We start from the raw sequence: 144179 nt of genomic DNA, 5'->3' as shown, positions 1-144179 counted from the left end.
GTAAGGGGCCCGAGCGTCTCAAGGGGCCCAGCTGGCCAGGGCCCGCTCTACCTACAATCAACTGTGGCACGCTATAAAGAAGCCTCCTTTCACTGCTCGCACCCCCCGTGTCCCTGCCTTTCTAACTAGCCCCTCGGCAGGTGATAGCGGCCAGCACTAGCTTGGCTCCCCTTACTTCCCTGCTGAGGCAGAGCCGGCTGGCTGCTGCTGGGCTAGTTTACACAGTGATTGACCAGGAGAAGGTCAGGGGGTGTGGTCAGCTCGTCAGCGTGCTGGCCCTTGCCCCATCTGGTGCATGCATTGAGAGCAGCATGGAGGGTAAGTTACAAAAGCTGTGCGTGTGCTGCTGTGCCCCATGTGCTAACAACCTGGCGTGATTGAGTTGAATTGTGGAAAATGGATGAGAATGACTCTGGGTGGAAATGAGTTAGATTATTTAGAGCCTCTTCATTATGTAACTCATCCCCACCCAGAGTCATCCTCATCCATTTTCCACAATTCAATCATCTTCATTTCCAACCAGCACCATCCATCCATCCATCCCTCTCCACCATGCACCCCCATCCCCACCCAGCACCATCTATCCCTCTCCACCATGCACCTCCATCCCCAACCAGCACCATCCATCCATCCATCCCTCTCCACCATGCATCCCCATCCACGTCCAGCATCATCCATCCATCCTTCTCCACCATGCATCCCCTATCCACGTCCAGCACCATCCATCCATCCTTCTCCACCATACACCCCCATCCCCACCCAGCACCATCCATCCCTCTCCACCATGCATCCCCATCTACGTCCAGCACCATCGATCCATCCCTCTCCACCATGCATTCCCATCCACGTCCAGCACTATTCATCCATCCCTCTCCACCATGCATTCCCATCCCCATCCAGCACCATCCATCCCTCTCCACCATGCACCCCCATCCCCACCCAGCACCATCCATCCCTCTCCACCATGTATCCCCATCAACGTCCAGCACCATCGATCCATCCCTCTCCACCATGCATTCCCATCCACGTCCAGCACTATCCATCCATCCCTCTCCACCATGCATTCCCATCCCCACCCAGCACCATCCATCCCCATCCACGTCCAGCACCATCCATCCATCCCTCTCCACCATGCACCACCAGCCCCACCCAGCACCATCCATCCATCCCTCTCCACCACACATTCCCCATCCCCAGCACCATCTATTCATCCCTCTCCACAATGTATCCCCATCCCCACCCAGCACCATCCATCCCTCTCCACCATGCACCCCCATCCACTTCCAGCACCATCCATCCATCCCTCTCCACCATGCACCACCATCCCCATCCAGCACCATCCATCCCTCTCCACCATGCACCCCCATCCCCACCCACCACCATCCATCCTTCTCTACCATGCACCCCCATCCCCACGCAGCACCATCCATCCATCCCTCTCCCTGATGCATTCCCATCCACGCCCAGCACCATCCATCTCTCTCCACCATGCATCCCCATGCCTACCCAGCACCAGCCATCCATCCCTCTCCACCATGCAGCCCCATCCACGTCCAGCACCATCTGTCCATCCCTCTCCACCATGCACTCCCATCCCCACCCAGCACCATCCATCCCTCTCCACCATGCCCCCTTATCCCCACCCACCACCATCCTTCCATCCTTCTGTACCATGCACCCCCATCCCCACCCAGCACCATCCACCCATCCCTCTCCACGATGCATCCTCTTCCACACCCAGCACCATCCATCTCTCTCCACCATGCATTCCCACCAGCACCACCCATCCATCCCTCTCCACCATGCATCCACATCCATGCCCAGCATCATCCATCCATCCCTCTCCACCATGCATCGCCATCTACGTCCAGTATTAAAATAGTGTTAAAATGAAAGTGAGTGCACCAAAGGACTCAGGGGATGGCCAGTGGGTGGATTCGGTGGGACGGCCAGTGGGCGGGCCCTGAGGAATGTTGGTGGTCAGGCGCCTCGGGGGCCCAGGCCTAAAGCTGTGTAAGGGGCCCCAAAATTTCTGATGGCTGCCCTGCCCAGAGGTGATAAATGCCGACAAGATTGGTAGATGCTGCAGGCCTCCAGGAGGAGTACACAGGGCCTTCTTTTGCTGGGTTTTTATTTCCTTAGAGACAGGGTGTCTTTAAAGTTGATCTCCAGGATACCATAGCCTATCATTGAATCCTCTCTCTACCCATCTTCATTTTAGCCATTACCTTGTCTTTAACATTAAATGCCAGATTTTGGTGAAAAAAGCAAGACTTAAACTACCTAATGACATCATAAATTGGGCTCTGAATTCAAGCTATGTCTGGGCAAAATAGAAGGGTATTGTGTGACTCTGCAGATCTCTTCAAATGCCTGGAGGTCAGCTCTCAGCAGTCAGCACATTTCTAGATAGGCAGTTTACTGACCATCTTTACGTGCCTGAATTTGCTATTTAAAGACCGACTTTATGCTTTTACAGCTACTTAAAGTGAATGAGAAAAATGGCATCTACTGGGAACTTCACTGTCTTCTCCACCTCAGTTTTTCGTATCGTAAATATCCCGGCTGGGATCACGAGAGGTAAATTACATTTTTCGAGGTGAGGACGACTTTGCCAAACTGTCTAGAAGGAAGGTTAATGGATTTTCTACCAGCTGATATCCCAATTTACTGGCCTCTTTGAATGGCATGTGTCTTCGAAATAAATAAATAAAACATGGAAAGATTGTTGTGTAAGGAGGCGTTGAGAGTGTTTTGTTATCAAATGAAATATTCAGTACATTGTGACGCGCCAACCATCTACAGACGGAATCAACTGCCTGTTTTCTATTTAGTTTGTGAGTATGGCGAGTCAATTTACAGGTACGAATGACAGGCGTAAAAAATGTATGAAGGGTAAGTGGATTTCGGAAAAAGAGCGTCGATTATTATGAAAAATAAGGTTAAAAAAACACAGATGATTTCTGAATCATATTGATTTTAATGCTGATCTCGTGAAAATAGGAATGGGTGGAGTGATTTCCTCTATTGGGAAAGTTACCAATATCTCCTTCACTGACACTTATCCATTAAATTCGACTTTTATTTTGTTTAAACTAAATTTGTTTAAAAAAATAATAATAATAATAAAAAAAAAAAAATATATATATATATATATATATATATATATATATATAGATAGATATAAAGTGGTGTGAAAAAGTGTTTGCCCCCTTCCTCATTTCCTGTTCCTTTGTATGTTTGTCACACTTAAGTGTTTCGGAACATCAAACCAATTTAAACAATAGTCAAGGACAACACAAGTAAACACAAAATGCAATTTGTAAATGAAGGTGTTTATTATTAAAGGTGAAAAAAATCCCAACCATCATGGCCCTGTGTGAAAAAGTGATTGCCCCCTAAACCTAATAACTGGTTGGGCCACCCTTAGCAGCAACAACTGCAACCAAGCGTTTGCGATAACGTGCAATGAGGCTTTTACAGCGTCCTGGAGGAATTTTGGCCCACTCATCTTTGCAGAATTGTCCTAATTCAGTTACATTAGAGGGTTTTCGAGCATGAACGGCCTTTTTAAGGTCATACCACAACATCTCAATAGGATTCAGGTCAGGACTTTGGCTAGGCCACTCCAAAGTCTTCATTTTGTTTTTCTTCAGCCATTCGGTGGTGGACTTGCTGGTGTGTTTAGGATCATTGTCCTGCTGCAGAACCCAAGTTCGTTTCAGCTTGAGTACACGAACAGATGGTCGGACATTCTCCTTCAGGATCTCTTGGTAGACAGCAGAATTCATAGTTCCTTTTATCACGGCAAGTCTTCCAGGTCCTGAAGCAGCAAAACAGCCCCAGACCATCACACTACCACCACCATATTTTACTGTTGGTATAATGTTCTTTTTATGTAATGCAGTGTTCCTTCTACGCCAGATATACTTGGACACACACCTTCCAAAGAGTTCCACTTTTGTCTCATCGGTCCACAGAATGTTGTCCCAAAAGTCTTGGGGATCATCAAGATGTGTTGTGGAGAAATTGAGACGAGCTTTGATGTTCTTTTTGCTCAGCAGTGGTTTTCTCCTTGGAACTCTGCCATGCAGGCCATTTTTGCCCAGTCTTTTCCTGACGGTGGAGGCATGGACGCTGACCTTAACTGAGGCAAGTGAGGCCTGCAGTTCCTTGGATGTTGTTGTGGGGTCTTTTGTGACCTCTTGGATGAGTCGTCGCTGCGCTCTTGGGGTAATTTTGGGCGGCCGGCCATTCCTGGGAAGGTTCACCACTGTTCCATGTCTTCGCCATTTGTGGATAATGGCTCTCACTGTGGTTCGCTGGATTCCCAAAGCTTTGGAAATGGCTTTATAACCCTTTCCAGACTGATAGATCTCAATTACTTTCTTTCTCAATTGTTCCTGAATTTCTTTGGGTCTCGGCATGATGTGTAGCTTTTAAGGATCTTCTGGTGGACCTTACTGTGTCAAGCAGCTCCTATTTAAGTGATGCCTTGATTGTGAACAGGTGTGGCAATAATCAGGCCTGGGTGTGGCTAGAGAAATTGAACTCAGGTGTGGACAACCACAGTTATAGTATGTTTTAACAAGGGGGGCAATCACTTTTTCACACAGGGCCATGATGGTTTGGATTTTTTTTCACCTTTAATAATAAACACCTTCATTTACAAATTGCATTTTGTGTTTACTTGTGTTGTCCTTGACTATTGTTTAAATTGGTTTGATGTTCTGAAACACTTAAGTGTGACAAACATGCAAAGGAACAGGAAATGAGGAAGGGGGCAAACACTTTTTCACACCACTGTATATATATATATATATACACATATACACATATACATGTGCACTAGACATGTGCAATTTGTTTCGTTTTTTTTAACAAATTATGACAAATTTGCTGATTCGGAAACATCCGCATTCACGGAAACCCAACATTTTTCCAATTATTCCATGATTCGAATATTCATAAATTCGAAAATTCAAAAATTCATAAATTCAAAAATTAATAAATACGAAAATTCATAAATTCGGAAATCCAAAATCCCGAAAATTCGAAAATTTGAAATAATAACTAACTATTAAATGATATGTTATGGAATTTCCTTTCAAAATTTGGCTGTTAGTGAACGTAACAAATACGAATTCATCCGGAGTTCTGAATTACCTGAAATAACGAATGCCTTATCTAAACAAATGTAATGTAATGAATGAATAATTATAATAATAATAGCAAAAACTTTTTATTAATGTATTCATTTGTTCTGCTCCATTTGTTTAGATGTAGCATTTGTTATTTCGGATAATTCATAACTTCGGATAAATTTATATTTGTTACGTTCACTAACAGCCAAATTTAAAAGGAAATTCCAATACCTATAATTTAATAGTTAGTTATTATTAGTTAGTTATTCTTTAGAATTTTTGGATTTTCGTTCTGTCAAATTTTTGGACTTTCTTTCTTATTTTTGGATTTTTGAATTTACAAATTTACGAATTTACGAATTTTCGAAATTTACGATTTTGCGAATTTAGTAAAATTTTGTAAAATTTATGAATTGCGAATGACCCGAATAAAGAAAAAAAGAAAAATGATCCTTGACTTTGAGCGGGTATATCTGAATGATGGGTTGGGTGCAGCTACAGGCTGATATCATCTTTTTACCTGGCGATTCTTCACACCATAAGAATGATCAGGCGCTTGATTGTTCTTACGGCGGCGAGAGGGGCGCCTCCCCCCCCCCCCGCAGCACTTCGGTGCTTCTACCGACTCACCAATGTCATTGGTGAGGTGGGGACAGGATCTGCCGGCCCTGGATGTTTACCATATAGATTTCCGGTTGACCAGATGGTCACCAGAGTCTCTATGATCGTTCGGAGGCCAGCGCTTCTGCAAACAAACGGTACCGCCTCGGCTGAGAAGCCAAGATCGTTTTTAGTTTTTTTTTTATCTCAGCCTAGAGGTGAGATGTGGGGTCTTATTGACCCCACATCTCACTGTAAAGAGGACCTGTCATGCCATATTCCTATTACAAGGCACGTTTACATTCCTTGTAATAGGAATAAAAGTGATCAAAATATTTGTATTTATTTTTAAAGTGTCAAACTAAAAAAAGAAAAGTAAAATTGACAATAAATATTATTTTTTTTTTTAAAGTGCCCCTGTCCCTCTGAGCTCGCACCCAGAAGCGAACACATAGGTAAGTCTTGCCCACATATGAAAACAGTGTTCAAACCATACGTGTGAGGTATCGCCTCAAATGTTAGTGTGAGAGCAACAATTCTAGCCCTAGACCTCCTCTGTAACTAAAAACATGGAGATTTTTTAAGTACCGAAGTTTGGCATCATTTCACGAGCGTGTGCAATTTTGAAGCGTGACGTGTTAGGTATGTATTAACTCAGCGTAACTTCATCTTTCACATTATGCAAAAACATTGGGCTAACTTTATTGTTTTTTGTTTTTTGGTTTTGTTTTTTAAGCATGAAACCGTTTTTTATCCCCAAAAAAATGCGTTTGAAACATTGCTAAACAAATACCATGGGAAATAAAAAGTTGCAACAACCGCCATTGTATTCACTAAGGTCTCTGCTAAAAAAAAAACCATATATAATGTTTGAGAGTTCTATGTAATTTTCTATGTAATTTTCTAGCAAAAAAAAAAAATTATGATTTTTTCATGTATGAGAGAAATGTTAGAATTGGCCAATGGTGGCAAAGGTGGCAAATGGTTAATAATATAAGAGTAAAGTAATAGTTTTATTTTCACAGCATGGTTTCAATCTTCTTGAGGATTAAGTAGTCTGAGTTTTGTTTTTTCAGTGGGTATTCTGCCTCCTCCAATAGGGAGTTTACCTCCTTCTTCCTCTTCCACTCCTCATCTCTTCCATTCTATTGGCCAATTAGATTATAAGAAAATTCCAGTGCAACCCCCGATCGGTCATTTCCTCCTCCCAGGAATCTCTGCTCTGTTCCTACCAGTCCCTCGAGAGCTAGCACAACCCCCAACCACTTGCTTGGAGAAGAAGAGATTGTCAAAAGGTTAAGAGGAGAATAACAGCAGGAGGCAGCCTGCTCCCGAGACCCACTACAGCTTACTACTGAGCCCTAAAAAAAAGGGCTCCTTAGTCCCGATCCTGAGAACCACACCAGTCTTCTTCTGAACCCCAAAAAAGTCTACTCCAGAGTTCCAAAATAGTCTGCTTCTGAACAATGCTGCCTCTGAACCTACAGACAGAGCGTGGACATCTTACTGGTCCAATCCATCTGCAAAAGGCAGCCCCCAACAGGACAATTTTTTAATAACTCTCAACAGCAGCCCTGATGAAGGGGGGGGTCATTGGTTCCTCTCGAAACACCTTGGCCTCATTCTATTGTTGCAGGGCTGGACTGGGACAGAAATTTGGCCCTGGACTTCATCCAGACCGGCCCACTTACATTTTGAGTGTCCGATCACCAGCTCCCTTACATCAGAGTGTCCCATCACCAGCCCCCTTACGTCAGAGTGTCCCATCACCAACCCCCTTACATCAGAGTGTCCCATCACCAGCCCCCTTACGTCAGAGTGTCCCATCACCAGCCCCCTTACATCAGAGTGTCCCATCACCAGCCCCCTTACATCAGAGTGTCCCATCACCAGCCCCCTTACATTAGAGTGTCCCATCACCAGCCCCCTTACATCAGAGTGTCCCATCACCAGCCCCCTTACGTCAGAGTGTCCCATCACCAACCCCCTTACATCAGAGTGTCCCATCACCAGCCCCCTTACGTCAGAGTGTCCCATCACCAGCCCCCTTACATCAGAGTGTCCCATCACCAGCCCCCTTACGTCAGAGTGTCCCATCACCAACCCCCTTACATCAGAGTGTCCCATCACCAGCCCCCTTACGTCAGAGTGTCCCATCACCAACCCCCTTACATCAGAGTGTCCCATCACCAGCCCCCTTATGTCAGAGTGTCCCATCACCAGCCCCCTTACGTCAGAGTGTCCCATCACCAACCCCCTTACATCAGAGTGTCCCATCACCAGCCCCCTTACATCAGAGTGTCCCATCACCAGCCCCCTTACATCAGAGTGTCCCATCACCAGCCCCCTTACATCAGAGTGGCCAATCACCAGCCCCCTTACATCAGAGTGGCCCACTGAGCCATCGGCCCACCGGGAAACTCCCAGTAGTCCCAATGGCCAGTACATGCCTGTATTGTTGTGACTTCAAATCAAACATCTTTGAAACCTACTTCCACTGGATACCGGGCGCTCTTTACATTCACTGCTTCTGAACACCACACCAGCCTTCTCCTGTGCCCCCCAAAAGCCTATTTCTGAGCCCCACAACAGCCTGCTCCTGAGCACCACACCCCAGCCTTCTTCTGAGCCCCCAGAATAGTCTACTACTGAGCCCCATATCAGCCTTCTCCTGAGCACCACACTTCAGCCTTCTCCTGAGCACCACACTTCAGCCTTCTCCTGAGCACCACACTCCAGCCTTCTCCTAAGCCACCAGAAAAGTCTACTCCTGAGCCCCATATCAGCCTGTTCCTGAGCACCACACCGACCTTCTCCTGAGCACCCAGAAAAGTCTGCTCCTGAGCCCCACAACAACCTTCTCCCAAACTCCACAATAGCCCTACAACAGCTCTTTGCTTTAGTCCCAAAAAGTATGTTCCTGAGCCCCACAACAGGCAAGTCCTGAACTCCACACCAGCCTTCTCCTGAGCACCACAACAGCCTACGCCTGAACTCCACGTCACCCTAATGATGAGCCTTGCCACAGCCTACCCTATTCAATATTTAAGAAAATTGTGGATCAAATTTTATCCCCCCACTACTGCTAAAATTCACCCTCCAGTCACCTATTAGATCCCGATGTAAGTTCCATGTGCGACTTCACAAGGCCCCTTAATGGATTATGTACCCATTTATACAAGATGTGGGTGATGTGGATGTTTCTCCACATGCATGGGGTGCATCCTGTGCCTACATACTTTTGCTTTCCCACTCCAAAAAGTTGGGAGGTATGGCTAAAGGGGTTCTTCGTTATTTATAATGTCTAAGCATTTCCCCTAATACTTCCTTTATATAGTCGGTGCTCTCTAGGGCTCCAGAGTACCTCAAAGGATAAGTGCAATTTAAAACAATGCAGCCTTATTCTTTTTGTTCCCGTCCCCTAACCTAGCCTATCTTGTTCCTGGTTAGAGTCTATAGTTATATCTCTGCTCAAAACACTCCAGGAATGGAGGGCAGACAATGAGAGTGCAAAGAGTGGCAGGGGTGCCGAATGACCAGTCTAAAGATGTTCATTTCTGGTAGAAGGCTCTGGATGTGGCTTGACTTGGATGCACTCTCGAAGACACTCTCTAGATCAGTCCGATCTATGTGTCAAAGGCACCCCCCAACAGGACCATATTTTAACAACTTTTATTAGCAGCCCTGATGAAGGGGGTGTCCTTAGTCCCCAAGAACGCGTTGACCTAATTTTATTGCTGACACTTCAAATAAAACATCTTTAATACCTGCATTTACTGGATACTTCCTCCTGGTTCAGGAAGTTTGGAGAAATTTCTAGAAGTTAGTGGGCGGAGGCCAGGAGGGTTGATCTGTATATTTAGGGTAACTTGGCCAATCCTCAGGCAGTGGGGCTGGAAGGCTGGCTCAGTCATCCCTTAAATAGGGATGAGCCATGCCAGCAGGGGTGTTGGATGGAAGATGGAGTGCTGAGGAGACTGTCGTGGCTTAGTTGGGGTCTCTAAAGAAAAAAAATAGTCAAATTCCATTTAAAATTACTCAGCACCCGGCTATTGAAAAAAATAAAGAAAAAACGGTGTCGGGATCTTTATGGATTTGGAGGGGAACCCCACACCAAAATTTAAAAAAAACGTATAGGGCCCCCTCCCCCAAAATCCATACCAGACCCTTATCCCTGCATGCAGCCCAGCAGGTCAGGAAAGGGGGGGGGGGGGGGGGGCGATTGACCGCTCCCCCTCCTGAGCCATACAAAGCCACGTGCCCTCAACATGGGGATGTGGGTGATTTGGGGTGGGGAGAGGGGGGCTCTGCAGATCGCCGCCATTTCTAAAATAATAAATAAAATAATAATAAATAAAATAATGATAAAAATGTTATAAATCTATCCCCTATTTTGAAGACACTATAACTTTTGAGCAAACTAATCAATATACGCTTACTGCGATTTTTTTTTTTTAACCAAAAATATATAGAAGAATACATATTGGCCTAAACTGAGAAAAAAAAATTGCTTTTTAAAAAAAAAAAACGGGGATATTTATTATAGAAAAAAGTACAAAATATTGTGTTTTTTTTTTTTTTTTCAAAATTATCGCTCTTTTTTTTGTTTATAGCGCAAAAAAATTAAAACCCGCAGAGGTGATCAAATACCACAAAAAGAAAGCTCTATTTGTGGGGGAAAAAAAAGACCACGCAACAATTGTCAGCTAAAGCAGCGCAGTGCCAAATCGCAAAAAAAAAAAAAAAAAAATGGCCCGGTCGGGGCTGAAGCGGTTAAAAAATAAATGTAACAATGTATTAACATTTGCTTTTATATCTGTTCACCTTTAATAAGCTCCTCTTTCAAAATATACATTATATCGCAACTCAATTCTTTAATATATATATATATATATATATATATATATATATTATTTTTTTAACAGAAGCTGTCACCCTCCAATATCTTGAAACGTTCACATTATGCCGAAATATTTCATCCTTTTTCCAGCTACAACAGGAAGGGATTACTTACTTCAGGTATATTTGACATTAAATAGCATTTTTGTAAAAATAAAGCCAGATTTTAAACACTTTCCCTACCGTGACCCGCACAATGTCAAACAGCAAATATGACAAAGTGAAATAGCACTATTTTGAAGATTGAAGTTGAACATGTCTTTGGTTTATGTGATTGAATGAGTTTTTTTTTTCCTGAGGATTAAACACATACGAGCTGTCACCATCTCTCAGGCGTTTTATGAGTAATGGTTCCGTTGGAGGAACAATGAATTACAATTGAAGAACACATTAAATGGAATCCACTTTAATGGGTCGCTTCTCTTGGAATTTATTTCAACTTTGCGTTAAGTACAAAGTGTAAAAAACATTATAGGTTGCATATTAAGATTGCAAAAAAAAGAAGAAACCATAGAACATTTTGCTTCAATAGAATTTAACTTTTTTTCTTTCTTTGCTTTTTTTTTTTTTTTTCTGTCTACCTGCTATAACTTTACATAGATTTGGGCATCAAAGGAGAAAAGCACCAAAAAGCAGATCATATACAATTCAGATTCAATATTATTTCGACACTTATACACTACATTTTAGTAGTTCTCTAATTTAACTGATTTCCCGACCAGCGCATGCCGATTTACGTTGGCAGAATGGCACTGGTACAGGTACGTCCCCTTTAGGCTGGGTTCACACCGCTGCGGCTGGGAGACCCGGATGTGATTCGTACCGCACTGCAGTGCAAATCACATCCGATCTCTGTGCGATGCGAGTTCAGCCATACAGATAGTATACAGATAGTATGGCTGAATTTGCATCGCACCCGCCGCAAACTCGCAGGGGACCCTTTTTTTGGTCCGCAGCAGAATCGGATCGCATGGGTGTTCACACCATGTGATCCGATTCCTGTCCGAGTTTGCAGATCGCACTGCGATATGCAAACTGATCTGGGGGTGTCATTAACATTTCACTGACACTCCCAGCAGTTCGCATAGGGCAGTGTGAACTGCTGGCGGGAGGCATGCGATGCGGGAAAACGCTGCGGATTTGCGGCGTTCCCGCATCGCTCTAGTGCGAACCCAGCCTTAAAGCGGGAGTCTGCCGGGACTCCGCATTTTTTTTTTTTTAAAGCCAGCAGCTACAAATACTGCAGCTGCTGACTTTTAAAATAGTGACACTTACCTGTCCAGCGCGCCCGCGATGTCGGCACCCGAAGCCGATCTCTGGATCGTCTCTCGGGTGCTGCCGCTGCCATCTTGGGTATGGGAATCAGGAAGTGGAGCCTTTCGGCTTCATTCCCCGGTTCCCTACTGCGCATGCGCGAGCCGCGCTACGCAATAAGGACGCTCCCCGCTGCCTCTGGGATCTGTGTGTTTCCCAGCAGGCAGCGGGGCGCTTGCGGAAAGGGGCGGGCACTTGCGGAAAGGGGCGTAATCTACGCCCCTTTCCGCAGAGAGCTATCCCGGAAGTGGGTGCAGAATACCTGTACTGTACAGGTAACTACACCCCCCTCCCCCCTGAAAGGTGCCAATTGTGGCGCTGGAGGGGGGGAGGGTTTCGATGAGCGGAAGGTCCACTTTAGGGTGGACCTCCGCTTTAAGAAGCGGTGCTGCGGGGGCGCCACGCCCTGTCACGCTCCCCGTGACCGTGGGTCCCGTGGACTCGATGTCTGCCGGGTGCCCATCATCGTGTCACGGAGAGAGGTAGAACAGGGAGATGCTTTTGTAAACAAAACATTTCCCCATTCTGCCTTGTGACAGGACAAAGATCATTGCTCTCTGTCATCAGGAGCAGTGATCGCTGTCATGTCCCAGGTAGCCCATCCCCCACACAGTTAGAATCACTCCCTAGGACACACTTAACCCCTCCATCACCCCCTAGTGGTTTACCTCTTCCCTGCAAGTGTAATTTACACAGTAATCAATGCATTTTTATAGCACTGATCGCTGTATAAATGACAATGGTCCCAAAATAGTGTCAAAAGTGTCCGATGTGTCTGCCATAATGTCGCAGTCCCGATAAAAATCCCAATAAAAATCACAGATCGCCGCTATTACTAATACAAAAAATAATAATAATAAAAATGCCATAAAACTATCCTCTGTTTTGTGGATGCTTTAACTTTTGCGCAAACCAATCAATATACGCTTATTGCGATTTTTTTTTCTTTTTTACAAAAATATGTAGAAGGATATGTATCGGACTAAACTGAGGAAAAAAACTTATATATATATATATATTTTTTTTTTTTTGGGGGGGGATATTTATTATAGCAAAAAATTTAAATATAATGCTTTTTTTTTTTCAAAATTGTCGCTCTTTATTTGTTTATAGAGCAAAAAATTAAAACTGCAGAGGCGATCAAATACCACCAAAAGAAAGCTCTATTTGTGGGAAAAAGAGGACAACAATTTGGTTTGGGTGCAACGTCTGACGACCGCGCAAATTGTCAGTTAACGCGACACAGTGCTGAATTGCAAAAAGTGCTCTGGTCAGGAAGGGGGTAAATCCTTCTGGGGCTGAAGTGGTTAATAGATGTCTCCTATCTTACGCAATAATAACCTGAAATTAGCGATGACAATACATGGAGAATAGCAGCCCCCCCCCCCCCCCCCCCACCAATCAGAGGCCAATTCACCAGTTTCGAGCCAGTGACAAATTCTGATTGGTTGCTCTGTATTTATTTACATATAATTTTTTCCCCTGTATATAATAATCCTACAAGCCGTGCACATACACTATATTGTTAAAAGTATTGGGACGCCTGCCTTTGCTTACACACCTGAACTTTAATGGCATCCCAGTCTTAGTCAGTAGGGTTCAATATTGAGTTGGCTCCGCCCTTTGCAGCTACAACAGCTTCACCTCTTCTGGGAAGGCCGTCCACAAGGTTTAGGAGGGTGTCTATGGGAATGTTTGACCATTCTTCCAGAAGTGCATTTTGTGGGGTCGGGCACTGATGTTGGACACTCGGATTTGGGGAGACCACACCTCTCTAGATGTCCTGTATTAGGGAATGATTACAGCTGCTATGATAAATGTAAAAGGTTTTAGGAAAACACCTGTCTGTAGGTTCTATACTGTATGTTTGTTATTGTCTTATTTTTTATTGTTTTTTGTACGTGGTTCAATTGTTCAATTAAAAATTATTAATAATATTAAACAGAGCTCAAGTGATTAGCCAAACAGGACAAATAAAGATGGTAAAAATATATTTTTTCAATAATAATAATAAATCGATCTGCCAAAAAGATACAGATAAAGATTTAAAAAAATATATATATAGCTGTAATACTTGCTTGCCAGTTGTCTGTTGCAGATCTGGATTAACCTGATTCTTGATTGCTGCTTGCCTATACCTATGCTTTGACCTGACTATGCTTTTTCTTGCTGCCTGCAAAGACCTCTGCTCATACCTGACTATGCTCTTGCTTGTTACCTGCCTAGACGTCTAATTGGACCTGACTATGCTCTTGCTTGCTGCCTTTCCAGACCTCATCTTGGACCTTTCTACACTCTTGGTTTCTGCCTGTCTAGACATCTGCTCAGATCTGGTGGCGCTCTTGCTTGCTACCTGCCTAGACCTCTGCTTGGACCTTATTACACTCTTACTTGCTGTGTGCTTAGACCTCTGTTTTGACCTGACAATGCTCTTACTTGCTCCCTGCCAAAACCTTTGCTCAGACCTGACTACACTCTTGCTTGATGCCTGCCCAAACCTATGCTTTGACCTGACTATTGTTTTTCTTGCTGCCTGTAAAAACCTCTGCTCAGACCTCATTATGCTCTTGCTTGTTACCTGCCTAGACGTCTAATTGGACCTGACTATGCTCTTGCTTGCTGCCTTTCCAGACCTCATCTTGGACCTTTCTACACTCTTGGTTTCTGCCTGTCTAGACATCTGCTCAGATCTGGTGGCGCTCTTGCTTGCTACCTGCCTAGACCTCTGCTTGGACCTTATTACACTCTTACTTGCTGTGTGCTTAGACCTCTGTTTTGACCTGACAATGCTCTTGCTTGCTCCCTGCCAAAACCTTTGCTCATACCTGACTACACTCTTGCTTGATGCCTGCCCAAACCAATGCTTTGACCTGACTATTGTTTTTCTTGCTGCCTGTAAAAACCTCTGCTCAGACCTCATTATGCTCTTGCTTGTTACCTGCCTAGATGTCTACTTGGACTTGACTATGCTCTTGCTTGCTGCCTTTCCAGATCTCATCGTGGACCTTTCTACACACTCGGTTGCTGCCTGCCTAGGCCTCTGCTCGGACCTGATGACGCTCTTGCTTGCTGGGTGCTTAGACCTCTGCTTGGATCTGACTATGCTCTTACTTGCTGCCTGCCAAAACCTTTGCTCTGACCTGACTACACTCTTGCTTGATGCCTGCCCAAACCTACGCTTTGACCTGACTATTGTTTTTCTTGCTGCCTGTAAAAACCTCTGCTCAGACCTCATTATGCTCTTGCTTGTTACCTGCCTAGATGTCTACTTGGACTTGACTATGCTCTTGCTTGCTGCCTTTCCAGATCTCATCTTGGACCTTTCTACACACTCGGTTGCTGCCTGCCTAGACCTCTGCTCGGACCTGATGACACTCTTGCTTGCTGCCTGCCTAGACTTCTGCTTGGAGGTTACTACTCTCTCATCTGTAGCCCTTTGAACAGTCTCTCCACCTCAGCCTCTCCATTCTAGCCAACCCTTTGTGGGGGGCAATCACAACAGTGTTAGTTTGCAGAAAAGTAACCAGGACCACAAGAGGTCCTGGCACATCTCCACCAACAGGAGTTATGGTAAACATCAACTGCCTCTAAGCCCTTGTACACACGGTCGGAGAATCTGTCGGAATGAGTCTTATCGGACCGCGTCGTCAGATAATCCGACTGTGTGTGGTATGCATCGGACTGATTCCGTCCGAATCTCCGTCCGACCCAATTTTCCAACATGTTGGAAATATTTCCCGACCAACTGGGCCGGACGGACCTAATCCGATCATGTGTAGAGCATTTTCATCGGACCAAGTGTCATGCATGCTCAGATCAAATTCCTACATCAAAGCTATTGGCTACTAGCCTGAATGTAGTCCCATCGTAACGAAATTACGTCATCACGTTCTGAAAGATCGGATTTTTCGCCAACTTGGCCCGACCGTGTGTATGCAACAGTTTCGGACAAGATCCGACGGACAAAATCTGACGGGCAAAATCCGACGGATTTGGTTGGCAAAATCTCCGACCGTGTGTACGTGGGCTTAGATTAGGTGCCTCAGGTAAGTCCATGTCACCTACCAAGGAGCACCATAAACCCGTCAAGAGAAGAAAATATCAGTTATGGAAAAGTTGTGTATCCAAGAAATAAAAAGTTGGATGCTGAGTCAGCACACTAAAGAACGTATTTGAGTGGCCTAACCCTTTTTTATTTCTGTTTCACTTAACCCAATCAAGCTCTGAAATGCTCATGGTATAATAGGAAGGTGTATAGTAGAATTTTAACAAGATACAATGTATTCTTCTTCTGCTCTCTGTGGATTCATCTCAAACATGGATATATAACAGGCCACCAGCACACACTGTGCCATCACCAGGGCTCAATTCAAGTTCCAAGTTCTGACTTGATATCTCCTTGAGCATTGTTCGGAGAAAGCTGCCAAAAAAAATGCCACGGAGATTGTTACGAGTGTTAATGTGTCAGTGAATCCATGCAGAAGACGCGGCGGGAGCTCCAAAGATTCATAAAATATTTTATTTTTATGTGCACATTGCTGGTCTGAATTGCTGTGTTGGGAACATGAATGGCACTTAGAGGAGAAAAAAAACTCCTTCCCCGTTCTGATAATATTCCTCACCGGGATTTGGATTTATATTTAAAGCAAAACATTTTTTGGAGGGAATGGTATGAAGGTGGTTTGGGAACAACTCTGGAGTGCCCCCCCCCCCCATTAAGGCTGAATTCCAGGCAAAAAACATTTCATTCAAATATATTTCTGCAAAGCCACAAAAGATATAAATCCACTTTGTGCGCATTTACAAACACAGATATTACCTTTTAAAAATAATGGCGAGATCATCACTGTGCTTGTGCATAGGCTGTGCAGGGAGCAGAGCTGTGGGAGGGGCCCGGTAGGCTCCACCTACTACAGGCTGCCTGTAGAAAAACTACAGGAGGGGGGAGGAGACAAGACCAGTCACCTCGCACAAAGAGCGAGAGCAGAGCTGTGGGAGGAGTGCAATAGGCTCCACCCACTAAGGCTGCCTGCAGAAAACATCAGGAGGGGGCGGAGACAAGAACAGTCACTTTGCACAAAGAGAGAGCAGAGCTGTGGGTGGGGTGCAATACGCTCCACCCACTAAGGCTGCCTGCAGAAAACATCAGGAGGGGGCGGAGACAAGAACAGTCACTTTGCACAAAGAGAGAGCAGAGCTGTGGGTGGGGTGCAATACACTCCACCCACTAAGGCTGCCTGCAGAAAAATGACAGGAGGGAGCGGAGATAAGACCCATCACCCTGCACAGGGAGAGAGAGGAGAGATGTGGGAGGGACCCAGCAGGCTCCACCCATCCGGTACAGGCTGTCCACAGAAAACTACAGGAGGGGGAAGAAACAAGACCAGTCACCCTGAACAAAGAGAGAGCGCAGAGCTGTGGGAGGGGCCCAGTAGGCTCCACCTACTACAGGCTGCCTACAGAAAAACTACAGGAGGGGGTGAAGACAAGACCAGTCACCCTGCACAAAGAGAGAGAGCAGAGCTGTGGGAGGGGTGCAATAGGCTCCACCCACTAAGCCTACCTGCATAAAAATGACAGGAGGGGCAGAGATGTGGGAGGGGCCCGGTAGGCTCCACCTACTTCAGGCTACCTGAAGAAAAACTACAGGAGGGGGCGGAGACAAGACCAGTCACCCTGCACAAAGAGAGAGAGCAGAGCTGTGGGAGGGGTGCAATAGGCTCCACCCACTAAGCCTACCTGCATAAAAATGACAGGAGGGGCAGAGATGTGGGAGGGGCCCGGTAGGCTCCACCTACTACAGTCTACCTGAATAAAAACTACAGGAGGGGGCGGAGACAAGACCAGTCACTTTGCACAAAGAGAGAGAAAGCAGAGCTGTGGGAGGGGTGCAATAGGCTCCACCCACTAAGGCTGCCTGCAGAAAATGACAGGAGGTGGCGGAGACAAGACCAGTCACTTTGCACAAAGAGAGAGCAGAGCTGTGGGTGGGGTGCAATAGGCTCCACCCACTAAGGCTGCCTGCAGAAAAATTACAGGAGGGGGCGGAGACAAGACCCATCACCCTGCACAGGGAGAGAGAGGAGAGATGCGGGAAGGACCCAGCAGGCTCCACCCATCCGGTACAGGCTGTCCACAGAAAACTACTGGAGGGGGCAGAAACAAGACCAGTCTCCCTGCACAAAGAGAGAGCGCAGAGCTGTGGGAGGGACCCGGTAGGCTCCACCCACTAAGCATGCCTGCAGAAAAATGACAGGAGGGAGCAGGGACAAGACCAGTCACCCTGCACAAGGAGAGAGCAGAGATGTGGGAGGGACCCAGCAGGCTCCACCCATCAGGTACAGGCTGTCCACAGAAAACTGTAGGGGGCGGAGACAAGATCAATCACTTTGCACAAAGAGAGTGAGAGCAGAGCTGTGGGAGGGGTGCAATAGGCTCCACCCACTAAGGCTGCCTGCAGAAAAACTACAGGAGGGGCGGAGACAAGACCAGTCACTTTGCACAAGGAGAGAGAGTAGAGATGTGGGATGACTTAGAATAAAAAAAGCTGAGCTGGAAAAGTTTAGACCGATCAATCAAATCAAAACATGCAAAATATAAAAAAGTTCATATTAAATCACTTCAGCTTCTTGATGTCACCACCACAGTGTAATCCAACACAGACAAGAGAGTGCCCAACCACCGTAATGTAGACCTGCCTACCAGATGGCGAGCATAAAGGGCAGGTGGCTATAACCCAGCTGGATCTGGACCCAGCTGGACTGGATCATGCAGATCGCTCCCTCTCTCCCACTATGGAGTCCGTCTTTGCTCAGGTGAATACCCTAAAAGAAAGAAGACTGGCCATGGTGTAATATTGCCGAAATATATATTTATTAAAATGAGGTATTACACTCACATCGATGATGAAATTGGTATGCGTTAAAAAAAGATGCCGGCCCGGCACAAACGGAGCCCGTCCTCCTGGTACGATCGCATTGTGACGTCATTACATGCCTTCCTCGAGACGCATTTCGTCATACGTAACGTTGTCAGTGGGGGGGGGGGGGGGGGTGGACCCAGCAGTCTCCATCTATCTGATGTAGGCTGTCCAAAGAAAACTACAGAAGGGGGCGGAGACAAAACCAGTCACCCTGCACAAAGAGAGAGAGAACAGAGCTGTGGGAGGGGTGCAATAGGCTCCACCCACTAAGACTGCCTGCAGAAAAAATAACAGGAGGGGCAGAGACAAGACCAACCCCCCTACACAAAGAGAGAGAGAGCAGCATTGAGCGGTCTTTATTACAGGAAACTCCTGATTATTTTATTGTAATTGTTTTAAAGATTTTTTGATTTCTAATGTATCACTAATAAGTGTCACTGATTTTTTAGTTTCGGATGTAATGGGGAAGGGTTGGACTCTCCGTCAACCTCTGTACAATTTTTTTTTAGCAGGGGGTCTCAAAACTTTCAAAACAAAAGGGGCAGTTTACTGTCCTTCAGACCTCCCGGGGGGGGATTGGGGCCGGAATGTGGCCGGTGTGAGCAGAAAATGTTTTGGCATCAACGGAAGTATACATTGCTTCATCAATGGTATTAGTGGGAGGAATACAAAGAGAGGGGGGATGTATATCTACATATACAATGAGGTGCACAAGGGGAGATGCACCTCCATCCCTAATCCAGACACACAAATGGAAAGTATTGGGACTTTGAATAAGGCAGGCAATAACACAAACATACAAAAAAAGAATCACACATTATGGCTCTTCCTGGGCCTCCCCGTCCCACCGGGAGACCCGAGCCACGAGCCTGCACTTCCTCTGGCTAAGGTGAGACTGGAAGGATGCCAGAAGCAGCCTCAATCGCATCTCCTATGTGTAAACATAGAGGCGACGTCACAACGTCACTTCCGGTTTACTCGGCTGCTAATAGCAGCGTTTGAATAAATAAATAAATAAATAAATAAATAAATAAAAAGATAGCATTCAGAATCGCTGTTTTTGCCGATCTGAATACTTTGAAGTGCGAAGGAGGGAGTTGGTGTCTTTTAGACGCCCCAATCCCTCCATAAAGGGTACCAGTCCCCACCTATTACTGTCACAAGGGATGTTTAAAAGTGAAAAAAAAAAGTGATATATATATATATTTTTTTTTTAAAGAGACAATGTTAAAAAATAAAAATAAATGAGAACATTAAAAATCATTTTTTTTAAGCGCCCCCGTCCTCGCAAACTTGCACAGCAAATAAAACGGAACGCGTAAGTCGTGACCGCATATGTAAGCGATCGTCAGAGTGAGACAGGGTAACCCTTGGTACTGCACAATTGGAAGCACTTTATATTTTCATGTTGGTTTGGAGTTGCTGGTGAACTGCATGGAGGCATTTTTTAAGGAGAAAGAACGCGGAGTTTATGGAGTGCCTAGTGTGTTTGACCCCCTGGAGGGTCTCTATAGGAGCCATTGGAGATCAATGTGGAGCCATCTGCTGATGTGATTCATTTTTGAACGTGTTTTGTCGCCACCTGGGTCTATAAAGGAGGTGAGCGTCCATTGCACCTGGTGAGGGGAGCACTTATCACAGAGTGTCATTTGAGTTAATGAAGCACGTTTCTTCACAGTGAAGCTTGAACTGCACTTTCTTTGCATAAGAAGACTTTTCAATTAATATCATATCAATTTATTCATCATATGTTCTGTTTTTCCCCACAATTTATTGCATTTTGATTTTGAGTTATTGCAATCAGCACTTTATGATTTATTCACACCGTGTATCACATTTATTTCATCATTTATCACTCAGTTTGTAGCAGCGCTATCACACTTTATATACCATGCCATATATACCTTAACATTGGCATCTATGGAAATGCTTGGTCAGCTTGGCATGGCGTGGCTCCAGTAACATTTAACATTGGAGTCTATGGAAATGCTTGGTCAGCTTGGCATGGCGTGGCTCCAGTAACATTTAACATTGGAGTCTATGGAAATTCTTGGTCAGCTTGCCTTGGCACGGCTCCAGTAACATTTAACTTTGGTGTCTATGAAAATTCTTGGTCAGCTTGCCATGACGCAGCTCCAGTAACATTTAACATTGACGTCTATGGAAATTCCTGGTCAGCTTGCCATGGGGTGGCTCCAGTAACATTTAACATTGGAGTCTATGAAAATTCTTGGTCAGCTTGGCATGGCACGGCTCCTATAACATTTAACATTGGCGTCTATAAAAATTCTTGATCAGCTTGGCATGGCGCGGCTCCAGTAACATTTAACATTGGCGTCTAAGGAAATGCTTGGTCAGCTTGGCATGGCGCGGCTCCAGTAACATTTAACATTGGAGTCTATGGAAATTCTTGGTCAGCTTGCCATGGGACAGCTCCAGTAACATTTAACATTGGCATCTATGGAAATTCTTGGTCAGCTTGCCATGGCGTGGCTCCAGTAACATTTAACATTGGAGTCTATGAAAATTCTTGGTCAGCTTGCCATGGGGCGGCTCCAGTAACATTTAACATTGGAGTCTATGGAAATTCTTGGTCAGCTTGCCATGGCGTGTCTCCAGTAACATTTAACATTGGAGTCTATGAAAATTCTTGGTCAGCTTGCCATGGGGCAGCTCCAGTAACATTTAACATTGAAGTCTATGGAAATTCTTGGTCAGCTTGGCATGGCACGGCTCCTATAACATTTAACATTGGCGTCTATCAAAATTCTTGGTCAGCTTGGCATGGCAAACGTTTGTTTTTGTTTCATTGTTTTTTGTTTTTTTTTGTTGTTTTTTTCAGGTCATTTGTTATGATCGCAATTCATAAATTTGAAAATTAGTAAATTCAAAAATTCACGAATTCACAAATTCGGAAATTCAAAAATCCGAAAATAAGTAAGAAAATATGAAAATTCAAAAGAATAACTAACTAATAATAACTAACTATTAAATTATAGGTATTGGAATTTCCCTTCAAATTTGGCTGTTACTGAACGTAATGAATATGAATTTATCCGAAGTTACAAATGATCCAAAATAACGAATGCTGCATCTAAATAAATTGATGTGCCAAATTCTGACCCCACCATCTGAATGTCGCAGGTGAAATCCAGACTCATCAGACCAGGCAACGTTTTTCCAATCTTCTATGTCCAATTTTGGTGATCCTGTGCCAATTGTAGCCTCAGTTTCCTGTTCTTTGCCAACAGGAGTGGCACCCGGTGTGGTCATGTGGTGCTCTAGGCAGGGGCGGACTGACAACTCATGGGGCCCCCGGGCAATAGGAGGTTATGGGGCCCCCAGGTAATAGGAGATTATGGGGCCCCCGGGCAATAGAAGATTATGGGGCCACACAGTATACACACACACACAGTATACACACAGAATACACATAAACACACTGAAAAGGTACTGGAGAGGCAGCTCTAATCTTGGGATTACTGTCCCTGGTTTTATTGAGGCTGGCAACCCTGATGGGGCCCCCTAGTGGCATGGGGCCCTCGGGCAGTGCCCGAGTGCCCCAATGGTCAGTCCGCCCCTGGCTCTAGGCCATCTTCTTTCGAGTTTGGAGGTGTTGTGCTTTCTGAGATGGTATTCTGCATACCTTGGGTGTAACGAGTTTTCATTTGAGTTACTATTGCCTTTCTATCATCTGGAACCAGTCTGCCCATTCTCCTCTGACAACAACAAGGCATTTTCCTCCATGCAACTCTCTATTTTCCCACCATTCTCTGTAAACCCCGAGAGATGGTTGTGTGTGAAAATCCCAGAAATACTCAGACCAGCCCGCCTGTCACCAACAACCATTCCACGTTCAAAGTCACTTTAAGTGTAAGTAAACCCCCCCTATCGTTTTCAGCCAAGGAAGCCGCCATCTTTGCCTCTGTTTAAAGAGGAAGTAAACCCTGATGGGTTTACTTCCTCTTTTTTTCCCTGCAAAGGTAAAGCATAATGGACTACTATGCATCGCATCGCATAGTAGCTCATTATGTGTCACTTACCTGACACAGGAGCCAGCGAAGTCGCCGCTGTCCCCTGTAGTCCGCCGCATCCATCTTGCTGGTGGCGTCTCGCAGCTCCGACGAATGACAGTGGCGAAGCCGCGATGACGTCACTCCCGGGCATGCGCACGGGAGTCGCGTCTCGCAGCTCCGCCGCTGCCATTCGGCGAAGCCGCAATGACGTCACTCCCGCGCATGCGCACGGGAGTCGACAAATTGGGCAAATCCATTCTTGGACTTGCCGCATTTAGTGCGCCTGCGCGCCGCTGTCTACGGCGCATGCGCCGTAGACAGCGGTGCCCATTTTCGGGCAAATATCTCCTAAACCATATAGGTTTAGGAGATATTGCTTGGACCTACAGGTAAGCCTTAATCTAGGCTTACCTGTAGGTCAAAGTGGTTTGAATGGGTTTACTTCCTCTTTAATCTACAAGTGCCATGATGCTGCACATGTTATGACACCAGCCATTGGATGGTTTGACAGTTTGGTTGAGAGCACAACCAATGGGAGTGTTACATTTCAGACACCAGTCTGCCCATTCTCCTCTAAGCTCTGACATCAACAGAGCATTTTCCTCCACACAACTTCCGCTCACTGGATATTTTCTCTTTTTCGCACCATTCTCTGTAAAACCGAGAGATGGTTGTGCGTGAAAATCTCAGAAGATCAGCTGTTTTTGAAATACTCAGAACAGCCCGTCTGGCACCAACAACCATGCCACGTTCAAAGTCACTTAAATTCCCCTTTCTTCCTCATTCTGATGCTCAGTTTGAAATTCAGCAAGTTGGCTTCACTACGTCTAGATGCCTAAATGCATTGAGTTGCTGCCATGTGATTGGCTGATCAGCAAGTTGTGTTACCAAACAGTGGTGTGCCTAATAAAGTGGCCGGTGAGTATATATACACATATACACATCAAATGCAAAACACCTTTTCATTGTGTACATTGCATGCAAAAGAAAAACATCTTCAAACACACAATTTGTGAGTCTGCTGTCCTCTGCAGGAAGAGATGTTTTTTTTCTTTCCATCTAGGGCAGGCATGTACTGGCCATTGAGACTACCGGGAGTCTGCCGGTGGGCCGATGGCTCAGTGGGCCGGTTTCAGAGACCAGGGAGAAGAAAGAGATACACAGCGCCAAATGTAGCATTAAAACAATTTTTTATTCCACTTAGACCCCTTTCACACTGGGGCGTTTTTCAGGCGTTTTTCAAGCGCTTTAGCGTTAAAAAAAGCGCCTGTAAAGCGCTTGAAAGAAGCCTCATCTGCAGTCCCAATGTGAAAGCCCAAGTGCTTTAAGAGCCCTTGCACAATGTCAGCGCCCGAAAAACGCTCATAAAGCGCCGCTTAAACTAGCAGCGCTTTACCAGCGTTTTTCGAGCGTTATTCGGACGCTTTTAACCCCTGCTAGTGGCCAAATAAAGGGTTAAAAGCGCCCACAAAACACTGCTGCCAATAGCGTTTTCAGGCGCTTTTCAATGGGAAGGGGCGCTTAAGGAGTGTTGTATTCACCGCTCCAAAAGCGCTGCAAAGAAGCTGCTTGCAGGACTTTTTTTGACGCCCTGCCAGCGCAGCGCCTCAGTGTGAAAGCACTCGGGCTTTTACATTGGGATTGCAGTTGCAGCTTCTTTCAGGCGCTTTTTTTAACGCCAAAGCGCCTGAAAAATGCCCCAGTGTGAAAGGGATCTTGGTGTGAAAGCACTCGGGCTTTTACATTGGGATTGCAGTTGCGGCTTCTTTCAGGCGCTTTTTTTAACGCTAAAGCGCCTGAAAAATGCCTGAAAAACGCCCCAGTGTGAAAGGGGTCTTAAAGAACGTTACTGACAAAGTTAGTAGGGTGAAAGGCAATGAGACACTGTACAAGAGTCCAGGCTTGTCATTGATCTGAATTAGGAGCCGCCACCGGGAACCGATCGGGCCAGTAGATAGAGCATCGTTGTGTGTACTACTACTTCCTGACGTGGCAAGTGACATGCGGCATCTGGTGGCAGGTAATGTGGCAGGTGACATGCGACATCTGGTGACATGCGGCATCTGGTGGCAGATAACGTGTCAAGTGCCCTGGTGTGTACCATCTGGTGACAAGCGACGTGGCAAGTGACATGCAGCATCTGGTGACATGGGCGATGGTGGTAAGTGACAAGCGGCACCTGGTGGCAGATAACGTGGCAAGTGCCTTGGTGTGTACCATCTGGTGACAGGCGACGTGGCAAGTGACATGCGGCATCTGGTGACATGGGCGATGGTGGTAAGTGACATGCGGCATCTGGTGACACGGGCGATGGTGGTAAGTGACATGCGGCCCCTGGTGGCAGATAACGTGGCAAGTGCCTTGGTGTGTACCATCTGGTGACAGGCAACGTGGCAAGTGACATGCGGCATCTGGTGACACGGGCGATGGTGGTAAGTGACATGCGGCACCTGGTGGCAGATAACGTGGCAAGTGCCTTGGTGTGTACCATCTGGTGACAGGCAACGTGGCAAGTGACATGCGGCATCTGGTGACACGGGCGATGGTGGTAAGTGAGATGCGGCATCTGGTGGCAGATAACGTGGCAAGTGCCTTGGTGTGTACCATCTGGTGACAGGCGACGTGGCAAGTGACATGCGGCATCTGGTGACACGGGCGATGGTGGTAAGTGACATGCGGCATCTGGTGGCAGATAACGTGGCAAGTGCCTTGGTGTGTACCATCTGGTGACAGGCGACGTGGCAAGTGACATGCGGCATCTGGTGACACGGACGATGGTGGTAAGTGACATGCGGCACCTGGTGGCAGGCGATGGTGGCAAGTGACATGCGGCACCTGGTGGCAGGCGATGGTGGCAAGTGACATGCGGCACCTGGTGGCAGGCAACGTGGCAAGTGGGCCTGTCTCAATGAAGTCCAGGGCCAAATTTTTGCCCCAGTCCAGCCCTGATCTAGGGGCACACCGAAAGCCCTGCTCAGTCTCGCTCTTAAAAATAAGTATAAAACATATGTATTATACCACCTGATAGTTGCGCTGCCAGACAGATAATGGAATCATTATTTGGAACACTTGGAGCTTCTCCTACAATGTCGCCAAGCGTTCCAGCGATTGTGAAATATTATCTCCCGTGAAAAGACATGGAAGGAAATGCGGAGACAACTTGGCTGATGGCTCACACGGTGCTTTATCTTCTGTAAATGAGTCACATGTAATAATTACCCAGGTTTCAGGCTTCACTAGGTCCATGTCAGCTAATTAATTAATTATACATCTGCTCTGGGCTGCTTGGATTCAGCGGAACAGGATGTGTGCTTATTAGCTGAATGAACTAATACAGAGAAGCCTTTGTTACATAGGAGTCTACTGTATTCTAATAAACCGATCGCTTTCCATGAATGTACAGGCTTACAATTCCAAAAAGAACATGACATTTTTTTTTTTGTTTTTGTTTTTTCAATTGTCGCTGTTCCTCAAGGAGATGTCTGCTGTGCAACAACGTTACCCAAAGCTGTCCCTGCCAAGAAGCAAGGTTACTAACAGTATCTCATGTGAGGCCCTCTGGTGTAGGTAGGAGGTATTACATGGTCAAGTTGAGGGCTACACACAGACCCGGGGAAGGGGACCGTAGCGGATGGTGCTTTTTTATTTATTGGGGGGGAGTGGGTTTTTTTTTTCGCCCCCCCCCATAAATAAAAAAACACCAGCCGCCACAGTCCCCTACCCTGGTCTGTGTGTAGCCCTGAACTTGACCATGCAATGCTCCAATGCTCTAATGTACCTCCTACCTCCACCAGGGGGCCTCACATGAGATAATGTTAGTAACCTTGCTTCTTGCCTTGGCAGCGACAGCTGTTTGCCGGTCAGTCCCGTACTTACCCCATCGTGTCAGGTGGCAGGCAGCATGGTGCAGCGGCTCAGCTCCGAGTCCTCTCCTCCATGGAGGCTTCCAGTTTCTCCCCTCCTCCTCCTTGGCGACCAAAAGGATCACCTGTCCTTTCAGTCAATCGGGTAAGCGGTGTCGAAACTCTGCTTTCTGATTGGTCGGGAGGAGGATCAGTGTTACAACAACAAATGTTCATAGTCTTGTTCTGATGTGCGGCTTCTGGGATCTACAGCTCTCATCGGGTATTCTGAAGGCCCATACACACGATCAGACTTTTTGACAACAAACATGCAAATTAGCTGTTTTGGAGCAACATCCGACCGTGTGTACGCTCCATCGGACAAACTTTTTTGGTTTTCATCTGACTTTTGTTGGCTGTGCGACTGGACAAACTTTCTGGCAACAAAAGTCTGATGGAACAAAGTCTGATCGTGTGTACAGAAAACCATACGACTTTTGTACAAAGTACAAACACGCATGCTCAGAACCAATGCAAAAGATCAGACAACAATACAGAAGTTGACCAAAGGTGGCGGTAAAGAGCAGATAAACCACGTGATTTGGTGAAAGTTGGCTGAAAAAGTCCTGCTGTGTGTATGCAATACAAGTTCAGGGCCGACGCCCTTTGTACAAAAATCCAAGGGAAAGTTTGTACAAAGTCCTATCGTGTGTATGAGGCTTAAAAGTGCTATAACACCAACTCAGTTCAGCACATAATCTAACCACTTGCCGCCCGCCCTATAGGCAATTGACGGCGGCAAAGTGGTTTCATAATCCTGACCGGACGTCATATGACGTGATCAGGATTATGAGCCGCTGCGCGCCCCCGGGGGCGCGCATCGCGGCGATCGCTGTTGCGGGGTGTCAGTCTGACACCCGGCAACTACAATCTCGGTAAAGAGTCTCCGACGGAGACTCTTTACCACGTGATCAGCCGTGTCCAATCACGGCTGATCACAGTGTAAATAGGAAAAGCCGGTGATCGGCTTTTCCTCACTCGCGTCTGTCAGACATGAGTAGAGGAGAGCCGATCGGCTGCTCCTCTGACAGGGGGGGTCTGTGCTGATCGATTATCAGCACAGCCCCCCCGAGGATGCCCACACTGGACCACCAGGGACACCACCAGACCACCAGGGATGCCAAGGACAAGGTATGCCACCCTAGACCACCAGGGATTGCAGTCAGTGCCACAATTGATGCCAATCAGTGCCCATAATGGATGCCAATCAGTGCCCACAATGGGCATCACTGATTGGCATGCATTATTGATTGGCACTGATTGGCATCCATTAGTACAATATATTATAATACAATGCCGCCTATCAGTTCCCATCTGTGCCGCCTATCAGTGCCTACCCATGCCCACCTGTGCTGCCTACCTATGCCCACCTGTGCCGCCTAACCCATGCCCACCTGTGCCACCTACCCATGCCCACCTGTGCTGCCTACCTATGCCCACCTGTGCCGCCTAACCCATGCCCACCTGTGCCACCTATCCATGCCCATCCGTGCCAATTTGTGCCACCTATCAGTGCCCATCCGTGTCGCCCATCAGTGCCACCCATCAGTGCCGCCTATCAGTGCCACATATCGGTGTCCATCAATGCCACCTCATCAGTGCCACTTCATTGGTGCCACCTCATCGGTGCCCATCAGTGCCGCCTTATCATTGCCCATCAGTGTAACCCCATCAGTGCCCATCAGTGAAGGAGAAAACGTACTTATTTACAAAGTTTTGAAACTGAAACAAAAAAAAAAAACATTTTTTTTTTCAAAATTTTCGGTATTTTTTTTTTTGTTTAGCAAAAAATAAAAACCGTAGAGGTGATCAAATACCACCAAAAGAAAGCTCTATTTGTGGGGAAAAAATGATAAAAATTTCATTTGGGTACAGTGTAGTATGACCGCACAATTGTCATTCAAAGTGCGACAGCGCTGAAAGCTCAAAATTGGTCTGGGCAGGAAGGTGTTTAAGTGCCCCCCGGTATTGAAGTGGCTAATCTTCTTTTTCCATTGCAAACCCTGATGTAGGGGGATTGATGAGCTCCAGAAATGCATTGGATACTATTGTGACCTCCTAGGCATCGGGGGTGCACTTATCTGTTGAACACTTTTGGCACCAGTACTATGGTGGACTTTGTTGGTCATACTGGCCTCTTACAGAGCTTCCTCCACTCCAATACTCTGTACTACTCTTTAAAATAGGGTCCAGCGTTGTACATATAATTCAACCCTCATGTACAGTGCCTTGAAAAAGTATTCACACCCCTTGAAATATTCCACATTTTGTTATGTTACAATCAAAAAATGTATTTTATTGGGATTTTATGTGATAGACCAACACAAAGTGGCACATAAATGTGAAGTGGAAGAAAAATTATAAATTGTTTTCAACATTTTTTACAAATAAATATGTGAAAAGTGTGGGGGGCATTTGTATGGCGCCCCCCTGAGTCAATACTTTGTAGAACCCCCTTTCACTGCAATTACAGCCGCAAGTCTTTTTGGGGATGTCTCTACCAGCTTTGCACATCTAGAGAGGGAAATGTTTTCCCCATTCTTCTTTGCAAAATAGCTAAAGCTGTTCTGTGAGGACTTCACAGAACAGCTATATGTATACTGAGATTAAAGCGGAGGTCCACCCTAAAATGGACCTTCCGCTCATCGGATTCCTCCCCCCCTCCGGCGCCACAATTGGCACCTTTCAGGGGGGAGGAGGGTGCAGTTACCTGGATAATCCAGGTAACTGCACCCACTTCCGGGCTAGCTCTCTGCGGAAAGGGGCGTACATTACGCCCCTTTCCGCAAGTGCCCGCCCCCTTCCGCAAGTGCCCCGCTGCCTGCTGGGAAACACACAGATCCCAGAGGCAGCGGGGACCGTCCTCATTGCGCAGCGCGGCTTGAAAGGTTCCATTTCCTGATTCCCATACCCAAGATGGCGGCGGCAGCACTCGAGTGCCGATCTAGAGATCGGCTTCGGGTGCCGACATCTCGGGCGCGCTGGACAGGTAAGTGTCACTATTTTAAAAGTCAGCAGCTGCAGTATTTGTAGCTGCTGACTTAAAAAAAAAAAAAAAAGTCCCGGCGGACTCCCGCTTTAAATTACACACAGGTGGACTCTATTTACTAAAGAGGTCACTTCTGATGGCAATTGGTTCCACTAGATTTTAGTTAGGGGTATCAGAGTAAAGGGGGGCTGAATACAAAATGTACCCCCCCACACTTTTCACATATTTATTTCTAAAGAAATGTTGAGAGCCATTTATCATTTTCCTTCCACTTCACAATTATGTGCCACTTTGTGATGGCGAGCTTTGGCACTCCAGATGTTTTGGAACTACATTTCCCATGATGCCCGTGCACTCTGCAGTGTAGTTGAGCATCATGGGAAATGTAGTTCCAAAACATCTGGGGGGGCCAAGGATCTCCATCACTGGTCTATCACATAAAATCCCAATAAAATACATTTAAGTTTTTGGTTGTAACGTGGGGAAATGTGGAAAATTTCAAGGGGTATGAATACTTTTTTCAAGGCACTGTATAAGGAAGAAATTCGACGTTTGGAGGAATAATTTGTAGCTTAGACCACGGTGACACATTTCTCCGTATCTTGAGGTGCATAAGGATGGAATCGTGGGTCGGCTACAAAAATAAAATAAAAAAATGGCCATTTTAACCCCTTCCCGCCGAGCGTACGCAGATGTGCGTACTCGGCTTCCGGGGGTTATACCGGGATGATGCCCGCACCTGCAGGCATCATCCCGGTACCGTTTTTTTTAGCGGGTGATTGGCTTTCCAGCCATAACAACCGAAGCACCGATTCAAGATCCGGCGCCTCCGGCTGCTGTGGAGGAACTGGAATGAAGCCGTAATCGGCTTTGTTCCAGTATCCTAATCGTAAACACGGAAGTGACATCATGACGTCACTTCCCGTTTACTCGGCTGCAAATGGCGCCGGTTTAAAAAAAAAAAATACGGTATTCAAAATCGCGATCTGAATACATTGAAGTGTAAAGGAGGGGTGGGGGGTCTTTTAGACCCCCCATCCCTCCATAAAGAGGACCTGTCACCACCTATTACTGTCACAAGGGATGTTTACATTCCTTGTGACAGCAATAAAAGTGATCAAATTTTTTTTATTTTTTTTTTAAAACAATTTATTCATTTTCAAATAAATAGAATAAAATTAAAATGAAAAAAAAAAATTTTCAAGCGCCCGCCGTCCCCGCGAGCTCGCAAAGCAAAGAAAACGCATACGGAAGTCGCGCCCGCGTATGTAAACGGTGTTCAAATCACACATGTGAGGTATCGCCGCGATCGTCAGAGTGAGACCAATAATTCTAGCACTAGACCCCCCTCTGCAACGCTAACCTGGTAACCGTAAAAAAAAAAAAAATTGAAGCGTCGCCTATTGAGATTTTTAGGTACCGTACTTTGTCGTCAATCCAGGAGTGCATGCGATTATAAAGTGTGATATGTTTGGTATCTATTTACTCGGCGTAACATTATCTTTCACATTATGCAAAAAAATTGGGCTAATTTTACTGTTTCGGTTTTTTTTTTCATTCATGAAAGTGTCCCTTTTCCCAAAAAGTTGCGTTTAAAACACCGCTGCGCAAATACCGCGTGACATAAAATATTGCAACAATCGCCGTTTTATTCTCTGCTAAAAAAATATATATAATGGGGGTTCCAAGTAATTTTCTAGCAAAAAATATGGATTTTAACTTGTAAACACCAAATTCCAAAAATAGGCTTAGTCATGAAAGAGTTAATTTTCTGAAAATGGCTGTTTTGTTGTTTTGGGCTGGATTTTCCCTTTAAATCTGCTTAAATCTTTATCTGCTCTCAGTCGTGGACCTGTACACAGTGCCGGGTCTCTGGGGTATTCTGGAATTCTTCAGGCTTCCGAGTCTTCTCTAAAGATCACTTGCCTCTATTAGATGCTTCCTATTGAGGACGGTCACAAATCGCACCATTGCCTGTTTACAGAAGAGAACTCCAGGGATGTGCAGCTCATTGTGGGGACCAGAGAGGAGAGGCCGGCTATTTCCCTTCCTCTCGCATACACAATCAGCCAAAGGGAATACAAATATTAATCCCCAAGGCTTCATACCGAGGCTGTTATCTGTTTATCTTCGCTGTGAATGGCATCATGGCATATTTCATTATGTCGTTGTAAAATCTCTCCATAGATTTCTAGAATCCTTTAACTCTGAATACATGATTCTAAATAGAAAAATGCCACTGACACAATTCGATGGTTTAAAAAAGAAAATGTGTATTCACAGCAGACAAAAGACGTTATTTTCTCTATGCGGCATTTAAAGAGATACTGAATGCTAAATATAATGGCCATAAAACATCACTAAGATTGATAGTTCTGTCACAGAGAATGCAGCCTATATTTTGCTAGAAGCATGCTACATCAATAAGAGTGCGGCCTATCCATTCCGAACTATGATGTCATTAGGGATGAGGGATCATTCCCTAATACTATCACTGAGAATGCAGCCTATCCATTCACTAGAGACCAGTGACATCCGTGACAATGCAACCTATCCATTCACTAGAGAGCAGTGACATCACTGAGAATGCAGCCTATCCATTCACTAGAGAGCAGTGACATCACTGAGAATGCCGCCTATCTATTCACTAGAGAGAGGGGAAATCACTGAGAATGCAACCTATCCATTCCCTAGAGAGTGGTGACATCACTGAGAATGCAGTCTATCCATTCACTAGAGAGAGGGGACATCTATGAGAGTGCAACCTATCCATTCACTAGAGAGAGGGGACATCACTGAGAATGCAGCCTATCCATTCACTGGGGGCTGGTGACATCACTGAGGATGCAGCCTATCCATTCACTAGAGATCAGTGACCTTACTAAGAATGCAGTCTATCCATTCACTAGAGAGAGGTGACATCACTGAGAATGCAGCCTATGCATTCGCTAGAGAACAATGACATCACTGATAATGCAGCCTATCCCTTCAGTAGGGAGCGGTGACATCACTGAGAAAGCAGCCTATCCATTCACTAGAGACCGGTGACGTCACTGAGAATGCAGCTTATCCATTCACTAGAGAGCGGTGACATCACTGAGAATGCAGCCTATCTAGTCACTAGGGACCGGTGACATCACGGAGAATACAGCCTATCCATTCACTAGAGATCAGCAACATCACTGAGAATGCAGCCTATCCATTCACTGGGGGCTGGTGACATCACTGAGGATGCAGCCTATCCATTCACTAGAGATCAGTGACCTCACTAAGAATGCAGTCTATCTATTCACTAAAGATTGGTGACATCACTGAGAATGCAGCCTATCCATTCACTAGAGAGCGATGACATCACTGAGAATGCAACCTATCCATTCACGGAGGTCGGTGACATCACTGAGAATGCAGCCTATCCATTCACTAGAGAGCAGTGACATCACTGAGAATGCAGTCTATCCATTCACTAGAGAGCGATGACATCACTGAGAATGCAACCTATCCATTCATGGAGGTCGGTGACATCACTGAGAATGCAGCCTATCCATTCACTAGAGAGCGATGACATCACTGAGAATGCAGCCTATCCATTCACTAGAGAGCGATGACATCACTGAGAATGCAACCTATCCATTCACGGAGGTCGGTGACATCACTGAGAATGCAGCCTATCCATTCACTAGAGAGCGATGACATCACTGAGAATGCAACCTATCCATTCACGGAGGTCGGTGACATCACTGAGAATGCAGCCTATCCATTCACTAGAGAGCGAGGACATCACTGAGAATGCAGCCTATCCATTCACTAGAGACTGGTGACATCACTGAGAATGCAGCCTATCCATTCACTAGAGACTGGTGACATCACTGAGAATGCAGCCTATCCATTCACTAGAGACTGGTGACATCACTGAGAATGCAGCCTATCCATTCACTAGAGAGCGATGACATCACTGAGAATGTAGCCTATCCATTCACTAGAGACTGGTGACATCACTGAGAATGTAGCCTATCCATTTTCACATTATACTGCATGCACTCAACAGGAACTAATAAAATGTATGACAGAATTGAATAGAGTCTCTATGTCATGTTCTGAGCCCCCCCCCCTTCATACCGGCACACATCATCCTGATCCTGTTTTTTAGCTGCCAGCCGCTGCTACAGATTCTAAATCTGAAATTACGCAAAAAAGCCAAACAAAGGAAAACTACAAAAAAAAAAAATTGTTTTTTTCTGGATAATAGCTCAAGACTGGGAGCCTTTCTGTAAATACAACACAGGAGACGGAACATTCATTTAAAGTGCCGTCTGCTTATCAACAGACCGGCATAAAGCAAGAAAATCACAGAAACACAGCAGGAAAAAAAAAAAAGAGTCCTATCTATTTGGCTTCAAAATAACATATTTGCTATTATTATGCAAACAAATGCCTTTTTCACAGGAGAAAAATGACTTATGCAAAATGACGCCTAAAAACGGCAGACGTGACTCCCTGGTTTGGCCCTGCTGAGGATTTCTCTTCTCCTTGGTGCCATTTTCAAGCTAAAATGTATTTAATATAAATGCTTCGAGGTGCCCTGACTCCATTGTACTGACAAACACCCCGCGCCTTGTTATCTAGAGGGCTGATGTGCTAACTGTATTCATTTTCCCATAAGCAACAGAAGAGTCATTTACCAACTAGAACACATTAAACATTTTCTTCATAAAGGGAAACTATAGTCCATTATACGCTCAGTTTAAAATGCAACCTCAATTTAACCCAACTGAGCTATCAGTCTAAATTAGCAAAATACATCTTAGGTTTTTCAAAGCAAAGTAATAGGGCTTGCTCACATAGGCAGTCAAGGGGCAGTAAAAGCTGGCGAATGAGCCACAGTTTAAACCCTGCCGGGCAGTCCCTTGGTAGTGGCTTTGCTTCATACCCCACATGAGCTTTACTGACCCTATTTCTTTCATAGGCAAGAACCATCATGTACCCTTTCGGAATAACTTCAGACCAGGCTTAGAGCAGTTGACGCAGCATTTTTCTATTCAGTCCAACATGGCAGTACAATGCAACATTCCCTAACTAACCCCTATTACATGGTGGTCAGTGTAAACCTCTATTACATTGGTGGTCAGTGTAAACCTCTATTACATTGATGGTCAGTGTAAACCTCTATTACATTGGTGGTCAGTGTAAACCTCTATTACATTGGTGGTCAGTGTAAACCCCTATTACATTGGTGGTGTCATGGTCGATCTGTTGTTCCGGTCGTACATAAGAAACCTGCCCGCAGGATTCCCTTGCGGAAAACTCGTCGGTAACCTTGGGCGCGAGTTAGCGCGAACGAACGCACGCGAGTGCACGTAGATACGAACAGGCGCACGCGGGTGCGCGCCGGCACGAACGAGTGCACGCGGGGTGCGCGACTATGCGAACGGGCGCACGCGGGTGCGCGGGGTCACGAACGGGCGCACGGTTACCCGCGGGGGCACGCAGACTCGCCGTGCGACCGTTCTTGGCGCCCAAAGGGCTATTTAAGGAACCAGCTTCTGTTCCTTCTTGCTGTCCTGTCTATAGCGTGTCCGGTGATTCCTGCTATCTGTTTCTGTTGTTCCTGATTACCGTTACCCGGCCTGTTCCCGACTTCGTTTGATTGCTGCCTGCCACCGACCTCCTGCCTGTCTGACTACGTCTCCGTCTTCTCCCGTGTACTTCTGCTGCCCGCCTGATACCAACCCGGCTTGTTCCCGACCTCGTCTTCTGCCACCTGTTGTTCCAGCCTGATTGCTAGTGCCTGCTGAAACCCGCTGACTGCCACCCGCTGTTCCAGCCTGACCACCAGTGCCTGCTGTTCACACGGACCTCTGTCAGCTGTTCCAGTCATCCACCTGTGCCTACGGTGTGACCGCATCCCCAGCTGCTATCGGGTATCTACCCTCCTGGGCCTCCATGGATCTCTTGCTGCTACAGGTCCGACCTACCGTATCCCGGCTTGGCACTTGTGCCCTCCGAACTCTTGAACCCCTGTCTCCACTTCCAGGGGCTCTCGAGCCGGAGGCTTACGAGGAGCCGCTCCCTGCATTCTGGGCTCTCCTACCAGGTACGTGACAGGTGGTCAGTGTAAACCTCTATCACATTGGTGGTCAGTGTAAACCTCTATTACATTGGTGGTCAGTGTAAACCTCTATTACATTAGTTGTCAGTGTAAACCTCTATTACATTGATGGTCAGTGTAAACCTCTATCACATTGGTGGTCAGTGTAAACCTATATTACATTGGTGGTCAGTGTAAACCTCTATTACATTAGTTGTCAGTGTAAACCTCTATTACATTGGTGGTCAGTGTAAACCCCTATTACATTGGTGGTCAGTGTAAACCTCTATTACATTGGTGGCCAGTGTCGAAAACTCCTCTTTATATTGATAGTCCATAAAAATAAATCACACCCTCCCCCCAGCACTGCCACTGATCCCAGGAGTTCTAGGATCCCTAGGAGTTTTCTGTCTATCGATGGGTCCACTCACCTCCCCAGCCCATGGTGTGCAGGCAGTGAGGAGATGATGTGCTGTAACCTCTAGCTACCAATCAGTGAGTAGTATTACTGTACAGTGATCTCCAGCAAACAATCAACAAGCAGAAACCATGTGCCGTAACCTCTAGCAACTAAACAGTGAGCCGTAATGTGTGCTGTAACCTCTTGCAATCCGTTAGTAAGCAGCAATGATATGCTGTAACCTCTGGCAACCAATAGCAATCACTGCCTGATCTGATAATACAGTAAACTGATTTTGAGTCTAGCTGCTATTTATTGTATGTCTCAGAGCAGGTGGAGAGCGAAATTGCATGGGGGGGGGGGGGGGGGGGGGGCAAGACATTTTTTGCCCAGGGTCCAATCAATATTAAAGATGGCCCTGAGCCCAGGCATACCTCAGTAAGGTGTTAGTCCATTGATGGTGTTTCCCAAGGCTTGGCAGTTGGACTAACTCCCAATGCCTCCCAATGGACTGCTTGGTGCAGCAGTTCACCCCTTTGATGCTCCACAGCAATCGCCGCATCTTCCCAAGCGGGCAGAAGCTTTTGGAATCCAGCCTTTCCCCCTATTTAAATCATAGGACAGATAGGCTGGTCCAAAAAGTCAGAGAACAGATGTGCAGGACTTTAACCCCTTCCTCAGCCTGGTAAAGCCAGCTGTCTGACTAACATGCTGTAGTACAAAAGAGAGATGTAAACTTATAACACCATAGGACAGCTGGACTATTTCCCACCAACTTTCTCCTGGTTCTCTTAGATGTGCTCCCTCCTGACCCAACTGGACATGGATCTGCAAATAGGCCCCCCCCCACAACTGAGCCTAGCTGGGACCTCAATATCCTCCTCAAGGCTTTCTCTAGGATCCTGCATAAGGGCAAAGCCCCCCCCCCCTCACAGGGGTCTCCTACTTCACTTCAGGACTGGATCCAGGAACGTTGTGTTTGCTACTTAGGCCTCAGACTATGTATGGGCTCTCTCACCACCTTCTGGGCTCATCTCCCCAGGGTTTAGCTGCAGTTCTCATAAATATTCAGGCTGCTTGCTCTGTCCTTCCTCCAACTATACTTCTAGAACCCTCTAGAAGACAGGGGGAAGTAACAGAGAGGCAGCCTGTGAAAACTCTGAGCAGCCCTGATTAATTAACCCCTGCCCTGCTGATTACAGAGGAACCAAACTAAATTGACCTGGCAGTCTGCTCTACACTAGGAGAGTGGTACATTTGCAAAAATGAAATGTCCTGGAAAGTGAAAGGGACTGTGCCACAACTGCCCTGCAGCAGCATGCAATACACACGGTTTCAGCACAGTGGATCAGTTTTTTGAGGGTGCAACACCCTCTGAAAAGTGAACTGCAGTGACCAGCAATAATAGCCCGAACATGTGAATGAGCTCTTATAGTTTGTTTTCTGCAGAAAGTAGCCACAGCCTGAAAAGAAAAACCTGTTCCCTGCCAGCACGCTGTAGAGAAGGACTCTTGCTCTATGGGTGGAAGCAGTGTTCTCTAATCCCCTAAAAATCCAGACCAGACCCTTCACCTAAGGAAGCTGCCTTGTTGGCAAGGAAAAGGGGAGGGGGGAGGAACGAATACGCAGAATCCTCTGGCAAAGCACCTTGTTCCCATGTTGATGAGGACAAAGGCCTCTTCCTCACAACCCTTTCTGGTGGTTAAGTGGGTCTGCAGGCAGGGGGCTTATCGAAATCTGGAAGCACCCTTTATCACTAATTGGGGCTCCAGATACAGCCCCCTCTACATGAATAAGTACAGGGACATTTTACTCCTAATCATTCTAAAAAAAAAAGATGTAACCTAGAAAAAATAAAAATAAGACACAGCTGAAGACCCCCTGGCAAAGCACCTTGTTCCCATGTTGATGAGTACAAGGGCCTCTCCCCCACAACCCTGGCTGGTGGTTGTGGGGATCTGCTGACAGGGGTTTACTATTGTGGGTTTAGTAACAATTCAATGACCTTTGTTCACAAAAGAGTTAACTTCAAAATATTTTTATTTTTTTATATTTTTCAAAAAGTCAGTTCCTCTGGACACATATGTGTAGTCTGGGTTGGCTGTTTCAAGCTTTTGTGTCCACGGTGGTCTGTGCACATTAGCTGCCCATGTGGAAAAGAAAGGAAATCCTGTGATCAGTGGCGGCCCATCCATGGAGGGCGCACAGGCGCCGCCTTCCCTATCCATGCATCTGGCCCCTGATCTACATATCAGTGGCGCTGGACCATGGATTCCAGTGCGGCAGGGTATTTTATATGACGCACCTGATTAGAGCCAAAAGCTCTAATAGGCTTCAAAAAGGATGGCCTCGGAGCGCAGAGCATTGCTCTCTGAGCAGGGCCATTTTTAAGGCAGGGAAAAAGGGGCAGCTGCCCTGGGCCCTGTCATTGTTGTGGGTCCCAAAGCAGCTGCTTCATACTTGCCAACTATCCTGGCTTAAATTCCCTCACCCTTGAGGTTTTAGTCCTGTGCTGTGTCCCAATATCTCAGTGTGAAGTGTTGCCACTAATGCTGCCCAGCTCTGCCCTATTTTTGTGTACAGATGACTCACCTGCAGATCCTGTGTATACATGTAAATTACCGGCATTCATATATCTATCATGCCCCCCTGAGGTCATATCCACAGTAATCTCTAGCCACCAATCAACAAGCAGAAATCATGTGCTGTAACCTCTAGCAACTAACCAGTGAGCTGTAATATGTTCTGTAACCTCTAGCAACCAGTCAGTGAGCGGTAATGATACACTGTAACCTCTGGCAACCAATCGCAATAGCTGCCTGATCTGATTCAGTAAACTGATTTTGAGTCTAACTGCTATTTATTGTATGTCTCAGAGCAGGTGGAGAGTGAAACTGCATGGGGGGGGGGACCCCCAAGAAAAGTTTTGCCCAGGGTCCAATCAATATTAAAGACTGCCCTGGCTCCGAGGCCACCCAGTTGTCTGACCATAGCGAATGAATTTTCGCCATTATCACACTAAAGTTCCTCCCTGCTGATCAGGAGGCAGATCTGTGAGACCTGTTTCCCGATTGGCCAAAGCATCAGGCAATCTCATTGGATGCCTAGTGCTTTGGCAGAAGAGGAGACACACAGCGGAGGAAGCTGGAGGAGCAGACACCAGAGCAGTTGCAGCTAACTGTAAGCACTACAGGAGATGATGCCACAGCCCCGCCACACGAGCGGGTAAGCACCAGACCGCCAGTGTGCGGGGGTGCTGTTTTAGTGCCATGCCACGCCGACGGGGGAGTGTTGATTGTATGCCACCCCCCCAAAAAGAAGAAGCCACCAGCTGCTACTGCCTATGATTGTCAAGTTAGTTTAATTAAAGTAGCTCCACTAACCTCAACCGCGCTAGGCAGTGGGGGTGTGTCCGTAAGGGTGCACCGGCGCCGCCCCCTCTCTCCTGTCACCCCTCTAGCACCAATAGATAGATTCATGCATGAATCTATCTATGGCCACTGCTGCCACCCCCTATTCAGTCGCCTGGCCTCTTTTCGGGCACCTGAATTTCCGGGGCGGGGGGTGTTTTTGAAGCTCCTGATTAGAGCCATAGGCTCTAACAGGCGGTTAAAAAGGTTACCTGTGAGTACCATGCTGGGCACTCGCAGGTCACTCATCTGTGTTAGAAAAGCAAATGAATATTCGCTTTTCTAACACTAAACCGCCTCTCCGCCAATCAGGTGCTTGGATCTGTTACCCGTCACCTGATTGGCTAAAACGGCAGGTGCTGTGATTGGATGCCAGGAGTCCAATCATAGCAGAGGATGGGAAGGGAGGATGGGAGAAGACATTGAGGAGCTGTCTCACCGAGACAGGGTAAGTGCAGGCAGAGGGCAGGGGGCACACTGGCAGCATTTCATATGGCACAGTGGGAGCATTTGATATGGTACAGTGGCTGCATTTGATGTTACATTGGTGGCAATTGATGGGCACAATGGCTGCGTTTGATGGGCACAGTGGCTGTGTTTGATGGGCACAGTGGCTGCATTTGATGGGCACAGTGGCTGTGTTTGACAGCACAGTGGCTGCATTTGATGGGCACAGCGGCTGCGTTTGATAGCACAGTGGCTGCGTTTGATGGCACAGTGGCTGCGTTTGATGGGCACGGTGGCTGCATTTGATAGCACAGTGGCTGCGTTTGATGGGCACAGTGGCTGTGTTTGACAGCACAGTGGCTGCATTTGATGGGCACAGCGGCTGCGTTTGATAGCACAGTGGCTGCGTTTGATGGCACAGTGGCTGCGTTTGATGGGCACGGTGGCTGCATTTGATAGCACAGTGGCTGCGTTTGATGGGCACAGTGGCTGCGTTTGATAGCACAGTGGTTGCATTTGATGGGCACAGCAGCTGCGTTTAATAGCACAGTGGCTGTGTTTGGTGTTACAGTGGTGGCAATTGATAGGCACAGTTGCTGCGTTTGATGGGCACAGTGGCTGCGTTTGATGGGCACAGTGGCTGCGTTGGACAGGCACAGTGACTGCGTTTGATAGCACAGTGCCTGCATTTGATGGTACAGTGGTGGAAATTGATGGGCATAATGGCTGCGTTTGATGGGCACAGTGACTGCGTTTGATAGCACAGTGGCTGCGTTTCATGGTACAGTGGCGGCAATTGATGGGCACAGTGGCTGCGTTTGATGGGCACAGTGGCTGTATTTGATAGCACAGTGGCTGCGTTTGATGGTACAGTGGGGGAAATTGATGGGCACAGTGGCTGCATTTGATAGCACAGTGGCTGCGTTTGATGGTACAGTGGCGGAAATTGATGGGCACAGTGGCTGCATTTGATAGCACGGTGGCTGCGTTTGATGGGGAGAGTGGCTGCTTTTGATGGGCACAGTGGCTGTGTTTGATGGGCACAGTGGCTGCGATTGATGGGCAGTGGGCACAGTGGCTGTGATTGATGTTTTTTTTTCCTGCATTTGTCAGTTTGTTTGTGCCCCCCCCCCCCCAAAAAAAATTTGGAGCACCAGCCGCCACTGGCACTAGGAGCGCATAGAGCCGCAGCACAAAGACGTCCTAGCTAGAAGACTTGACAGTACCCTTTCTACTGGTGACATTAATCTAACAAGTTTTCACTTTCAAAGAAAGGCCATAAATATGCAAGGTGCCCGCTACAACTCGCACTCTTATCTAGTCAGCGTTTTATTTGGAGCGTCAGCAGTTCTGGACTGCAGGCTGACACCTCTGACATTGTTCTATCTCTTCCAAGCTTCCAGGGACCGGGCTCAGGGGCCAAACATCTGCTCTGTCCGAAGCGTTGGTTGCTGCAGCGCAGGCCGAAGAGATGTCTGAGCCGCTGACCCAGAGCTAACGGGCCGAGAGCAAAATGTGATCCCCATAACAAAAAATGGAATCCTATTACTGCATGCTAAGGCTTTGAACATTAAATTCTGCACTTTGTAGGAAGAGAAACTGATTTTTTTTATTTTTTATTTTGGCCTTGCTATACTTTCACCGGCCACTTCATTAGATACACCTTGCTAGTAGCGGGTTGGACCCCCTTTTGCCTTAGATCCTTATGGCATAGATACAACAAGGTGTTGGAAACATTCCTCAGAGATTTTGCTCCACAGTGTCATGATATGATGTGTGTGTGTGTAAAAAAAAAAAAACATTTTAATACTGGCCCTTTAAAAAAAAAAATACAAAAAAAAGATCCTTAAGTGCACTGTGTTCGGACGCCGGATACAATACACTTATGGGAAGTCCCACGTCTATGCAATCACGAGATTGCAGACGAGGCGCTCCATTTGCGGGCATTTATCCTGCCTTGCGGCGCTTTCCGAAGCGCCGAGTAGCTTCTGCCCGGAACTCGTAGTATCTATTACTACAGCCAGGCGGTTTGATTGACATCTCAGTTTTATGTCGCTTCTTGTTTATTCTCTCCCATTGTGCTGGGAGAGAGGAAACAGGAAGTATGAGAGGAGCGCCACACAGCAAGGTAAGTACTGCTGTGCTGCTCCCATGGAGAACGGAGGGGGGGGATGGTTCAATGTGGCACAGGCAAGGCTGCATTTGGTGGACACAGGCTGTATTTGGTGGACGCAGGCTGCATTTGATGGAACAGGCTGCATTTGGTGAGACACAGGCTGCATTTGGTGGGACACAGGCTGCATTTGGTGGGACACAGGCTGTATTTGGTGGGACCCAGGCTGTATTTGGTGGACACAGGCTGTATTTGGTGGGACCCAGGCTGTATTTGGTGGACACAGGCTGCATTTTATGAGACACAGGCTGCATTTGATGGGACACATGCTGCATTTGGTGGGACACAGGCTGCATTTGGTGGACACAGGCTGCACTTGGTGGGACACAGGCTGCATTTGGTGGGACACAGGCTGTATTTGGTGGGACCCAGGCTGTATTTGGTGGACACAGGCTGTATTTGGTGGGACCCAGGCTGTATTTGGTGGACACAGGCTGCATTTTATGAGACACAGGCTGCATTTGATGGGACACAGGCTGCATTTGATGGACACAGGTTGCATTTGATGGGACACAGGCTGTATTTGGTGGACACAGGCTGCATTTGATGGGACACAGACTGCATTTGATGGGACACAGGCTGCATTTGATGGGACACAGGCTGCATTTGGTGTACTCAGGCTGCATTTGGTGAGACACAGGCTGCATTTTATGGGACACAGGCTGCATGTAAGGACGGACTCCACTGGGGACACCTGATGGCATCTTGTGGCAGGCGACGTGGCTAGTGACACGCTCATGGCTCCCACTGATTCTGCATTATGGTGAGTTTAATGATTTCATTTTATATTACAATGTAATAATAATACACAGGGTCTGCAGGTGAGTCATCAACAATAGGGCAGAGCTGGGCAGCATTAGTAGCAGCACTTCACACTGAGATATCGGGACACAGCACAGGAATAAAACTTCAAGGGACAACAGAATTTAAACCTGGATAGTTGGCAAGTATGAGGCAGCTGCCTTGGGCCCCACAACAATGACAGGGCCCAGGGCAGCTGCCCCTTTTGCCCTGCTTAAAGACGGCCCTGCATGCCCTGATAAAATGGAGAGAATTGTCCCCCCGAAATGCGCTGTTTTTTTTTTTTTTTTCTACTGGATGGGTCTTTACTATCCAGAATGAAGGGTATATGACCTTTTTTTACTGATCTGTAGGCACTTTGCCTATTTAAATCACAGTTATAATCGCAGCGACCCATTGAAATTCTGTGTCCGGCACCAAACCTAGACTCATGTCTGGTCTACAAAAAACTCAAGGCAGAGTTGGTTCACCCAAGCCCAAGCAGAGCTGTATGCGGCCTCGCCTGGGATGAGCGTTCCATCCATCCATCGGTGGTGTATGAATCATGCCCCTATATATGGCGGAGAAGGATTCCACTCATCCTTATTATAAACGTTCAGATCCACATGTAAAAAAAAGCACAAAGAAACAAACAGCCGGCAGCAATGCTTGTATGCTCAGCGTCAGCAGGAAACAAAGGAGCCGGCATATGTTGTGTATCGGCAGGACGGCCCGCACGCCCAGGGCTGGAGCGGAGTGCGCTGACATTCCGTATTGGCAGCCGTGGGAGATTGAAGCATTTCCCCCATGACATGAATGGCAGAGAACAAAGCATGAAAGCTTGCTACAGTGTATACTCTCCATACTGAGACCAAACGCACCTGCTACGTCCTCCCCTCCCCCCCCCCCCCCCCCCACGAACCTGCGTCTCCATGCAAACCACTTCCAGGAGACGCATCATACAGACATTATACCGTAGGAAATGCGAGAATAAAATATATATCATTTAGCTGCTAGAAGCCAAAACTTTTACTCGTGTTTTGCCTGGCTGCCGGAATTGTGAAGCCTTCTTTGTATTACTTTATTTGTCATCGGAAACATAGGCTTGTCCAAAAAAAAAAATGTAAAGCTAGGAGACCGTTATTTAACCATTTGCCCTCCAGAAGATTTACCCCCTCCTTCCTGACCAGGCCATTTTTTTTTTTTTGCGATACGGCACTGCTTAACTTATACTGCGTCGGCCCCCGGAATATTTGGCTGCTGAATGACCAGGCCGTTTTTGGCGATTTGGCACTGCGTCGCTTTAACCAGTTGAGATCCGCGCTATAGCCAAATGACGGCTACAGCGCAGATCTCCTTTGCCGGGACTACGTCTATTGACGTCGTCCCGTGCATGAGCGGCCTGCGCGCCCCCTGAGGGGCGCACGCGGCGCGCTCTGTGATCAGCGAGTCTATGAGACTCGCCTGATCACAGATCCGAGCAAGGGGTCGATCCCGACCCCTTACCACGTGATCAGCTGTCAGCCAATGACAGCTGATCATGTGATACAACGGAGACGGTAATCGGCTATTATTCCTGTCAGCGCGAGGAGAAAAAAAAAGAGCCGATCAGTCCCAATCACGGCCAGCCCTGCCAGTGCCCACCTGCCCCCTGCCAGTGCCACCTTATCCATAAATAAGTGCACCCCGTCAGTGCCACCCAGCAGTGCCCACAGTGCCACCCATCAGTGCCCACAGTGCCACCCATCAGTGCCCGCAATCTGCCTCAACAACGGTGCTGCACCCCAGTGCCACATATCCGTGCCCATCAGTGTCATCTACCAGTGCCCATCAGTGCCGCCCATCAGTGCCCAGCAGTGCCACCTATCAGAGCCACCTATCAGAGCCACCTATCAGTGCCACCTATCAGTGCCCATCAGTCCCATCTATCAGTGGTACCTATCAGTGCCCCTTAGTGCCACCCATCCGTGCCACCCATTTGTGCCACCCATCAGTGCCGCCTTATCTGTGCCCATCAGTGCTGCCTTATCTGTGCCTATCGGTGCCACCTTAACTAAGCCTATCAGTGCTCACCAGTGCAGCCTATCAGTGCCCACCAGTGCAGCCTATCAGTGCCCACCAGTGCAGCCTATCAGTGCCCACCAGTGCAGCCTATCAGTGCCGCCTCATCAGCGCACTTCAATGAAGGAGAAAAATGACCTGTTTGCAAAATTTTATAACAAACTATTAACCACTTTCAGACCGGACCATTTTGCTGGTAAATGACCAGAGGTCTTTTTACACTTTGGCACTGCGCTGCTTTAACTGGTAATTGCGCGGTCATGCAATGTTGTACCCAAACAAAATTTGCGTCCTTTTCTTCCCACAAATAGAGCTTTCTTTTGATGGTATTTGATTGCCTCTGCGATTTTTATTTTTTGCGATATAAACGTAAAAAGACCGCAAATTTTGAAAAAAAATGATATTTTCTACTTTTTGTTATTAGAAAAATCCAATAAACTCAATTTTAGTCATACATTTAGGCCAAAATGTATTCAGCCACATGTCTTTGGTAAAAAAAAAGTCAATAATTGTATATTTATTGGTTTGCGCAAAAGTTGTCACATCTACAAACTAAGGTACGTTTTCTGGAATTTACGCAGCTTTTAGTTTACGACTGCCTATCTCATTTCTTGAGGTGCTAAAATGGCAGGGCAGTACAAACCCCCCCCAAATGACCCCATTTTGGAAAGTAGACACCCTAAGGAAATTGATAAGAGGCATGTTGAGCCCATTGAATATTTTATTTTTTTGCCTCAAGCGATTGAATAATGACAAAAAAAAAATTTTATTTTTTTTTTTACACAAAGTTGTCACTAAATGATATATTGCTCACACATGCTATGGGCGTATGTGAAATGACACCCCAAAATAAATTCTGCTGCTTCTCCTGAGTACGGGGATACCACATATGTGGGACTTTTTGGGAGCCTAGCCGCGTACGGGACCCCGAAAACCAAGCACCGCCTTCAGGCTTTCTAAGGGCGTAAATTTTTGAGTTCACTTCTCACTACCTATTACAGTTTTGAAGGCCATAAAATGCCAAGATGGCACAAAACCCCCACAAATGACCCCATTTTAGAAAGTAGACACCCCAAGCTATTTGCTGAGAGGCATGTTGAGTTCATGGAATATTTTATATTTTGCCACAAGTTGCGGGAAAATTACAAACTTTTTTTTTTTTTTTTTTTTTTCACAAAGTTGTCACTAAATGATATATTGCTCACACATGCCATGGGCATATGTGAAATGACACCCCAAAATAAATTCTGCTGCTTCTCCTGAGTACGGGGATACCACATATGTGGGACTTTTTGGGAGCCTAGCCGCGTACGGGGCCCCGAAAACCAAGCACCGCCTTCAGGCTTTCTAAGGGCGTAAATTTTTGAGTTCACTTCTCACTACCTATTACAGTTTTGAAGGCCATAAAATGCCAAGATGGCACAAAACACCCACAAATGACCCCATTTTAGAAAGTAGACACCCCAAGCTATTTGCTGAGAGGCATGTTGAGTCCATGGAATATTTTATATTTTGCCACAAGTTGCGGGAAAATTACAAACTTTTTTTTTTTTTTTTTTTTTTTCACAAAGTTGTCACTAAATGATATATTGCTCACGCATGCCATGGGCATATGTGAAATGACACCCCAAAATAAATTCTGCTGCTTCTCCTGAGTACGGAGATACCACATATGTGGGACTTTTTGGGAGCCTAGCCGCGTACGGGGCCCCGAAAACCAAGCACCGCCTTCAGGCTTTCTAAGGGCGTTACAGTTTTGAAGGCCATAAAATGCCAAGATGGCACAAACCCCCCCCAAATGACCCCATTTTGGAAAGTAGACACCCCTAAATTTAGGGGTACACTAGTGAGACTAGGTAATAAATGGCGGGTGCCCTGAAACTATAAAAAAATAACTAACCAACCAGCGTCACCTGTAACAGTTATATGGTGATCACTGGTGAAAGGGTTAACTAGGGGGCAATCAGGGGGCTTTATGCGGTAGTATATGGGGGTCCCTGGCGCTATAAAAAGCTGCGGCGAACCTAAATACCTACCTGCCTAACTAGCGTCACCTGTGACACTAATACAGCGATCAGAAAAACGATCGCTTATTAGGCTGGGTTCACACTGGAGCGATGCGGGAACGCCACGAATGCGTGGCGGGTTCCCGCACCACATGCCTCCCGGCGGCAGTTCACACTGCCCTATGCGAACTGCTGGGAGTGTCAGTGAAATGTTACTGACACCCCCAGATCAGTTCGCATATCGCAGTGCGATCTGCAAACTCGGATCGCATGGTGTGAACACCCATGCGATCCGATTCTGCTGCGGGCCAAAAAAAGGGTCCCGTGCGAATTTGCGGCGGGTGCGGCGGGTGCGGCGAATGGCTGAACTCGAATCGCACAGAGATCGGATGTGATTTGCACTGCAGTGCGGTGCGAATCACATCCGTTCTCAAACCGCTGCAATGTGAACCCAGCCTTAGTGACACTGGCGACGGGGGGTGATCACGGGGTTAAACCTTTATTGGGGGGGTTAGGGGGGTACCTTAGAACTAAAGGGGGCTAACCCTAACTGCCCTAACAGTTATTAGTCACAAATGACACCCGCCGGGTGATCAGGGGGTTAAACCTTTATTAGGTAATAAATGGCGGGTGCCCTGAAACTATAAAAAATAACTAACCAACCAGCGTCACCTGTAACAGTTATATGGTGATCACTGGTGAAAGGGTTAACTAGGGGGCAATCAGGGGGCTTTATGCGGTAGTATATGGGGGTCCCTGGCGCTATAAAAAGCTGCGGCGAACCTAAATACCTACCTGCCTAACTAGCGTCACCTGTGACACTAATACGGCGATCAGAAAAATGATCGCTTATTAGGCTGGGTTCACACTGGAGCGATGCGGAAACGCCGCGAATCCGCGGCGGGTTCCCGCATCGCATGCCTCCCGGCGGCAGTTCACACTGCCCTATGCGAACTGCTGGGAGTGTCAGTGAAATGTTACTGACACCCCCAGATCAGTTCGCATATCGCAGTGCGATCTGCAAACTCGGATCGCATGGTGTGAACACCCATGCGATCCGATTCTGCTGCGGACCAAAAAAAGGGTCCCGTGCGAATTTGCGGCGGGTGCGGCGGGTGTGGCGGGTGCGGCGGGTGCGGCGAATGGCTGAACTCGAATCGCACAGAGATCGGATGTGATTTGCACTGCAGTGCGGTGCGAATCACATTCGTTCTCATAAACCGCTGCAATGTGAACCCAGCCTTAGTGACACTGGCGACGGGGGGTGATCACGGGGTTAAACCTTTATTGGGGGGGGTTAGGGGGGCACATTAGAACTAAAGGGGGCTAACTCTAACTGCCCTAACAGTTATTACAGTCACAAATGACACCAATGCAAAAAAAAAAAAAAAAAAAAAAAAAAATGACATTGGTGTCACTGTGACTGGGGGGCAGGGGTAATTGGGGGGGTGATCGGGGGGTAAAGGGGGGGTGTGAGTGTGCCTGGCATGTTCTACTGTGTGTGTAGAGTGTTGGTGCAACTCACCGATCCGCTCTCCTCCGTGTCGGAACGAAAAATACCGACACGGAGGAGAGAATACATCACTTCCTCTCCTGTGTTTACATTACAGGAGAGGAAGTGATGTCACCGGGGATTTCCATTCGTCGAGAGCGATCGCGAGGGGGTGGCCATGAATGAATGGCCGCCCCCTCATCCCGGATCGCTCTCGAAGGAATGCCGACCGCCGCAGGCACCGGGGGGGGGCCCGATCGGGCCCCCCACCCGCGGGCAGGCAGGGACTTATATATACGCCCATATGCCTGCCCGTGCCATTCTGCCGACGTATATCGTCGTGCGGCGGTCGGCAAGTGGTTAAACATGATTTTTTTTTATTTTATTTTTTTTTGCATCTTTTTTTGTTTGTTTAGCAAAAAATAAAACTCCGAGCTGTGATTAAATACCACCAAAAGAAAGCTCTATTTGTGGGGGAAAAATGATAAAAATTCCATTTGGGTACAGTGTTGTATGACCGCGCAATTGTCATTCAAAGAGCATCAGCGCTGAAAGCTGAAAATTGGTCTGGGCAGGAGGGGGGTGTAAGTGCCCAGTAAGCAAGTGGTTAACCGACAAGTAGACAAGGGGAAAGGTTTTTTTCTGGTGGGATTTTAGGGGTGCCAAGCAACGAATTTAGATACAATACTTAGTTATTTCGTTACAATAAATCATTCTCTGCAGCTATTACCTTTTGTACCACCCCCTCTCTTTAGAATGTAAGCTCTACGAGCCGGGCCCACCTGTACCTTTTTTGTATTGAACTGTACTGTAATTGTGTTGTCCCCCCCCCTATACATTGTAAATCGCTGCGTAAACTGTTGGCGCTATATAAATCGTTTATAATAATAATTCTTCAGAGGATAAAAGTAAAACAAAATTTTTATTACATGGAAGACAAGTTAAAAATATTGGCTAAACATATAGTACACAGATACAATTTATCTGAACAGTAGATGGAAACAATGGTCACTCAACAATAACACGGAGTGACTTATCCCAACATGTTTCGCCTTTTGCAGCTTCCTCGGGGGGATGTTTTTTTGAACAGTTAGATGTGATACTGCACAAAACAAAGTACAGTTAGAGACAGCACTGTTCAGATGTGTGAATTGTATCTGTGTACTGTATGTTTAGCCAATATTTCTTGCTGGTCGGCAAGTGATTAACTCCTTCGCTCCTAAGGGTAAAACAAATCTGTCAGGAAGATCCTTCTCACCGACATCCGAGCGGCGTAAGTCGCAGAAGATCTTCTATGCGGTAAGAGCGTTACCGCGGGAGCGCGCGCGGCCGTTTGGCACAATTGGCGCCAATGGCGCTATTTAAAGTGGATCCTTGCTTTACCGCTTTGCTGCCCGATCAACAGCGTTCCTGTGTACTCTGGTATCCTGTATCTGAACCTGAATCTGAATCTGTATCCTGATCCGTATTGAACCCGGCTTGTTCCTGACTTCGCTGTTTGCTGCCTGCCCCCGACTTTTGGCTTTGTACCCGACTACTCTTCTGGATTTCGTTTCTGTACCTGATCTGCTCGCTTGTGCCTGACCTGGACTGTTATACTATCCGCAGGGCTCAAGTCCTGCGGGAACGCATGGGAACGGAGTTCCTGTACTTTTTCCACAACAGGAACTCAGTTCCCGTTAGCAGCTGCGTCCTGCAAGACTTTGAAGTATGTGAGCTGTATGGCAGGTGCTACACCAGCAGCTGCCGACACAGCTCGCAATAGTAAGTGCCGCACACCTGACCATTCAGGCATTGCCAGTAGGGGGCCCCATGACAGCTTCAGCTTCGATCTACCTGTCAATCACAGCTAGCTTACGGGTAGATCAGGTCTAGGTCTAGCTGATGGGTAGATCAGCTATTCTGCTTACAGGACATGCAGGGAGAGAGGTGAGCTGAGGGAGGAACATCAGTTTGGGGTGGTAAGCTGAGCACAATACCCGGCAAAGTTTAATGCCAGGAGGGAAGTTTATGTGGAAATATGTGAAGGGTTGGAATAGCAGCGAGTGTGTGTTGGAGCCCTGCAGAGTTTGCAGCCCCCCAAGCTAACATACATCTCCTAAGCAGGAACACATCACTATCTCCCCAACATTCTGTCCAGATAATGTGCACTTCATTTATGACCTTTCTATTTAACCCTGTGTTATCCAAACTCTGTTCAATGAAAATCTTGGGTGGGAGTTCCCACACTTTTTTCCCCAGGACTTGACCCCTGACTATCCGTTATCTGCTAGTTGCCTGTTTTACCACTGCTGGACTACAGGACACCTCCCAGCCACCACCGTACCCGGCTGTTGTTCCCTCTGTGCCCTGTTGTCTCCTACCTCTTGCTGCGGCCTACAGGACTCTTCCCACTTTATGTTATATCCAGTTTGCACCTGCATCCGCTGTTGGACTACAGAACTCCTCCCGTTGTTCGCTGTACCCTGCGATCACTTGCACTCCGTTGCCGGACTACAGGAATCTTTCTGCTGTCTGCGGAACCTTACCATTGCCTGCATTCCGCTGCTGGACTACAGGTCACCTCCACCATCAACGGTCTGCTGTTTCCTACATCAACCATCCAGTCAGGCACTTGTGCCCCTCGGTGCTCCCGAGCCCCTGTCATCACTACCAGGGCCTCCCGAGTCAGAGGTCTACGAGACGCCACTCCCTGCATTCCGGGCTCTGCCTTAAGGTACGTGACAAAATCGTAATGTCTAAACACAATTTTCCAATTTTGACCTGTGTTAGTAAAACCGTACATATCATCACAACTACTTTGTGCACCCAGGTGGATTATACCGCGTTTTATTTTATTTTTTTTCAGGACAAATTGGGCTTTCATTTGGTGTTATATGGAAGAGCCCTGGGGCCATCAAAAAAAATAATAATTCCGAATTCTGAGTTTGAAAGTCAGAATTCTGACTTTGAATCTCAGAATTCTGACTTTAAAACTCAGAATTCTGACTTTGAAACTCAGAATTCTGACTTTGAAACTCAGAATTCTGACTTTCAATCTCAGAATTCTGACTTTCAATCTCAGAATTCTGACTTTCAAACTCAGAATTCTGACTTTTAAACTCAGAATTCTGACTTTTAACCACTTGGGATCCGCGCTATTGCCAAATGACGGCATTAGCGCGGATCTACTTTTCCGGGACTACGTCTATTGACGTCGTCCCGGGTACGAGCGGCCTGCGCGCGCCCTGAGGGGCGCGCGCGGCGCGCTCTGTGATCGGCGAGTCCGTGAGACTCGCCTGATCACCGATCCGTGCAAGGGGTCGATCCCGACCCCTTATCACGTGATCAGCTGTCAGCCAATGACAGCTGATCATGTGATAGAACGGAGCCGGTAATCGGCTATTATTCCTGTCAGCGCGAGGAGAGAAAAAAAAAGCCGATCACCGGCGGCCGTGATCGGGACATAAGTCCCGATCACGGCCAGCAATACAGCTGACCACCTGCCCCCTGCCAGTGCCCACCTGCCCACCGCAGTGCCATCCTGAATAAAAGTAAGTGCCCCCCAGCAGTGCCACCCAGCAGTGCCCATAGTGCCCACAGTGCCACCCACAGTGCCACCCACAGTGCCATCCAGCAGTGCCACCAACAGTGCCACCAACAGTGCCACCAACAGTGCCACCCACAGTGCCCACAATGTGCCCACAATGTGCCTCAAAGGTGCTGCACCCCAGTGCCGCCCATCAGTGCCCAGCAGTGCCGCCCATCAGTGCCCAGCAGTGCCACCTATCAGAGCCACCTATCAGTGCCACCTATCAGTGCCCATCAGTCCCATCTATCAGTGGTACCTATCAGTGCCCATCCGTGCCACCCATCCGTGGCACTTATCCGTGCCACCCATCCATGCCATCTTATCTGTGCCCATCTTTGCCCATCAGTGCCGCCTTATCTGTGCCCATCGGTGCCGCCTTATCTGTGCCTATTAGTGCCGCCTTAACTATGCCTATCAGTGCCCACCAGTGCAGCCTATCAGTGCCCACCAATGCAGCCTATCAGTGCCCACCAATGCAGCCTATCAGTGCCCACCAATGCAGCCCATCAGTGCCCACCAATGCAGCCATCAGTGCCGCCTAATCAGCGCACTTCAATGAAGGAGAAAAATGTCCCGTTTGCAAAATTTTATAACAAACTATTAAAACATGATTTTTTTTTTTTTTGCATCTTTTTTTGTTTGTTTAGCAAAAAATAAAACTCCCAGCTGTAACTAAATACCACCAAAAGAAAGCTCTATTTGTGGGAAAAAAATGATAAAAATTTCATTTGGGTACAGTGTTGTATGACCGCGCAATTGTCATTCAAAGTGCATCAGCGCTGAAAGCTGAAAATTGGTCTGGGACTGAGGGGGGTTTAAGTGCCCAGTAAGCAAGTGGTTAAACTCAGAATTCTGACTTTCAAACTCAGAATTCTGACTTTTAAACTCAGAATTCTGACTTTCAAACTCAGAATTCTGTAAAAAAATAAAAATAAATTAAATTTACAATTCTGACTTTCAAACTCAGAATTCTGAGATTCAAAGTCAGAATTCAGAATTATTATTTTTTTTTTTGATGGCCCCAGGGCTCTTCCATAAATGGTAATGGATATCTCCTGATTTTTTATTTTTTTTCACAATATAAATTTCATTGAAAAGGTTTGAAAGTATACAAGGTATACATAAAAGAAGTATACTAGATAACATATAAAGAGATAAAATAAAGAGTTCTATTTTTAACATTGGTAAATGATCATGAACAGAAATTGACTTAGGGTTGCAATATGTTAACCACTTGCCAAACGCTGAATGTAGATTTAGAATGGCACGCCTGGGCAAATGGGCGCACAGGTCAAATGGGCGTCTCTTTGAATTTGTTGCTGTGTGGACACGTGCGCGCCTAGAGGAGTTCTAGGGGCTAGAATTATTGCTCTCGCTCTACAGATCGTGGCGATACCTCACATGTGTGGTTTGAACGTTGTTTTCATATGCGGGGCGCTACTCACGTATGCTTTCGCTCCTGCATGCGAGCTTGGTGGGGTGGGGCGTGTTTAAAAAAATATATATTTTTCTTATTTATTTTACCTTTTATTTTTTATTTTTACACAGTTTAAAAATAAATAAATAAATGTGTCACTTTTATTACTATTACAAGGAATGTAAACATGCCTTGTAACAGAAATAAAGCATGATAAGATCTCTTAAATATGTGATCTGGGGTCAAAAAGACCTGGGATCAAAAAAAAAATAATTGTCATAAAAAATAAAAAAAAATAGCCCTTTAATCTCTATGGGCGGAAGTGACATTTTGCTGACGGCTCCGGTAAGCGGTGGAGGGCACCAGAGCGTGGCGGGGGGCCCTCTCCTGACGCCGATAAAATCGAATCCGCAAGAGACCACTCTTATCGGAATACAGACTTACCTGTCTCGCAGCAGGTCACGGTGGTGTCCTCCACGTCCATGCTCCTCAATGTTCCCGGTCCTCTCTATCAGGCGTCCAATCACAGCACCTGTTGTTTAAGCCAATCAGGTGACAGGTAACCAGACTCGAGCACCTGATTGGCTGAGAGGCAGGTCAGTGTTCCTAACACAACACTGAGTAAACAGTGAATGGACAGCATTGCGCCCGCTGTTTACCATTTTGGAAGCCTATTAGAGCCTATGGCTCTAATCAGGATGCCTATCAGAGCCCACGGCTCTAATCAGGCACTTCCAAAAAAAATACCCAGCCACTGTAATTCAGGTGCCTGGCGCCCGATAAGGGGCCGGACACCTGAACAGGGGGGCGGCAGTGGCGACCATAGATAGATTCATGCAAAGCATGAATCTATCTATAATGAGAGAGGGGTGACACGAGAGAGGGGGCGGCGCTCCTGCGCCCTTTATGAATGCACCACCTATGATTTATATATATATTTATTAGATGTATGTATGTGATCCTGAGCAGAGCTGCCACCCTGTAACAGTAAAACTGCTACAGGGCAGTCAGCAAACAGTTAAAGGTCCCCAATTTTAAGGTAAAAACATGCATTTTGTTGCATTTCATCACAAGTTTATCAGAGCCATCTTTTATGCAGGGCAAAAGGGGCAGCTGCCCAGGCCCAGTCATGTTTGTGGGGCCTAAAGCAGCTGCCCCTTGATCCCCCCGCTGATAGGTGAATTTGGCTATCACTCAGGAGATGAGGGTTGAATTGAATGTTGGGGCGCTGGTGACTGGTTAGGTGTTATCTCTGCAGCTGGTGAGGTGATTGGCCAGCTTGGTAAGTGCCGGTTCACACAGGGGCGACTCAGATCCGACTTCAAGTCGCCCCTAGTCACCTCAGGTCGCACAACATGTAGAAATCAATGTAAGTGAATGAGAGCCGTCTTAAAGTGGAAGTAAACTCCCCTATCGTTTTCATCCATGGAAGCTGCCATCTTTGCCTCTGTTTAATCTTCAGCTGCCACAGTGCTGCACATGTGATCCGTTATGACACCAGCCATTGGGTGGTTTGACAGTTTGCTTGAGAGCACAGCCAATGTGCAGTTAGCATTCCCGGCATGCTGTTTTTTTAAACTGTTTAAATTGATGGGTTTACTTCCACTTTAATGCACAATACTGAAGTCGCTCCGACTTCAGAAAAGGTTCCTGTACTACTTCAATCCGACTTGTTGGCGACTGGTACCCATTGATTTCAATGGAGGTCGCCTCCAAGTCGGATCTCCGTCTATACAGAGGCGACTCTCAGAGAATTATCAGCTCTCAAAAGGAGTTCTCCCCTGAGAGCTCATTCTCTGATTGGCCACGGCAAGTCGCCTGGCCTGGGGCGACTTAAAGTAGTGTTGTAAGTCGCGTCCAAGTCACGTCAAGTCACGTCCAAGTTGCCTCCAAAAGTCGTGTTGCCCCTGTGTGAACCGAGCTTTAGGTAAACATACTGTAGTTTGGGGGGGGTGCCTGCCAATCCCGGGCACTCCCTCACCATGTCTGACAAGCCACAGACCATTGTCCCGCTAAAGCACTTCCTCGCCGGAGGGTTCGGCAGGGTGTGCATGGTGTTCGCCTAACATTCTCTGGACACTATCAAGGTGAGAAAAAGGATGTCATTCCACAGCTGTACCGGCCCGCTGCCAGTACCGTGTGATCGCTGTGACCAATCACAGCAGATCACATGACAGTTGTACACAATAGATTCCTTTCATGCCATCCATTTTATGGATCTTGCTTTGTGCACTGGTCCAAATCATTTGGTGGGGGGGTGATTATGTTGTGAGGGTTGTTTTCCAGGGGGTTGGGCTTGGTCCCCTAGTTTCAGTGAAGGGAACTCTTGAGGTGTCAGCATACCAAGACATTTTGGACCATTTCATGTTACCAACTTTGTGGGAACAGTTTGGGGATGGACCCTTCCTCTTCCAACATGACTGCGTACCAGTGCACAAAGCAAGGCCCATAAAGACATGGATGAGCAAGTTTGGGGTGGAGGATCTTAATGGGCCTGCACAGAGTCCTGACCTCAACCCATTAGAACACTTTTGGGATGAATTAGAGCAGAGACTGCAGATCAGGCCTTCTTGTCCAACATCAGTGCCTGACCTCACAAATGCTCTTCTGGAAGAATGGTCAAACATTCCCACAGACACACTCCTAAACCTTGTGGACAGCCTTCCCAGAAGAGTTGAAGCTGTTATAGCTGCAAAGGGTGGGCAAACTCAATACTGAACCCTACGGACTAAGACTGGGATGCTATGAAAGTTCATGTGCGTGTAAAAGCAGGTGTCCCAATACTTTTGACAATATAGTGTACTTTCCTTTCTATTTACTAATGCTAGCAGCATAAGGCCTCATGCACACCGTAGCTGAAAAATGGATGCCAATCGTTCAGAAGAGAGACGGAACAGCGGTCTGCCTATGTAAGCAAGGCAGACCGCTGTTCTGTCAGGGAACAAAAGAGAGATCTTGTGCTTCAGCTAAGCTGAAATATGGCTCTCTCTTTCCCTCCAGTGCATCCCCTCCCCCCACATTTAGAAAACACTCCCTAGGACAGTGATGGCGAACCTTGGCACCCCAGATGTTTTGGAACTACATTTCCCATGATGCTCAACTACACTGAAGAGTGCATGAGAATCATGGGAAATGTAGTTCCAAAACATCTGGGGTGCCGAGGTTCGCCATCACTGCCCTAGGAGCACACTTAACCCCTTGATTGCCCCTGATGTGAACCCCTTCCCTGCCAGTGCCCTTTATACAGTGACAGTGAATTTGAGCATTGATCACTGTATTGGTGTCACTGGTCCCCAAAAAGTGGCAGTTAGGTGTCCAATTTGTCCCCTGCAAATGCAATGCTGCAGTTCTGCTAAAAATCGCTGATCACCGCCATTACTAGGAAAAACTATAAAAAATGTAAAAGTCCCTGAATCTATGCCATAATTTGTAGACGCTATAACTTTTGCACAACCCAATCAATATACGCTTATTGGGATTTTTTTTAACAGAAAACTATATAGCAGAATACATATTGGCCTAAATTGATGAAGAAATTTTATTTTTTATTTTTCTTTATTGGGAATGTTTTATAGCAGAAAGCTCTATTTGTGGGGGGGGAGGACATATATTTTATTTGGATAAAGCGTTGCACGACAGCGCAATTGGGATGCCTATCAATGCCATCAATCAGTGCCGCATATCAGTGCCCAGCAGTGCTGCTTATCAGTGCCCAGCAGTGCCCCCTGTCAGTGCCACCCATAAGTACCCATTAGTGCAGCCATTGAGTGCCCATCAGTGTAGCCTATCAATGTCCATCAGTGCCCACCATTGCCACCCATGAGTGCCCATCAGTGCCACCTCTCAATGCCTATCAGTGCTGCATATCAGTGCCACCAATCAGTGCCGCCTACCAGTGCCCATCAGTGCCACCTATCGGAGCCCATCATAAGTGCCTGTCAATACCCATCAGTGTAGCCTATCAGTGTCCATCAGTGCCCACCAGTTCCACCCATGACTGCCCATCAGTGCTGCCTATCAATGCCCATCGGTGCTGCATATCAGTTACACCCATCAGTGCCACCTATCAGTGCGCATCAGGGCCACCTCATTGGTGCCACCTTATCAGTGCCCATCAGTGCCACCTTATCAGTGCCCATCAGTGCCGCCTTATCAATGTCCATCAGTGAAGGAGAAAACGTATTTACAAAATTTTATAACAGAAACAAAAGAAAAAAAAAATCTTCAAAATATTAGGTCTCAAATACCACCAAAAGAAAGCTCTATTTGTGGGAACAAAATGATAAAAAAATTCTGTTTGAGTACAGTGTAGCATGACCGCGCAATTGTCATTTGTCATTTAAACAGCGGCAGCGCAGAAAGCTGAAAATTGGCCTGGGCAGGAAGGGGGTGTAAGTGCCCGGTATTGAAGTAGTTAAAGTAACGTAGTGCCGCGTCGCAAAAAATGGCCTGGTCATTAAGGGGGGGTGAGTAAATCATTCAGGAGCTGAAGTGGTTAAAGCGGAGGTCCACCCTAAAGTGGACCTCCGCTCATCGGAACCCTCCCCCCCCTCCGGCGCCACAATTGGCACCTTTCAGGGGGGAGGGGGGTGCAGATACCTGTACAGTACAGGTATTCTGCACCCACTTCCGGGATAGCTCTCTGCGGAAAGGGGCATAGATTACGCCCCTTTCCGCAAGTGCCCGCCCCTTTCCGCAAGTGCCCCGCTGCCTGCTGGGAAACACACAGATCCCAGCGGCAGCGGGGACCGTCCTTATTGCGCAGCGCGATTCGCGCATGTGCAGTAGGGAACCGGGAAATGAAGCCGAAAGGCTCCATTTCCTGATTCCCATACCCAAGATGGCGGCGGCGGCAGCACTCGAGAGACGATCTAGAGATCGGCTTCGGGTGCCGACATCGCGGGCGCGCTGGACAGGTAAGTGTCACTATTTTAAAAGTCAGCAGCTGCAGTATTTGTAGCTGCTGGCTTTAAAAAAAAAAAAAAACGTGGAGTTCCGGCGGACTCCCGCTTTAAGAAACGGTAATCCAATGTTATCGTTTAGAAGCCTCTCCACCTGCAAGTGGGAAAGACGAAATATTTCTTTATAAAACGTCACATTTATCCGATTGATCACAAACGTAAACAATGAAACATTGTATTATTTTAGAGTTCTGCAGATCAAACACATTATAGATTCCCGGAGAGATTAGGAGTCTCTCCGCAGAAGAGGGGAGGTTAGCAGGCGTGATTTACTAAAGCTGTCAAATATGGAGGTTATCACTCCGGAGCCACGACTGCATGTTTTTTTTTTTTTTTTTGTTTTTTTTTTTTATAAGAGACAGCAATACACAAAAAAAAAAAAAAAAAAAAAAAAAAAATAAAACAAATCAGTTTTTGCAGCGTGTGTTATCTGTTTTTATCAGAATTTTAATGCAGGCCTCTGTGATCTCCATCCGCACGCTGTATCTCTGAGCAGCTTTGTGTGAAGAGCAGATTGGGTCTACAAGGATTTGAATTATTGCACAAATGATATTCCGATCTCTCCTCTTCTTCTGTACGGTGACAGGGGACGAAGGAGAGAGATGCCGTGCCAAACAATATCTAATTGAATAATGCTTTTTACTCTGGAGATATTATTTCTGAATAGTGTCAACTGTCAAACATGAATGATTTAGTACTGGAGCAGCCCGCGCCCGCAGAATGCATGGCACCACCATCTGTGTTTCCTCAAAACAACCACATTGTCTATTTATCAGGGACTTTGAAAGCTGTGGGGGGGGGGAAGCTTTTGGGTAAATGTGTGCATGTAGGCAGGTGCAGTCTACTTTGTCGGCTGTAGGCGGCGCTCTCCTGCAGTCAGAGAGGACAGGGTTCCTCTACGGCAGTGATGGTGAACCTTGGCACCCCAGATGTTTTGGAACTACATTTCCCATGATGCTCATGCACTCTGCAGTGTAGTGGAGCATCATGGGAAATGTAGTTTCAAAACATCTGGGGTGCCAAGGTTTGCCATCACTGCTCCATGGTTTCCAGTGTCACTGGGAAGCTATTCAATTGAATGCTGATGCCCCATGGGACCCTGGTGGCCATCTTGGGTCAGGCAGAACCTTTTTAAACCCTTGACGCTGACAGTACACGGCCTCACTGGGCAAGGCTTTTTTCCATGGGGACGCACATCTGCATATCTGGCTTTGTGCTGGGAGCGTGCCGCAAAGGAGGCTTCCAGCACAGAGGCTGGGGCATAAGCGTGGACACATAGGGTGGCATGTGTGCCTGGGCACATCCTAAACACCCTGTGCTATGCAGATGGGTCCAGCAGAACCTTTTTTTAAGTTTAAATTGCCTGTGCTGTGCTAAAAAAAATATAACAGTGCATAATAATATCAATTATAAAAAAATACATGATCAAATGTATTTATAGTGCAATAGTAAAACATAGATAATACCCAAAACCAAAGAAACATCCCCTTTAAATGTGCAAAAAGGAAATAATAGATAAATATCTTCCTTCTTCCAAAAAAAAGTGTCAGCAGTATCCACTGTCACCAGAATATTGTCAAGATGCAGGCTTACTGGACCACAGTGACCCCCTTGTTCAGAGCCGTCATTACAGGCTCAACCAGTATAGGTAAGCATCAATGGAATCTCTCCATACACATCTCAAGGGTATCCAACTGGACTGCTCCCCAAATAAGCTCCCCAGATTTCCCAATGGACTGCTCACCAAATAAGCTCCTCAGATTTCCCAATGGACCTCTCACCTAATAAGCTCCTCAGATTTCCCAATGGACTGCTCACCAAATAAGCTCCATAGATTTTTTCCAATGGACTGCTCACCAAATAAGATCCATAGATTTCCCAATGGACTGCTCACCAAATAAGCTCCCCGGATTTCCCAATGGACTGCTTACCAAATAAGCTCCATAGATTTCCCAATGGACTGCTCACCAAATAAGCTCCATAGATTTCCCAATGGACTGCTCACCAAATAAGCTCCATAGATTTCCCAATGGACTGCTTACCAAATAAGCTCCATAGATTTCCCAATGGACTGCTCACCAAATAAGCTCCATAGATTTCCCAATGGACTGCTCACCAAATAAGCTCCATAGATTTCCCAATGGACTGCTCACCAAATAAGCTCCATAGATTTCCCAATGGACTGCTCACCAAATAAGCTCCATAGATTTCCCAATGGACTGCTCACCAAATAAGCTCCATAGATTTCCCAATGGACTGCTCACCAAATAAGCTCCCCGGATTTCCCAATGGACTGCTCACCAAATAAGCTCCTTAGATTTCCCAATGGACTGCTCACCAAATAAGCTCCCCGGATTTCCCAATGGACTGCTCACCAAATAAGCTCCATAGATTTCCCAATGGACTGCTCACCAAATAAGCTCCTTAGATTTCCCAATGGACTGCTCACCAAATAAGCTCCCCGGATTTCCCAATGGACTGCTTACCAAATAAGCCCCATAGATTTCCCAATGGACTGCTCACCAAATAAGCTCCTTAGATTTCCCAATGGACTGCTCACCAAATAAGCTCCCCGGATTTCCCAATGGACTGCTCACCAAATAAGCTCCATAGATTTCCCAATGGACTGCTCACCAAATAAGCTCCTTAGATTTCCCAATGGACTGCTCACCAAATAAGCTCCCCGGATTTCCCAATGGACTGCTTACCAAATAAGCCCCATAGATTTCCCAATGGACTGCTCACCAAATAAGCTCCATAGATTTCCCAATGGACTGCTCACCAAATAAGCTCCATAGATTTCTCAATGGACTGCTCACCAAATAAGCTCCCCAGATTTCCCAATGGACTGCTCACCAAATAAGCTCCTTAGATTTCCTAATGGACTGCTCACCAAATAAGCTCCTTAGATTTCCTAATTGACTGCTCACCAAATAAGCTCCTTATGCCCCGTACACACGAGCGGACTTTTCAACATCCAAAGTCCGAAGGACCGAGTCCGTCAGACTATCCGATCGTGTGTGGGCTGCAACGGACTTTTGATTCGCCAAAGTCTGACAGACTTTAGAAATGAAGCATGCTTCAAATTTTCCCGAAGGAACTCCGCCGGACCCGGTCCCCTTCGAAAACTCCGCTCGTGTGTATGCTACTCCCACGGACTAAAACCGACGCTAGGGCAGCTATTGGCTACTGGCTATGAACTTCCTTATTCGAGTCAGGTCGTACGTCATCACGTTCGAATCCGTCGGAGTTTAGTGTGATCGTGTGTGGCCAAGTCCGTTCGGCCGAAAAGTCTGTCAGAACTCCGTCGGAACTCCGGCGGAACTCCTTTGGAAGTCTGTCGGACATAAGTCCTCTCGTGTGTACGGGGCATTAGATTTCCCAATGGACTGCTCACCAAATAAGCTCCTTAGATTTCCCAATGGACTGCTCACCAAATAAGCTCCCCGGATTTCCCAATGGACTGCTTACCAAATAAGCTCCTTAGATTTCCTAATGGACTGCTTAACAAATAAGATCCTTAGATTTCCCAATGGACTGCCTACCAAATAAGCTCCATAGATTTCCCAATGGACTGCTCACCAAATAAGCTCCTTGGATTTGCCAATGGACTGCTCACCAAATAAACTCATCAGATTTCCCAATTGTCTCATACCTAGTAGATGAGCCTGAACTGCAGAGGAAGACCTCTCTTGCGCCTCCGACTCGAGGCCCCTGGTAGAATAAACAGGAGGCACAGGAGTGAGGAGTGGTACGAACGCCTGGCAGGATCAACAGCAAGTGGTAGGTCCGGAATTCAGGAGTCTGTGCAGGAGGACAGCAGACTGGAACTGGAGCAGTAGACTGGACCTGGAACAGGCTTAATCAGCAGACAGGTGCAGCAGGCTGGAACTGAAACAGCTGACTGTAGGAAGATTCCCACTGTACTGAAACTCAGGAAGGTCAGGCATGCTGGGTCGGTTATTGGGCGGGCAGCAGAAGGACCAGGGGAGCAGACAGAAGAGAAGTCAGACAGGCCGGAGTCAGGTGCAAGCAGATAGCAGGGATGGTCAGAGGCAAGCCGGGTAAAGCACAGGAACAGATTTCAGATATCTAAGAACACACAGAACGCTGTAGAGCAGACAGCAAAGTTCCTATGTACGAGTCTGGTTTAAATAGCCCGTCTGGCGTTAGTGGGTGCGTGCTCCCGTGCACATGTGCGCATGCGTATTGACACCTGTGATCGTGCACCATCAAGTCTATATTGCCTGTTACTGGCAGGATCTTCCTGACACCAATGGACTGCTCACCAAATAAGCTCCTCAGATTTCCCAATGGACCTCTCACCTAATAAGCTCCTCAGATTTCCCAGTGGACTGCTCACCAAATAAGCTCCTTAGATTTCATGCAAAAATATAAAAAAACTCCTCAAAGTGTAGAAAATCACCTGATATATTTATTTTATTAAAATTACACTTTCAGATATAAGTAGACAATGCGCATTGGAGATAAAGATAAAGTCATCCAGCCGGCAAACAGTGCAGACTTCCGATCAACTTCCGGTACACAATGACGTCAGTGGGAAGGCTCCGCCCAATGTGCTTCGTCATCAAGAGGGCATCTTCCGGGGAAGTCTACTTTGGTCCACTGTAGGTGGCACTCTCCTGCAGTATTGAGAATAAAAAAAAAAACTGCTTAGTGCTAATAATATATGCTAAAATAATAAATTCTAGAGCTGCACTCAGTGATACCAAAATAAAAGTGTTTGAATCTATTATGCAATATTGTTGCACTGTGCCCATAAAACTTAAACATAAAAATGAAACCAAACATTCATGTTTTTAATATATACACCAAAATGTGAATATATAAACAGCATTAGTGAAGTTACATGTAAAGCAGTTCATCCAAGTGAATGATCCACGTAAAATGCCCCCCTAGTGAGGGTCCACCACCCAGTTGCGGGACAAGGTCATCCAGAGCCCAGCGCAAAGATCCGCCATTCCTAGAAGCTGTACTATGAATGGAGGATGGGTGGTTAATTGATAGCTCCACCCCCTCACAGATTCATAGACGTTGTAGTTGAACGGTGGATCTGGCAGGAAAGTCTTAGTCAACCTCTCCTGATGAGAGCTCCAGCACTTTAGTTGTATTAACCACAAGAGGGAGGAGGATTTCTCCTAAAAGAAGAATAAGAGACTAAGATACTAACTGTAGGGTATGTCCCTTGTGTTGATTTTATTTTTATTTTACTTTTTATTTTATTTTAGATTGATTTCAGCTAAATTTAGGCATTCAATTGTTCCTAAACCCAGGAGCCTGCAATCACTATATCTGGTCTCTCACTGTACAAAGAACATGGAAATGCAATTATTTTAGTAAATATAAACTGCTAAATACCTTTTCTCATCAGCAGTATATAGCAGTCTTGTGACTTCTATCAGTGTCTGGTTAAAGCTTGTAGGAGGAGTTTTCATTCTTCTCTGACTGCCCTATGAAGCTCCATGACCCCTGACCCTCTGTCTGGACAGTGCCCCCTCCCAAGTAAAAAAAAAAAAAAAACTATTTTCTAGCAATACACCCCAAACTGAGCATGTGCAGAGTGATTCCAAAGGCTCTGTACTATCTGAAGATGGAATGGGGACAGTGGAAGAAGGGAGGATCTGAGAAGGCAGGACCAAGCAGCCGTTTTAGACACTGCGGAGGATTAAAGAGGAAGTAAACCCTGATGAGTTTACTTCCTCTTTTTTTCCCTGCAAAGGTAAAGCATAATGGACTACTATGCATCGCATCGCATCACATCGCATAGTAGTCCATTATGTGTCACTTACCTGACACAGGAGCCAGCAAAGTCGCGCTGTCCCCTGTAGTCCGCCGCATCCATCTTGCTGGTGGCGTCTCGCAGCTCCGCCGCTGTCATTCGGCGAAGCCGCGATGACGTCACTCCCGCGCATGCGCACGGGAGTCGACAAATGCGGCAGCTCCATTTTTGGAACTGCCGCGTTCAGTGCGCCTGTGCGCCGCTGTCTACGGCGCATGCGCCGTAGACAGCGGTGCCCGTTTTCGGGCAAATATCTCCTAAACCATATAGGTTTAGGAGATTTTGCTTGGACCTACAGGTAAGCCTTAATCTAGGCTTACCTGTAGGTCAAAGTGGTTTGTAAGGGTTTACAACCACTTTAACCCCTTAGGTTTCACAGTGAGTATAACAAGCATGCCTTACTACATATACAGACTGATTTTACTGTTGTGGATTTAAGAAACACTTTTACATTTACAGGTTTTGTCCCTCCCCCAGACTATGACTGGACTGTGAAACAAGAAGCAGCAGATCGATCAGCTCACCTCTATGTCACTCTGCTGTCTCCTCCTATCAGCTTGCTCTTGTGTAGTCAATTTCTCTTGATAAGTGAATATTTTTGTAATATAAGAAGAATTAGCACAATGGACACATCATGCATATAGTTCATGTTCCTTGTACTGATGTTTATGCTTTGATTTTAGCTAGACTTTGCCGCAAAAGAAAAATCAAGTCTCCTCCAGTGTGCTGTGTGGCAGAGCTGTGCTACTCCGAGGACTGAAAGGACAGGATCCTTTGCAGGTAAAACAGAGAGCTCACCTATAGAGTCCGAGAGAGTTTTTAGGAGGGCATTTTGTAGCTTAGTATTCACATTTGGAGAGTCTAGACATAGGACTGTACAGAAAACTGGGGGAGGGTTGCTACCATTGGCAGCGAATCGGAGACACGATTACGTAAAAGACGAATATGACCTTCAACAACCTAACAAAAAAAAAAAATCTGCATCCAAAACTTTGCCTGAGTACAATAATAATGTTTTAATTGTGCTTCGAGTAAACAAACATTTTTTTTTTTGCTACTGGATGTCATTCTAAAGAAAAGATTTTATATTACTGGGGGGCACGTCTCCTCCACAATACAATTACATTTACTCCATTTAAAGTAGCTTTATGCTGCAGTGCCCTCTGCTGGTGCAAATGAAAACTGTGGAAATTGCACACAGTCTACACATAAAGCGTTACAGGCAAGATGCAACATTCAGAAACAAATAGGTAACATGAAATAATGGCGATTAAGTAGATCAGTGGTCATCCACCCTGTCCTTAGGCCCCACTAACAGGGCAGGTTTTATGTATTACCTTGGGGGAGATGCAGACTAGAATACTGCGATCACTGAGCAGCAAATGATATCACCTGTGATGTATTTCAGTCATCTTGCAAATCTGGCCTGTTAGTGGGTCCCGAGGACAGGAGTTGATGACCACTGAAGTAGATAGATGGATGGTGAAAGAGATATATTAGTTTTGATGGATGGATTGTGTGGGTGAGTGGGTGGATAATAGATTCATTCATAGAGAGATACAGTATCTCACAAAAGTAAGTACACCCCTCACATTTTTGTAAATATTTTATTCTATCTTTTCATGTGACAACACTGAAGAAATGACACTTTGCCACAATGTAAAGTAGTGACTGTACAGCTTGTATAACAGTGTAAATTTGCTGTCCCCTGAAAATAACTCAACACACAGCCATTAATGTCTAAACCGCCGGCAACAAAAGTGAGTACACCCCTAAGTGAAAATGTCCAAATTGGGCCCAAAGTGTCAATATTTTGCGTGGCCACCATTATTTTCCAGCACTGCCTTAACCCTCTTGGGCATGGAGATCCCCAGAGCTTCACAGGTTGCCACTGGAGTCCTCTTCCCCTCCTCCATGACGACATCACAGTGCTGGTGGATGTTAAAGATCTTGTGCTCCTCCACCTTCCGTTTGGGGATGCCTCACAGATGCTGATTAGGGTTTAGGTCTGGAGACATGCTTGGCCAGTACATCACCTTTACCATCAGCTTCTATAGCAAGGCAGTGGTCGTCTTGGAGGTGCGTTTGGAGTCATTATCATGTTGGAATACTTCCCTGCAGCCCAGTCTCTGAAGGGAGGGGATCATGCTCTGCTTCAGTATGTCACAGTACATGTTGGCATTCATGGTTCCCTCAATGAACTGTAGCTCCCCCAGTGCCGGCAGCACTCATGCAGCCCCAGACCATGACACCCCCACCACCATGCTTGACTGTAGACAAGACACACTTGTCTTTGTACTCCTCACGTGTTTGCCACCACACACGCTTGTCACCATCTGAACCAAATCAGTTTATCTCGGTCTCATCAGACCACAGGAGATGGTTCCAGTAATCCATGCCCTTAGTCTGCTTGTCTTCAGCAAACTGTTTGAAGACTTTCTTGTGCATCATCTTTAGAAGAGGCTTCCTTCTGGGACGACAGTCATGCAGACCAATTTGATGCAGTGTGTGGCGTATGATCTACGCCACCCCCCACCCCTTCAACCTCTGCAGCAATGCTGGCAGCACTCATACGCCTATTTCCCAAAGACATCCTCTGGATATGACGCTGAGCATGTGCACTCAACTTCTTTGGTCGACCATGGTGAGGCCTGTTTTCAGTAGAACCTGTTCTGCTAAACCACTGTATGGTCTTGGCCACCGTGATGCAGCTCAGTTTCAGGGTCTTGGAAATCTTCTTATAGCCTAAGCCATCAGGGAGAGTTCTTTGCCATGAGGTGCCATGTTGAACTTCCAGTGACCAGTATGAAAGCGTGAGAGTGAAAACACCAAATTTATTACACCTGCTCCCCATTCACACCAGAGACCTTGTATGTAACACTAACGAGTCACATGAAACCGTGGAGGGAAAATGGCCAATTGGGCACAATTTGGACATTTTCACTTAGGGGTGTACTCACTTTTGTTGCCAGCGGTTTAGACATTAATGGCTGTGTCTTGAGTTATTTTGACGGGACAGCAAATTTACACTGTTATACAACCTGTATACTCACTAATTTACGTTGTAGCAAAGTGTAATTTCTTCAGTGTTGTCACATGAAAGAAAAGAATAAAATATTTACAAAATACTTTATGACTCAATGGATGAATGGATAGATGATAAATAGTTTTTGGCAGGTTTGCCTTTATCACAAGATTGAGAAAAGAAAGCACCCCCACAGGGTGGTACCATGGATGCTAATATAATAAAAGGGTGTGACATGCTAAATTATAGACAAAATTGTACAAAGAGAATACAAATTTACTTTATAGGCACTACGCTTTAGATGGATTTGTGTGTTGTGGTACTTATAAAGTCCATTTTGAGTTCAATTGGTTCAATTTTGTGGATAAAAAGATTGCCTTAAAAAAAAAAAAAAACACAAATACTTTGAAAGGCAAAATATTCAACTTAAAATTTTACATACACTCCTGGCTGCTAGAGCTGAGATACTAAGCAAAAAGACAACCCCCTCTGATCAAAAGTCAGAATTTGAATGATCAAAGTCAGAATTCTGAGATCAAAAATCTAAGTTGCAAAGTTAGAAATCAGAGAAAAAAAATACATAATTATGTGATCAAAAGTCATTATTCTAAGTATCTAAATCTTAATTCTAAAATCAACAGTCAGGATTGTAAGTATCACAGTCAGAATCCTAACATTAAAAAATCAAAGTTTTAATGTTAGAATTCTGAGATACAAAGTCAGAATTCTAAGATCAAAAATCAAAGTCAAAATCCTAAGATTAAAAAACTAAGTTTTAAAGTCAAAATTCTGAGACACAAAGTCAGAATTATGTGATCAAAGGTCAGAATTCTAAGTAGTGAAGTCTAATTTCTGAGATTAAAATTTAGAATTCTAGGTTTTAGAGTTAGAATTCTGAGATTAAAAATCATCAAAAAATAAAAACAAATCAGATTTTTATCATAGTATTCTGATGTTGAAACTTTTGAAATCTGACTAATCTCAGAATTCTGATTTGTATCATAGATTTCTAACTTTTAAACTCAGAATTCTGACTTACAAATTCAGACCTTGCCTTCTAGTCTCAACATTCTGGCTTATAAATGCAAAATTCTGAATTTAATCTCTGACTTTTAATATCTGAATCCTGACTTAAAAAAATCAGAACTCTGTTATCATTTCTCCCCGCTGGTCTTCTACATGTTTTCATAACTCTGAGCACTCAGTAAGTAGGTCCATCATTTGCCAATAGCAGCTACCATGAGTTTTGCAGGGGGTACATTGATGGCAATTTGCTGGCTATTGTGTTATGTGCTATTACTGACCTATTGTTATCCAATATGTACTCTGTTCAGGCTTTAGTCCACCATATTTTGGAGATGTATATTTTTTAATTTTCAAAACCTGTAAAAACTCAACAAAAATACAATTAACATAAAACTTTAAATGTGGAACTCAGAGTTCTGACTTTTTTTCTCAAATTTCTGACTTTCAAATGCTGAGTTTTTAAAAGTCAGAATTTCTATCATAAAATTTATTTATTTTTTACATCAGTTCTGAGGACATTGGCAGCCCCTTATTTTCAAGTGGAAGTGACTAAAATGGGCTACAGAAGATCAGCAGCACTGAGACAGGAAAAGATGAAAACAGTGATAAAAAATGCCAATACTTAATAGTACGTAGCGCTTTAGTAAAATAAATCATCCCGTTGGAATTTAGATCTTCTTAAAAAGACAAACTGGCCAATAAGGTATATTATGCTTCACCCGCGGTCCTTTCTCCTTATAGTGGTAATTTGCAGGTAAAAGCACAAAAAAGTATTTTAAATGATTACTTGCAACATTTTATCTCTACTAAAATTATTTGTTACTCACTTGTAATGTGTCTTTTAACTTGCAAGAAAAATTGACTATTTGGAGTAAGGTGATTATCCTTAGCACAGCCCCCTCCCTGCTTACATTTCATAGCCCTCCCCTTTTCTGGGAGTGTCTAATTACCATCTGTGCTTGCCCAGCTCCTCTTCTCCTCCCCTCATTTCCCCACATAACCTTTTATGTAGCAGCAGGGGGAGGATTGATTGGGGTTACTATAGAGTACTAGACATGTGCAGTGGTAAAAAAAATAGTTTGTTTTCATTTTCGTTTCATTCGGTTTTTTGCTTTTTTATTAGAAAATGTGAAAATTCAGAAATCCGAAAATTCGGAATTTGGAAATCCAAATTTGAAATGAAATTCCAATACCTATAATTTAATATTTATTATTAGTTAGTTATTATTTCAGATTTTCGGGTTTTGAATTTTCGGATTTTCATTCTTTAGAATTTTTAGATTTTCATTCTTTAGAATTTTCAGATTTTTCCTTCTAATTTTTGGATTTTCAAATTTCCAAATTTATGCAATTTCAAATATTCAAATTTCCCGATTTCAAAATTTTGAATTTCCAAATTTGAAAACTCAGAATCAGATTTTCCTTCAAATTTTTGGATTTTACAAATTTCCAAATTTTTGGATTTTCACATTTCCAAATGTATGAAATTTCAAATATTCAAATTTCCCGATTTGAAAATTTTGAATTTCCAAATTTGAAAACTCAGAAATGCAAAATTTCAAAAATTGAAAAATTCAGAAATTTCGTCAATTTCGGAATTAACCATTTTGACAAAATTCGTTAAACAAATTCGGAACTAAACGAATTGCACATGTCTATAGAGTACCACTTGAGTGACATTCCTGAATCTACTGGGGTTTGCTGACATCACATACAATCTGGCGGCACACATCAGTGTTTTTGTATTTCTACACAAGGGAGGATTTTACAGGTAAATATCATGAATAACCCTTTCATGCCTAAACCTATTTCTGACATTTGTTGTGTACAAGTTAAAATCTGTATTTTTTGGTAGAAAATTACTTAGAACACCCAAACATTATATATATATATATATATTTATATATATATATATATATATATATACACATATTTATATATATATATATATATGTATACACATATATATATATATATATATACACACACATATATATATACATACATATATATATATATATATATATATATATATACATATATATATATATATATATATATATATATATATATATATATATATATATATATATAATATTTTAGAAAATATGATGGCGATTGTTTCAAATTTTTGAATTTCACACTATTATTTGCGTAATGGTCTTTCAAACGCAATTTTTTCGGGGAAAAAATACACTTTTCTGAAAAAAATAAAATAAAACAGTAAGGTTAGCCCAACTTTTTTTTATAATGTGAAAGATGATGTTACCCTGAGTACATAGATCCCTAACATGTCACGCTTTAAAATTTCAGACACTTGTGGAATGGCGACAAACTACGGGGCTTAAAGCGGAGGTCCACCCTAAAATGGACCTTCCGCTCATCGGAACCCTCCAACCCTCCGGCGCCACAATTGGCACCTTTCAGGGGGGAGGGGGGTGCAGTTACCTGGATAATCCAGGTAACTGCACCCACTTCCGGGATAGCTCTCTGCGGAAAGGGGCGTACATTACGCCCCTTTCCGCAAGTGCCCGCCCCCTTCCGCAAGTGCCCCGCTGCCTGCTGGGAAACACACAGATCCCAGAGGCAGCGGGGACCGTCCTTATTGCGCAGCACGGCTCGCGCATGCGCAGTAGGGAACCGGGAAATGAAGCCGAAAGGCTCCATTTCCTGATTCCCATACCCAACATGGCGGCGGCAGCACTCGAGTGTCGATCTAGAGATCGGCTTCGGGTGCCGACATCGCGGGCGCGCTGGACAGGTAAGTGTCACTATTTTAAAAGTCAGCAGCTGCAGTATTTGTAGCTGCTGACTTAAAAAAAAAAAAAAAAACGCGGAGTCCCGGCGGACTCCCGCTTTAAGAATCTTCATAGGCAACGTTTTAAAAAAAAATGAAGGGTTACCAAGTTAGAGTTACAGAGGAGATTTTTTTTGCTAGAATTATTGCTCTCACTCTGACGAACGTGGCGATGCCTCACATCTGTGATTCGAACACCATTTACATTTGTGGGCACGACTTACGTATGCTTGCACGAGCGTGCGGGGACTGGGGGCGCTTTAAATTTTTTTTTTCTTGTTTGTTTAATGTTCTTGTTTTTTTTTTTTTTTTTTTTTTACATTGTCCCTTTGAAAAAAAAAACTGGTGACTTTTATTGCTGTCACAAGGGATGTAAACATCCCTTGTGACAGTAATAGGCGGTGACAGGTGCTCTTTATGGAGGGATCGGGGATCATTTTTTTTTTTTTTTAAACTGCGCCATTGGCAGCTGAATAAACTGGAAGTGACGTCCACTACGTTGTGATGTCGCTTCTGGGATTTTACATCGGAGACCCGTTTGGAGTCTAATCCAGCTTTGTCCGGGTCCTAGGTGGCAGATGCGCCGGCTGGTGGGTCGGGTCTCCCGGTGGGACAGGAGGCCCGGGAAGAGTGGCGCAAGGTGGAGGGTGGGGGGGGGGGTGGGCGGGGACGCCTCCTTTAGGATAACAGTCGAGCTGCTTTTAGCCACATCGGTTGTTACCACTAAAAAGCCAACCGCCGGCTCTAAAAAACAGTACCGGGGTGATGACCCGTATAACCCCTTCAAGCCGAGAACGCAAATTTGTGTATGATCAGCGTGAAGGGGATAAAAATAGGCTAAATGTACACAATTTAGAGGAAATTTTTGGAGATATGAATAGTTCAGTGACCGGGTTTCTCTGCCCTTCCCTTCAGTCTTGCACAGTTGTACCGACTCCCCCCCCCCCCCCCCGGGACTGAAACGACTTACTCTGATTTTACTGCACACTGTGAGGGTCTCACAATGTGCATTCGAAGCTGCAGCAAGTCAGAGCCCCGCCCTCATTTCCTGTAGGAAATCCAACATCATCTAGCTTTTCTTCCCCAGCCTGACCATCCCTGGCCGCGTCCCTTTCATTCATTCATTCATTCATTGGATTTCAGTTCTTTCAGTCACAGACTCTCAGCACCACATGTGGGCGTTACTTAAAGCGGGAGTCCGCCCGGGACTCTGCGTTTTTTTTTTTTTTTTAAAAGCCAGCAGCTACAAATACTGCAGCTGCTGACTTTTAAAATAGTGACACTTACCTGTCCAGCGCGCCCGCGATGTCGGCACCCGAAGCCGATCTGTAGATCGTTTCTCGGGTGCTGCCGCCGCCATCTTGGGTATGGGAATCAGGAAGTGGAGCCTTTCGGCTTCATTTCCCGGTTCCCTACTGCGCATGCGCGAGTCGCGCTGCGCAATAAGGACGGTCCCCGCTGCCTCTGGGATCTGTGTGTTTTCCCAGCAGGCAGCGGGGCACTTGCGGGAAGGGGCGGGCACTTTCGGAAAGGGGCGTAATATACGCCCCTTTCCGCAGAGAGCTATCCCGGAAGTGGGTGCAGATACCTGTACTGTACAGGTACCTGCACCCCCCTCCCCCCTGAAAGGTGCCAATTGTGGCGCCGGAGGGGGGGGGGGGTTCCGATGAGCGGAAGGTCCACTTTGGGGTGGACCTCCACTTTAAGCCCCTTCAATACCGGGCACTTTCACCCCCTTCCTGCCCCAGGCCAATTTTCAGCTATCAGCGATGTTGCATTTTGAATGACAATTCCGCAGTCATGCAACGCTGTAGCCAAATTCGTTTTTTTTTTTTTATCATTTTCTTCAGACAATTAGAGCTTTATGTTGGTGGTATTTATACACCGCTGGGTTTTTTATTATTATTTTTTTTTATGAAAAAAGACCCAAAAATTTGAAAAGAAAAAGGTTTTCTTAGCTTCTGTCCGAAAATTTTGTAAATAAATAATTTTTCTCCTTCAAAAATGTGTGCTGATAAGTGGCACTAATGAGGCAGCACTGATGAGCACTGATAGACTGCACTGATGGGCACTGATGAGGCGGCATTGATATGCTGCACTGATGGGCACTGATGAGGCGGCTTTGATATGCTGCACTGATGGGCACTGATGAGGCGGCATTGATATGCTGCACTGATGGGCACTGATGAGGCGGCATTGATATGCTGCACTGATGGGCACTGATGAGGCGGCATTGATATGCTGCACTGATGGGCACTGATGAGGCGGCATTGATATGCTGCACTGATGGGCACTGATGAGGCTGAAATGATAGGCACTGATCAGACGGCACTCATGGGCACCGATGAGGCGAAACTGATGAGGAGCCACTAATATGCAGAACTAATAGGTAGCACTTATGGGTAATGGTAGGTGGCACCGATGAGGCTGCACTGATGGGTACTGATAGGCTGCACTGATGAGGAGGCACTAATATGCAGCACTGATAGGCGGCCAATAAATGGCAATGATAGGTGGCACTGATGGGCAGCACTAAGCGGCACTGATGGGCGGCACCGATGTGCAGGCACTAATAGGCACTGAAAGGCAGCACTGATTGGCATAACTCATGGGCACAGATTGGTGTAACTGATGGGCACAGAGTGGCATCACAAATGGTCAGTGTTGGGGCTGCACTGTAATCAGGGCACAGATGATCGGCGCATTTGTGAGGTCAGGCACTGATGTTGGACAAGAGGGCCTAGCTCGGAGTCTACACTCTAATTTCTCTCGAAAGTGTTACATCGGGTTGAGGTCAGGACTCTGTGCAGGCCAGTAAAGTACATCCAGCCCAAACTCGCTCCTCCATGTCTTTATAGACCTTTCCTTGTGCACTGGTCCAAATCATTTGGTGGAGGGGGGTTTATGGTGTGAGGGTTGTTTTGCAGGGGTTGGGCTTGGCCCCTTAGTTCCAGTGAAGGGAACTCTGAAGGTGTCAGCATACCAAGACATTTTGGACAATTTCATGCTCCCAACTTTGTGGGAACAGTTTGGGGACGGCCCCTTCCTGTTCCAACATGACTGAGCACCAGTGCACAAAGCAAGGTCCATAAAGAAATGAATGGGCGAGTTTGGGGTGGAGTTACTTGACTGGCCTGCGCAGAGTCCTGACCTCAACCCGATAGAACACCATTGGAATGAATTAGAGCGGAGACTTGCGATCCAGGCCTTCTCGTCCAACATCAGTACCTGACCTCACAAATGCGCTTCTTGAGGAGGAACGGTCAAACGTTCCCATAGACACATCTCCTAAACCTTGTGGACAGCCTTCCCAGAAGAGTTGAAGGTGTTATAGCTGCAAAGGGCGGAGCCAACGCAATATTGAAGTACAGTGAGGCCGCATATCTGCGTCCTGTCGGTATGAAGCGGTTAAACCTCAGCTTGGAATTTCTGTATTTGCCTCCTTATAGCAGATTTCAGCCCTCAGCCATGGAAATTCCCCACCTGATCCACTCCAGACCGACTCGCGGAAAGTTTAAGTGGCTTTTTCAGATGCTTACCTGATTGAGCTGATGTAAAGCAACATAAAATGTTTGTTATGAGATAATTACTTTTTAAAAGGAGAGAAATTTGCCACCCGGCGTCAGCCAATTATTTCTCGATATGATTTCTTTTTTTGCGTTTGAACATCAGGAGTCGTTCACGCCAGAAGGCGCGCCTAACTCCGCACCGGGTACAAGGGAAAGGGGTGGGGGAGGTCTTGTCCTAATGCAAAGCTTACTTGTATAGTATGGAACCAGTGCTGGGACAAGGTCTTCTAGAGCCCAGGGCAAACATGCCAAACTGCCCCCTCCCCAAAGATGTATGAGCATTGTGTGTGACCACTAATCTGCATGCTTATCCTTTCCGAATAAAGTCCCCTACTTCCAGTATCTGCTTCTTCTGCTGAGCTCCCCTAGCACAACCCCCCCCCCCCCAAATAAATCACCCCTTCTAGCCATAAACCTCTACCCTTCAAATCCCTCAAATTTCCTCTCTGAGTACACATACCCCCCCTTTAAATCCCCCTTCCAACACAAATCTCCCTCCTAGCTCAACCCCCCCAAAAAAAGTGCCCCCTTCTAACACAATTCCCCTCCCCCCCATTCAACCCTACCAGCACAAATCCACAACCCCAAAAAAAACATTTCTCCTTCTAGTAAAAAATCCCCTCATTCATTCCAACTAGCACAACCCCCCCTAACACAATCCCCCCCCCCCCATTCAACCCTACCAGCACAAATCCACAACCCCCCCAAAAAAAAACATTTCCCCTTCTAGTAAAAATTCCCCCCATTCATTCCAACTAGCACAACCCCCCCCCCCCCCCTATTCATTCTGCACAACCCCCAAAAATTCCTTCCCTAGCACAAATCCCCCCCCCCCCCATTCATTTCCCCTCCCCCTCTACCATATGACCTCTTCTAACACAAATCTTCCCCCCTAGCTCAAATTTTCCTTCACCTCCTAGCACAAATCCCCACAGCACAACTGCCCCCCCACCCCCCCCCCCCAAAAAAAAAAGATTTTCATTCCCTCCTCTACAATATTACCTTTTTTAGCTCAAACCCTCTCCCCCCCCCAAAAAAAAATGTCCCCTCCTAGCACAAATCACCCCCCCCCCCCATTCAACCCTACCAGCACAAATCCACAAACCCCCCCAAAAAAAAAACATTTCTCCTTCTAGTAAAAAATCCCCCCATTCATTCCAACTAGCACAACCCCCCCCCCCCCCTATTCATTCTGCACAACCCCCAAAAATTCCTTCCCTAGCACAAATCCCCCCCCCCCAATTCATTTCCCCTCCCCCTCTACCATATGACCTCTTCTAGCACAAATCTTCCCCCCCTAGCTCAAATCTTCCTTCCCAAAAATATGTCACCTCCTAGCACAAATCCCCACAGCACAACTGCCCCCCCACCCCCCCCCCCCCCAAAAAAAAAAGATTTTCATTCCCTCCTCTACAATATTACCTTTTTTAGCTCAACCCCTCTTCCCCCCCCCCAAAAAAAAATGTCCCCTCCTAGCACAAATCACCCCCTCCCCCATTCAACCCTACCAGCACAAATCCACAACCCCCCCCCAAAAAAAAACATTTCCCCTTCTAGTAAAAATTCATCCCATTCATTCCAACTAGCACAACAACCCCCCCTATTCATTCTGCACAACCCCCAAAAATTCCTTCCCTAGCACAAATCCCCCCCCCATTCATTTTCCCTCCCCCTCTACCATATGACCTCTTCTAACACAAATCTTCCCCCCTAGCTCAAATCTTCCTTCCCAAAAATATGTCACCTCCTAGCACAAATCCCCACAGCACAACTGCACCCCCCCCCCCCCCAAAAAAAAGATTTTCATTCCCTCCTCTACAATATTACCTTTTTTAGCTCAACCCCTCTCCCCCCCAAAAAAAAATGTCCCCTCCTAGCACAAATCACCCCCCCCCATTCAACCCTACCAGCACAAATCCACAACCCCCCCCCCAAAAAAAAAACATTTCCCCTTCTAGTAAAAAATCCCCCCATTCATTCCAACTAGCACAACCCCCCTATTCATTCTGCACAACCCCCAAAAATTCCTTCCCTAGCACAAATCCCCCCCCCCAATTCATTTCCCCTCCCCCTCTACCATATGACCTCTTCTAACACAAATCTTCCCCCCTAGCTCAAATCTTCCTTCCCAAAAATATGTCACCTCCTAGCACAAATCCCCAAAGCACAACTGCCCCCCACCCCCCAAAAAAAAAAAAGATTTTCATTCCCTCCTCTACAATATTATCTTTTTTAGCTCAAACCCTCTTCCCCCCCAAAAAATGTCCCCTCCTAGCACAAGTCACCCCCCCCCATTCAACCCTACCAGCACAAATCCACAACCCCCCCAAAAAAAAACATTTCCCCTTCTAGTAAAAATTCTCCCCATTCATTCCAACTAGCACAACCCCCCCATTCATTCTGCACAACCCCCAAAAATTCCTTCCCTAGCACAAATCCCCCCCCCCCCCCCAATTCATTTCCCCTCCCCCTCTACCATATGACCTCTTCTAACACAAATCTTCCCCCCCTAGCTCAAATCTTCCTTCCCAAAAATATGTCACCTCCTAGCACAAATCCCCACAGCACAACTGCACCCCCCCCAAAAAAAAAAAGATTTTCATTCCCTCCTCTACAATATTACCTTTTTTAGCTCAACCCCTCTCCCCCCCCAAAAAAAAATGTCCCCTCCTAGCACAAATCACCCCCCCCCATTCAACCCTACCAGCACAAATCCACAACCCCCCCAAAAAAAACATTTCTTCTTCTAGTAAAAATTCCCCCCATTCATTCCAACTAGCACACCCCCCCCCCCCCCCCAAAATGATTTTACCATCCTATCTCAATTCCCCTCTCCCTCTACCATACCATATCACCTCTTCTAGCACAAAGCCCCCTGCTAACACAAATCCCCTTCCCCCATTCCCCCTCCCAATACAAATCCCTCTTCTTATCCCTGTATGGAACACTTACCTCCTGGTATACCTTCCTCCAGCAACAGAAGGTCCAAGCTTTAGCCACCGTAGATCCCAACAGTCCCAAATTTCCCAGGACAGACTTGCATCCCGGATCTCAGTCCTAATTGTGCTGTGTCTAAAGCCATGTCCTGGGATCACAGTATCTCCCTTATATGAGTTGGTGTGCATGCTCAGCAACTCATTAGGCATTCATTGTGGTGATCAAAGGCTGTGATTGGATGGTCCATGGAATTTGGGTGGGTTACTCCAGTAAGTGAGCAGGATCACCTGGTCTTTGGACAAGGCCGGAGGTCTGGGACTTAAATGAAGTGTAGCACCCTCCTAGTCAGCAGGACCTAGAGGTTCATTGAGGTCCCAGCTCTGGGAGAGCTGGGGGGCCTATTTATCAAAGCTCTGAGAGCAGAGCAGTCGAGATAAAGTCTGCTGAGGATCTGGCCTGCAGGCTTATACTACAGGGTCTGGTTGGTCCTGGAGGGAGGCATCCATGTAGACAGGGAAACAGTGAGTAGAGATATGAGTGAAAGACCCTAGAGAGACTGATGCTGTTTGACCTCTTTTTTTTTTTTTTGAGAGGCCAGCGTCCCAGATTTTCTGGCTCAGGGCTGTTTCCAGGGTGGGATCCCCCTAAGCTGTATTTCCACATCTTCTTACACTAGAGGCCTACCTTGGCAAAGTTAACTACCACTAGAAAACGTCTTCTGTTAAAGTTTTCCCAAGGCTTACCCTATACTCCATCCATGTTCTTCAAGCAATAAATCCTTAAAAGACACTTCCTGCCTGGTGAATATGGATGAGCCGAACACCCCCCGGTTCGGTTCGCACCAGAACTTTCGAAAGGACCGAAAATTCATGCGAACTTTAGAACCCCATTGAAGTCTATGGGATTCGAACGTTTGAAATAAAAAGTGCTAATTTTAATGGCTAATATGCAAGATACTGTCCTAAAAAGGGTTTGGGGACCTGGCTCCTGCCCCAGGGGACATGGGTCAATGCCTAAAATGTTTTTAAAAACAGATGTTTTTTCGGGAGCACTGATTTTAATGATGATTAAAGTGAAAAAAAGTGAAATATTCCTTTAAATATCGTGCCTGGGGGGTGTCTATAGTATGCCTGTGAAGTGGCACGTGTTTCCCGTGTTTAGAACAGTCCCTGCACAAAATGACATTTAATGGAAAAAAAAAGTCATTTAAAACTGCTTGCGGTTTTAATGTAATATCTGGTTCCGGCAATACGGATGAAAATCATTGAGAAAAATGGCATGGGTAGCCCCCCCCCCCCCCCTGCCCTTTACCAGCCCCTTTGGGTCTTGTACGGATATTAAGGGGAACCCCGTACCCATATTTAAAAAAGGAAAGACGTGAGGCCCCCAGGCCCTATAAACTCAGAACAGGAGTATACAGGCAGTGCAAACATGACAGGGACTGTGTAGGTTTGTTGTGTTAAGAAGAATCTGTTTGTAATTTTGAACTGGTACATTTTTAAAGTGTAGCTCCAGTCAAAAAATCTATTTTTAAGCTTTTAGGAAAACATAAGGAAGGGTTATCACCCCTGTATAATTTGTTTTGCCGTCCGTCTTTTTTCCTCTCACTTCCTGTTGTCTCCGTTTGCAAGTGGGAGATGTTTGTAAGTTGGATGTTTGAAAGTAGGGGCCTGCCCTATATGCTCTGTTGCCACAACACGGTAAGCCCTCTTGCTGGAGCGCCCTGCTGTGAACGATTATATCAAGAATTGTAATTACATGCCATTGTTGAACAGTGGTAGAAAAATTGGGCCTTTGGTGGTTGTGGTGGTGGTGCTGGTGCCACAACACTAAGTCCTCACAGTTACTCTGGGTGGGCACAGGAACGGGCCCTGCTGTGAAATATTATATCAAGAATTGTAATTACATGCCCCTGTTAAACAGGTACTGCTGGCTGGTGCCACAACACTGCAACCTCTCCCAGATACTCTAATTGGAGTGCAGGAATGAGCCCTGCTGCAAAGCATTGCATCAAAAATTGTATTACCTGCCCCTGTTAAAAAGGGGCTGAAAAATTGTGCCTATACACTGCAACCTCTAACATATACTCTAGTTGGATTGCAGGAATAAGCCCTGCTGCAAAGCATTGCATCAAAAATTGTAATTACATGCCCCTGTTAAACAGGGGCTGACAAATTGGGCCTTAAGCACTGGTGCTGGTGCCACAACACTGCAACCTCTCCCAGATACTCTAATTGGAGTGCAGGAATGAGCCCTGCTGCAAAGCATTGCATCAAAAATTGTATTACCTGCCCCTGTTAAAAAGGGGCTGAAAAATTGTGCCAATACACTGCAACCTCTACCATATACTCTAGTTGGATTGCAGGAATAAGCCCTGCTGCAAAGCATTGCATCAAAAATTGTAATTACATGCCCCTGTTAAACAGGGGCTGAAAAATTGGGCCTTAAGCACTGGTGCTGGTGCCACAACACTGCAACCTCTCCCATATACTCTATTTGGAGTGCAGGAATGAGCCCTGCTGCAAAGCATTGCATCAAAAATTGTAATTACATGCCCCTGTTAAACAGGGGCTGAAAAATTGGGCCTATACACTGCAACCTCTACCATATACTCTAGTTGGATTGCAGGAATAAGCCCTGCTGCAAAGCATTGCATCAAAAATTGTAATTACATGCCCCTGTTAAACAGGGGCTGAAAAATTGGGCCTTAAGCACTGGTGCTGGTGCCACAACACTGCAACATCTCCCATATACTCTATTTGGAGTGCAGGAATGAGCCCTGTTGCAAAGCATCGCATAAATTGTAATTACACGCCCCTGTTAAACAAGGGCTGAAAAATTGGGCTGGTGGCATCACCCAGAACCAAAAATGTTCTTCCAAGATATCAGCAGAGGAGGAAGAGGATAGACAGTCAATATAACAGGATAGTCACTCAGCATCAGCATATGCATTCTTGAAGGGATGTGATATTTCAAAAAAAATTATTCAGTTACATAAGCTTCAGGTGCTTGGTAGCTGGTGGTGATACAAGACTGATTCATCTTTATGAAGGTCAGTCGATCAACCAAGTCGGTGGACAGGCACACCCTGTGATCGGTTACAAAGCCACCAGCAGCACTGAAGGTGCGTTCCAAAAGAACGCTGGATGCAGGACAGGCAGTAGCTCAATTGCATACTGTGCAAGCTCTGGCCAGTGATTCATCCTCAAGACCCAGTAAGCCAGAGGATTTTTTTGGGGAAAGGTGTCCAAGTCTGACCTTGCCCCTAGGTATTCCATGTAAATCAGACGCTGGCGATGGTTGCTGGAACCGATCATACCTTGGGGCTGCGGACTAAAAAATTGTCCGAACGCATCGGTCAGACAGCCACCTTCTCCACCGCTCCTTCTGACCGAAGCCTCAGCAACACGTTGTCCAGGACCAGGAGTTTGTAATCTCCCAGTCTCTGGAAATGCGTTGCACAGACCTTTCTGCAAGGCCTCCCGGAGATGTCTCATCCTCTGCTCCCTCTGCAATGGCAAGATAAGGTTGGCAACCTTACCCTTGTACCGTGGATCAAGGAGAGTGGCCAGCCAGTAATGGTCCCTCTCCTTGATCCGAAGAATACAAGGATCCTTCCGCAGGCTTTGCAGGATCAGGGAGGCCATGCAGCGTAGGTTAGCTGAGGCATTCGGTCCGGAGTCCTCTGGGTCACTAATGACAACATGATCTGCAGCCAGCTCCTCCCAGCCACGTAGAAGTCCACGGGTTTCTTGGGACTGTAAATCATCCCTACAAGACTGCTGCTGCTGATGCTGAGTGCTAGGCTCCACAACAATGCTGACACAATCATCCTCCTCCTTTTCCTGTGTGATGGGTGGGACAGCAGGAACACTGTCTGGATAAAGGGGGCCTTGAGAGGCAAGGAAGTCCTCCTCTTCCTGCCTCTGTTTTGCCTCAAGTGCCCTGTCCATTATTCCATACAGCGTATGCTCCAACAGGTGGACAAGAGGTAGTGTCACTGATGCATGCACTGTCACTGCTCACCATCCTTGTTGCTTCCTCAAACGGTGACAAGACAGTGCATGCATCCCTGATCATGCCCCACTGGCGTGGTGAGAAAAAACCAAGCTCCCCTGACCCTGTCCTGGTGCCGTAGTCGCACGGGTACTCATTGATGGCCCTCTGCTGCGTGTGCAGCCGCTGCAGCATGGCCAACGTTGAGTTCCACCTGGTGGGAATGTCACATATAAGGCGGTTCTTGGGCAGGTTCAACTCCTTTTGGAGCTCAGCCAGCCGAGCACTGGCATTAAATGATCGGCGGAAATGCATACAGACTTTCCTGGCCTGCTTCAGGACATCCTGTAAGCCTGGGTACCTGCCCAAGAACCGCTGCACCACCAGGTTAAGGACATGAGCTACACAGGGCACATGGGTCAGTTGTCCCTGTCGGAGGATGGAGAGGAGGTTGGTGCCTTTGTCGCAAACCACCATTCCTCACTTAAGCTGGCATGGTGTCAACCACCTCTCGGCCTGCCCCTGCAGAGCTGACAAAATATCTGCCCCAGTGTGGCTCCTGTCCCCCAAACAAACCAGCGCAAGCACGGCATGGCATAGTTTTGCCTGTGTACTTGCGTAGCCCCTTGAACGCCTACGGAGCACCGCTGGTTTCCGAGGACAGAGCACTGGAAGAGGCCATGGAGGAAGAAGAAGAGGAGGGGGTGGAGGAAAGAGGTGTGTCACAACCAGTAGTAGCATTTTGGAGGTGTGGTGGCGTAACAACCTCCAACACTACTGCACCTTGTCCTGCATCCTTCCCAGCTGCCAGAAGAGTGACTTAATGGGCCGTGAAAGACAGGTAACGTCCCCGTCCATGCCTGCTGGACCATGAGTCAGCGGTAATATGCACCTTACAGCTGACCGCCTGTCAGGGCTGACTTAGCCCTTCCTTCCCTGGGCTGGCTGCTCAGCTGTCAGCTAATTGCCAGCTCTCTTCTCTCTCCACATTTACCAGTTGTTCTTGATGATGCTCGTCTGACCTGCCTACTTAAAGCTTTCCAGCTCACTTCACCTCTGCCTTCACCTTGGTCACATCACAAGAAACCATCTCCTGCGGTTTGTTTAAAGACTGGCTTGCTGACATCCCTTCTGGCTCCTTATCCTGCTTGCTGTTGCTCTACTTGGATCCATGACTTCTGGCCTGGCTGACTACCTGATCTGGTTACTGGACTCTGGCTATGCTTGACTGTGCTTTTTCTATTTACCTTTTTATTTTTATTAATAAACAAGTGTGATTTAATTGTACTTCTGTCTCAGCCTGATTCATGGTTTCTGACAGCGCCCTGTCCAGCGAGGCAAGGACATTGCCTTCCACATGCCGGTAGAGAGCCGGAATCGGAAGGGGGCTGAGTCTACCAACTGAAAAGGCAGCAGTTGAAGTGCTAGCAATTTAGCAAAGCTAGCATTCAACCGCTGGGCATGTAGATGGCTGGGAGTGAACTTCTTTCTACGGTCCAGCAGCTGGGGCAAGGAAATTTGCCTGCTACAATCAGACGTGGGTGTACTGCTAGCAGAGTGACCGCAAGCACTTGGCTGTGACACACCTAATTCTACACCTTCATTCCTCTCAGTGCAGGTTTCAGAGAGGACTGAAGGTCTAGTGGGGTTGGAGATCCCAGCTGATGAGGAGCAAGGATTGGTCCGCTTTGTTCTTTGGTGTGGGTCTTTGAGGTATGCTTGCCAACGAGCTGCATGGCAGGTCGACATATGTCTGGTCAAGCATGTGGTGCCCAAGCAGCTGATGTTTTGGCCATGCGAGATACGCTTGAGACATATCTTGCAAATAGCAGCGGTGCGATCTGATGCACTCATCTCAAAAAAGGCCCACACCAAAGAACTTTTAGAATAACAAGCAGAGGCAGCGCCCTGCACAGGTGTGATTCAGTCGGTGTTCTGCCCCTAAGCTGGCCCCCGGAGGGCATCCTGCCTCGTTGGAGATGTGCTTCCTCCTCCTCCTCTCTCCTACCAGGCACCCACGTGGAGTCAGTGACCTCATCATCCCCTCCCTCTTCATCACTGGAGCAAACCTGGCAGTATGCTGCAGCTTGTGGAACATGACTGCCAGATTGCTGTCCTTCTTGAGCATCCCCTCTCTCTGCACTCACGCTACTGCCTTCCTCTACTTGAGTATCATCATCAGAGCCTACAAAACACTGGCATCCTCCTGGAGCATGTACCCAACACTGTGCTCAAACAGTTCGTGGGACTCCTCAGGACGACATGGTGGGTCTAGGGAAGGAGTGACTGATGACATTGAGACGAGGGAAGAGGACACATTGGCAACTGCTTTGCTAGTACCCTGAGCCTGGGTGAGAGAGGATGAGCAGGATTAGGGGGCTTGGTCATCCACTCTACCAAGTCTTCGGCATGATGCAGCTCAACACATCCAGCTGCCGAAAATAAGGACAAGCGTGTCCCATGGCCACGTGCTGATGGCGATGCACCGCGTCCACGACCAGCACTGTTGTCTCTAGACACATAGCCTGCTTGCCCTCTTTTAGTGGCTCGTACATACTGTGCTGTGCTGGAGGCACAAAACACCCACTAACTCCTGCAGATGCCTTTATTATAGAACACCAGCAATAAAGGGTAGATACGGGTGTACATTGTGCTGTGCTGGAGGCACACAACACCCACTAACTCCTGCAGATGGCTCTATTAGAGAACAGCAATAAAGGATAGATACAGGTGTATACTGCGCTGGAGGCACACAACACCAACTAACTCCTGCAGATGGCTGTATTAGAGAACACGAGCAATAAAGGGCAGATGCAGGTGTATATTTTGCTGTGCTGGAGACACACAACACCTACTAATGCCTGCAGATGGCTGTATTAGAGAACACCAGCAATAAAGGGTAGATACAGGTGTATATTGTGTTGTGCTGGAGGCACACAACACCCACTAATTCCTGCAGATGGCTCTATTAGAGGATAACAATAAAGGGTAGATACAGGTGTATACTGCGCTGGAGGCACACAACACCCACTAACTCCTGCAGATTGCTGTATTAGAGAACATCAGCAATTAAAGGGTAGATACAGGTGTATACTGTGCTGTGCTGGAGGCACACAACACCCACTAACTACTGAAGATGACTTTATTATAGAACATCAGCAATACAGGGTAGATACAGGTGTATACTGTGCTGTGCTGGAGGCACACAACACCCACTAATTCCTGCAGATGGCTCTATTAGAGAACAGCAATAAAGGTAGATACAGGTGTATACTGTGCTGGAAGCACACAACACCCACTAACTCCTGCAGATGGCTCTATTAGAGAACAGCAATAAAGGTAGATACAGGTGTATACTGCGCTGGAAGCACACAACACCCACTAACTCCTGCAGATGGCTCTATTAGAGAACAGCAATAAATGTAGATACAGGTTTATACTGCACTGGAGGCACACAACACCCACTAACTCCTGCAGATGGCTCAAATAGAGAACAGCAATAAAGGGTAGATACAGGTGTATACTGCGCTGAAGGCACACAACACCCAGTAACTCCTGCAGATACCGGAACACTACACAAGGCCGCTGCGCTGGCGGCCTTATATCGTGTGGGGCATGTACTAAACAGCCTGAGCTATAATTGGCCATAGGCATCCTGCCTGTGGCCAATTATGGCTCTCTTCACTGCCGGCTGTGATTGGCCAAGCATGCGGGGTCACAGTGCATGCTTGGCCAATCATGAGCCAGCAATACACTGCGATGGCACAGTGCATTGTGGGCTGTTCGCGCCACACGAATTTGGCGCAAACGGCCCATAACGTTCAGTATTTGCCGAACGTGCGAACAGCCGATTTTTGAGTCGAACATACGTTCGACTTGAACATCAAGCTCATCCCTACTGGTGAGACTGAGAAACTGCTGTGCACCCAATGGGGAATAGAACCTGGGATAATTGGCAAGTCCGGCTTGGGGTCTGCTCTATATAACCTGCAATCTCTGCTGCATCTGGTAGCATCTCTTCTTGCTGAGCCACCTGAAAAGCTGGACAGCCCCTTGCCTGATTCCTTAGACAGCCCTGCCTTGTGTCTTGTTACTGTTGAATCTTGAACCCTTTGCCCCTCCCATCTACTTCCTATTTAAGCCATACCTTTACGCTTTCTGTTTGCCAGATTATTGTGCTCTCTCCACCCAATATCTCGCTATTGTCACTCCTGCTGCCATCCGTATCTTCCCTACCGTTCATTACCAACCTGTGGCTTAATCCTTGACTGCTCTTCTGCTTGAGCCCAACCTGCGACCACTTGTTAGCGATCTTTGGCTTGTTTACTGACTACTCTTGTGCTTGATCCCTACCTGCTGTATCTGCTACTGGACCCCAGCTTGCCCACCTTCTGGTGTGGGGATCCTGAGGACCGCAACCTGGCACTAACAACACGTAGCTTAACCATTTCCGTACCGCCACACGCCGATATATGTCCTAAATTTGAAGAGGAAAATCATTGTTATGGCAGCAGCTAGCTACCATAACCCTGGTATCCTCTTTTTCAGCCGGAGGTCTGCTTTCCAATAATAGTGGTCTCTGTGGCAGATTCGCCGCAAGATCACTTTTATCAGTGGTGGGAGAGGCCCCCCCCCGCTGCGCTCCGGTGCCCTCCGCCACTCACCGAAGCCGTCGTTAGAGGCGATCAGATCGCCTCTAACGAGATGAGTGAGGGGAAGATGGTCCCCACCCGTCTCCATACCATAGCAGGGCGGAATCGATGTCAAAACGTCACTTCCGCCCATAACTCTCAAATGGTCTTTTTTTTTTTTAAATGACAAATTTATTTATTTTTATTGCATTTTAGTGTAAATATGAGATCTGAGGTCTTTTTGACTCCAAATCTCATATTTAAGAGGTCCTGTCATGCTTTACATGTTTACTTTTCTTGTAATGGGAATAAAAGTGACACAATGTTTTTAAAGTGTAAAAAAAAAAAAAAAAGAAAAGAAAAAAAAGTTTTTTTTAAACGCACCCCGTCCCGCCGAGCTCGTGTACAGAAGCGAACGCATGCATGAGTATGAAAACGGTGTTCAAACCACACATGTGCAATATGTATATCTATATATTTCTTTCTTTTTTTCTTTTGTGGAGGTGGAATCTTGCACGTGTTGGGATCATGATTTTCTTGCACTCACCTGTCCTTAACGATGCTCAGTTCATGCATTTTGTTTATATGATTCTCAATGTTGATTTATGTTTTATTCTAGATGTACATTGTCTTCCACAAGGGACCGCCCCTGAGGAAAGCACAAGTTCCTGAAACGCGTTGGGAGTAATTTCCACCTAGCAGACAATACTTATTTGAATTTTTTGTACATTCCGATGTTGTTCTGAAATATTCAAATCACAATTTCTATGCAGATATTCGCTTTATATAATATTTAATAAATTACAATTTGTTATAAATCAATACTTGGTTTTGTACCATTACTCATCTGCCCTTAAAATCCCAATCCTCCTTGGGGGGACCCTTTCTCACATATTATTGTATGGGATGGTGGCAACAAATGAGTCCGCTTGAAATATGGTGAAATATATTCTTTTTAAGCATTAGAAGGAGGCTTTGTAAGGCTATGTGGAGTTACTGAAAGAGCCGACTCAACGTTCCCTCCATACCCCACAGAGGGAGAGCGGCCAAGAAGATTCACTGGGGCCAAAGATGGAGAGATCCTGCAACAAAGGCGTAAATAATTCTAGTGTCGGTCATGGATAAAGGTATAATTCTGTAGTTATTTATATTATTAGTTCCAATAGTTTTATTTAAATATTGTCTTTTACCTGAATATTGTTGATAGCACTCGACCAAGATGAAAGAGGAAATTCAATTTTAAAGAAAGTGAAAGCGACTAAAAAAATATATAAAAAGTTGACAAAAAAAAATCAATGAATTGTTTTACTAAAGTAGAGGGTAATGTAACAGCAGTGAAATATTAAGAGGTATTGTTAAAGTACTGAGTAATGTATTTTATATTATATGGTTTATTACAATATCTAGAGTAAGTAGTATTTCACTATATTACAAATATATATATAAATAATAAAAAAAATAAAAAAAATACATTATTTCGCACTTTCTGTGATGCCTTATAATTTTTTTACTGTTGTTACATTTCCCCTAACATGAGTCAAAAAATTCATTGACTTTTATATATTATATATATATATATATATATATATATATATATATATATATATATATATATATATAAATAAAAATAAAAAATAAAATATATATATATATATATATATATAAAAATATAAATATAAATATAAATAAATAAATAAATATAATATACAAAAGTCAATGAATTGTTTGACTCATGTTAGGGGAAATGTAACAACAGTAAAAAAATTATAAGGCATCACAGAAAGTGCGAAATAATGTATTTTTTTTATTTTTTTTATTATTTATATATATATATATATTTGTAATATAGTGAAATACTAGTTACTCTAGATATTGTAATAAACCATATAATATAAAATACATTACTCAGTACTTTAACAATACCTCTTAATATTTTACTGCTGTTACATTACCCTCTACTTTAGTAAAACAATTCATTGATTTTTTTTTTGTCCACTTTTTATATAATTAATACAGTATTTTGTATTTTATGGTTTATTATGCTATCTAAATGTGACTAATATTTCACCGATTTCAGTGTATTATTTTGTTACAGATATATTTATAAAATAATACTGCAACTATGAATAATCATAAATGGTTATATGAATTATTTATAAGTAATAAGTATCACATACTGTTCACCCATAATTAGGTGAAAGTTATATGAATCAGACAGAATTTTTCATTTTATAGGGAGAGGAGCAAATTTAGGCCTATAATATGCCGCTTCCTTAGCTTTAAAGCAAAGATTATAAGGATGCAGTGAAAAACATAAGAATAAAGCGTAACCGCTTCAGCCCCGGAAGATTTTACCTCCTTCCTGACCAGAGCACTTTTTTGCGATTTCTGCACTGCGTCGCTTTAACTGACAATTGCGGGGTCATGCAATGCTATACCCAAACAAAATGTGCTTCCTTTTTTTCCCCACAAATAGAGCTTTCCTTTGGTGGTATTTGATCGATTTTTATTTTTTGCACTATAAACAAAAAAAAAGCGACAATTTTGAAAGAAAACGCAATATTTTTTTCCTTTTTCCTATAATAAATATCCCGCAAAAATATATAAAAAAATTTTTTTTTGGTAAGAAAAAAAAAATTGCAATAAGTGTATATTGATTGGTTTGCACAAAAATTATAGCGTCTACAAAATAGGGGATAGTTTTATGGCATTTTTATTATTATTTTTTTTACTAGTAATGGTGGCGATCTGTGATTTTTATCGGGACTGCGACATTATGGCGGACACGTCGGACAATTTTGACACATTTTTGGGACCATTGGCATTTATACAGCGATCAGTGCTATAAAAATGCATTGATTACTGTAAAAATGTCACTGGCAGGGAAGGGGTTAACAAAAGGGGGGCAATCAAGGGGTTAATTGTGTTCCCTAGTGTGTGTTCTAACTGAAGGGGGGAGGGGACTGTATAAGTGAGATGACAGATCACTGTTAATACTTTGTATGAACAGACAATCAGTCTCTTCTCCCCTCAGAGAATCGGAAACTGTGCGATTGCGGGAGCCCGTCGGTGTTCGCAACCGCCGGGCACTCGCATCGGCTCCGTGGGCGAGCAGGGGGTGCACGCACGCATCTAGTGACCACAGGGCGAAAGGACGTTATGTAACTGTGACATTCTGCCGTAGTACAACTCCGGTGGCTGGTCAGCAAGTGGTTAATCTGATAGTAGTTTACCTTAGGCCAGAGCATTGAACGCAAAACAAATGCACGTCCTGACATTCAGCAAACTACTGAGGGATGCAGGGTGCGCTGGTGGCTAGTAAATACCCCTCTCTTTCTCCAATCAGCTGGCGCAACAAATTTCAGCGGCTGATGGAGAGAGGGAGAGGAGGCAGGAATCTCCATGGTGGCCCCCTGAGCGGTGCACGTGCAAACTCCAGTCCCTGATGCGCATGCGCAGATGCCAGCACGCTGGAACGACGTCACGCGCACATCGCCCACCAGCATAACAGCTTCACCAGTGGACTGTGCATGTTCGCCGGAGTAGCAAGATGGAGGCCAGACAAGGTGGAATGTGTTTGTGGTCTCCCGGCCATCCCAGATTGTTAAATTTGGGTGGACCCATGTGCTGTGCGGTCCTAATGGCCTGACTATGGGGCAAAGAAGGAACAAACAAGGAGCAGAGACACCAAGGAGAAAAGGGGGGAAAAAAAGAAAAAAGAAGCCGCTATAAATACCTCCATGTGTAGCATCCAAGAGCATGTATATGATGCAATTATATAAAACATTCACATTTCGAGAGTTTTATGGCAGACAGCATATATACTTTAACCACTTGAGACCCGCGCTATAGCTGAATGACGGCTACAGCGCGGATCTCCTTTGCCGGGACGACGTCTATTGACGTCGTCCCGTGCACGAGCGGCCTGCGCACCCCCCCCCCCCCGCGCGACCCCTTATCACGTGATCAGCTGTCAGCCAATGACAGCTGATCATGTGATACAACGGAGCCGGCAACCGGCTATTATTCCTCCTCGCGCTGACAGCGCGAGGAGAAAAAAAAAGAGCCGATCACCGGCGGCCGTGATCGGAACATCAGTCCCGATCACGGCCAGCCCTGCCAGTGCCCACCTGCCCCCTGCCAGTGACCACCTGCCCCCTGCCAGTGCCACATCAATAAAAAATGTGTCCCCCCCCGTCAGTGCCACCTAGTAGTGCCCACAGTGCCACCCAGCAGTGCCCACAGTGCCACCCAGCAGTGCCACCCAGCAGTGCCCACAGTGCCACCCAGCAGTGCCCACAATCTGCCTCAACAAAGGTGCTGCACCCCAGTGCTACATATCTGTGCCCATCAGTGTCATCTACCAGTGCCCAGCAGTGCCGCCCATCAGTGCCCAGCAGTGCCACCTATCAGAGCCACCTATCAGTGCCACCTATCAGTGCCCATCAGTCCCATCTATCAGTGGTACCTATCAGTGCCCCTTAGTGCCACCCATCCGTGCCACCCATCTGTGCCACCCATCCGTACCATCTTATCTGTGCCCATCTTTGCCCATCAGTGCCGCCTTATATGTGCTTATCTGTGCCTATTAGTGCCGCCTTAACTATGCCTATCAGTGCCCACCAGTGCAGCCTATCAGTGCCCACCAGTGCAGCCTATCAGTGCCCACCAATGCAGCCTATCAGTGCCCACCAATGCAGCCTATCAGTGCCCACCAGTGCAGCCTATCAGTGCCGCCTCATCAGCGCACTTCAATGAAGGAGAAAAATGACCTGTTTGCAAAATTTTATAACAAACTATTAAACATGATTTTTTTTTTGCATCTTTTTTTGTTTGTTTAGCAAAAAATAAAACTCCCAGCTGTAATTAAATACCACCAAAAGAAAGCTCTATTTGTGGGAAAAAAATGATAAAAATTTCATTTGGGTACAGTGTTGTATGACCGCGCAATTGTCACTCAAAGTTGCATCAGCGCTGAAAGCTGAAAATTGGTCTGGGCAGGAGGGGGGTTTAAGTGCCCAGTAAGCAAGTGGTTAATGCACATCATACAGACTTTTTACACAGCAGATATATTATTGAATCAAAACACACATAACAGAATATATGCTTCTGATGCTTATGTTATTGAAGTAGAGAACGAGCAGCTCCAGCTCTCACTGATATATATATATATCTGTTTTGTTTTTAAAACGTAACCTAATGGGATGTTATGCCCCGTACACACGGTCGGATTTTCCGACAGAAAATGTTCGATGGGAGCTTTTTGTCGGAAACTCTGACCTGTGTGTAGGCTCCATCGGACATTTTCCATCGGAATTTCCGACACACAAAATTTGAGATCTGGATCTCAAATTTTCTCCGACAACAAAATGCGATCGTGTGTACACAATCCCGAAGCACGTTTTACGCATGCTCGGAATCAAGCAGAAGAGCCGCACTGGCTATTCCACTTCAGTTTTCTCGGCTCGTCGTACATCACCACGTTCTTGACGTTTAGAATTTCCGACAACATTGTGTGACCGTGTGTATTCAAGACAAGTTTGAGCCAACACCCAAATAAGCCCTACTCTGTTTCCTCAAAAATAAGCCCTACCCTGAAAAGAAGACCTACAAGGATTTTAACTAGGGCTTATTTGGGGGGTAGGGCTTTTATTGCAGCCATCACCGACAATCACACTAGGTCTTATTTTAGGGGAAACAGGGTAGCTCTTAAAGGGCCATTTTTTTTTTACTTTTTTTTAAATGACAATTTGTTTTTAATTGCATTTTAGTGTAAATATGAGATGTGAGGTCTTTTTGACCCCCAGATCCCATATTTAAGAGGTCCTGTCTTACAAGGGATGTTTACAATCCTTGCTATAGGAATAAAAGTGACAATTTTTTTTTTCTTTTAAAAGAACAGTGTAAAAATAAAAAATAAAAAAGGGAAAATAAATAAGAATTTTTTTTTTTTAAACGCTATCCATCCCGCCAAGCTCGCATGCAGAAGCGAATGAATACATGAGAAAACGGTGTTCAAACCACACATGTGAGGTATCGCCACGATCGGGAGAGTGAGAGCAATAATTCTAGACCTAGGCCTCCTCTGTAACTCAAAACATGCAACCTGCAGAATTTTTTAAACGTCGCCTATGGAGATTTTTAAGGGTAAAAGTTTGTCGCCATTCCACGTGCGGGCGCAATTTTGAAGCGTGACATGTTGGGTATCAATTTACTTGGCATAACAAAAAAATTGGCCTAACTTTACTGTTGCCTTATTTTTTAATTTAAAAAAAGTGTATTTTTTCCATAAAAATGGGCTTGTAAGAGCGCTGCGCAAATACGGTGTAACAGAAAGTATTGCAATGACCGCCATTTTATTCTCCAGGGTGTTAGAAAAAAATGTATAATGTTTGGGGGGTTCTAAGTAACTTTCTAACTGTTTTTAACTTTTAGCAACAAATCTGAAAAAGCGGCCCTTAAGTGGTTAAGTTCTCACTGGTCTTTCAGCTGTTCCTGTTGTCCCACTCACATCCTGTGTTCATCTCTGCTGCTGACCCGTCTTGTTACTGACCTGACCTTGGATCCTGCCTACACTTCTAACCACCTGTCCCAAATACGGTGTGACAGAAAGTATTGCAATGACCGCCATTTTATTCTCCAGGGTGTTAGAACCCCCCAAACATTATACATTTTTTTCTAACACCCTGGAGAATAAAATGGCGGTCATTGCAATACTTTCTGTCACACCGTATTTGGGACAGGTGGTTAGAAGTGTAGGCAGGATCCAAGGTAAGGTCAGTAACAAGACGGGTCAGCAGCAGAGATGAACACAGGATGTGAGTGGGACAACAGGAACAGCTGAAAGACCAGTGAGAACTTAACCACTTAAGGGCCGCTTTTTCAGATTGGTTGTTAAAAGTTAAAAACAGTTAGAAAGTTACTTAGAACCCCCCCAAACATTATACATTTTTTTCTAAGTAACTTTCTAACTGTTTTTAACTTTAAACAACAAATCTGAAAAAGCGGCCCTTAAGTGGTTAAGTTCTCACTGGTCTTTCGGCTGTTCCTGTTGTCCCACTCACATCCTGTGTTCATCTCTGCTGCTGACCCGTCTTGTTACTGACCTGACCTTGGACCCTGCCTATAGTGATGGCCGAACGGTTCGCCCGGCGGTCGTTTCGCGGCGAATTTCCGACATTCGCGGTCCGCACGTTCGAACGCCTTTTTCCGTCGTTCGCCGCGGCGGACTTACGTGTTTAATGTATACAAGAACTTTAACCTTTGGTGACACGTTTATCATGTGATACAGGACAGCCAATTGAGACATGACAGCACATGGACACTTGTACATTCCCCCTAACCTATAAATACACCCGATCCGGTGGCCATTTTACATTCTTTCTTCTGTTAAGATAGGGACAGGTTCCTGTGTGGAGTAGGGAGAGATAAACCACTAGCTATTTGGTACACAAAAGTTCTTTTCAGGACTGGTATAGGTGTTAGGTGTTGATAGGTTTGCTGTGCTGCTGATTCTTGCAGCAGCCTGAGTGTCTTTTGTTAGTTTAGAGAAAGGGAAAGGACGGTGTATGCTACAGGGACAGCCAGATTAGTCTTTCATCATCATCATCATCATCATCATCATTAGCTGTTACTATCAAGGTCCACAAAAGAGCTGTTCCAGTAACCACTAATCGTTCTCTTTTTTTGCCAATTTGTATAGGGACAGGAAGGAAGCAGTGTTGTCAGGCAGTGAGGGTAATTTTAAAGACTTGCTGTTATTATTAGTTCCACAAAGGTTCTTTTCAGGACTGGTATCAGTGGTACAGTAATAGGCTTGTACATGTATAATATTCTTTCTTCCAAATATAGAAAGGATATTATACTTGACTGCTGCCCTTCTGCTGCAGTCTGCTAAACATTCACAACTCACTTGTTCCACAAAAGTTCTTATAAGGACTGGTAACTTGGTATAGGGTGCTACGGTACATAGGCTTGAGTGCGGTACAGTCTGCTGTTCTGTAAGGACCGCTATCGGTCCACAATAGATAGGGTTGACGTGCACCACTGCTGACCGCTGCCCTATACTGCAGCAGTCCTTCAGCGGTATAGGGACTGACGTACAGTCTGCTAATCACTAACACACAACCTGCTTGTTCCACAAAAGTTCTTATAAGGACTGGTAACTTGGTATAGGGTGCTACGGTACATAGGCTTGAGTGCGGTACAGTCTGCTGTTCTGTAAGGACCGCTATCGGTCCACAATAGATAGGGTTGACGTGCACCACTGCTGACCGCTGCCCTATACTGCAGCAGTCCTTCAGCGGTATAGGGACTGACGTACAGTCTGCTAAACACTAATACACAACCTGCTTGGTCCACAAAAGTTCTTATAAGGACTGGTAACTTGGTATAGGGTGCTACGGTACATAGGCTTGAGTGCGGTACAGTCTGCTGTTCTGTAAGGACCGCTATCGGTCCACAATAGATAGGGTTGACGTGCACCACTGCTGACCGCTGCCCTATACTGCAGCAGTCCTTCAGCGGTATAGGGACTGACGTACAGTCTGCTAAACACTAATACACAACCTGCTTGGTCCACAAAAGTTCTTATAAGGACTGGTAACTTGGTATAGGGTGCTACGGTACATAGGCTTGAGTGCGGTACAGTCTGCTGTTCTGTAAGGACCGCTATCGGTCCACAATAGATAGGGTTGACGTGCACCACTGCTGACCGCTCACCTATACTGCAGCAGTCCTTCAGCGGTATAGGGACTGACGTACAGTCTGCTAATCACTAACACACAACCTGCTTGTTCCACAAAAGTTCTTATAAGGACTGGTAACTTGGTATAGGGTGCTACGGTACATAGGCTTGAGTGCGGTACAGTCTGCTGTTCTGTAAGGACCGCTATCGGTCCACAATAGATAGGGTTGACGTGCACCACTGCTGACCGCTGCCCTATACTGCAGCAGTCCTTCAGCGGTATAGGGACTGACGTACAGTCTGCTAATCACTAACACACAACCTGCTTGTTCCACAAAAGTTCTTATAAGGACTGGTAACTTGGTATAGGGTGCTACGGTACATAGGCTTGAGTGCGGTACAGTCTGCTGTTCTGTAAGGACCGCTATCGGTCCACAATAGATAGGGTTGACGTGCACCACTGCTGACCGCTGCCCTATACTGCAGCAGTCCTTCAGCGGTATAGGGACTGACGTACAGTCTGCTAAACACTAATACACAACCTGCTTGGTCCACAAAAGTTCTTATAAGGACTGGTAACTTGGTATAGGGTGCTACGGTACATAGGCTTGAGTGCGGTACAGTCTGCTGTTCTGTAAGGACCGCTATCGGTCCACAATAGATAGGGTTGACGTGCACCACTGCTGACCGCTCACCTATACTGCAGCAGTCCTTCAGCGGTATAGGGACTGACGTACAGTCTGCTAATCACTAACACACAACCTGCTTGTTCCACAAAAGTTCTTATAAGGACTGGTAACTTGGTATAGGGTGCTACGGTACATAGGCTTGAGTGCGGTACAGTCTGCTGTTCTGTAAGGACCGCTATCGGTCCACAATAGATAGGGTTGACGTGCACCACTGCTGACCGCTGCCCTATACTGCAGCAGTCCTTCAGCGGTATAGGGACTGACGTACAGTCTGCTAATCACTAACACACAACCTGCTTGTTCCACAAAAGTTCTTATAAGGACTGGTAACTTGGTATAGGGTGCTACGGTACATAGGCTTGAGTGCGGTACAGTCTGCTGTTCTGTAAGGACCGCTATCGGTCCACAATAGATAGGGTTGACGTGCACCACTGCTGACCGCTGCCCTATACTGCAGCAGTCCTTCAGCGGTATAGGGACTGACGTACAGTCTGCTAAACACTAATACACAACCTGCTTGGTCCACAAAAGTTCTTATAAGGACTGGTAACTTGGTATAGGGTGCTACGGTACATAGGCTTGAGTGCGGTACAGTCTGCTGTTCTGTAAGGACCGCTATCGGTCCACAATAGATAGGGTTGACGTGCACCACTGCTGACCGCTCACCTATACTGCAGCAGTCCTTCAGCGGTATAGGGACTGACGTACAGTCTGCTAATCACTAACACACAACCTGCTTGTTCCACAAAAGTTCTTATAAGGACTGGTAACTTGGTATAGGGTGCTACGGTACATAGGCTTGAGTGCGGTACAGTCTGCTGTTCTGTAAGGACCGCTATCGGTCCACAATAGATAGGGTTGACGTGCACCACTGCTGACCGCTGCCCTATACTGCAGCAGTCCTTCAGCGGTATAGGGACTGACGTACAGTCTGCTAATCACTAACACACAACCTGCTTGTTCCACAAAAGTTCTTATAAGGACTGGTAACTTGGTATAGGGTGCTACGGTACATAGGCTTGAGTGCGGTACAGTCTGCTGTTCTGTAAGGACCGCTATCGGTCCACAATAGATAGGGTTGACGTGCACCACTGCTGACCGCTGCCCTATACTGCAGCAGTCCTTCAGCGGTATAGGGACTGACGTACAGTCTGCTAAACACTAATACACAACCTGCTTGGTCCACAAAAGTTCTTATAAGGACTGGTAACTTGGTATAGGGTGCTACGGTACATAGGCTTGAGTGCGGTACAGTCTGCTGTTCTGTAAGGACCGCTATCGGTCCACAATAGATAGGGTTGACGTGCACCACTGCTGACCGCTCACCTATACTGCAGCAGTCCTTCAGCGGTATAGGGACTGACGTACAGTCTGCTAATCACTAACACACAACCTGCTTGTTCCACAAAAGTTCTTATAAGGACTGGTAACTTGGTATAGGGTGCTACGGTACATAGGCTTGAGTGCGGTACAGTCTGCTGTTCTGTAAGGACCGCTATCGGTCCACAATAGATAGGGTTGACGTGCACCACTGCTGACCGCTCACCTATACTGCAGCAGTCCTTCAGCGGTATAGGGACTGACGTACAGTCTGCTAATCACTAACACACAACCTGCTTGTTCCACAAAAGTTCTTATAAGGACTGGTAACTTGGTATAGGGTGCTACGGTACATAGGCTTGAGTGCGGTACAGTCTGCTGTTCTGTAAGGACCGCTATCGGTCCACAATAGATAGGGTTGACGTGCACCACTGCTGACCGCTGCCCTATACTGCAGCAGTCCTTCAGCGGTATAGGGACTGACGTACAGTCTGCTAAACACTAATACACAACCTGCTTGGTCCACAAAAGTTCTTATAAGGACTGGTAACTTGGTATAGGGTGCTACGGTACATAGGCTTGAGTGCGGTACAGTCTGCTGTTCTGTAAGGACCGCTATCGGTCCACAATAGATAGGGTTGACGTGCACCACTGCTGACCGCTGCCCTATACTGCAGCAGTCCTTCAGCGGTATAGGGACTGACGTACAGTCTGCTAAACACTAATACACAACCTGCTTGGTCCACAAAAGTTCTTATAAGGACTGGTAACTTGGTATAGGGTGCTACGGTACATAGGCTTGAGTGCGGTACAGTCTGCTGTTCTGTAAGGACCGCTATAGGTCCACAATAGATAGGGTTGACGTGCACCACTGCTGACCGCTCACCTATACTGCAGCAGTCCTTCAGCGGTATAGGGACTAAGAGTTTTGTCACAGGGTCATTTAAAAAATGACATGCAGAGGAAGAGGCAGGCCCTTCCGCAGGGGTGGTAGGGGTAGGGCAGGAGCAACAGGCTTGAGCCAAAGTGGGAAGTTGCAGAAGGTGCGTTCAATTACTTTAAAGGATGCACCAGACTTGGTTGAGTGGCTCGCTCAGCCTTACTCTTCTGCACCCTCCTCATCCTCTCGATCTGCACCCTCTTCTTCACTCTCTGCTATGTGCACCCCCAAAGACACTACCACCAACAACACGACCACCACCACCACCACCACATACCTTCCGCTTGAGTCACTGGAATTATTTTCCGATCCATATCAAGAGGACATTTCTGATGCGCAGCCACTCTTGGTATTGGATCAGGAAGAGGAGGTAGCAACAAGCGCTACTCAGCAGTCTGACGCCAGTACCCAGATCAGCCCAAGGAGGAGGTTGGTCCCCGGTGTTGCTGCCTACTCTACTTATAGCGGTGGGGAAGGTGACGTTGATGATGACGTGTCTAGTGATGTCACGTGGGTGCCCACAAGAGAGGAAGAGGAGGGGAGTTCAGAGGGAGATATGGACCAGCAGATAGGGAGGAGAAGCAGCAATGACTTACATTGCACAGCAGGGACAAAGCAGACTGCAAATGTATCAGGAGCGAGTCATCGACCATGTACGGTCACATCTGGCGCTCCCAGGACACCGGCACATGGCTCCGCAGTGTGGGCTTTTTTTAACGTGTCCGCTGCTGACAATAGCGTTGCCATCTGCAATCTTTGCAGTCAACGCGTTAGTCGCGGTAAGCCCAATACTCACCTAGGGACGACCGCCTTAAGAAGGCACATGAGCAGCCATCACCGAGCCCAGTGGGAGCAACGGAACACACAAAGCCACACTGCAGGCTCTCACCGTCCAGCCTCGTCTTCTACTTCTCCTTCTCCTCTCTCCTCACAATTGTCCTCCACTCCACCTTCCATCACGCCAAGCTCACATTTTTCTGCAAAAAGGCAGGCTTCCGTGGGCCTAATGTTTGAGCGTAAAAAAATGATGACGCCGGATAACCCTCTTGCCCAACGGTTGGCGGCTGGCTTGTCAGAACTCATAGCCCGCCAACTACTGCCATATAAACTGGTGGACTCGGAGGCCTTTCGCAAATTTGTGGCCATTGGAACACCACAATGGAAGGTCCCAGGAAGGAAGTATTTCTCAGAGAAGGGCATCCCAGAGCTATATGGCCATGTTCAGCGGCAAGTGAATGTATCTCTGGCACACAGTGTCGGTGCCAAGATACATCTGACCACAGACACGTGGTCTAGCAAACACGGGCAGGGAAGGTATATCAGTTTTACTGCCCACTGGGTGAACCTTCTGACGGCCGTCAAGCATGTAACCCGTGGCACCCGTGTAGATTTGGTTTTACCGCCACGGATTGCATGCAGGCCTGACTCTTCTTCTCCTCCTCCTACTCCATCCTCCTCCCTCTCCTCCTCAGCTGCCTCCTCCTTTTCCGCTGCTAGCGTCTCTTCCACTGCACCGCCCAAGCTCCCCAGAACCTATTCCACATGCCAGGTGAGACGTTGCCATGCCGTGCTGCGTCTGTTGTGCCTGGAAGCAAAGAGCCACACTGGCCCGGCACTCCTTTCAGCTTTGCGTTCACAGGCAGATGAGTGGCTAACACCGCTCAATTTGACAGTTGGTAAAGTGGTGTGTGACAACGGTGCCAATCTGCTTAGCGCATTGAAACAGGGCAAAATCACGCACGTGCCGTGCATGGCACACGTCTTAAACTTGGTCGTGCAGCGATTCCTTGTCAAATACCCTGGGGTCCAGGACATCTTGCGGCAGGCAAGGAAAATCTCGGCCCATTTCAGAAGATCTTACACGGCCATGGCTCGCCTTGCTGACATTCAGCGGCGACACCATCTGCCGGTCAGACGTCTTATTTGCGATTGCCCGACGCGATGGAACTCAACCTTCTATATGCTTGATAGGCTGCTCCAGCAGAAACGTGCAGTTAACGTCTACCTGTATGAACTCTGCGAAAGAAACGGTTCTGGGGAGCTGGGTTTTTTTTCACCGCGCCAGTGGCTGCTCATGCGCGACACATGCAGACTTCTGCGGCCATTTGAGGAGATCACCAAACTGGTCAGTCGCAGCCATGGCGCCATCAGTGACATGGTACCTTATGCCTTCTTTCTGGAGCGTGCATTGCGTCGTGTCATTGATCAGGCTGTGGAGGAGCAGGAGCGGGAAGATGAGGAAGTCGCAATGCTGGATGAATTCCCAGGGGGGGCTACTCTATCTGAGACAAGTCAACAACAGGAGTCTGATGAGGAGTCAGAGGAGGATGGTGCCGGGGCGGATGAGCAGGAGCAAGAAGAGCATGCTTTAAACCTTTCTGGGATCCCTGTTGTGCGAGGATGGGGAGAGGAGAATGAAGAGGACGACATTATCCTGGATGATGAGCAGGAGCCAGGCCACCACACCGCTTCCACTTTAGTGCAAATGGGGGCCTTCATGCTCCAGTGTTTTAATAGGGACCCCCGTATAAAAAGCATGAGGGTCAAGGACCAGTACTGGGTGGCAACGTACTTAGACCCCCGGTACAAACACAAAATGGCGGAAATGTTACCGCCGTCGCAGAGGGCTGTCAGAATGCAGCACTTCCAGGCCTTGCTTCGAGAAATGCTGCATTCTGCTTTTGCGTGCGCTGGCAGAGGAGCAATTCCCACTCCCAGAGAAGGATTTGCGGGTACCAATCCAACAGCGCCTGCAAGAAGAGGCCGGTTTGAAGATGTGTTGGTGACTTCGGATATGAGGTCATTCTTTCAGCCGACCCATCGACAGGTGTCATCCGGATCCAGCATCAGGGAACGCCTAGACCGTCAGGTGTCCGACTACATTGGGTTAACGGCCGATGTGGACGCTCTGAGGAGTGATGAACCCCTAGACTACTGGGTGGGCAGGCTTGACCTCTGGCCAGAGCTTGCCCAATTTGCAATCGAACTGTTGGCTTGCCCCTCATCCAGTGTCCTGTCCGAAAGGACGTTCAGCGCAGCAGGGGGGATTGTGACCGATAAGCGTACTCGCCTAGCTCACCACAGTGTTAACTACCTCACATTTCTAAAAATGAATGAGGCATGGATCTCGGAGGAATTCAACACATGTGATCAGTAGACCATGTATATGTCTATAAACAATTTTTGGAATCAAGCACACAGACCTTCTTAATTCATTTGGCTCACTTCCCTGACCCAAAAAAGCACACCGTACTATATGCCCCTACCCTCCTCTTTGAAGAGGTTGAGCGGTGTCATATTTCTACTGGGGCTGCTTATTATGAGGGGTTCCCACCATCCCTGTGCTGTGCTGACTTCCTCCTGGGTGTTCTTATTATGAGGGGCTCCCACCATCCCTGTGCTGTGCTGACTTCCTCCTGGGGGTTCTTATTATGAGGGGATCACACCATCCCTGTGCTGTGCTGACTTCCTCCTGGGGCTGCTTACGGTGCTGCTGTCAGCGCTGTATGTCACGGAGCTGCTGTCAGCGCTGTATGTCACGGAGCTGCTGTCAGCGCTGTATGTCACGGAGCTGCTGTCAGCGCTGTATGTCACGGAGCTGCTGTCAGCGCTGTATGTCACGGAGCTGCTGTCAGCGCTGTATGTCACGGAGCTGCTGTCAGCGCTGTATGTCACGGAGCTGCTGTCAGCGCTGTATGTCACGGAGCTGCTGTCAGCGCTGTATGTCACGGAGCTGCTGTCAGCGCTGTATGTCACGGAGCTGCTGTCAGCGCTGTATGTCACGGAGCTGCTGTCAGCGCTGTATGTCACGGTGCTGCTGTCAGCGCTGTATGTCACGGAGCTGCTGTCAGCGCTGTATGTCACGGAGCTGCTGTCAGTGCTGTATGTCACGGAGCTGCTGTCAGCGCTGTATGTCACGGAGCTGCTGTCAGCGCTGTATGTCACGGAGCTGCTGTCAGCGCTGTATGTCACGGTGCTGCTGTCAGCGCTGTATGTCACGGAGCTGCTGTCAGCGCTGTATGTCACGGAGCTGCTGTCAGCGCTGTATGTCACGGAGCTGCTGTCAGCGCTGTATGTCACGGAGCTGCTGTCAGCGCTGTATGTCACGGAGCTGCTGTCAGCGCTGTATGTCACGGTGCTGATGTCAGTGCTCTGTATTACGGTGCTGCTGTCAGTGCTCTGTATCTCCTGCACCCTCTTGTTTGCCTACCCTGGTCCCTGACCTTCCCTCTCCTCCATTGCCTTCATTAGCTCCATAGTCCTGAATTGTCAGAACAATTTCCCAAATAAAAAAAAAATGCTTGTAGTTATCGATCCCAAATTCACCTCATACATGTATTATGCTATTGTCCAGGTGGTGGGACTACGTGCTACCCCCTAATAATTACCCCGTGGCCGCAAATTCGACCTAAAGGTTTGCGAAATTCGCCTCCCATTGAAGTCAATGGAGCCCGCGGCGAACGGTCGTTTTCGCGAACGTTTGTGTCCGTTCGCGTTTCGCGTTCGCGAAACGTCCCGTCGGAAGTTCGTCCATCACTACCTGCCTACACTTCTAACCACCTGTCCCAAATACGGTGTGACAGAAAGTATTGCAATGACCGCCATTTTATTCTCTAGGGGTGTTAGAAAAAATAATGTATAATGTTTGGGGGTTCTAAACAATTTTCTAGCAAAAAAAAACAGTTTTTAACTTTTAAACAATAAATCTCAAAAAGAGGCTCGGTCCATAAGTGGTTAATTATCTTAGTGTGCCTTTAAAATCCTTATTCCCAAATAAGCTGCGCTATACTGATCCAATAAGTGCTATGTGAAGCAAATAAGTGAATAAATAAAGCATGAAATCAAAAATATTAACAAAGTGCAGACAGGAAAATGCATATACTAATGTTCAAATGTTAGTCCATCATCCCATCAACAAAAAATGTTTTGCTTGTAATCTCCAACGTGTTTTAAACACACCACACCGATATAGGAAAATCCTTTAAAATCCGCCTTACGGGGTATTTTTCTCTTTTTCTACTATGTAAAAATCACCATAACCAAACTTTAGCATTAAACATCATCACAAAAATTCCAAATTCATTGTAGTTTCTAAATAATTTAGCTATTGCAATCCTCTATTTTTTTAATAATAAAAAAAAAAGTACACATCCTTTAATTGATAAAGAACCCCAGAGCCAGGAAAGCCATTGAATTCCTGTTCAGTGGTCCGTCGAGGAAAGGAAGCGGCTTTTAGATGAGATAAGGCAAATAAATGGAGTGTATATTTTTTTTTTTTGGTCTATGCTCAGCGACACACTGTGAACTTAAACCTGTGATTAATAAAACATGCACACAATGAAGAGAGGAGCGTCTGACAGAATGGAACCACGTAGGTTTTCATACAGAGTACCCAGAGGACCGACCTAATTCCAAAAGACGCCATTTCATGACGGTAACTACGTTCTGCACTGAGTGCTATGATATTTTTTGACAGGCAGTTGTTTGAAATTTGTTCAAGTGTAGACTTTATGTCATGTACGAAAAATCTGCATTCTTCGATTTTTGGGGCTTTCAGATAAAACGTGGCTTCAGGAGATTAAGGTTTGCGATGCTTGGGGAAAACCAGTGAATATTTAAAATGGCATATCTGTTGCACTTTGTCTAAATTTGAGTGGGCACCATTTGGGCACCATTTGGGCACCATTTGGTGAAACAAAAGACAAATTGGTTCTAAGCTCCCAGGGCTCTGGTGGTAAGAACTTCTTGCCCAACATCCAAAATCAGCTTTTGCTAGGATCCAGACCGGAAACCTGCAACCTCTGCGGTGTCTAGAGATAAAGAGATCGGGAGCTGAGCCCCAACCAGGCTTCCACAAGGACATGGGGGCAATTGGACTATCTCCATACAGTAAGTCAATAAGATTCAAATGTATAGCAAATATAAAAATAATACATACGTTTTATTGATACAGAAAAAAAAAATGATCAGTTACAAGTTAAAACATGATAGCAAATCATATATATCACCAAAATAATTAACTCCAGATGGGGAAGATCACAGTAGGACAATTGATCAGGGATAACATCTCAACGAGTTTTGCGGACTGTTGCCGCTTCGTCAGGAGGGTAGCTGTAATTAATTAACAGATGATCAAAGAACAATATAGTTGCCAAAAGGCATAAACAATTAAAAACTTTTAATACGGCATGTCAATTGTACAGTATTAATATAGATAAAGCGGAAAGAGCAAGGCTGCTTACCCCGTATCCCAGCAGGCCCTGTGGTGTCTAAATGTAATTCTTCTCACTGTGCCACCTGAAATGTTGGACAGCTCCTTGTCTGATCTCTTATGCCTCATACACACAGTCGACAGATTTTCAGATGGAAAATGTTCGATGGGAACTTTTTGTCAGAAATTACGACCATGTGTAGGCTCCATTGGACATTTTCCATCGGAATTTCCGACACAGAAAAATTTGAGATCTGGATCTCAAATTTTACGACAACAAAATCCATTGTCAGAAATTTCTGATCGTGTGTACACAATTCCGACACACAAAGTTCCATGCATGCTCGGAATCAAGCAGAAGAGCCGCACTGGCTATTGAACTTCAATTTTTTCGGCTGGTCGTACATCACCGCGTATTGTGTGACCGTGTGTATGCAAGACAAGTTTGAGCCAACATCCGTCTGAAAAAATCCCATGGAACTGGCTATTGAACTTCATTTTTCTCGGCTCGACGTACCTGTTGTATGTTACCGCATTCTTGACATTCGCAATTTCTTAATTTTGTGTGACCGTGTGTATGCAAGACAAGTTTGAGCCAACATCCCTCAGAAAAAATCCATGGATTTTGTTTTCGGAATGTCCAATCAATGTCCGATCGTTTCTCACGAACCTTGAACTCTCTGCTCCTCCCATGAACTTCCTGATTTAAAGCGGGAGTCCGCCGGGAATCCGCGTTTTTTTTTTTAAAAGCCAGCAGCTACAAATATTGCAGCTGCTGACTTTTAAAATAGAGACACTTACCTGTCCTCTCGGGTGCTGCCGCCGCCATCTTGGGTATGGGAATCAGGAAGTGGAGCCATTCGGCTTCATTTCCTGGTTCCCTACTGCGCATGCGCGAGTCGCGCTGCGCAATAAGGATGGACCCCGCTGCCTCTGGGATCTGTGTGTTTCCCAGCAGGCAGCGGGGGACTTTCGGGAAGGGGCGTAATCTATGCCCCTTTCCGCAGAGAGCTATCCCGGAAGTGGGTGCAGATACCTGTACTGTACAGGTATCTGCACCCCCCTCCCCCCTGAAAGGTGCCAATTGTGGCGCCGGAGGGGGGGGGGGTTCCAATGAGCGGAAGGTCCACTTTAGGGTGGACCTCCGCTTTAAGTCATGTCTCTGTACTTCCTGCCAGATTATTGAGCTTTTTTCCAGCCAATATCTTGCTTCTTTGTGTACTTTCAGCTGTCCTTATCCAACCTGCAACCACTTATTATTAAGCTTTGGCTTGTTTGCTGACTATGCTTCTGCTTGTTCCCTACCTGCTATATCTGCTACTGGACCCCAGCTTGCTCAGCTCCTGGTGGAGTGATCCTGAGGACCACAACCTGGTGCTAACCCTGAGCAAAACCCATCTCCACCATCAGGAGCTCTGGTGAAAACCAGTTAGTGTTTAGATAGGGTCACAACCTCATCCCTTTAAACATGAACACATATGAATTACACAGATTCTGAGGCTATTGGGGGGCAGAGGAGGAAGGGAAGTATTGCGGTGCCAGTAACAACTCAATACACAAATTATTTAGAAAAAAACATATTTTATCACAATGAATTAAAACCAATGGTACATTAAGTTGAACCACATATAAAACGGAGCACTTATAATATTCTGTTGACCAAAATTGAAGGGTGGTGAATATAACAGCAGGTCAATTCTTCCCTACTAGTTTCGCCAAGGCATTGGCTTCATCAGGGGAATAGAATATAATAGAGAACAATTATGGCTCTATAAAAAAGAAAAACAAAACATAAGTATAAGTATAATACAGAAAACAGTAACTAAACAATAACATGATGCGCATCAATGAATAATTGGATGGCGTGGTACCAAATTTCTGATCATCCCTCCCCAATGAACCAATTACCCAGAAATACTACCAAGTAACGGAATAGTATCCCAAACACCCCCAAATCCCCAGACATACCTTAGCAGCTCAATGGTGCAAGGTCAATGCAGTCCAGTATCACAGGGCGGTAACCCCTCCCTGCCAAGTAGTTGGCTGCAGAGGGCAGAAAGGGAGCTTCATAAAAACTGTAGAAAAAAAGTAAAAGATTCTGAAGTTAATTTCATGCAGGTAAGGCACCAAGTGAGTTTACCACCTTAATCAGCCAGAGAACCTGTGTTATCCATATGTGTTCAGGTTTAAAGGGATGAGGGGGCAACTCTATGCTTAGACTCCACACCTTAGGTGAGCCCATGTCATCTGCCAGGGTGACCTGCCTGTGTACTTATCCAGCTGATCAGTGGGAGCATCTCTACTGCTACAGATACTGGTCTCCAAACCTGACTCCGAATGTGACAGCTTTCCTCCCACAAGAACCGTTGTCTTTTTTTTGGGGGGAGGGATAACAAGATGTTCAAGCTCCTCCCATTTCCTTAACACACTCATGAACTTTAATGACATCCCAGTCTTAGTCTGTAGGGTTCAATATTGATTTGGCCCACCCTTTGCAGCAATAACAGCTTCAACTTTTCTGGAAAGGCCGTCCACAGGGTTTAGGAGTGTGTCTATGGGAATGTTTGACCATTCTTCCAGAAGTACATTTGTGAGGTCAGGCACTGATGTTGGGTGAGAAGGCCGCCTGGCTCGCAGTCTCCGCTTGTTGGGCACACAAGCGGAACAGGTACAGCTCACAGTTCAGCAGCACACAGGCTTACGGGTAAAAGTTCATGTCTCCAATCAGAGCTAAAGTCCTTATGTGGTTAAAGTGGTTGTAAACCCTTACAAACCACTTTGACCTACAGGTAAGCCTAGATTAAGGCTTACCTGTAGGTCCAAGCAATATCTCCTAAACCTATATGGTTTAGGAGATATTTGCCCCGAAAACGGCACCGCTGCCTACGGCGCATGCGCCGTAGACAGCGGCGCGCAGGCGCACTGAGCGCGGCATTCTCCGCGACGGAGCCGCCGCGCGTGTCGGCTCCCGTGCGCATGCGCGGGAGTGACGTCATCGCGGCTTCGCCGAATGACAGCGGCGGAGCTGCGAGACCCCACCAACAAGATGGATGCGGCGGACTACAGGGGACAGCGGCGACTTCGCTGGCTCCTGTGTCAGGTAAGTGACACATAATGGGCTACTATGCGATGCGATGCATAGTAGTCCATTATGCTTTGCCTTTGCAGGGAATGAAAGAGGAAGTAAACTCATCAAGGTTTACTTCCTCTTTAAGCTCACCCAGCAGGTACACCATCCAGCAATGGACCTTTTCACACAGCGCACTGCTGTGTCTCTCTCTCTCCTACTCAAACAACTCCACACTGACACATTTTGCACACCTGACAAATACCAGGTCTGAAGGGGAAATACTTACCCTCTTCGATTAACCCCTTCTTAACCCTGCCCCAAGCTGACCCTCTACATATCCCCCCCCTCTCCCCCTCTGTTCCAGGCCAGGGGTCTGGACACCACCCAATTAGCCAATCATGGGGTAACCCCGGGATCACCCCAACTCTCAGTGTAGCAGTTCCTGCGGTTGTGGACAGGGTTACATGGTCCATTGGATAGTTCTTGACAACCCCATGTACAGAGACCACTCCAATCTTTTTCCTGGGTATCAGATTCCCCCGAAACCTGTCCGATCGGAGCAGGGTAACCCCATTCTCCGAGTCAAAAAGTGCTACAACCTCCTGCCCATTAACCCGCACCACACTTTCAAGTGGGCTTAGATTGTTCATGGGACCAGTGGCAAAAGCAAACATAGAGCCATGTCGAGCCATGTCACATTCCATTCGCTCCCTCACTGGGCCGCCATATGACCCAGTTGTTGGCAGGACCAACAGCGAACCTCACAGGCTTCCCGTTCTCCCTGCCAATTCTCAGGAGAGTTTGGGTGCTCCTAGCGGGAGTGTCAGGCACCCGAGTAGACACCATGCATTCAACTGGTGCCATCTTCACACTGGAACACACTTCCTTAGAACGGACCAGCTCTCTGATAACAGAGGGACTCTCCTGGACACTTTCTGCACAACTGTAGCGCTCGACAGCAGCAACCATCTCATCTATGGACTGAGGCTCAGACTGGTCACCCATCAGTGGAGCTCCCTCTGTAGTCCATGCAGGAAACGGTCGAGTGCGACTCTTTTCACAATCTGAGTGGGTGTCTTTTCCTCAGGTTTCAGCCAATCTTGGAACAAGTGCATCAGGTGGTAGAGCTGTGCACGGGCAGGCTTAGCCTTGTCAAAGCGCCAGCCATGGACTCGGTTCACCCTTAAAGCGACTGTCACTCCCAGCCTTGCTAGGATTTCTGCTTTCAGAAGCTCATAATCCCGTGCTGATTCAGGGGCCAAGTCACAGTACGCTTGTTGGGGGTCTGTGGTCAGGAAAGAAGCCAGTCCTTATCAGGCAGACCTTCCCTTGCTGCAACCCATTCAAACATTGCTAGGTATGCTTCCACATTGTCTAAGGCCGTCACCTTTTGCAGGTTCCGCTGCACTGCCTTCCAGGGGTCACTCTTTACAGCGGGGTCACCTTTCGTCATTTCAGCCTGCTGGGTCACCGCCTTTTGTAATTCCGCTATCTGTTCACTCAGTAAGTGATTTGTTTCCTGTTGTACAGCGACTGTCTGCACCAGGATCTGTTGCTGCTGAGCCTGTGCTTGTACCAGGGCCTGCTGGGCCTCCTGATGGCGGGACTGGGCCTCCTGATGGCAGGCCTGCGCTTGTGTATTAGCCAGTACCAGCTGCTTAACCACATCCTCCATGGCTTGCTCAGAAGATTTCACCATCTGTGCAGCTTTAACCCAGGACATGGGATTGGACTGGACCCCTCAAACTGCCCGCATTCTCCACCAATTGTAGGGGATCAGGGAGTGAAGAGCTGGCTCAGAGGCCGTCCGTTAAACGAAAAGTGGCTTTATTTAGCAAAATGGCAAAAAAATCAACATAACACCAGACAGACTTGTCTTGTCACACGGTTGTGCACACAGGTACAGCTCATAGTTCAGCAGCACACAGGCTTACAGGTAAAAGTTCATGTCTCCAATCAGAGCTACAGTAAATGCAGGAAGTTTAACCACTTAAAGTCTAAATCTTTTTCTGACACTTGTTTCTTAACCACTTGACAACTGGGCACTTAAACCCCCCTCCTGCCCAGGCCAATTTTCAGCTTTCGGTGCTCTCACACTTTCAATGACACCTAGTCATGTAATACTGTACCTAAATTAATTTTTTGTCCTTTTTTTCATACAAATAGAGCTTTCTTTTGGTGGTATTTGATCACCTCTGGGTTTTTTATTTTTTGCGCTAAGTTTTGAAAAAAAAATGATTTTTCTTAGTTTCTGTGATAAAATGTTGCAAATTATTAATTTTTCTTCATAAATTTTGGCCACAATTTATACTGCTACATATCTTTGGTAAAAAATAGCCCAAATTAGTGGATATCATTTGGTCTTTGTGAAAGTTAGAGAGTCTACAATCTGTGGTGCAAATCATTTAAAAATTGATCACATCTGATGTACTGACGGCCGATCTCATTTTTTGCAACCTGAACAAGCCAGGAAAGTACAAATACCCCCCAAATGACCCCTTTTTTGAAAGTAGACATCCCAAGGTATTTAGTAAGAGGCATGGTGAGGTTTTTGATGTTGTCATTTTTTCCCACAATTCTTTGCAAAATGAAGATTTTGTTTTTGCACAAAATTGTCAATGTAATAGGTTATTTCTCTCACATGGCATGTGTTTACCACAAATGAAAAAAAAAGACATTCTGCTACTCCTCCTGAGTATTACGATACCACGTGTGTGGGACTTTTTCACAGCCTGGCCACATAGAGAGTCCAAACATGTAGGGAGCGCCATCACGTGTTCTAGGAGCATAAATTACACATCTAACTTGTTGACTACCTAGTACACTTTTGAAGGCCCTGGAGCACCAGGACAATGACACATGACACTGATGTGGCATTGATGACAGATGACAGATAGCACTGATATGTGGCACTGATGACACATGTCACTGGTAACAGATGGCACTAATATATGGCACTGATGACACGTGGCACTAATATGTGACACTGATAACAGATGGCACTAATAGGTGGCACTGATTACACATCACGCTGATGACAGATGGCACTGATATGTGGCACTGATGACACGTGACACTGATAACAGATGGCATGTGACATTGACCGGTGGCACTGATGACAGATGGCACTGATACGTGGCACTGATGACATGGACACTGATGACAGATGGCACTAATATGTGGCACTGATGACACATAACACTGATGAAAAATTGCACTAATACATGGCACTGATGACACGTGGCACTAATACGTGGCCCTGATGACAGATGGCACTAATAAGTGGCACTGATGACAGATGGCACTAATACGTGGCACTGATGACAGATGACACTAATACGTGGCACAGATGACACATGACACTGATGACAGATGGCACTGATATGTGGCACTGATGACATGTAACACTGATAACAGATGGCACGTGACACTGACAGGTGGCACTGATGACAGATGGAACTAATACGTGGCACCAATGACACATGACACTGATGATAGATGGCACTGATATTTGGCACTAATGACATGTGACACTGATAACAGATGGCACGTGACACTGACAGGTGGCACTGATGACAGATGGCACTGATACATGGCACTGATGGCACGTGGCACTGATGGCGGATAGCACTATTATGTGGCACTGATGACACATGACACTGATGTGGCACTGATGACAGATGGCACTAATATGTGGCAATGATGATAGATGGCACTAATAGGTGGCACTGATTACATGTGACACTGATGTGGCACTGATGGCAGATAGCACTTATATGTGGCACTGATGACAGATGCACTTTTACCTGGCATTGGGGACAGATGGCCCTGACAGGTGGCACTGGGGACAGATGGCACTGACAGGTACTGTGGGCACTTTATTTTCCCTTTTTTTTTTCTTACACTGACGCTACAGCCATTCGCTCTCCCTCCTCACACGCTGTCTCTGTGTGAGGAGGGGGAGCCGGCAATGAGAGATGATCTCATATGATCTCATATGCTTACATATGAGATCATCTCTCATTGGACGCACCGATCGAGTGCTAAATGGCCGCTGTGATTGGCCATTTAGCACGATCTGTGATTGGCTGTGTCCAAGAGACATGGGCAACACAGAATTTCCCCCGATGTGTGCCCGTGGGCGCACGCATGGCAGAAGTAAACAAGAGGACGTCCAGGGATGCCCTCCCAGCAATTGGAGTCCACGCTGTAGCCGTCTTTTGGCTATAGCGCGGACGCCTAGTGGTTAAGGTAAAATCAATAGGGAATAAAATGTCAATTGCCGCAATATTTTATGTCACACTGTATTTGCCCAGCGGTCTTTCAAACGCAATTTTTTGGGGAAAAAATACACTTCAATGAATAAAAAGTAAAGTTAGCCCAATTTTTTTTGTTTTAATGTGAAAGATGATGATGCGAGAATCGTGAGAGAATCGTGATCTATCTTCTAAGCAAAAAAATTGTGATTCTCATTTTAGATTTGCAGAATTAGATTTTAGATTTGCAGAATCGTGCAGCTCTACTTTTGACACTTTTTTGGGACCAGCGTCATTTATACAGCTATCAGAGCTAAAAACTAGCCACTGATTACTGTATAAATGTCAATGGCATGGAAGGGGTTAACACTAGGGGGCGATCAAGGGGTTAAATGTGTCAACTAGTGAGTGTTTCTAACTGTTGGGGGATGGGACTGCCCGGATTGCTGTTCCTAATCAGTAGGAACAGCAGATCTGTCTTTCCTCCCCTGTCAGAATGGAGATCCATCTATTTGCATTGACAGATCTCCATTCTCTCTCTGTCAGGAGCAATCCTGGATGGCCGGCGGTTATCGCGCACGCTGGCCATGCGTGTGTGCACCCCTTGAGCTCTTAAAGCGGGCCAACGTACCATGGTGGCAATTCGCCCAGGGGAGCCAACCTGCCGCAGTGTAACTGCGGCGGATGGTCCTTCAGTGGTTAATTTCACCTTATTCATTATCTTCCATGCATTTTGCCATAATGGCAACATTTTACCAAAATTTTCAGTTTTTTTTTTTTACTGAAATTTCAGGACATGAATATTCTCAATTTTGTTCATCCTTAGTATACACTGAAATAGTAACCCCAACGCGAACCTAATATAATATGGATGTGTCAATCATTGCATTCTATATGTGGGGTTAGCACTTAACCGTGGTAAAAAAAAAAATTCACGGCTGTTGGGACAAATGGCACATCCTTGATGTGGATGTTCTGTAAAGCCTAAAATAGATTCTGTGTGTGTCTGCCATAGCAACGAACTGAACTTTGTATGTGTTTGTTGGATGTAAAATTTAAATTTTTAGAAGCTTTTGAATCATTCCTGCTTGTGTCGTGTCCACCAAAAACAAAACAAAAAATAAAAAACATATAAATGTAGCGCTGACATATTTTTGCCTATTAATGCGTGTTTTCATGCTACAATCACAAGTCTATGTACATTTCTTTGGCTTAGTATTTGGCACCATCTAGCGGCCAAATACTGGTACTGAACTTGAATGTTTATTGCTTTGACTACATACAGTATACAGGAAGTGACTGTTGTTTTGATTAGAAGGTTGACCCTTTTTCCCAGGAGGCTTGATGACCTACCCATGAACATTTTCTCTCACAGTGAATGCTGGCTAGGACATAAATAGAACCCGAGCGGCCATTTTAGGTCTCTTGGGATCGCGTGGCCTGCCTGTGAGGATCTGTGAGGGGGCCTCCCATGAGAAGGGCCCTACAGCCATTACAGGGCGCAACTCCTACAGTTTGTGTGTGTGACATGACGGTGCCGGAGACACAGAGACCGGATTGGAGAAATCCAGAGCCACTCATTTTGAGCATTGGAGGACCAGGTTCACTCAGCATAGCGGAACGGAGTGACGGAGCCAGTTGACGGAAAAGCAAGCTGCAGTCACCAGACCAGAGCTACTACACGGAGTTCTGATCCAGTTGGTGAGTGGGTTGCGGCCCACAGTTTGTTAACTTTCACACTCAGTTAGACTCATACACAAGCTTCACTGGGATTTATAGTTCTACGGAGGAGGAGGAGAGCAACTGACACTGAGTGAGATTGAGGCCTACCTACTCTGACGTTCTGAGCCTTGTAACATAGTTACTGAAATCACACCAGTTGCACCTTTACTTCAACTTAACTTACTTTAATCTGTGGATTACAAATCACAAGGAGTTACTTTAGCTAGCGAAGACAAGAAGATCAAAGACTAAGTACTTTAAGTGATATCTCACGCATAGCTTTTAAAGTAGGGGGAGCTCCCAGGTATATATATAAATATATATTGTTTGCAATTGTTTATGTTGAAATCCATTGTAGGAAGTTCTATGTTGGGATGACAGCACAATTACTGTAACCACCTTTTGAAACATATTCACAGTAAAATATATTTGGTTAAGTATCCACCTTTTGAAACATATTCACAGTAAAATATATTTGGTTAAGTATCCAAGTGTGTGGAGTATGGTTTTCTCCCAGCAGGTGGAGCCAGTGGATCCTGAGGTTAAATACAGGTATATTATATTATACTGTACTGTACTGTACTGTATTGCACCACAGCTGTGTCAAGGGGACTGAGCCGATTCAGGGGGGTTCATTAGCAGAGTGCAGGCCCGAATCAAATTCCAGCAGCTCCTTCGGGGGTTAATGCTACATAAAATAATACATATATGAAAAAAAATGGTTCTCAAAATAATTGTGCCAAACACAAATTAAAGCGGGAGTCCGCCGGGACTCCGCGTTTATTTATTTTTTTTAAAAGCCAGCAGCTACAAATACTGCAGCTGCTGACTTTTAAAATAGTGACACTTACCTGTCCAGCGCACCCACGATGTCGGCACCCGAAGCCGATCTTTAGATCGTCACTCGGGTGCTGCCGCCGCCATCTTGGGTATGGGAATCAGGAAGTGGAGCCTTTCGGCTTCATTTCCCGGTTCCCTACTGCGCATGCGCGAGTTCCGCTGCGTAATAAGGACGGTCCCCGCTGCCTCTGGGATCTGTGTGTTTCCCAGCAGGCAGCGGGGCACTTGCGGAAGGGGGCGGGCACTTGCGGAAAGGGGCGTAATCTACGCCCCTTTCCGCAGAGAGCTATCCCGGAAGTGGGTGCAGTTACCTGTATTATCCAGGTAACTGCACCCCCCTCCCCCCTGAAAGGTGCCAATTGTGGCGCCAGAGGGGGGGAGGGTTCCGATGAGCGGAAGGTCCATTTTAGGGTGGACCTCCGCTTTAAATAAATGAAAGTCCCAGAGAAACAGTTCAAAAATGAAATATTCCTTCTGTGCAAGTACTTGAGTTCTTCCACCACCTCATATAGATGGAGGAGAGACTTCTAATTAGTGATGGCCGAACGGTTCGCCCGGCGGTCGTTTCGCGGCGAATTTCCGACTTTCGCCGTCCGCGGGTTCGAACGCCTTTTTCCGTCGTTCGCCCCGGCGGACTTACGTGTTTAATGTATACAAGAACTTTAACCTTTCGTGACACGTTTATCATGTGTTACAGGACAACCAATTGAGACATGACAGCTCATGGACACTTGGACATTCCCCCTAACCTATAAATACACCCGATCCGGTGGCCATTTTACATTCTTTCTTCTGTCACTGTAGGGAAAGGATCCTGTGTGGAGTAGGGACAGAGAAAACGCTAGCTATTTGGTACACAAAAGTTCTTTTCAGGACTGGTATAGGTGTTAGGTCAGCAGCCTGAGTTTCTTTTGTCAGTTTAGATAAAGGGACAGAGCGCTGTATGCTGCTATTTTAGGGACAGCTCAGCCAGATTAGTCTTTCTTCATCATCATCATCATCATCATCATTAGCTGTTACTATCAGGTCCACAAAAGAGCTGTTCCAGCTAATCGTTCCAGCCTACTCTTTTTTGCCAATTTGTATAGGGACAGGCAGGAAGCAGTGTGTCAGGCAGTGAGGATAATTTTAAAGACTTGCTGTTACTATTAGTTCCACAAAGGTTCTTTTCAGGACTGGTATCAGTGGTACGGTAATAGGCTTGTACACGTATAATATTCTTTCTTCCAAATATAGAAAGAATATTATACTTGACTGCTGCCCTTCTGCTGCAGTCTGCTAATCATTCACAACTCACTTGTTCCACAAAGCTCTTTATCAGGACTGGTAACTTGGTCTGTCTAGGGTGCTACGGTACATAGGCTTGGGTGCGGTACAGTCTGCTGTTCTGTAAGGACCGCTATCGGTCCACAATAGATAGGGTTGCCGTGCACTACTGCTGACCGCTGCCCTATACTGCAGCAGTCCTTCAGCGGTATAGGGACTGACGCACAGTCTGCTAAACACTAATACACAACCTGCTTGGTCCACAAAAGTTCTTATAAGGACTGGTAACTTGGTATAGGGTGCTACGGTACATAGGCCTGAGTGCGTTACAGTCTGCTGTTCTGTAAGGACCGCTATCGGTCCACAATACATAGGGTTGACGTGCACTACTGCTGACCGCTGCCCTATACTGCAGCAGTCCTTCAGCGGTATAGGGACTGACGCACAGTCTGCTAAACACTAACACACAACCTGCTTGGTCCACAAAAGTTCTTATAAGGACTGGTAACTTGGTATAGGGTGCTACGGTACATAGGCCTGAGTGCAGTACAGTCTGCTGTTCTGTAAGGACTGCTATCGGTCCACAATACATAGGGTTGCCGTGCACTACTGCTGACCGCTGCCCTATACTGCAGCAGTCCTTCAGCGGTATAGGGACTGACGCACAGTCTGCTAAACACTAATACACAACCTGCTTGGTCCACAAAAGTTCTTATAAGGACTGGTAACTTGGTATAGGGTGCTACGGTACATAGGCCTGAGTGCGTTACAGTCTGCTGTTCTGTAAGGACCGCTATCGGTCCACAATACATAGGGTTGCCGTGCACTACTGCTGACCGCTGCCCTATACTGCAGCAGTCCTTCATTGGTATAGGGACTGACGTACAGTCTGCTAATCACTAACACACAACCTGCTTGGTCCACAAAAGTTCTTATAAGGACTGGTAACTTGGTATAGGGTGCTACGGTACATAGGCCTGAGTGCGTTACAGTCTGCTGTTCTGTAAGGACCGCTATCGGTCCACAATACATAGGGTTGCCGTGCACTACTGCTGACCGCTGCCCTATACTGCAGCAGTCCTTCAGCGGTATAGGGACTGACGCACAGTCTGCTAAACACTAACACACAACCTGCTTGGTCCACAAAAGTTCTTATAAGGACTGGTAACTTGGTATAGGGTGCTACGGTACATAGGCCTGAGTGCAGTACAGTCTGCTGTTCTGTAAGGACCGCTATCGGTCCACAATACATAGGGTTGCCGTGCACTACTGCTGACCGCTGCCCTATACTGCAGCAGTCCTTCAGCGGTATAGGGACTGACGCACAGTCTGCTAAACACTAACACACAACCTGCTTGGTCCACAAAAGTTCTTATAAGGACTGGTAACTTGGTATAGGGTGCTACGGTACATAGGCCTGAGTGCGTTACAGTCTGCTGTTCTGTAAGGACCGCTATCGGTCCACAATACATAGGGTTGCCGTGCACTACTGCTGACCGCTGCCCTATACTGCAGCAGTCCTTCATTGGTATAGGGACTGACGTACAGTCTGCTAATCACTAACACACAACCTGCTTGGTCCACAAAAGTTCTTATAAGGACTGGTAACTTGGTATAGGGTGCTACGGTACATAGGCCTGAGTGCGTTACAGTCTGCTGTTCTGTAAGGACCGCTATCGGTCCACAATACATAGGGTTGCCGTGCACTACTGCTGACCGCTGCCCTATACTGCAGCAGTCCTTCATTGGTATAGGGACTGACGTACAGTCTGCTAATCACTAACACACAACCTGCTTGGTCCACAAAAGTTCTTATAAGGACTGGTAACTTGGTATAGGGTGCTACGGTACATAGGCCTGAGTGCGTTACAGTCTGCTGTTCTGTAAGGACCGCTATCGGTCCACAATACATAGGGTTGCCGTGCACTACTGCTGACCGCTGCCCTATACTGCAGCAGTCCTTCAGCGGTATAGGGACTGACGCACAGTCTGCTAAACACTAACACACAACCTGCTTGGTCCACAAAAGTTCTTATAAGGACTGGTAACTTGGTATAGGGTGCTACGGTACATAGGCCTGAGTGCAGTACAGTCTGCTGTTCTGTAAGGACCGCTATCGGTCCACAATACATAGGGTTGCCGTGCACTACTGCTGACCGCTGCCCTATACTGCAGCAGTCCTTCATTGGTATAGGGACTGACGTACAGTCTGCTAATCACTAACACACAACCTGCTTGGTCCACAAAAGTTCTTATAAGGACTGGTAACTTGGTATAGGGTGCTACGGTACATAGGCCTGAGTGCGTTACAGTCTGCTGTTCTGTAAGGACCGCTATCGGTCCACAATACATAGGGTTGCCGTGCACTACTGCTGACCGCTGCCCTATACTGCAGCAGTCCTTCAGCGGTATAGGGACTGACGCACAGTCTGCTAAACACTAACACACAACCTGCTTGGTCCACAAAAGTTCTTATAAGGACTGGTAACTTGGTATAGGGTGCTACGGTACATAGGCCTGAGTGCAGTACAGTCTGCTGTTCTGTAAGGACCGCTATCGGTCCACAATACATAGGGTTGCCGTGCACTACTGCTGACCGCTGCCCTATACTGCAGCAGTCCTTCATTGGTATAGGGACTGACGTACAGTCTGCTAATCACTAACACACAACCTGCTTGGTCCACAAAAGTTCTTATAAGGACTGGTAACTTGGTATAGGGTGCTACGGTACATAGGCCTGAGTGCGTTACAGTCTGCTGTTCTGTAAGGACCGCTATCGGTCCACAATACATAGGGTTGCCGTGCACTACTGCTGACCGCTGCCCTATACTGCAGCAGTCCTTCATTGGTATAGGGACTGACGTACAGTCTGCTAATCACTAACACACAACCTGCTTGGTCCACAAAAGTTCTTATAAGGACTGGTAACTTGGTATAGGGTGCTACGGTACATAGGCCTGAGTGCGTTACAGTCTGCTGTTCTGTAAGGACCGCTATCGGTCCACAATACATAGGGTTGCCGTGCACTACTGCTGACCGCTGCCCTATACTGCAGCAGTCCTTCAGCGGTATAGGGACTGACGTACAGTCTGCTAATCACTAACACACAACCTGCTTGGTCCACAAAAGTTTTTATAAGGACTGGTAACTTGGTATAGGGTGCTACGGTACATAGGCCTGAGTGCAGTACAGTCTGCTGTTCTGTAAGGACCGCTATCGGTCCACAATACATAGGGTTGACGTGCACTACTGCTGACCGCTGCCCTATACTGCAGCAGTCCTTCAGCGGTATAGGGACTAAGAGTTTTGTCACAGGGTGATTTAAAAAATGACAGGCAGAGGAAGAGGCAGGCCCTTCCGCAGGGGTGGTAGGGGTAGGGCAGGAGCAACAGCCTTGAGCCAAAGTGGGAAGTTGCAGAAGGTGCGTTCAATTACTTTAAAGGACGCACCAGACTTGGTTGAGTGGCTCACTCAGCCTTATTCTTCTGCACCCTCCTCATCCTCTCGATCTGCACCCTCTTCTTCACTCTCTGCTATGTGCACCCCCAAAGACACTACCACCAACAACACCACCACCACCACATACCTTCCGCTTGAGTGCAAATGGGGGCCTTCATGCTCCAGTGTTTTAATAGGGACCCCCGTATAAAAAGCATGAGGGTCAAGGACCAGTACTGGGTGGCAACGTACTTAGATCCCCGGTACAAACACAAAATGGCGGAAATGTTACCGCCGTCGCAGAGGGCTGTCAGAATGCAGCACTTCCAGGCCTTGCTTCGAGAAATGCTGCATTCTGCTTTTGCGTGCGCTGGCAGAGGAGCAATTCCCACTCCCAGAGAAGGATTTGCGGGTACCAATCCAACAGCGCCTGCAAGAAGAGGCCGGTTTGAAGATGTGTTGGTGACTTCGGATATGAGGTCATTCTTTCAGCCGACCCATCGACAGGTGTCATCCGGATCCAGCATCAGGGAACGCCTAGACCGTCAGGTGTCCGACTACATTGGGTTAACGGCCGATGTGGACGCTCTGAGGAGTGATGAACCCCTAGACTACTGGGTGGGCAGGCTTGACCTCTGGCCAGAGCTTGCCCAATTTGCAATCGAACTGTTGGCTTGCCCCTCATCCAGTGTCCTGTCCGAAAGGACGTTCAGCGCAGCAGGGGGGATTGTGACCGATAAGCGTACTCGCCTAGCTCACGACAGTGTTAACTACCTCACATTTCTAAAAATGAATGAGGCATGGATCTCGGAGGAATTCAACACATGTGATCAGTAGACCATGTATATGTCTATAAACAATTTTTGGAATCAAGCACACAGACCTTCTTAATTCATTTGGCTCACTTCCCTGACCCAAAAAAGCACACCGTACTATATGCCCCTACCCTCCTCTTTGAAGAGGTTGAGCGGTGTCATATTTCTACTGGGGCTGCTTATTATGAGGGGTTCCCACCATCCCTGTGCTGTGCTGACTTCCTCCTGGGTGTTCTTATTATGAGGGGCTCCCACCATCCCTGTGCTGTGCTGACTTCCTCCTGGGGGTTCTTATTATGAGGGGCTCCCACCATCCCTGTGCTGTGCTGACTTCCTCCTGGGGGTTCTTATTATGAGGGGATCACACCATCCCTGTGCTGTGCTGACTTCCTCCTGGGGCTGCTTACGGTGCTGCTGTCAGCGCTGTATGTCACGGAGCTGCTGTCAGCGCTGTATGTCACGGAGCTGCTGTCAGCGCTGTATGTCACGGAGCTGCTGTCAGCGCTGTATGTCACGGAGCTGCTGTCAGCGCTGTATGTCACGGAGCTGCTGTCAGCGCTGTATGTCACGGAGCTGCTGTCAGCGCTGTATGTCACGGAGCTGCTGTCAGCGCTGTATGTCACGGTGCTGCTGTCAGCGCTGTATGTCACGGAGCTGCTGTCAGCGCTGTATGTCACGGAGCTGCTGTCAGTGCTGTATGTCACGGAGCTGCTGTCAGCGCTGTATGTCACGGAGCTGCTGTCAGCGCTGTATGTCACGGAGCTGCTGTCAGCGCTGTATGTCACGGTGCTGCTGTCAGCGCTGTATGTCACGGAGCTGCTGTCAGCGCTGTATGTCACGGAGCTGCTGTCAGTGCTGTATGTCACGGAGCTGCTGTCAGCGCTGTATGTCACGGAGCTGCTGTCAGCGCTGTATGTCACGGAGCTGCTGTCAGCGCTGTATGTCACGGTGCTGCTGTCAGCGCTGTATGTCACGGAGCTGCTGTCAGCGCTGTATGTCACGGAGCTGCTGTCAGCGCTGTATGTCACGGAGCTGCTGTCAGCGCTGTATGTCACGGAGCTGCTGTCAGCGCTGTATGTCACGGAGCTGCTGTCAGCGCTGTATGTCACGGTGCTGATGTCAGTGCTCTGTATTACGGTGCTGCTGTCAGTGCTCTGTATCTCCTGCACCCTCTTGTTTGCCTACCCTGGTCCCTGACCTTCCCTCTCCTCCATTGCCTTCATTAGCTCCATAGTCCTGAATTGTCAGAACAATTTCCCAAATAAAAAAAAAATGCTTGTAGTTATCGATCCCAAATTCACCTCATACATGTATTATGCTATTGTCCAGGTGGTGGGACTACGTGCTACCCCCTAATAATTACCCCGTGGCCGCAAATTCGACCTAAAGGTTTGCGAAATTCGCCTCCCATTGAAGTCAATGGAGCCCGCGGCGAACGGTCGTTTTCGCGAACGTTTGTGCCCGTTCGCGTTTCGCGTTCGCGAAACGTCCCGTCGGAAGTTCGTCCATCACTACTTCTAATGCCGCGTACACATGACCGGACTTTCTGGCAGACTAGGTCAGACGGAATCAGTCTGTCGGACAATCCGATCATGTGTGGGCTAATCTGATCGTTTATCGTTTTAAAAATCCGATGTACCAAGAAATAGAACATGTTTCAAATCTGTCCGATGGACTCAACTCCTATCGGGAAAACCGTTCGTCTGTATGCTGGTCCGAAGGACCAAATACAACGCAAGGGAAGCTATTGGCTACTGGATTATTGAACTCCTTTTTTTTAGACTTAGTCCATTCGTGTGTGGGGGCAAGTCTGTTCATTCGGAAATCCACCGAAAGTGCGTCGAGAATACCGTCGGACCAAGTCTGTCAGAAAGTCCGTTCGTGTGTATGCGACATCAGTGATTGAGGTCATCCAGTGCTCCTATCTCCACATACCAAGGTGTAGGCTATTCCGTTTTCCCTCTCCAACTCGATTACACAAACCAAATTTGGCAGTAATGAGCAGAGAAAAAATAAAACTCCATAGTGTGATATGTTAAAACACCATTTATTAAAACAAGGGAGGGTACTTACAAACCGTGTAAAAAAAAAAAAATGAGCATGTAACAACTGTGCCGCTCCGCCAAGCTGGAATGCATAATGACATCACTGCTAGTTTCCACCTAAAGCCGCGTACACACGGGCGGACTGTATGGCCAACTTAGTCCGTCAGACAATCCGACGGACAGTTCGTCCTACTTTCGAATGAACGGACTTGACCACACACGATGAACAAACAGTCCGTCGAAAGCTTGCGCGATGACGTGTACAGCACGTACGACGGGACTAGAAATAGGACGTCCAATACACAGCAATGCAACCTTCCGCCGTGTAAATCCTTTCTGGGCATGCGCCATTCTTAGTCCGTCGAACTAGCCTACTGACGAGCGGACTGTCCGCTGAAACCAAAGTATGACGGACAGTATTACGGAAATTCCGAAATACTTAGTCCGCCAGACTGCACGCTGAAAAAGTCCGCTGAAGCCCACACACGAGCGCACTGTCCGCTGAAATGTGTTTAGACGGACTAAGTACGCCATACAGTCCGCCCGTGTGTACGCGGCTTAACCTTCTGTTCTTTATTTTTGTAGGTTGCTATTATTTAGTTTTTTATTTATTTATTTTATTTATTTTTTTAATAATAATTTACCACTTGCCGACCACCTAACTGGGAAGATACATCATTACTTTGATGTTAAATATCGGGGGGTTATGGCTGCAGCTTGAAGTTGATACCATAACACCGGTATATTCTTTTCCCTTCAGCTTTCCCTGGCCGGCTTTCCGATAAAAGTGATCCCTGGGGCGAATCACTTGTGGAAGCAGTGGCGGCCCATCCCTATGGGGGGGGGGGCAGGGGAGCCTCCGCCCCCCTCCCCCAATCCATGCGCGAGACCTCTAATTTACATGCAGGGTGCCGAACGCTTGGATTCCAATGGGGTTCTTTTTTTAGAGCCTGAGGCTCTAATTGGCTGAGAGCCCACCCAGTTGTGTGACAATAGCGAAATAATATTTGCTATTGTCTTCCCGATTCTCTTCCTGGCCAATCAGGAAGCAGTTCATGTGACCCGATGGGCCAGGGAGTCTTAGCACTCCCTGGCCCATCGCATCTCAAGACAGACTTCCTGTTCGCCCCCGGGAGGGGAATCCACATTCGCCCTGACTTCAAAGGTAGTGCCCTGATTGTCGCCATTCCATCCATCTCCGGAGGGTGGGGATGGGAGGGGGTGTTTGATTGTCACATCCACATCCGACCCGGGTGGGGGGGGTGTACATTCGCCATATTCCCGGCTGTCTCCTGTGGGGGAGTTTAGTGTTAGTTTGCCGCCCCCCAATATATTAACGCAGACCTTCAGTCATTTTTTCAACTTTCCATCTATGAAATCTTCTGCCCTTGTTGTTGTTTTAACTTTGAATAATAAAGCATTTTGTTTCTGCCAGTAAATCCCTTATACAGCCCACTTCCTGTTTCTTGTTGGTCTTTAGCCTAGGCTTATGACATCATGCATAGCTCTCTCTCTCTGACTCTCGTGAGCTTTTGCCAGGAAGAGAGGGGGATGAGTCATAAGAGACCCAATGAGAGCTGCCGAGCTGGAGGTGTGCCTCTGTGTAAATCCAGGAAGTGGACAGGCAGCAGCTTCAGCTGCCAACAGTTAAAATTGCAGCAGAGATGGAGATTTCTGCAGCATATTTGGCAAGTAAAGAATCACAGTATATTTAAAATAATATGCAAAATGGTTAGAGGGAAGCTTCAGAATGGCAAAGATGTTTTTATTACAAATTATGTGAGCAGACTGCAGTTCTTCTCTAAGCACTGGTAGCCACTGGGCAGGAGAGGTTCCCACCCCATTCCCACCACTTCCCGGAGGTTCCTGAGCAAACGTTACCGATCGCTGAGCCTGGGAACCATCAGGGGTTGGCTGTGAAGGCAAGATGGCCACCTCTTATCTCTATGCTCTTGGAGGACCGGAGTGATGTTGACGTCACTTCCGGTTATTGAGCCATCTAAACATGATTTTTTTTTTTCTTAAAGGGGTTTTGTTCACCTTAACCACTTTCAGACCGGACCAATTTGCTGGTCAAAGACCAGACCACTTTTTGCGATTCGGCACTGCGTCGCTTTAACTGACAATTGCGCGGTCGTGCGACGTGGCTCCCAAACAAAATTGACGTCCTTTTTTTCCCACAAATAGAGCTTTCTTTTGGTGGTATTTGATCACCCCTGCGGTTTTTATTTTTTTCGCTATAAACAAAAATAGAGCGACAATTTTGAAAAAAAACGCATTATTTTTTACTTTTTGTTATAATAAATATCCCCCAAAAATATATAAAAAAACATTTTTTTCCCTCAGTTTAGGCCGATACGTATTCTTCTACATATTTTTGGTAAAAAAAATCGCAATAAGCGATTATTGATTGGTTTGCGCAAAAGTTATAGCGTTTACAAAATAGGGATAGTTTTATAGCATTTTTATTAATAATTTTTAATTATTTTTTTTTTTACTAGTAATGGCGGCGATCTGCGATTTTTATTGTGACTGCGACATTGTGGGGGACCCATCGGACATTTTTGACACATTTTTGGGACCATTGTCATTTATACAGTAATCACTGCTATATAAATGCAGTGATTCCTGTATAAATGACACTGGCAGTGAAAGGGTTAACCAGTGGGTGGCAGTGTAGGGGTTAAGTGTTCCTAGGGGTGTGTTACTAACTGTGGGGGAGGGTTGGGCTTTCATTTAGTGTACACTGATCTCTGCTCCAATTACATGGAGCAGAGATCAGCGTCACTAGTTGCTAGGCAGAATGGAGAAATGTTGTTTACTCAGCATTTCCTCCATTCGGCCGCTCCGTGAGACGATCGCGGGGATGCCCGCGGCGATCGAGTCCGCGGGTCCCGCGACCGGACTCACGGGGGTCCCGACCAGCGCGGGAGTGCGCCGCCGGCGGCGCGCTCCCGATGGCAGGGCGGCATTGAATATTGGACGTACCTGTACGCCAATATGCCTGCCCGTTCCATTCTGTCGACGTACATCGTCGTGCGCTGGTCGGGAAGTGGTTAATGCCACGTACACACGTTCGGACTTTCCGACGGGAAATGTTCGATGACAGACTGTTGTCAGTAAATCTGATTGTGTGTATGCTCTATCGGACAATTGTCCGAATTAACGAAAAACACGTTTAACAAATTTTTCCCAAAAATTCAGAAAGTTGTACATTTGGAAATTCGAAAATCTGAAAATTTGAAAATCTGAAATAATAACTAATAATAATGTAACTATTACATTAAAGGTGTTGGAATTTCCTTTCAAATTTGGCTGTTAGTGGACGTAACAAATACGAATTTATCCAAAGTTATGAATTATCTGAAATAACGAATGCCGCATCTAAACGAATGAAGCATAACAAATTATTAATAATAAATAACTTTTTAAAAGAAGTGACCTGTCGCAACCTTAATGTATCAATGGCATTCTTCTATCCCTGTTTTTTTTTTAGAAAATTAGAAAACGGAAATGGGACTTTAACCACTTGCTTACTGGGCACTTAAACCCCCCTCAGTCCCAGACCAATTTTCAGCTTTCAGCGCTGATGCACTTTGAGTGACAATTGCGCGGTCATACAACACTGTACCCAAATGAAATTTTTATCATTTTTTTCCCACAAATAGAGCTTCTTTTGGTGGTATTTAGTTACAGCTCGGAGTTTTATTTTTTGCTAAACAAACAAAAAAAGATGCAAAAAAAAAAAAAAATCATGTTTTAATAGTTTGTTATAAAATTTTGCAAACGGGTCATTTTTCTCCTTCATTGAAGTGCGCTGATTAGGCGGCACTGATAGGCTGCATTGGTGGGCACTGATGGGCTGCATTGGTGGGCACTGATGGGCTGCATTGGTGGGCACTGATAGGCTGCACCGGTGGGCACTGATAGGCATAGTTAAGGCGGCACTAATAGGCACAGATAAGGCGGCACCGATGGGCACAGATAAGGCGGCACTGATGGGCAAAGATGGGCACAGATAAGATGGCACGGATGGGTGGCACGGATAAGTGGCACGGATGGGTGGCACGGATGGGCACTGATAGGTACCACAGATAGATGGGACTGATGGGCACTGATAGGTGGCACTGATAGGTGGCTCTGATAGGTGGCACTGCTGGGCACTGATGGGCGGCACTGCTGGGCACAGATGGGCGGCACTGCTGGGCACTGATGGGCGGCACTGGGGTGCAGCACCTTTGAGGCAGATTGGGTGGCACTGTGGGGTGGCACTGTGGGTGGCACTGTGGGTGGCACTGTGGGTGGCACTGTGGGTGGCACTGTGGGCACTATGGGCACTGACGGGGGGCACTGACGGGGGGCACTTACTTTTGCTTTTATTTTATTTCAGGATGGCACTGCGGGAGGCAGGTGGGCACAGGCAGGTGGCAGGTGGTCCCTTGTATTGATGGCCGTGATCGGGACTGATGTCCCGATCACGGCCGCCGGCGATCGGCTTTTTTTTTCTCTCCTCGCGCTGTCAGCGCGAGGAGGAATAATAGCCGATTACCGGCTCCGTTCTATCACATGATCAGCTGTCATTGGCTGACAGCTGATCACGTGATAAGGGGTCGGGATCGACCCCTTACACGGATCGGTGATCAGGCGAGTCTCACGGACTCGCCGATCACAGAGCGTGCCGCGCGCGCCCCTCAGGGGGCGCGCAGGCCGCTCGTAACCGGGACCACGTCAATAGACGTAGTCCCGGAAATGTAGGTCCGCGCTAATGCCGTCATTTGGCAATAGCGCGGATCTGTAGTGGTTAAATTAAACATGTCATTGTGGATATGGATAATGAATGTAAATAAATTAAATTCATTTTGATTTCATTTGATGTCATTAACCCTTAGGGGTGGTCCATGATTTATGAAGCATAAACAAATGAAATAAATTAGAATGCATATATAATCAAAAAAAATTGGCATATTTATAATGATAATCAAGTAATTAAATGCAAAAACAAATCAATGGACATAAATTGATGCAATTCTTACAAAGAAATCCACGAATCATAAATTTACCAATCAAAATTACATAAACTGCATGATATGAATACAGATTTGAAAAAAAAAATAGTATTAATAGAATTCATGATTAAAATAGGCTTAACTCTGCACCCTTAGTTTAAAACCCAATGCGTTTCTTAGCTTCCTGACAGTCATCAGGAGTGGGATGAACGTATTTACTGAAAAATCAATAGAATAGGATGAATATTAATATATGTAAAATCTTCTGAATAGAGAGAAAAAAATATATATATATAAAAAAATGATAATAAATAACAATAATAATAATAAAAAAAAGTTTTATCATTATTCATTATTAATTAGTTCTGTTCCATTTGATTAGATGCAGCATTCATTATTTCCGATAATTCGTAACTTATAAACTTATAAATTCGTATTCGTTACATTCACCAACAGCTAAATTTGAAAGGAAATTCCAATACCTACAATTTAATAGTTACTTATTCTTTCAAATGTTACTGTTTTTCTTTCTTATTTTCTAATTTACGGATTTTCGAGTTTAGGAACTTTCGAATTTAGGAATTGCGATCATAACGAATGACACGAAAAAATGAAATAACAAACAAACAAATGAAACAAAAACAAACAAACACATTTTTCAGCAGTGCACATGTCTATTGAATAAGGCCACTACTCTTAACCGGTTTCCGACCAGCGCACGCCGACGTACGTCGGCAGAATGGCACGGGCAGGCAAATGGGCGTACTTGTACATCCCTTTAAATTTGCCGCCCTGCTCGCGTGCTGGTAAGGACCCCCGTGAGTCCGGTCGCGGGTCCCGCGGACTCGATCGCTGTGGGCATACTCGCGATTGTCTCGCGGGGCGGCTGAACGAGGAAATGCCGTTGTAAACAGCATCTCCCCGTTCTGCCTAGCAACTAGTGACACTGATCTCTGCTCCATGTGATTGGAGCAGAGATCAGTGTTCACTAAATTAAAGCCCAGCCCCCAACAGTTAGTAACACACCCCTAGGAACACTTAACCCCTACACTGCCACCCACTGGTTAACCCCTTCACTGCCAGTGTCATTTACACAGGAATCACTGCATTTATATAGCAGTGATTGCGGTATAAATGACAATGGTCCCAATAATGTGTCAAAAATGTCCGATGTGTCCGCCATAATGTCGCAGTCACAATAAAAAAATCGCTGATCGCCGCCATTACTAGTAAAAAATTTTTTTTATAAAAATGCCATAAAACTATCGCCTATTTTGTAAACGCTATAACTTTTGCACAAACCAATCAATAATCGCTTATTGCGATTTTTTTTACCAAAAATATGTAGAAGAATACGTATCGGCCTAAACTGAGGGAAAAAAATGTTTTTTATGTATTTTTGGGGGATATTTATTATAACAAAAAGTAAAAAATAATGCGTTTTTTTTCAAAATTGTCGCTCTATTTTTGTTTATAGCGCAAAAAATAAAAACCGCAGGGGTGATCAAATACCACCAAAAGAAAGCTCTATTTGTGGGGAAAAAAAGGACATCAATTTTGTTTAGTAGCCACATCGCACGACCGCACAATTGTCAGTTAAAGCAACGCAGTGCCGAATCACAAAAAGTGGTCTGGTCTTTGACCAGCAAAATGGTCCGGGGCTGAAGTGGTTAATATAGGAGACATGAGTTTTGTGTTGGTGATAGCTGACCATAATCCCATACAACAGCGGTTCTCAAACATTGGCCCTTGACCAGCTGCCATGCTGTAGCCTCCTTCCTCCCAGGCCTCCAGCCAGCTACAAAATTCTCTAACATACCATAGTGTTTCCCAGCTACCATAGTGCTTCTAACGTCCTATAACTGCCCACAGTGCCCACAGTGGCAGTCATGCCGCGTACACGCGATCGGACTCTCTCCGGTGGATTTAGTCCAGTGGACAACATGCCGGACTTTGCAGCGGAGGTCCGCCAGACTTTCTGAATGAGCGGACCTGCCCACACAATCCGCCGAACTATGGCGGGAGTACGCCAGACTTTTGAAATGAACGGACTTGCCCACACATGGAGTAAAGTCCGTTCATTTTGAACGTGGCTCCAGGTAGCTGGGACTAGCGAAGAAAGTCAATGTCGCTGCCTCCATCGGCAAGATTGACACCTCGCTAACCCCATCACCTAGTATGGATTTAACAGGGAACCCCTATGCCAAAAAAAGCGTGGGGATCCCTCCAAAGTCCATAGCAGACTCTTATCCGAGCACGCAGCCCAGCCTGTGAGGAAAGGGGGTGGGGATGAGCATGCGCCCCCCTCCTGAGCCTCCCCTCAATATGGGGGGGTGCTTTGGGGAAAGGGGGGCCGTACGGCCCCCCCACCCCAAAGCACCTTGTCCCTATGTTGATGAGGACAAGGGCCTCTTTCCGACAACCCTGGCCCTTGGTTGTCGGGGTCTCCGGGCGGGGGGCTTATCGGAATCTGAGAGCCCCAGATATCGGAATAAAGGGGCCCCAAGATACCGGCCCCCAACCCTATTTGAATGAGTATGGGGTACGATGTTCCCCTACCCATTCACTTGGTGAAAAAAAGTGTAAATAAAAAAACACAACACAAGTTTTTAAAATAATTTATTAGACAGCTCAGGTCTTCTCTTCTTCAGTCTTGGGGGGTCTTCTCGCTGGACTCCTCCGCTATCTTTAGCTCTTTTACTAGCGGAAAAGCCCGACTTTGTTCTTCGTCGTCGTCGCCGTCCAGGGGTCTTCTTCCGACTTCGGGGTCTTGTCCCGCTCTTCTGGGGTCTTGTCCCGCTCTTTGGTTCTTCTGCCGGGCCTCCGCTATCTTCTTATAGCTCTTTTACTAGCGCAGGCCCGGTCTTCTTCTCTTCTTATCTTCTTCTTCTTTTTCTTCTTCTTCCTTGCGATGTTGACACGACACTCTCTCTGACCGCAATGGTAGGGACGCGTTGTGCGGCGACTTATATAGGGACAAGGGGCGGGGTCACCGGGTAATGTCACATGGTGACCCCGCCCCTCATGATGTCACAGTCCCAGAGGATGCTGGGACTGTGACATCATAAGGGGCGGGTCTGGAGGGGCGCGGCCTGGTACAGCTCAGGACGGTAGGCGCTCACTCGTCCCCACCCCCTTTCCTGACTGGCTGGGCTGCATGCTTGGATATGGGTCTGCTATTGACTTTAGGGGGACCCCCACCCTATTTTTTCGGCGTAGGGTTTCCCCTTTAAATCCATACCAGGTGAAGGGACCAACGAGGTGTCAATATCGCCGATGGAGGCGGCGACATTCACTTCCTTCACTAGTTCCGTCTACCTGGAGCCATGTTCAAAATAAACAGACTTTTCTCTGTGTGGGCAAGTCTGTTCATTTGAAAAGTCCGGCGGACTAGCACACAGACGGGAGGATTGTCCGCCGGACTCCCGAGTTCAGCGGACAATTTTGACTCGAAACTTCTTTCTAAGTCCGCCAGATAGTCCGATCGTGTGTACGCGGCATCAGTCTTTTACAATGTCCCTTGAAAGTTTCCTGGGGACACTCCAGCCCTCACCGGGAATCCTATCCCTGGCAGGGTCACCAAGTCTACTGATGAGTTCCCTAACCCCCTCAAGAACCCCCATTGCCCCCCCAAACCCCCCACCCACGCACATACACACACACAGCCCCATACAGAGCTATACAGCATTCCCATGCACATTTTGCATCCCCATAGATTTTTTGTGTGAGTATAACTTTTTTTTATACTGGATGGACATAGAAAATTTGGGAAATTTTTTTATCAGGCCCGGGACTCAATGAGGTTGAGAACCAATACAGTGCATTCATTTTGCAGTTGAAATTATCTGAACATAAGACCAATTTAGTCAGGGGTCAAGTCCTGGGGAAAAAAGTGTGGGAACCCCCACCCAAGATCCACTCCCGCACAAAAAAAAAAAAAAAAATAGGACATCGGGGCACAGCAGGGCACGGGGCATATTAGGGCATGGGACACATCAGGCCACATGGCACATCAGGGCACGGGGCACATTATGGAACATTATGGGGCACATCAGGGCACATTATGAGGCACATAGCACATCAGGGCATGGGGCACATCGGGGCACATTATGGCACATTATGGGGCACATCAGGGCACATTATGTGGCACATTGGGGCACATAGCACATCAGGGCACATTATGGGGCACATAGCACATCAGGGCACATAGCACATAAGGGCATGGGGCACATCAGGCCACATGGCACATCAGGGTATGGGGGAAATGTTGGCACATTATGGCACATCATGGCACATTATGGGGCACATAGCACATCAGGGCACATAGCACATAAGGGTGCGGGGCACATCAGGGCACAGGGCACATCAGGGCATGGGGCACATCAGGGAACATTATGGCACATTATGGGGCACATAGCACATCAGGGCATATTATGGGGCATATAGCACATCAGGGCACATAGCACATAAGGGCACGGGGCACATCAGGGCATGGGGCACATCAGGCCACATGACACATCAGGGCATGGGGAAATGTTGGCACATGGGGGCACATTATGGCACATCAGGGCACATTATGGGTCACATAGCACATCAGGGCACATTATGGCACATCAGGGCACATTATGGCACATCAGGGCACATTATGGGTCACATAGCACATCAGGGCACATTATGGCACATCAGGGCACATTATGGGGCACATAGCACATTAGGGCACATTATGGCACATTATGGGGCACATAACACATCAGGGCACATAGCACATAAGGGCACGGGGCGCATCAGGCCACATGGCACATCAGGGCATGGGGCACAGTGGGGCACATAGGACATCAGGGCAGGGGGCACATTACGGCATAGGGCACAGTGGGGCACATAGGACATCAGGGCAGGGGGCATATTATGGTATGGGGCACATCAGGGCACATAATGGGGCACAGTGGGGCACATAGGACATCAGGGCAGGGGGCACATTATGGCATGGGGCACATCAGGGCACATAATGGGGCACAGTGGGGCACATAGGACATCAGCACTTCCTGCGCTACTCTGCATAAATCTCATTCAGGCGGCTCGAGTCCTGCAAAGGGAACGGCGATCCCGCTGTGAAAATAGTGCAGGGACGCCGTTCCCACGCGTTCCCGCAGGACTCGAGCCCTGAATTTAGTCCAGAGTAAATACACCTACCAGAATGTTTTTGAAATGCGAGAGAAAAGCAAAACAACATACAAATAGTGCCCATGTTACAAACTGAGCATAAGAACCTAAAGCAATAGTTCTTAGACATGTCATTTAGTTCCGAATTGAAATTTGGTTGAACATAAAATAGTACCGAATTTAAACAAATCCAAAATAGCAAAGAAAAAAAATTGGACAAAAATTTGAATTTGAATAAATTTCCAAAGAGAATAACATAAAATAGAAAATAAAGGAAAAGAATAGGAAAAGAAAATAAAATAGAACAAAATAGAACAGATAATAAAATAATAGAATATAATAGAGTAAAATAGAACAAAATAGAATAGAAGATAAAAGAACAGAATAAAATAGAATAGAATAACATATAAAGAATATAACCAATACTATCTTCTGAAATTCAAATTTTAAATAGAATAAATTTGAATACATAATAAAATAGAATAGAAAAGAATAGAATAGAATAAAAAAATATGAATAGAATAGATTATAAAAATAATAGAAAAGAATATAATTTAAAAAACTATAGAATAGAAAGAATAGAACCATTTCCCAAAATTCAAATAGAATCAATTTTAATTTGAATAGAATAAAAAAGAATAGATTGGAATATAAAGAACATAACCATCTTCCAAAATTCAAATTTCAAATAGAATTCATTTGAATTTGAATAGAAAAGAATAGAATAGAAAAAAATGGAATAGAAAATAATAAAATAGAATAGAAAACAATAGAATATAACCATCTTTCAAAATTCAGATTTCAAATAGAATACATTTCAATTTGAATAGAAAAGAATGGAATAGAAAATAACAAAATAGAATGGAATAGAAAAGAATAGAATAAACAAATAGAATAAGAATACAGTTAAAAAAACAATAGAATAGAATAGAAAGAATATGACCATTTCCAAAACTTCAAATATAATCAATTCGAATTTGAATAGAATAGAAAAGAATAGATTAGAATAGGAAGATAGTTATATTCACTCTATTCCATTACGCAGTGTGGCCGGCGGCACTTAACCACAACCGTCTGCCGGTTGGTGCGGGACTTACCCTATATAGGTGGTGGGTGGCGGGCTGCGGGAAACTCCTTCTCTGCTCCTTGGCTCCTGCACTGTCTTCTCCTCCATCACAGCGGCTTTTGTGCATCTCCTCCTCCTAGGCTCTGGGCGTCCACTAGGATCTCCTGTCCTGTCAGCGAATTGGGTGATGGGTCTCAGACCTGCTACCTGATTGGCGGGGAAGAGGGTCAGTGTTAGAATAGAGACTATTCATTGGCTATTCTAACACAACTGGGTGGGCTGTGAGCGCACTCTCAGCTCCCCGAGCCCACCACCCTATTTTAAAGCCTATTGGAGCCTCTGGCTGTAATCTTCAAAAAAACACCCCCACCATTGGAATTCATGCGTCCAGCATCCTGAAAGAGGCCTGGACGCATGGATAGGAGTCAGTAGCGGCCCCTCCATTAGGGGCACCCGGGCACCACCCCCTCACTCCAGGCCACCCCTCTATATGCAATGAATAGATTCATGCATGTTCATGCGTCTGGCCCCTTTCAGGGCACCGGGCGCATGAATTACAGTGGCCAGGGTTTTTTCTTAACCACCTGATTAGAGCCAGAGACTCTAATAGGCTTCAAAATAGGAGGGGCTCGGGTCGCAGAGAGTGCGCTCCAATCCCACCCAGGTGCGTTACAACAGTGAATGAATATTGGCTGTTGAAACACCGATCCTCAATCCGGGCCTATCAGAAGTGGGTGTGTCAGGGCTGGGCTCAGCCCTTCCTTCTCAGCTGTTGGCTAATTGCCAGCTCCTATCTCTCTCCACAGTTACTCAGCTGTTGATGATCCTGCTCGTCAGTCCTGCCTACTTAAGCCGTCCAGTCCAGATGATCCCTGCCTTCGCCTTGGTCAACATCACAGAGACTATCTCCTGCGATTCTGTTTAAAGACGTGCGTTGCTGACATCCCTTCTGGCTCCAGATCCTGCTTGCTGTTCCACTACATTGATCCCTGACTTCTGGCTTGGCTGACTATCCGTTCCGAGTTACTGAACTTTGGCTATGTTTTGACTACGTTTTGTTCTTTTTACTTTTATTATTAAACAAGTGTGATTGAACTGTACTTCTGTCTCGGGCCTGATTTCATGGTTTCTGACAGGGTGTGAGACCCGTTTTCTGATTGGCCAGAAAGGGAAGGCTACCGACTGGTCCTCTGAGGAGGAGGGAGGAAACGGAAGCCGCCGCCGTGATGACCCATGGAGAGCAGGAGAATGGATGGCGCCACCGCCGAGCAGGGGAAGCCGCCGGGGATGGTGTAAGTGCTACCGACCAACCGGGGGGGGGGGGGGGTGGGGGTTGATATACTGTTTGCTGCCACCCCCAAAAGAAAATGATAGGGACATGGATGGGGGAGGTGGTGCCCTCGCACCCCATTGGATGGGCCGCCACTGCCTTCCAGCGCTCAGACAGCACAGGTCTATCCAGAGACAACACATTATACTATTAGCGAATAATCGGAAGCAATAGAGTTGATGGTTTGGTTGCGTTGTACTTAATAATACAGCACTTTGGACTAACTTGACAAACAGTTCAGCTTGTTCTTCCCTCAAACACAAGATGTTATATTACACACGGCTCTGTCAATTATTCATGGGGAGGGATAGCACCGGTCACAAAGTGGTTACTTATCTTGATTAATAATACATATCACAAATGATAGGTCCTTGCTGGGGAATAAACAGAGTCGGTGTTCGTTGTGCCGGTGGTTGTGAATCATTCATTACAGAATCGTTTTCCGTTAACTCTTCCAGAACTCACAGAACGATGTTTGACAGCCGCCCCCGGGAAAAGTACATTTTCCTTCTTACAAGTGCGGGTCGGGGAATTTCCGGCTGTCATCAACGTTATGTTTTTTTTTTTTCCCATGTGATAAGAATATATCGATTAATAATTTCTGTGTGATAAGTAGAAAATAAAAGGTGGACATGAGAATTTAGATCGTCCTTCGGCAATGGCCTCGATTCCTTCTGGGCATTGGTCATTGGTCTCTAATGAATCAATATCTACTAATCTCACCCTCCCTCTTAGATTGTAAGCTCTAATGAGCTCTGATTCCTTCTGTACCAAATTGTATTGTAACTGTAAAGTCTGCCTTCATTTGGTAAAGTGCTGGGCAAACTGATGGCGCTTAATAAAAATTATGTAATAATATTGTCACCGGCCTATTGAAACAATTAGGGCTACAAGATGAGCGTTGGCACTAAGAAAATGAATAAGCTGAACCCCCCACTGATGTCATTGGTTTCTGCATTCTCAGTGATGTCACTGGCCTCTAGTGAATGGATAGGCTGCATTCTCAGTGATGTCACTGGCCTCTAGTGAATGGAATGGCTGCATTCTCAGTGATGTCATCGGTCCCTAGTGAATGGATAGGCTGCATTCTCAGTGATGTCATCGGTCTCCAGTGAATGGATAGGCTGCATTATCAGTGATGTCACCACTCTCTAGTGAATGGATAGGCTGCATTCTCAGTGATGTCACCGCTCTCTAGTGAATGGATAGGCTGCATTCTCAGTGATGTCATCGGTCCCTAGTGAATGGATAGGCTGCATTCTCGGTGATGTCATCGGTCTCCATTGAATGGATAGGCTGCATTCTCAGTGATGTCATTGGTCTCCAGTGAATGGATAGGCTGCATTCTCAGTGATGTCATCGGTCTCCAGTGAATGGATAGGCTGCATTCTCAGTGATGTCACCGCTCTCTAGTGAATGGATAGGCTGCATTCTCAGTGATGTCACCGGTCTCCAGTGAATGGATAGGCTGCATTCTCAGTGATGTCATTACTCTCTAGTGAATCGATAGGCTGCATTATCAGTGATGTCACCGGTCTCTAGTGAATGGATAGGCTGCATTCTCAGTGATGTCACCACTCTCTAGTGAATGGAATGGCTGCATTCTCAGTGATGTCATCGGCCCCTAGTGAATGGATAGGCTGCATTCTCTGTGATGTCATCTGTCTCCAGTGAATGGATAGGCTGCATTCTCAGTGATGTCACTGGTCTCTAGTGAATGTATAGGCTGCATTCTCAGTGATGTCATCGGTCCCTAGTGAATGGATAGGCTGCATTCTCTGTGATGTCATCTGTCTCCAGTGAATGGATAGACTGCATTATCAGTGATGTCACTGATATCTAGTGAATGGATAGGCTGCATTATTAGTGATGTCACCGGTCTCTAATGAATAGATAGACTGCATTATTAGTGATGTCACTGGTCTCTAGTGAATGGATAGGCTGCATTATCAGTGATGTCACTGGTCTCTAGTGAATCGATAGGCTGCATTATCAGTTAGGTCACTGATATCTAGTGAATGGATAGGCTGCATTATTAGTGATGTCCCCGACCCCCAGTGAATGGATAGGTTGCATTCTCAGTGATGTCATTGCTCTCTAGTGAATGAATAGGCTGCATTCCCAGTGATGTCACCACTCTCTAGTGAATGGATAGGCTGAATTTTCAGTGATGTCACCAGTCTCTAGTGAATGAATAGGCTGCATTCTCAGTGATGTCACCACTCTCCAGTGAATGGATAGGCTGAATTATCAGTGATGTCACCAGTCTCTAGTGAATGGATAGGCTGCATTCTCATTAATGTCACTGGTCTCTAAGGACCTATTGTAGCCTCTTCCACATGTCAACCAGAAAGAGTTGCACAGCAGTGGCAGCACATCCCTTAGGGGTGCACAGGTGCTGCCCCCCCCCCCCCCCCATCCCTGTGTCCGGCCCCCTAATGTACATGCAGGGTTTTTTGTTTTTGTTTTGTTTTTTTGAAGCCTGTGATTAGAGCCAGAGGCTTTAATAGGCTCCCAAAAAAGGTGGGCGTGGAGTGGGGAATATTCACCGACTCTCCTCCTGGCCATCAGGAGAGAGGGAGGAGATGCACGAGAAGCCATCGTCTGGAGGGAAGCGCTGCTCGCTTGATGGGATAGGCGCAGGGCTGACCAACCGACTGACGGGGGGGGGGGGGGCAGTAAACAATGCAAAAAACAAACAAACAAAAGAACACCAGTTGCACAGCATACACTCATTATAAGATATAATATGCCTTCCCAAAAGCACTTCTTGAATGGGATTGTATTGGATTATTCCAAATACAAATGAAAGTATATGAACAACCTTTATCTATTAGCAAGGTTTTACAACAGCAACAGCATTGCCAGCTCACTGATTGGTTTACCAGTTGTCTGGAATGATTATTTTTAAAGATAATTTCTGGTTGGCTGTAATGGGATACTCCCTGTATCAAATGTGGAGTAGATCAGATCCCTGAGCTGTTCTTGTAAGGGCCGGTTCACACTGCGGGCGATGCGAGGCGACACCGACTTGCCTCGCCGCGACCTGCTGCGACCTCAGCGGCGATTTGCAAATGACTTCTGTATAGAAGTCAATGCAAGTCGCCCCCGAAGTCGCCCAGAAGTAGTACAGGAACCTTTTTTCTGAGTCGGAGCGACTCGAGTCGCTCCTCTCAGAACGGTTCCATTGTACAGAACGGGGGCGACTTGTCAGATTGCGGCGAGGCAAGTCGTGTCGTCTCGCATCGCCCGCAGTGTGAACCGGCCCTAAGACATGTTGTGAATCTCCGATAACATCGGACATCCGGTGGACCTTCGCCATCTGAAGCTCAGACAGTCGGGAGAATCAGATTTCAGATTTCGTTTTTTTTTTTGAGTCACAGAAACCCAGCGGGTCCCCCGATCAGAGCCAGTCTATGAACATGTGTGCATCAAAATCTCGCACCAGACAGCAGCCGGAAGAAGATTTAATCCAACATTTGCAGCATTGTGAGGGAGAAATCATAATCATCCATCAATGAATCCTTCGTTTTCCAGACAGATCCTGGAAATGGAATCTTTAGCGGGAGCACATTTTGTGCCCTGGGAACGGCGGGCACCACACCAGTACAAATATTAAAATTCACAGAGAGATTCTATGACTACAATGTCACAAGGCCATAACCCAGAATCTTTTAACCACTTGCCTACCTGGCACTTTTACCCCCCTTCCTACCCAGGCCAATGTCCAGCTTTCAGCGCTCTCACACTTTGAATGACAATTGCGCAACATTGTACCCATATGCAATATTTATAATTTTTTTCACACAAACAGAGCTTTCCTTTTTCTTTTGGTGGTATTTAATCACCTCTGGGGTTTTGAATTTTTGCTAAGCAAGCAATGACCAAAATGTATGGAAAAAAAATAAAGTTTTTCATAGTTTGTTATACAATTTTGCAAACGGGTAATTTTTATTTTTCACTGATGTGACTGCACTGATGAGCACTGATAGGCTGCACTGATGAGGCTGCACTAATAAGTGGCACTGATGGGCAGTGATAGGCGGCACTGATGGGCAGTGATAGGCTGCACTGATGAGGCTGCACTGAAGGGCACTAATAAGCATTGATAGGCGGCGCTGATGGGCACTGATGGGTGGTGTTAGGCTGCACTGATGAGGCTGCACTAATAGGTGGCAGTGATGAGCACTGATAGGCACTGATAGGCACTGATAGGTGGCACTGATAGGCGGAACTGATGGGCAGTGATAGGCTGCACTGATGAGGCTGCACTTATAGGCTGTACTGAAGGGCACTAATAAGCATTGATAGGCGGCGCTGATGGGCACTGATGGGTGGTGTTAGGCTGCACTGATGAGGCTGCACTAATAGGTGGCAGTGATGGGCACTGATAGGCACTGATAGGTGGCACTGATAGGCGGCACTGATGGGCAGTGATAGGCTGCACTGATGAGGCTGCACTTATAGGCTGTACTGAAGGGCACTAATAAGCATTGATAGGCGGCGCTGATGGGCACTGATGGGTGGTGTTAGGCTGCACTGATGAGGCTGCACGAATAGGTTGTACTGAAGGGCACTAATAGGTGGCACCGATGAGCACTGATAGGCGGCGCTGATGGGTACTGATGAGGCGGCACTGATGGCCAGTGTTAGGCTGCACTAATAGGTGACACTGATAGGCACTGATGGGCAGTGATAGGCTGCACTGTTGGGCATCAATAGGCAGCATTGGTTATCCCCGAAGAGCCAACTGCCTGTTCTAAAAAATGGCAACTATGAGTAAGCACTGATTACGGTGCGAAACGCGTCAGTTTTTCCTGTACCCCGTTATTCTTTTGCTTTTTTACCTTGTTTTGATGTGACCCACGTTGTTTCAATTAAAGATGGGATTTCAAGTCTTTTTCCAGTGTGTGGTTATCCAGAGTGTTGTCCTGCTTGTTTGCTCATGGTGTGTGTAATGGTCAGCACCTGGGACTCATCAATAGGAAACAGAGCTTCAGTCCTCAAGGATTACTTTGGAGCGGTGGTTCATCCTTTCTATCTAAAAAATGGTAGCTGCAGCTGCAGGCATCATCCCGGTATTACCCCTTAAAGTCGGGATTTCTACACTGGCCACCAATGTAAGGGGCGATTTACACTCACCACAAATTTAAAGGGGGCTTCTACGTGGACCACTAATGTAAGGGAGGATTCAAAACTGACCACAAATGCAAGTTTGGATTTTTTTTTTTACCGATTAACAATATAAAGAGGAGTTTTTACACTGACCATCAATTTAATAGGAGCATTCACAGTAACCACAAATGTAAGAAGGGATTTACACTGACCACCATTGTAAGGGGGACCTTTACACTGGCCACTAGTGTGAATGAAAGGATTGTACACCAAGCCTCAATGTAATGAGAAGATTTACGCTGATGACGTCTTCCTAATGATTTGTACAGGGGAGAAAAATTATCTCTCTCTCTCTGGAGTCAATACCTCTCCTAACACAAGAAAGGACTTTGCTCGCTTTGGAAAAAGCAGCTTGGCATTGCATGCTATTACTGAGCTTGGGATCTGCCAGAACCCCCAGATCCTTCTTCTTCATTGATTCCCCCAGTTGTACTCCCCCCTAGTATGTATGATGCATATTCATCGCCCCCAAGTGCAGAACTTTACATTTCTCAACATTAAACCTCATTTTCCACTTAGTTGCCCAATTAGACAGAGCATTGAGGTCGGTGTGTAAATTGGAGGCATCCTGTAAGGACGTTATTCCACTGCATAGCTCGGTGTCATCTGCAAAGACAGAAATTAAACTTTTAATTTCCAGACCCGATACATTGTAATATCTTTATAAATGATAAGGGTCCCAGCACTGAACCTTGGGGTACACCACTGATAACCTTACACCATTCAGAGGAAGAATCCTTAACAACTACTCTCTGAATTTGGTATTTTTGCCAGTTTTCTATCCATTTACAAATGGATATTTCCAAGCTTGCAGACTTTACCTTATATATGAGCCATGTGTATGGAACTGTGTCAAACGCTTTTTCTAAAAATCCAAGTATACGATTTCCACAGCCACCCCTCTGTCCAAGTATACCACATCCACAGCCACCCCTCTGTCCAAGTATACCACTTCCACCTCCAACCCTCTGTCCAAGTATACCACTTCCACCACCACCCCTCTGTCCAAGTATACCACTTCCACCACCACCCCTCTGTCCAAGTATACCACTTCCACCTCCACCCCTCTGTCCAAGTATACCACTTCCACCACCACCCCTCTGTCCAAGTATACCACTTCCACCTCCACCCCTCTGTCCAAGTATACCACTTCCACCACCACCCCTCTGTCCAAGTATACCACTTCCACCTCCACCCCTCTGTCCAAGTATACCACATCCACAGCCACCCCTCTGTCCAAGTATACCACTTCCACCCCCACCCCTCTGTCCAAGTATACCACATCCACAGCCACCCCTCTGTCCAAGTATACCACTTCCACCTCCACCCCTCTGTCCAAGTATACCACTTCCACCTCCACCCCTCTGTCCAAGTATACCACTTACACCCCCACCCCTCTGTCCAAGTATACCACTTCCACCTCCACCCCTCTGTCCAAGTATTCCACTTCCACCTCCACCCCTCTGTCCAAGTATACCACATCCACCCCTCTGTCCAAGTATACCACTTCCACTACCACCCCTCTGTCCAAGTATACCACTTCCACCACCACCCCTCTGTCCAAGTATACCACATCCACAGCCACCCCTCTGTCCAAGTATACCACTTCCACCACCACCCCTCTGTCCAAGTATACCACATCCACAACCACCCCTCTGTCAAAGTATACCACTTCCACCACCACCCCTCTGTCCAAGTATACCACTTCCACCACCACCCCTCTGTCCAAGTATACCACATCCACAACCACCCCTCTGTCAAAGTATACCACTTCCACCACCACCCCTCTGTCCAAGTATACCACTTCCACCACCACCCCTCTGTCCAAGTATACCACATCCACAGCCACCCCTCTGTCCAAGTATACCACGTCCACAGCCACCCCTCTGTCCAAGTATACCACGTCCACAGCCACCCCTCTGTCCAAGTATACCACTTCCACCACCACCCCTCTGTCCAAGTATACCACTTCCACCACCACCCCTCGGTCCAAGTATACCACTTCCACCACCACCCCTCTGTCCAAGTATACCACATCCACAGCCACCCCTCTGTCCAGGTATACCACGTCCACAGCCACCCCTCTGTCCAAGTATACCACGTCCACAGCCACACCTCTGTCCAGGTATACCACGTCCACAGCCACCCCTCTGTCCAAGTATACCACATCCACCCCCACCCCTCTGTCCAAGTATACCACGTCCACAGCCACCCCTCTGCCCAGGTATACCACGTCCACAGCCACCCCTCTGTCCAAGTATACCATGTCCACCACCACCCCACTGTCCAAGTGTTTCATGTCCACAGCCACCCCTCTGTAAAAGTATACCGCGTCCACAGCCACCCTTCTGTAAAAGCATACCATGTCCACAGCCACCAATCTGTAAAAGTATACCACGATCACAGTCTCCCCTCTGTCCAAGTATACCACATTCACAGCCACCCCTCTGTCCAAGGTTTTACTTACCTCCTCATAAAAAGAAATCAGGTTTGTTTGACTTCTGTCTTTCGTGAACCCATGCTGTCTGTTGCTTAAAAAAAGAATTTCCAGCAAAAACTCGTCTATGTGGCCTTTAATTAAACTCTCCAGTATCTTCCCGACTATAGAAGTTAAATTAACAGGTCTATAGTTACTTGGCAAAGACTTTTATCCCTTTTTAAATATGGGCACCACATTGGCCCTTCGCCCATCCCCGTGGACCCCTGGCCATGGGGGCCACTGGCCCCAGGTACCATTCCCATCATTAATGAGTCCCTAAAAATTAGATACAATGGCTTTGAAATGACAGAGCTCAATTCTTTTAGGATCTGTGGGTGGATGCCATCAGGTCCAGGTGCTTTATCCACCTTTATTCTGTTTAAATATTTCTGGACCATATCACTTTTGAGTCATTGTGGATCATTTGGGGCTGTGTCACTATCACCTCCATAGTAGACGCCATAACTTTTGCGCAAACCATTCAATATACACTTATTGAGATTTTCTTTTACCAAAAATATGTAGCAGAAGACATATTGGCCTAAACTGATGAAGAAATTCGATTTTTATTTTTTATTGGATATGTTTTAAACTAAAAAATATATATAATTTTTTTTTTTTTTCAAAATTATCAGACCACAGAATCAAATACCACCAAAATAAAGCTCTATTTGTGGGGGGAAAAGGATATAAACTTTATGTTTGGTACAGCATCGCTCGACCACGCAATTGTCCGTTATAGTAACGCAGTGCCGTATCGCAAAAAATGACCTGGTCATGAAGGGGGGGGGGGGGGGGGGTAAATCTTTAAGGGGTGAAGTGGTTAAATCAGCAGCTAAATCAATGTGGTTCAAGTGTGTCAGCAATTTGGGGTTAGCAACCTGATCTATACAGTGCCTTGCAAAAGTATCCACCCCTCCCCCCCCCTCTTGGCTTTTTACCTATTTTGTTACATTACAGCCTTTAGTTCAATGTTTTTTTTTTTATCTGAATTATATGTGATGGAACAGAACACAATAGTCTAAGCTGGTGAAGTAAAATTAGAAAAATATATACATAAAACTATTTTTCAGAAATAAAAAAAATGATAATTGCCATGTGCGTATGTATTCACCTCCTTTGTTACGAAGCCCATAAAAAAGCTCTGGTGCAACCAATTACCTTTGGAAGTCACATGATTAGTGAAATGATGTCCACCTGTGTGCAATCTAAATTTCATGTGATCAGTCATTGCATATACACACCTTTCTGAAAGGCCCCAGAGGCGGCAACACCTTAGCAAAAGCAAGAGGCACCACTAACCAAACACTGCCATGAATACTAAGGAACTCTCCAAACAAGTAAGGGACAATGTTGTTGAGAAGTACAAGTCAGGGTCAGGTTATAAAAAAAATATCCAAATCTTTGATGATCCCTAGGAGCCCCATCAAATCTACCGTAACCAAATGGAAAGAACATGGCACATCAGTAAACTAGCTCATTATGTATTACTTATCTGAGATCGAAGCCCCCACAGCGGTCCTCTGTCACCGCTCCGGTCGGCGACATCGCTCCCACAGTTACTTCTGGATATTTTGCGGACTTCGGCACTGTGATTGGCCAGAGCAGCGATGGCGTCACTCCCGCCAATAACGGCACAGTCTAACTGAAGCAACTGACTGCTGCACATGCAAATACGGGGGATATCTCAGTTTTAGGAGATACCTGGGGTAGCTACAGGTAAGCCATATTATATGTGTTGTAAGGGCTTTTCAACCATTTTAAAGCGGGAGTCCGCCGAGAGTCCACGTTTTTTTTTTTTTTTTAAAAGCCAGCAGCTAAGTGACACTTACCTGTCCAGCGTGCCCGCGATGTCGGCACCCGAAGCCGATCTCTCGATCGTCTCTCGGGTGCTGCCGCCGCCATCTTGGGTATGGGAATCAGGAAGTGGAGCCTTTCGGCTTCATTTCCCGGTTCCCTACTGCGCATGCGCGAGTCGCGCTGCGCAATAAGAATGGACCCGCTGCCTCTGAGATCTGTGTGTTTCCCAGCAGGCAGCGGGGGACCTTCGGAAAGGGGCGTAATGTACGCCCCTTTCCGTCGAGAGCTATCCCGGAAGTGGGTGCAGATACCTGTGCTGTACAGGTACCTGCACCCCCCCTCCCCCCTGAAAGGTGCCAATTGTGGCGCCGGAGGGGGGGGAGGGTTCCGATGAGCGGAAGGTCCACTTTAGGGTGGACCTCCGCTTTAAGGGGAAACGTGTAAATGTGTTGGAATGGCCTAGTCCATCCAATAGAAAATCTGTGGTCAGACTTA

Source organism: Lithobates pipiens, unplaced genomic scaffold (assembly GCF_037356315.1).
Source record: "Lithobates pipiens isolate NorthernLeopardFrog02 unplaced genomic scaffold, aLitPip1_a1.2 Scaffold_37, whole genome shotgun sequence".
In the NCBI taxonomy this organism is placed as follows: Eukaryota; Metazoa; Chordata; class Amphibia; order Anura; family Ranidae; genus Lithobates; species Lithobates pipiens.
Note: the sequence above shows the minus strand (reverse complement) of the source record.